The sequence below is a fragment of the Siniperca chuatsi genome, linkage group LG16 (genome assembly GCF_020085105.1).
Source record: "Siniperca chuatsi isolate FFG_IHB_CAS linkage group LG16, ASM2008510v1, whole genome shotgun sequence".
Lineage (NCBI taxonomy): Eukaryota > Metazoa > Chordata > Actinopteri > Centrarchiformes > Sinipercidae > Siniperca > Siniperca chuatsi.
The window spans coordinates 27,285,153-27,399,541 of record NC_058057.1 but is presented as its reverse complement, the minus strand read 5'-3'; the positions used below and the strand labels follow the sequence as shown (position 1 = coordinate 27,399,541).

General features: G+C 42.5%; 3 protein-coding genes across 29 annotated transcripts in view; all 3 read right to left on the bottom strand.

The window, feature by feature from the left end:
- Positions 1 to 23,109, bottom strand: part of adgrg6 (adhesion G protein-coupled receptor G6) — a 116,208-nt gene extending 93,099 nt beyond the window's left edge. For 12 of the 22 annotated variants that reach the window (XM_044168094.1, XM_044168097.1, XM_044168100.1 and 9 more), the window contains exons 1-2: positions 22,930 to 23,108; positions 13,275 to 13,366 (exon numbers count right to left, since the gene is read on the bottom strand). In XM_044168094.1, the coding sequence (XP_044024029.1) occupies positions 13,275 to 13,366; positions 22,930 to 22,931 (94 nt within the window). In that variant the 5' untranslated portion in view covers positions 22,932 to 23,108. Of the gene's footprint in view, positions 1 to 13,274; positions 13,367 to 22,929 lie in introns of all 22 variants that reach the window. The other 10 variants (XM_044168107.1, XM_044168109.1, XM_044168114.1 and 7 more) reach the window with 3 other exon arrangements.
- Positions 23,110 to 29,650: 6,541 nt separating this feature from the next.
- Positions 29,651 to 98,519, bottom strand: vta1 (vesicle (multivesicular body) trafficking 1). Of its 3 annotated transcripts, none has more exons than XM_044168092.1 (8): positions 98,288 to 98,518; positions 80,019 to 80,113; positions 74,239 to 74,366; positions 67,367 to 67,442; positions 61,452 to 61,566; positions 49,058 to 49,300; positions 45,814 to 45,888; positions 29,651 to 32,743 (listed from the first exon to the last, which is right to left on the bottom strand). In XM_044168092.1, the coding sequence occupies exons 1-8, from the start codon at positions 98,376 to 98,378 to the stop codon at positions 32,598 to 32,600; spliced, it is 969 nt and encodes a 322-aa protein (XP_044024027.1). In that variant the 5' UTR covers positions 98,379 to 98,518; the 3' UTR covers positions 29,651 to 32,597. The 3 variants fall into 3 exon arrangements, with proteins under 3 accessions (XP_044024027.1, XP_044024025.1, XP_044024028.1); XM_044168090.1 differs by having other exon boundaries at positions 45,814 to 45,891; positions 98,288 to 98,516; XM_044168093.1 differs by lacking the exon at positions 45,814 to 45,888 and having other exon boundaries at positions 98,288 to 98,519.
- A 3,725-nt stretch (positions 98,520 to 102,244) lies between these two features.
- gje1a (gap junction protein epsilon 1a) lies at positions 102,245 to 111,651 on the bottom strand. 4 transcript variants are annotated; one of them, XM_044168088.1, is made up of 5 exons: positions 111,482 to 111,651; positions 111,310 to 111,371; positions 109,762 to 109,944; positions 107,339 to 107,536; positions 102,245 to 105,971 (listed from the first exon to the last, which is right to left on the bottom strand). In XM_044168088.1, exons 2-5 carry the CDS (start codon positions 111,337 to 111,339, stop codon positions 105,774 to 105,776), a joined length of 609 nt encoding a protein of 202 aa, XP_044024023.1. In that variant the 5' UTR covers positions 111,340 to 111,371; positions 111,482 to 111,651; the 3' UTR covers positions 102,245 to 105,773. The 4 variants fall into 4 exon arrangements, with proteins under 4 accessions (XP_044024023.1, XP_044024022.1, XP_044024024.1 ...); XM_044168087.1 differs by lacking the exon at positions 111,310 to 111,371 and having other exon boundaries at positions 111,482 to 111,632; XM_044168089.1 differs by lacking the exon at positions 111,310 to 111,371 and having other exon boundaries at positions 111,486 to 111,629.
- Positions 111,652 to 114,389: the final 2,738 nt, after the last annotated feature.

Here is a 114,389-nt window from a genome sequence, read left to right as displayed (position 1 = left end):
ATCTAGAGCCGGTGTTTGGTTTGTCCGTTCTGGGCTCCTGTAGAAACATGGCGGTGCAACATGGCGGCCTCCGTGGAAGGGGACCCGCTCCCTCTGGAGATATAAAGGGCTTATTCTAAAGTGACGAAAACACAATTCTTATTTTCAGGCGATTAAACACTGATGAAAACTGCCGACAGCTGCTCCTGAATGTTTCACGCTGGAGCTTTTAATATCAAGATCAAAAGCCTTTCAGAAACTGATTTGTAGTGCGAGTAACTCGACGTCTGCAGTATCTGTCCAAAACGACACCAGCAGTGAGGAATGTGTGTGTTTGTGTGTGTGCGTGCTTCAATAAAACTATGACCAAATAACTACAGAGCACAGACGACTCAACAAACACTGGTGCAGTTTATTTAGACTCCACCGTTTTTCAGTGTGTGTGTGTGTGTGTGTGTGTGTGTTTTCTTAGCATGTGTGTGCATGGCTGTTTTGTATAAAAGTGAGAGGTGAGATCAGGTTGGGCGCAGGCTGCAGGGATGGCCTGCTGTTTTATAAGCTTCGGTGTGTGTGTGTGTGTGTGTGTGTGTGTGTGTGTGTGTGTGTGTGTGTGTCTCACACTTTCATTCGCTCGAGCTAATTCACCCTCCTTTCCTGACACCAAAGAAATCCTGTGACACCACCACTTTCATACAAGCAACATGTATTACACGCTTTAATTATCCCCATTTATTTAATGGGTGACACAAGCGGGAGTGTGTGTGTGTGTGTGTGTGTGTGTGTGTGTCTTTCAGTAGAAGGCTGCTTTGTCCCATGTCTCTTCATATTTTATAAATGACACACAATTTCACTGGGGGGAAGAAAAATGTACATAATCAAATGAGTATTTCAGGTATTCATTTGGAGGCACGTCTGCCGCTGACACTGTGGACTCCAGTCCACATGAGGGTTTGACACGTTCACGGACCCTGTTCTTAAGCCTTCGGTCCTCAAAACAAGGTTGACTCAGCAAAAATGAACAAATACGTTTATTCATGGCGGGCTGACTGAGCTCTTTTTAATAACCGCCCTGCTCAACATGACTGCATTTCTCGCTGGCAGCTGTTTAACCACTGTACTGCTGGCCGCTGTGCAGCTCGCTCAACAACAGGGCTGCAACTTATGATTATATTCATTATCAGGAAATTATTTTTTAAATCTGCTGGTTAATTGCTAAACTGTCCAAAGTAATTCCCACAGCCGATGTCTTCAAATTGCTTAATTCCTCTGTCCAAGAGTCAGAAATCCAAACTTAATCAATTTCCACTTATGTAAGTTTTAACCAGCACATATTTACTAAAGTCATTATCAAAATTGTCATCGATTTGGCTTTTGTCAGTTGAGTTCACTCAGCTGTAGTTGTTCTGCCACATCCCCACACATGGACTGAGACTCTGGAGCCCCAACAGGATGACATTTACTGTGAACTGAACCTTGACACACATCCTGTCGCGGCCCACCAATGACTCAAACACTCATCTCTTTCACTTCTGCTTGGCCGATTCTCTGTCTGCTGTTCGAACCCACAGCTTCCTCTCACATGCTATCCCTCACATAAAGAAAGCATAAACAGCTCGGTATCAATTCTTAGTTCAATTTCACACTAAATTAATGCAAGTTCACTTTGCTAAAATGGTTCTGGAACATATCTGTGGGGTTTCACTGAGGCCTGCGGAAACTATACAGTAATTTCATCCAGTTTTTAATAAGTGCACCAATTCAAAAGGGGTTAAAGGTTAGGACGTATTTACCCAGTCCAACACAGTTTCAGTGTCTACAAATAACAGTTAGCTAATGTTTATAGTGAAGTAATGGTGAAGAGCTGTGTATCTGCTTAGCTGCACTGACTAACGCTGGGAGACCAAATACAGCTACTCTCTGGTTGGACGGTTCGTCTATCATCCACTTTGTACAGTCCGATTCAGCAGGACAGCTGGTAAAATGAGAGAAGTGAGTAATTCGATTTTGGGTTAGGGCTGAAGAAATGAAGAAGTTTGTTTTCTGCAGCAGTTCCCACATAGAGCACGGAAACCAGTCCTCATAATAACCTCGACATGTGGGTACACTTCTCTGTCAGAGGCAGCGCCCAACGACAACCCAAACTCCTGTTCATCTACGCCATCTGACAGACGGGAAACAAAAGGCCCTTCTTTCCCAGCTGACGTGGGAGACGGGAGGTTGGCTATGCTTCTGGCAGCGATCATTGAAAAATAAGTAGAGGAGTGAAGGATGCAGAAAAGTGTAGATATTATTCCCACAAGGCAGATTTACAGGAACAAAGCTTGGACTTGGAATTAGCATGGTGGCCTTACAGCAAGGTCCTGGTTTTATATCCGAGCGGCTTGGTGGGTTTCCAGCCTTGGACCATTTAGTTGTTCTTATTTTTCTGTTTCTGTTGTCAGACAACTGAACGAGTATGAAATTTGATCGGCGGCTCATAAATACTACGTTGACCAGCAGTCATTACCAAGCTGCTGAGCTGCAGATAAAATAAACACATGTTAATGACGGCAGCTGTGCTGAGAGATTAAAATGAGCGATCGCAGAGAAGGTGTAGAGGCAACACATGGTTATCATATTAAATACAGCCAAAAAGCATCTGTTACCACATGGAGAAGAGCTGCTGTATTTATGCGATAAAACACGAAACATGTGGGCAGAACAACTCAGAACCATATTGTAAACGTGGCTGCTGAAACATTTCCAGTGGACACTGGCTCCGCGGGCCATGACAGATCGCAGCCGGAACGTGGCGTGCCGTGTACATTTGGCGTTAGGGTTGTGCAACAACAGCTCTTGGTTAAGGTTAGGGAATGATTATGGTTGCGATTAATAAAAAAAAAAATTGCATGTTAATAGCAGGTCTGTGACGGTACACAAACTCCGGTTTCCTGCAGGAAAGTCAGACATGCGACGTTTTCTGAAAGCTCCGATATATCCAACTTGGTGGTTAATAACACTGAAGTGCCTGAAAAGCAAACATGGACGCCTCACATCAGCCAAAGCCCATCCTTTAATGCTATTAAACCCAGATGTGATGAACATAGTGCAGTGTTTTACCAAATAACCTCTGCAGTCTGCCATCTCCCCACATGAAGCGAAGGTGTACGCACCCCTCGTCAAAAGCGAGGGGAGTTCTGTAGGTCGCAGCCCTCCTGCGGCCCTGAACAGGGGAAGCGGCTATAGAGAAGAGCGGCATGGACGCTGCTATGCTCATCCTCGCTCTGCTTCACAGTCATTCACCGTGAGCTACCAAGTACGATCATTCTGCCACAAGCAGTCCCGTTAAACCGCCGCAAAAAAAGGTTAAAGCAGAGCTGCACACTCGTTCTTCTCCTGCACAGAATGACCCAAAGACAAGATAACGGGTTCAAAATAATGAGAGCACATCATATTTCCCGTGAAACCATCCGCATCGCTCTCTGGCTACCCATAAAAATTCGGACCTTTTAACTTGCAGTGTCGTGTAACAAAGTGCAACTGTTTCTGTTCCTGTACAGACAGCCATTTGAGGATGTATCATTTTTAATGCGTGTAAAAAAGGCAGAAAATGAGGCTGCTTTTAAATAGTTCTTGGCTTCCCATTTTACTGTTATGAAACTTCTAAAATGGTCATGATGTGGACAGCCTGGTATGTCCCCGATGTCCAAACTTCACATCAGCTTTTGAGTCCTCTTATCGGGAGAACCTTACAATTAGTCCAACAGTCGGATTATTTTTTATTTATATATTCCTATAAGAACCAGGAAACAAGAGCTGAGTAGAAAAGGTAGAAAGGATTTTTTAAAAACTTACACTTCATCCTTTTTACTTCATATCTGATACCAATGGAATATCAGTGTGCTGCTGGCATTTCACTGCGCCTCGAGGAGCTCAGTGATACTTTAATTGATAACTGATATTCTTCAACAACACAGAGATACTAAAAATACCCTCTCGGTCTTTTTCGGACTGTAATCCTGTGGATTAATCGGCTTCCTTCAACATGCCCTTCTCCCTTTTCACCTTTCTGTCCTTTCTAGCGTTTCTCTCACATTCTTTCACTTGCATTCCTCTCTCCTCCCTCATTCACTCCTCTTTCTCCTTCTGCCCTTTGTTGTTATCTCTCCTCTGCTTTCTTCCTCGATTCCTTCCTTCCCGCCCTCCTCCCAACAGTTTTATCCACACAGTGTGAACACTAGTTTCTACAGCAGCCTCCTGCACTTGATGAACGTCTTTGTGGTCTGCAGCACAAAGAAACCAGATTCATGCTTAGTGAAAATTAAACCTATTTTAAGATTGTCTTTACAAACAGTTACACACAAGGCCACATATGGTTTCAATATTAAAAAAAAATTACTTTTCAGGAACTAAAAAGTTGCAACCTCATCCTCGGATCAGACTACACAGTATCGTCTTTCTGCATGTCCTTTTGCTCTAGATCTGGTGTTCCTGGTTTGGGCCAATGGAAACTTAGTGCTCCAGCACACACTGATATATCAGACAACAGCGTTCTTCCTCCTTTGTGTCACCAGTTTGTGTTTGTCTCTTTCCTGCTTCAACATGACAATGCCCCGCGCACAACGCAGCTCCATAAACATATGGTTTGACATCAGCGCCACCCAACACCAAACGTGTAATGATGTACCTGAACACAACATCGTGGCATTTAAATGAACACTAATCAGCTCAGTTGGAGCACCAGAGGGAGGAACTGAACTCTCTTTCACGCTCTCCAGGTGAACGCTGACTCACTCTCGCAGGTGTTTACACTCCTCTCTCTTCATCCTCTCGTCTTTCACTAGGAGATAATTGAAAGTGGCATCCGAGGGGGGAGGAGGTGAGGAGGTGAAAGGCAGAGATGACCGGAGAGGAGAGGAATGATCAAGGAGAAGAACCAGGAGAGAGGACAGAGTCATGCCTTGTCTGTGTTTATTGCAGCATCCGAGGCCCAACGCCGTGTGTGCTATCGTCACCTCTCTCGCACCTGCGTGGATGTGCACCGTCCAGTGTTTGTAACCAGTTACTGATTGTGCACAGCACTTTGCTCCAACATCTGAGAGAGAGAGTCATGCCACGGCACAATGAAAAAGTCTGCTTTGCAGTTGTATGTTGACTGGAATTACTGTAGTTATGCCGGTGGTTTCTGAGGCAGAGAAAAACTATCCTCGGCTGAGCTTTTAAGTAGCTGTTTTGGTAACAAAATGTCTGTAAATGCAAGAAATTAATATAATTCAGAACCCTCAGCTGATAATGTTCCTGTACTTCATACTGTACTTTATTTCAACAACACTGGTGGATGAAATTCCAGCATGAATTCATTTAAATGTTGTGAGGTGCTGCTGCCTATATTCACTGACAATTTGGGAAGTACGCTTATTTTCTTCCTTGAGTTATATAAGAAGATTGATGTCACTCATTGTCTTTATGCTATATATGAAGCTAAAAAGCCAGCAGCCGGTTAGCTTAGCATAAAGACTGGGAACAGGGGGAAACAGCTAGCCTGGCTCTAGTCCTACCTCCTCTAAAGCTCATTAATTAACACATTCTATCTTGTTTAGTGTAAAAACAAGTTGTGGCGTTATGGTCACGGTTTTGTGCCGACCTATTTCTTAGCTGGGCGCAGTAAATTAAAATAACGACACATTCTGGCAGCTTTCAGTTCAGTCACTCCACCAAGTGCCTTTTAAAGCAGGACGTGATTAGTTCATGATCTGGAGTTTGCACACTGTCTGCGGAGGCCTGCACCGCGCTGTGGTGACACGAGGACAGAAAGACATATCTTCATAACCATTAAAAAAAAAAGATGAATTGGAAGAACAGAAGGAAAGTAAAACAGGAGACAAGAGCAAACAGATAACTTTAGAGTTACAAGTTAAAGCAATGAGGAGGAGAGAAAAAGAAAAGAGTGGAAAAAAAGCAAGTAGAGAAAAAGGGAAATAGATTAAGACGATTAAGACAAAAGCTAAGACACAAAGAGAAGAGAAGAAGGAGAAAAGAGAAGAAGAACATTGAGGGAAAGAGCGCAGGAGAAGAGGAATGAGGGGAGGACAGCAGTCTGGCTGATAAAATCTGGATCGTCCTCACCACCAGCACACGCCCACGTAATGTTATGAAATATGTATGAACAGACCGTCCCCTGCCTCTCTCTCCCTGTTCCTACAGTAGGTCTCTCGCCCTCTCTGTCTGTCAAGAGGAATGACTTCGGGGGGGAGGAGGACTGATGGGATAGTTTTGGTGATTGCAATATGAATTAAATGTCACTTCAGAATGAAAATGTGGCGCAGCAGATGTGATTTTAATCATTATCTGTTGACAAGAGTCTCTCACAATACGTCTCTGTGTCCTTCTAAATCAGCTTCAATCTCTCCAACACTCAAACTCAGTCTCTCTCCGCGCACGAAAACCTGAAAAACCCACCTCAGTCTCTCTGTATTTTCCTCTATATGCCCACTAATCCCCCTCTTTCCATCTCTCTAAACCACCTTCAGTCTCTCAACTCCTGAGCATATATATATATATATATATATATATATATATGAATGAATTTGCTTTAGTGGCATGAAAGTACCAAGTACCGAGAGAGCAAAGCTGCCGAATATCAAGATAAATGACCATAAAATGATCATCTTAAGCTCAGTTAATCAGTTTTCCTCACTTGTATCAGTGTTGTGTGTCTCGTTTGTTCCCGCTGTCTCAAAAATCTCCCTCACTCATGTTTTCTGACTAATTTTTTATGTGCAACTATAAAGAAAATACTGCTTTGCATCTTTAATATTCTGTGTTTTGTGCATTCAAGTTTGACATTTAAACACAATTTCTATCCATCCCAGCAGGATGTGTGCAGCGGCATACTCGGATACGCGCGTTTTAAAGCGTATGGAAAATGATTCAGCCCTGTAGTGAGATTCTACAGTCATTATAATGAAGATTAATTCATTTTGTTTTTTTATCTGATCAACAAGATATGAATTATAGCTGCTGACAGCTCATAGTGTTTATTACAATAGCAGTGAAAATAAATTCCAACTAAATCAGCGAACAACAACAAGCACCCGTAAATTTGAGTGGAACTTGATGAGAATATCAGTAAAATCCTTCATATAATCAGAGCTGGACAACAGTCACTGGGTGAACCAAGTTCTTATAGAAACCATAAACAACTCATTCAGTTTTCGGGTGTGGCGTTATTGGACCCTATTGTTCCACAATGTGACATGTAGCAGGAAGGGTGGAGCTACTCGCGGCTTGACAAAATAAAAAAAATGATGATGTTCTGATGGGAGAAAAATACAGATGTAAATCCTCAGAAATCTATTACTTGCTGTTTGTGACAGTGTGTGTGTGTGTTAAAGCTGCAGTTGTGTCTGTTTCTTTTTTTCCCAACAACAACACACACACACACACACACACACACACACACACACACACACACACACACACACACACACACACACACACGTGCGCGCGCGCGCGGCTAACCAGAGCCTGGCTAACGGAGGGAACGCGCCCCTCCTTCTTGGAGCGAGTGGTGATGGACCGATGTATCCGTGCCCTGCCCCCTGACGCAAAAAGGTACGTGGCCCAGACCGCCCCTGGTTCAGTTGAACTGCTTGTTGGACCACTTGAAAACCACCAAACCACTCAGGAGATGTTGCAGTCGACTCGTGAGGGCGTTGACCAGCAGCGGGTGATGGGACCAGAGACGCCTACTACCTACACCTCCTGAGCGAGGGACTGGCCCAAAGCCCCGTCGATCTCTAATTACACCAGACGGCTGCCGGTGTTTTAGCTGTGGGCAAGAGGGGCATATTGCCTGGAGCTGTCTGGAGAGAGACGTCCCCATGCCAACCGCACCATCCAGCGAGGTAGGCAACCCGTGCCGACTAGTCACATCCTGCTGGGAGCATGAAGAAGTTGAGGCACCCCAGCTCCCCGAAAGAGTAGGAAATCGGGACACAGAGGCTTTAATTGACTCAGGCAGGAGAGCCAGCTCTGGAGAAGATACGCGTCCTGCGTATATGGTGATGCAAAGTATAATCCCACAACCCGGGTGAGAATACAGACCCCCGGGGGTTCCACCATGCTACTGTCGAAAAGTTACCTGTGCCTGTTCTGATAGGAAGAGACTGCTGCCTCGTCTCCGGCATGTGCGGTCCCGTCCACAGAGCCACCCACTGAGTCGGAGCCATCAGAAAATGAAGAGGACTTGCCGCCACCGGAGAAAGAGATGACGGACTGCACAGGAGACGGGAACCGGAACCCTAACGTGAAAGAGCTGACTCCAGTCCCCCAGTAATACCGTCGAGCCCTGGCCCATTTGCTACAGCCCAGAGGGAGGACCCAAACCTGGCCCAGGCCCTACGAGTCATACAAGACATGGAGGGAAACTTACAGACAATGCTAGGTAAGGCAACCAGTCCTCACTCTGCAATCACTTTGCTCGAGTTAAACAGATACTGTGCACCACCCGCAGACCGACGGCCTCCGAGAGAGATTCAACAAGACGTCGAAAAGCATAATGCACAAGGTCACGTGAAGGACTGGGACGAGCGCCTACCCCATGTACTCTCCGCCATTCGGGAAGTGCCACAGAGCTCTGCTGGATACTCCCGGTTTGAACTCCTCGATGGTCGCCGCCCTGAGGGGGGATACTTGATTTGGCCAAAGAAGCCTGGGAGCGGCAACCATCACCCCACCTCTCAGTGACTGAACACATGGCCCAGTGCAGCACCGTATGGCCCACGTGTGGCCAGTAATGAAAAGACACCTGGAAGAAGCCCCCTTCTCTCGCGCTGAAACATTTACAGTTTCCTGGTCTTGTAGTGTTCAAACCTACAGTTTATCTACTGGTCAGCAACGTACACACACATGGCTCGCGTTCTTGTCACCAAAACCGCTAACCTCTGTGTGTGTGTGTGTGCTGTGGTTTCGTACTGCTGGGAACTTTACGAGTGTGTGTGAACCGCTCGAGTTGGTCTGAGGCTGCTGGTAGGGTATGGAAAATACATTAAACACACTTTCTCTGTCCAGCACATTTCCCCTCCCTCTCTCGTTCCTCCCACTCCCTCTCTGTCAGTTCACTCGGGCTTTACTGGCACGGGAAACAGATGTCAGCATCGCCAAAGCATGTGTAAAATAGAAACATACATAAACAGAAGAACTGTGATACTAAAATATATACAGATAAGTAAGACAGGATCATAATAATAAATTGTAGACTTGCAGTTAAAATACAAAAAAGTGAAAACTAAACACTGCAACATTTTTTATGTGTGTGTAGGTCATCTTCTCTCTCCCTCGCTTTCTGTTTTAATTTTTCAATTTAATGAGTTATTGGCATGAAAGTGGAAAACATCAGCAGCCAAGAATCAAGAGTCCCTCTCCACCTTCTGTCTCTTTCCTCCCTCGCTATGTTTTCTCTACCTCCCTCTGTTATAGCACTCATTTTAAGGGAAAACATAACACACCATCTGGCCAAAAGTATGTGGACGCCCCTGTCCAACAGTTTGTGTATCTCCCTTTCCTGTTTCAACGTGACAATCAGTTGGCAAGACAGCTGGTTCTAGTCAAACCTTTTAATGACATACTAAATATTGAATTAGTGTGTGTGTGTGTGTGTGTGTGTGTGTGTGTGTGTGTGTGGTCATGCTGCATTTAGTACATTTTCAGTTCATCAGGCCACAGATGGATCTTAATTGGCTTTTCAGGGGTTTTTCAGCCAAAACCAAATTTCTGCACTTTTAACTTTCCAGACCGACCTACTGACACACTGATGATGTCACTGTGTGTCAGCACCGCCCTGCTACACGCTCACACACACACACACACACTCGCACACACGCTCACACACACATGCTCACACACACACACACGTTAAGGTTTAAAGTTTTCTATATGAATGAATGAAAAAGCCCAAATTGAATCAACTGAAAGAACAAGTGATCTAAATGAATGAATGAATGAATGATCGATTGATCGACTGATCGTACGACCGACCAATTGATCCAATAAACCAAATGATCGATAAAATAAACTATCGAATTAACAAACAAGCAAAATTGACTAAATGAACGATCAACTGAGCGAAGAATTGATTATTTGAACAAATGAGAGAACAACAAATCTATTGAATGTACAATCGGTCCATCAAACAAAAGAACAAACCATCAATCAAACGGACAAAAGAATAAACGAACGATCGACTGATCAAACAAACCAACGATTTGATTCATAAATGAGGAATGAATCAGATGAAAAACGAACAAATGAAGCAAGCAGTGATTGATCTAATGATCAACAGATCGATCGAACAAATTAATGATCAAACAAATGGACATACAAAGCAATAAATGATCAAATGGATCAATGGAACAAACATAAGAACGGTCAAACAAACAAACAAATGAAGGGAGAGATTAAATAAATAAAACTAACAAATGACTGAACGAACATTTTATCGATCAGCTGTTGGAACGACAGAACGCACGAGTCACTGTAGTGACGCGTGACGCTAAAACAGAAGATTTTCTGAATCTTTTACTGGAGTCAAACATGCTGCATACACTAGAAGAAGCTTTCTGAAAAACACAACACACTAAAGTTCTGAATCAGACGTTCGGTAGCGGTATTTTCAGATGTCTGTAATGTTCATAAATGTAACGCTGCGGCAACAGAAGTGAAATCAGAAGGGGGTGTCTGAAAATATTTGGAAGGAACAAATTAAAGCATCGTTTCAGCACGGCTCCAAAATAAAAGCACTTCACAACGATGAATGAATAAACCAGATGGAAATGATATCCGACTGCAGATTTCATGAAAGAGTCGTGACTTTTTCTGCAACATGACAAGTGGTTTTGTTAATGGAAGCACATGACATGAAGAAAGCGAGGCATGCTCGGGCACAGAGATGGAAAATATGAGTTTAAAAAAAAAAGACAAAAAAGTGGGATGAAGTGAAGAGGAGACAAGTGCATGGAAGATGGAAACATGGGAAGAAAAGACCCGAACGAAAGATGGAAATCAAATAAATCACTGCTGTCAGATGAAAACGCTGCATCTCTGAGAAGACTGGGTTTCCAATGCATTTCGAAAAGCACACAAAGAGCTTTTTAACAGGTTTCAAGGGTCATTTCTCATGAGGAAACTGTAACACAAAACTCCCTTAACTTTCTCTTCAAGTAAGAAATACAACGTTTTTTCCAAACAGCAGGAAAACACAACATGGAAAACATGAATGACATGAAAAACAAAAGATGAATGAAGGCAAAAACATGGATGTCAACAAGAGAATAAAACAGCAAGAGCATATAACAAAAGTGCTGCACTATGTTCACATCATTGCACATTTTCCACTGCGCTCGTCTTATACTGCGATAGTAAATTAAAGAGCCCGCTTTTCTTTAAGGTGCTGGGTAATTCTCAAGTTTATCATCACAAACATCAGAAAATAACATTTCATATTTTAATATACAAAGCACAGTTCCCCTGTAAAGTATTAAACTTTCTGCATATCATATGTGTAATAATATAATTATAATAATTATGATGGGCTCAGAATGTGCCTGTAAGGCCTCTTGGCCACTTCAGATAAAGGAAAACACTCAGATTCAGTTAGAGTGTTAAATGACTCAATATCTCCAGATAATAAGACCGGAGAAACGGACTTTAAATCATAACATTTAATTATTCAGAATTAATTCACAGCTCTACTTCTCATCTAACTGAGGGCGACGGAGGATTTTAGTATTTCATTAAGTCAAAAGAAGTATTTTGTTTTTCTGTTTTTGTTGCTCTCACAGCTGTTTATTTTCCAGGAAATATTAACTCCAGTCGTGATTGATTTCTGTGGTTGTCGTGTCATTTGCTTGCCGTCTGACTGTGTGATGGTGATTAATGGTAGCTTGGCGGGTGTGTGTGTGTGTGTGTGTGTGTGTGTTTGTCTCTCCAAAGCACATCGCATGCTGTTTCCCACTCTGTGCAACACGAAAACCACTCGCCTCAAACGCACCACCCACACGTGTGAACACTACACTTGTGAGGACCCTCAGTGATGTGAAACCCCCCCGTAGCCCCGACCCCGTCATTACGTGTACCACTCTTGTCCGTGCAGGAGTTGCACTGTAGTGGGCGCTGTGGACAAATCTACTGCCAGAACACGGGAGGGCCAAAGAACGCAGGAAACGCCGAATGCGATGTCGTGACGTTTCTCTGTTAAAAGGTTTACAGCGGCGGCAGGTCGCTTGTTTTCTGCTGCCTGCTTCCTTGTTCTTCACATCTTTATAAAGATGGAGGCTGTCTGGCTGCGGGTGTGTTTGTGAAAGAGTTGTCTTAATCTAAAAACTCTGACACGCCTGCAGACTGTACAGGACTCAGCTGCTCGGCTGTAAACCAGGACCCAGAGGTGCGACCACATCACACCTGGTTCAGCCTCTTTACATCGGCTCCCTGTTGGTTTCAGGACTGATTTTAAGATCTTGTTGATTACTTTTAAGGCTCTTCATGGCTCCAGACTATATTTTAGACCTTGTAATCCCTTATGAACCTTCACGTAGTCTGAGATCTTCGGGCAGGGGTCTCCTGTCTGTTCCTGAGTCCAGGATGGAAACTAAGGGGGACAGGGCTTTGGCCATCAGGGCCCCGAGGCTCTGGAACAACCTGCCCGAGGACATCAGGCTGTCTGAGTCAGAGTCTTCGTTTAAGTCTCGTCTCAAAACACATTTTTATCAGAAAGCAGATCCTGATTTTACCTGAACTGGCTGCTTATTTTATTGCTTTTGTGTGTTTTATGTATTTTATATTTGGTCATTCACTGTGGTGTTTTGTTTCTCTTGTTGTGAAGCACTTTGTACTTTGTTTTGATAAGTGCTCTATAAATAAAGTTTTATTATTAGGTCTCCAGTGCTGGCTGACATCACTGTATCTCTCAATAATACGTGTGTATAATTAGCTGTAATTTTAGCAACACAAAAAGCGTTCATACCCTCAGTGTCACGTTTAAGTCAGAGTCAGATTAACTTGTTAGGTTTTGTTTGAGGCCCCTCGAGTGTGTAAAAGCTGAAGAAGCAGATGTCGATGTGATATAGATTTCTGGTCTTCACCTCTGCCCGGACGCATTGACCCTTCCTTGTCAGTTTGACAGCTGTGAGAGCAACTTGTTGTCCATTTCATTCCTCCTGTCAGACTAGATGGTCAGTTAAAGACAAGACCCGTCTTCCCTGACATTTCCTGTCCTGAGCAAAAGGAAGCAGCGCGTGGCGGCCGAGCCGGGTTCCTACCGTGCCTGTGCAGAGTCATCCACAGCAGGACGGCTGGGACGACATGACGCAGGCTCCGCCTTCCTCCTCCTCCGCCGCACGTACTGGACTCCCTGCAGGACCAGAGGGGGGGGGGGCATCAGTCAGTACAGCACAGAACAATATGAGCTCGTTGCTCGTGGAGCGTCTTGCTGTGGTTTTCACACCAGCCATCAGCATGCTTTTCATATTCAAGTGTGGGATTCAGCTTGTTTAAGCTCCCACCTGACACTAGGATGCATCACGTGGACAGACACTGAGTTCTCAGACTGTTTAATGTTTGATTGCAATTTTACGTCGTTTTCTGATATAATCAACACAAACAAACACACAAACCCGACCCCTAAAGCGCTCCCATGTGTCCAAAGTGGAGACAGACACAAAAAACATCCTACAGATTACAAAAAGCATAAAAAACATTTCAGTAAATAGTTTTAAAGAGACAGAAACCAAGTGTACGGCCACGCCAGCGGCTCTGTGAGGCTGAACTTCGGCACAGCGGTGCTTCGAGCTAAATGCTAACATCAGCATGCTAACATGCTCACAAGGACTCGGGGCATTTTTGCTATTATCTCATAAACTACTGCAGTAACTTGGAGGTAATATGTAAGTTAACAATATAACTATAATAAACGAGTGACCAGGGATCACACCAAGTAAACAACACTGTGTGTGTGTGTGTGTGTGTGTTTACACCTTCAGCTCAGAGAATAACACCCCCAGAGAGCCAATCAAATTGCTCCACCAGGTGATGATAATGTTGTTACAAGGTAACAGACACATGACGAGCCGCCGTGAGTATGGAGCATGAAGAGCACGTCTCGACCTGCTCTACAGCAAGGACATCAGATACTTCTGCTATAAATAAGATGGAATTAACTGAATACAACTGACCTTAAAACTAATTAATATCATATCTCAGTACATGTTAACGATTTGCTGCTTGTGTCTGTTCATATCATTATACATTTAATATATAAACAAAGCTAAATAAAGTCACCCTCTGGGAAAGTGTGATGGACGTTTTTCACTATTTTGTGGCATTTTACACACTAAACAATCGATCAGTCAACCGTAAAACTCACTTCAGTATAAGTCCACACCTATAAATGCTTCAATGTTTCTCCGCAGGACAGACGAGGTCAGACATTTTGATATTTTAATCAGTCAGCAGCAGTTCGGATTCTTCCCATCACACACACACACACACACACACACACACACACACACACAGAGGACTGACACCTGAGCACGACACTGGCTGGAAGCCGTCTGACACCCGGGTTCAGCTCTCGTGTTGGCGGAGGCGAGGTGGAGATTAAAAGAAAAGGTGGAGGAAGCGTGTCATCGACAGTTCAGCACCAGAGCTCAGAGGTCCAACGCAAGGAAGACGCTGAGGTGAAGGAGCAGCTCGTCTCATCTTCATACTGAAGAAGTGTCTGTACAGTTACACTGATTTACATTTGACTTGTTAATTCTATTTGTTATATACCAATTTTATATTTGAGTTATATTTCAAGTATTTGAAAGTCACAGTGATGAGTTTTCGAGCTTCTCTGCCCTTAAAAAACCAAATGTGGACTCTTTGAGCTGTTTTGTCCTAAAGAAAATGGCAGAATTAGCTTGAAATATCAGCTTCCCAGAAACAGCCGTTTCTGCCTCGGCCTGTGAAAACCAGTCTCGGTCTGACTTCACCAACATCAGCAGAAAAATCCCCGAACGTGTTTATTGTATTTGGCAGATGAAGGCAGTCCGACTCACATTTGTTTGGTGAAGAATAACAAGCCTCGCTTTATCCCAACACATTGTTGCTCTTTCAGCGCGTTTGCCGCAGCTGCTGCTGTTTGTGTCCCGGGACCCAAAAGACCTGAAAACCGCCTCACTTGCACAGAAGACCCAAAGGCGGCTTTTAAAGGCTGACGCCCAACAGGTCGCCCCCCCCCCCCGTCTGTCCATCATAAAATAACATGCATCCATTGTCACAGGTTGTGCTTTGGGTCGAGTTCCTGGTGCAAACGTTTGGCTCTGCTCAGGAGTGTCAGCATCAGGTGACCCCCCCCCCCCGGTAACTGCATCCACATCAGGCGATTCGCAGAGAGTCCTGCGCTCTTCATGTGGAGGGGCAGAAAATAATGTCAGGTAAGCAATACATCATTTGTATCTGCCTGTCAGAATAACTCGAGTGTTTTCGGATCTGCCGCCCGTCAGCAGGACGACGACATTTGTCAAAATTAACTGTTTAGTGATCTGCTGCCACTTCGCTTCCAGCAGCACGGCTTGCTGGCGAGTAACCGCTTCATTAAGGTTGTTAATGGCTGTTGTTTTGGCCCGCTGACCAGCTTGTGCCGGACCCTGCAGAGACCTGGATTTAGCACCACCTCTTCCATTATTATGTCCCATGACCAACTTGGGACAGATGACGACCTGTGTGGAAACACACGAGGAGCCTCGTCCCAAAGCCTCACAGCTCTTTAAAGGTTCGCGTTATGAGAAGCCCCCCAGGTTACCGGTTGTCAAGATCCAGCAGTGGAGGAGGGCTACTGGTGGAAACCAGACCTCATTAGCACCGGTCTGGTCTGAGTATGAGGTTACTCTCATATTTGGCTTCAGTCCTACAAAACGTGCCTGCACTCATCAACAAAATAAGTTAATGTAGACACGCTGAACATGTTCGTAGTGAGGCAGTGTAATAAAATAAAATCTTCAAACACGAGGCGCATCAGGAAAACTCTTTTCCTATTGGCTTACTGCACCTTGAGCTGAAGCTGAAGCCGAGCGCAGGCCGCAGCTCTCAGCTCGCAGCTCTTAGCTCTTAGCTCTTAGCTCTTAGCTCTCAGCTCTCAGCTCGCAGCTCTCAGCTCGCAGCTCTCAGCTCTCAGCTCTCAGCTCAGCAGGCAGCTCGCAGCTCGCAGCTCGCAGCTCGCAGCTCAGCTCAGCAGCGCAGCTCAGCAGCTCGCAGCTCAGCTCGCAGCTCTCAGCTCGCAGCTCTCAGCTCTCAGCTCTCAGCTCTCAGCTCTCAGGCCGCAGCTCGCAGCTCTCAGCTCTCAGCTCGCAGCTCTCAGCTCTCAGCTCTCAGCTCTCAGCTCTCAGCTCTCAGCTCGCAGCTCGCAGCTCAGCTCTCAGCTCGCAGCTCTCAGGCCGCAGCTCTCAGCTCTCAGCTCTCAGCTCTCAGCCTCAGCTCGCAGCTCTCAGGCCGCAGCTCGCAGCTCGCAGCTCGCAGCTCTCAGCTCTCAGCTCGCAGCTCTCAGCTCTCAGCTCTCAGCTCTCAGCTCTCAGCTCTCAGCTCTCAGCTCGCAGCTCTCAGCTCTCAGCTCGCAGCTCTCAGGCCGCAGCTCTCAGCTCTCAGCTCGCAGCTCGCAGCTCTCAGCTCGCAGCTCTCAGCTCTCAGCTCTCAGCTCGCAGCTCTCAGGCCGCAGCTCTCAGCTCTCAGCTCTCAGCTCTCAGGCCGCAGCTCGCAGCTCTCAGGCCGCAGCTCTCAGCTCTCAGCTCGCAGCTCGCAGCTCTCAGCTCTCAGGCCGCAGCTCTCAGCTCTCAGCTCTCAGGCCGCAGCTCTCAGCTCTCAGCAGCTCGCAGCTCTCAGCTCTCAGCTCGCAGCTCTCAGCTCGCAGCTCTCAGCTCTCAGCTCTCAGCTCTCAGCTCTCAGCTCTCAGCTCGCAGCTCTCAGCTCTCAGGCCGCAGCTCTCAGCTCTCAGGCCGCAGCTCGCAGCTCGCGCAGCTCTCAGGCCGCAGCTCGCAGCTCGCAGCTCTCAGCTCTCAGCTCGCAGCTCGCAGCTCGCAGCTCTCAGCTCGCAGCTCGCAGCTCTCAGCCCGCAGCTCTCAGCTCGCAGCTCTCAGCTCGCAGCTCTCAGCTCTCAGCTCTCAGCTCTCAGGCCGCAGCTCTCAGCTCGCAGCTCTCAGCTCTCAGCTCTCAGCTCTCAGCTCGCAGCTCTCAGCTCTCAGCTCGCAGCTCTCAGGCCGCAGCTCTCAGCTCGCAGCTCTCAGCTCTCAGCTCTCAGCTCTCAGCTCGCAGCTCTCAGCTCTCAGCTCGCAGCTCTCAGGCCGCAGCTCTCAGCTTTCAGCTCGCAGCTCGCAGCTCTCAGCTCTCAGCTCGCAGCTCGCAGCTCAGCTGGATCTCCAGCTGCTGTCTGTTCTCACTGATCCCTGACTGATGTCTGATTGACTGAGGTGCTGATTGGCTCCTTGGCTGGAGACGTCTGCAGGTGATTGGCTCCTCGCGGATGACATCAGCCAATATAAGAAGCCGAGCCGAGCCGAGCCGCTGCTGCGGCCCCTGAGGGCCACAGCTTCAGCTCCTCCCTGGCTTTTATTTAGCCCTTTGTAACAGTAAGGAAGATTCGGGTTTGTAGTGATTTACTCCTGAAATGTAGGACTGTAGGACTCCTTCCTCGTGTTTTAACCGGTTGAATTTTTTGCTCCAATGTTTTACATTTCACTCTCTATTTTGTATTGTTCAAATAAATAAATTCACTAAATAAACTCCCAACACAGTGCAGAGGACCGTGTAGTGTGTCAGATGGTGAAAACACAAACTTCTCAGAGCTCCTGAGTTCGTGACCATCATCTGTTCTTTCTATGTTGTAATTTGGGCCAGTCTGAGTCTATCATACGGTGTAATAATTCTCACTACAATGTGAACACATACAGATCAAGGCATGTGTTGGGGCTACGTCCAGCCAACAAGAACAGACATGACACAAAGCGAGTAGTGGAGTAGTACAGAGTCTGTTGTCTTGTTACTGCTGCTTCTTTTTTAGAAAATGATGAATTAGCCATGTTGCTGGCAGTTCCATGTGCTCGTGTTCCCTCCTGGTTATCTTTGGTTAGCATCCCCCCCCCCCCCCGATGCTAATGTTAGCTCCGTACTTGCTGGAACTGTTAATAAACAAGTAGCGAAAGTCACTTAACAGCCGCAGTCTGGTCTCCGCGGTCCGGTTCAGGCCCTTCGAGGAGGTCGTTTCATGTCCGTGAGCCACACAGAGCCGACAGGTGTGAACGTTATCAGAGTGTTAGAGGATCGGACTCTCTGAGAGACGACATTATCTCTGAAATCCATCTGCCAGGCAGAACATTTTTAGCACATTTCTCAATGACGAAGCATCCCGGTGTTTATTTACTAAACACGGACTCCATCCAGTGAAACCCAACGCCGGCTGAGGACAGACCCACGACAATAAGCCACTTCTGATCACATGTCCCACAGCGTGTTTACTCTTTACACACACGCAGTCTACGTCCCGCTGGACATGGCCAGAGAAGACGTCCACACACGGTTCAACAAGCTGCAGAGCACTGTTCACGCACTTCAACGCAGAAGAAGCAGGCATAAATCCCGACGTAAAGTTACTGTTTCCCTCTCTGCTAACGCTGCTAACACTGCTAACACTGCTAACACTGCTAACACAGCTAACACAGCTAACACTGCTAACACAGCTAACACTGCTAACACTGCTAACACTCCATACTGGCATTTTAGCATTTGGCCATTAAACAACGAGTGCAGCAGAAGTGATTAACTACATTACAAAGCATTAGCAGTTGGAAGGCCAGGGGTCAGAGGTCACATTATCCACACAACATGAACATAAAGGTGTTTCTAAGCAGCAGAGTCACATCAGTGCACAATCCTCTGCTTCAACACACATTTCCACCCAAACCACCAACTTTCAGACCCACAGTGAACCAAATTGAAAATTTGGATTTGGTATTTTCGTTGGCTGAGCTGGCTTTAACATATTTAACAGTCGCTGCTGTCAACAGACCGTAAAGGCCGAGAAGTGACAGCTGTGTGATGTCAAAGCCGTAAAAACAGCAATCCCAGCCAGCAGAGCGTGAACATAAACTCAGCTCCTCCTTTAGAGCCGCAGAGTTACAGCACCAAGCAGCACGACGCTGGAAAGGACACAAACACGGGCAGAAATGAATGAATGCAGGTTTACTTAATATTTATTAACCACTGCAGTCTATTAATCTATTTGTTTGACAAAAAGCTCGTAGATTTCAGCTCTAAAAATCAATAATTTAGTCAACATTTGCTGTTTACAGCTTCACTAATGTGAACAATATCTTGCTGATTGGTGGTTTTAATCCGTACGCAGACAGAAATGTCCTTGTTGACCAACGGCCGGGTGCAGTGACTCGCTGGAGACTTCAGGAAGTCCCTGCACCCAGCTGCTGTTAGCTGTTGGACAGAAGCAGGCTAGGTGTTTCCCCCCTGCTTCCAGTCTTTATGCTAAGCTAGGCTAACTACATCCTGACTCCAGCTCTACACTTAACTCACAGACATAAGATCGATATCCATCTGAACTTCTCACGGTCAAAAAGAAAATACACGTAATTCACAAACTGTTCACCTTTTCAAAACAAAATCATTTCTAAATGAATCAACAATAAAAGGCTGTTGATCACACACAGGCTGGGATTTGGTGCTCAGTGTCAGGGAAGGAAAATGGCATCCACCGGCCTCTTCAGCACTTCAATCACTCCATCCACAAGCTAGTTTTGTACAGAAGACTTCGTGATGTGGGTTGACCTGACGGAGTAAAGGTTTCCGGTGTTTGTTTGGGTGATCTTGAACCTTAGACAGACAGAAAGTCATCGGCCTGTCTCCAGAGAGTTTGAATAACTTTAAGCGGCAGCTGTACATTTGCTCCTCTCTGCCTGATGAATTATTAAACACATGCTAGACTGAATTAAAGTAGCACACGGTGTAGAACGGAAAGAGACTTACTGAACTTTTAATTAAATTGTTCTTTTACTGTCTCTTCATCTGAAGTGAACTCAACCCTTTTAACAGAGTGTGCATCATAAATATTCAAACCAGAGAGAACAGAACTCAGTTTAATTCCATCGTACAGCTTCGTCGTGTCCGGCTCTGCAAATTCATGCAGCTCCTGACATTAAAGAAAACTCGCCTCTTTGTCAAGTCATGCTTCTTGTGTCCCTGCGTCCCTCCTCCCGCCTCCATGTCCAGTATGGAAATGGGAGTGAATGACAAGTGGAGCGAGGTCAGCGAGCGAGGCCGCGGACACGGCCGCATAAAGAGAGCGATTCATGCGTCTGCAGGGCTGGACGGCAGCCTCGAGTCAGACATTTTGTGGCCCAGAGGTCCTGGATCCCACGATGACACCGAGGGTTTCACAGCACAGAACCTCCGACACTCACCTCTAAATGAAGACGGAGCTTTACGGCAGTGCAGGGCTGCAACTCACACTTCGTTTCCCACCGGCTCGGGCCGCTTTCCTTCCACAATCGTTTGATTTCTGACTTGTTTTTGCACTCCTCCGTTTGATTCTTAGAAAGATATCTCAAAAGTTAACAACACAATGGGATGAATTTTGGGGGCGTGAGACATTTTCATGATTTTAAGTTTTCATCCACATTTATTATGCTGCGTTGGTGAAATCTCCACATCTGGTTTGTGTAATTAGTCTGCTAAACAGCCTCGATTTCTATTCTCATCAAACCTGCGGGTTGGAGGGCGAAGAAAAGGGGCTCTTAGCCCCGCTCTAGCGGAGCCCCTGTCTCTGAAGTGTCCCAGTTTTAAGAATCGTTCGGCATTGGTGGAAGTTGGAGTCCCACACAGGGCCCTCGGGTTTCAGAACTGCAGCCAACTTCCTGTCATACAGATGGCTGTAAATCTGTGCTCTCCGGTGAATTCCACTGCCAGTGTATTTACATAAACCTGCTCCCCTCCACCGCCTCAAAACATTTGTACAGACTAAAGCACGTTAAGCAGCAGTGTGTCAGGGCGCCGTCTCCGACCTCATTCTGCGCTGGTGCAATGAATACAGACGTCTGGTTTGGAGGCGAGATGTACGGTGACAAGGGCAAATACACAAAACGACAACGGCTAAAAAGTGTTTCCAGAGGACACTAAAACGTGCTGGACGCGGCGTGGACACGCTTGTTGTTGCCACGGTTTGCTTGATGCCGCCTCAGTCTGCGACTCGTGAAGTTATTGAAGTCGCTGCGTGTCTCATCCACGTTTGTGCTGCGGGTTTCTGACTTCTGCCGCCGCAGGCGCCTCGCACGACCACGCAGGGCGAAAAGTGGAACTTGACCTCTGTGTAGCCTAAACGTGCGGGAGGGGGCCTGCACCCGTCCACCACCCGTCCACCACCCGTCCACCACCCGACCAATCAACACACAACGGTGACGCCGGTGAACATAAACAAAGCATTTAGTAAAGCCTTTAGTGGTGAATAAATGTCCTTTTTATGACTCAGGACTGCATCAGCAGCCAGATGCTGAAGGTGGGACTCCCTCCTCCGTTTCAGCTCCACTTTGTGCTTCAGCCAAAAACGTGCAGTTTTGTGTTCGCGGTGCTTCCCCCAGCCGGCCTGCTTCGCTGACTGCAGGGGATCACGCTAGACCTGCAGGTGGAGAGGTCAAATCTCCCCCCTCAGCTGAAGTGAAGCACATTCCTCTCTGCACCACCCGCCTCTCAGACCTTCACCTCTTCATTTCACTCACTTTCCTTTTTAGCTGCAGGTTATTTTTCAAAAAGCTTCGATATATTTCATTTTAAGCCGACACCTGTAAACCATCTTCAGGTCTCAGGGGCGTCAGTGTCCGCCCGTACACCTGGGGAACAGGTAACCCCCCCTCCCCACCCACGCTTCCTGTCAACAGGATGTTACCTGACGTCACCTCGCGTCTCCTTTTAAACACATCTTGTTCACATCTTCAGGCCTCTGGGAGCGTTTTCTGGGCGTTCTGCCTCCACAGGTTGTGTAACAGCTGGCAGTGGCAGAGTCCACCTTAAACAACACTTTCTTTGATAAAGTCAGACCTTGATAAAGTCGAATCCAGAGAATCACATCACTGCAGAGGAACTGTGGAAACTTCTAACTCTTAACCACCATTTTAATATTCGAACAAGGCTCTCAACGCGATAACATCCCTGCATGCACTTTTATCTCCCGGAAACTGATTATGTGCTGATTTTTATCTTCTTCGCAGCGTATCACCAACCTCTGCACACTCTGTGGGCCCAAAGTCGAAGCATTCTGACATTTGAGGAAATTAAAAACATCCTAAACAACATTCTTTTAGCCCAAAAAGAAAACATTTTCTAATTTGAGATTTCTGTACCTAGGGTCTGGTCCTCAAACTGGACCTGTATTTCTCAGAACAGTTGTTAGGGGGTTAGGGTGAACATTTATATCAATGACTAAATAACAGGAACACCTGTAACACTTATTTTACCCTACTGATCTTTACTCCAGGTGCTGAGAGTCCTGCACCTGGACACAGTGATTCTCAGCATCATAACACCGCTCTACTTTCTGATGAAGCTCCGGTGGATGAAGCTCCGGTGGAGTCTTCGTCCTGAAGTCTCTGCTCAGCTCGGGAGACTTCAGGCGGCCCGCAGCATCACGGAGAGCGGCGCGGAGTCAAACCTCAGCTTCACCCCAGTCTCAAAGTCTCAACCTTCCCTGTTTCACGCTACTGTCGTCCTCCCTGAGAGGACCCGTCCGAGCCCCAGAAGCCGAGAGTCCAGCTCCGCTTCGGATCGAGTCGTCAGGGTTGAAAGGCTGAACTCGGAGTGCCTGTGCGCACTCCAGTCACATCAGGGAGAATAAAAGGCACGCAGAGACAGCACCATCACCATCAAACCTAACATCAGAGGACTCACATGTGTTCAGTGGAGCGGCAGCTGGCCCCCCTGCAGGATCATTCTCCCTCCGCGGACTCGGAGGGAACTTTTCTCGGCTTGAAGTTTTTCTTGCGCTGAAACTTTGGAGACTCCAAACCAACGAAATCCAAAATGCGCCTCGTTCACGCGCAAAGGTCTCCACAGTCTGGAGAGAGGGAGGGAGGAGAGAGAGAGAGAGAGGGAGGGAGGGGAGAGAGAGAGAGAGAGAGAGAGAGAGAGAGAGAGAGAGAGAGAGAGAGAGAGAGAGAGGGAGAGAGAGAGAGAGAGGAGGAGGGGAGAGAGAGAGAGAGAGAGAGAGGAGGAGGGGAGAGAGAGAGAGGGAGAGAGAGAGAGAGGAGAGGGAGAGAGAGAGAGAGAGAGAGAGAGGGAGGGGGAGAGAGAGAGAGAGGAGGGGGAGAGAGAGAGAGAGAGAGAGAGAGAGAGAGAGAGAGAGAGAGAGAGAGAGAGGGAGGGAGAGAGAGAGAGAGAGAGAGAGAGAGAGAGAGAGAGAGAGAGAGAGAGAGCGCGTTGTCCTGCCCGGGTGGGTTCGCTTTCCTGACCCGGAGTCCCCGGCGGCCGCAGCGGTGTGGAGACGCTTCCACTGAAGCGGCGTCAAGCTGGAATAAATTAAACTACGCACTTCCGGTCAGCTTGTCAAAATAAGTACAGCCGGACAGATATTGGGCCAAATTTTCAAAATAAAATCAGTCAGACAGACACACGCATGTTCAACTTCAGATCAGCTGCAGACTTCACAACATGAATTCAGACAAGGAACCCGAACACGTCTGCTTTTCTGTTTCCTGTGAGAGAAAACAGTTCCCACCTGAAGCCGGGTCAGGGTTAGAGGAAACAGATGTCGCTGTTGAGTTTCCAAATGTAGTTTTTGGCGCTTTGGCGCACGAGCCGAGCGCCAATCAGCCCCGTTATATATATACACAAATACAATGCAGACATCTCTACAGCTGATGTCTGCAAAACACTCCGGATGGGCAAACAGCTGCAGGTGAGAGGGAGCACGTGTGTTTGATTTAGGGGTGGACTGTCCCTTTAAAGTCAAAACTGGGTGGGATATTGCGATTCCTTCTGTTAAAACTATGATTCCCAGTGGTGTGATTTATAATCCAGATAATACGTTACGCTTACAAAATGTCTGAAATGACAGAACATAAATAAAACTCTGTGAACATCAGTCTCAGAGTAGCCTGTGCTATGCAAGTCGATAACAGTCCAATAGGTTGAATGCACACAGATCACTTCCATATTCGCATATAGTTGCCATGGCAACAACTTCATTTTACCATTTTACAAAAAACGTGTCTCATCTAAACTGGTTTAGTTAAGTTAAAAAGTTAAAAAGTTAACATACCCCAGGATTTTATTATTAGTGTGTGTGTGTGTGTGTGTGAGCTGAGTTATGGCGTCCATACCGGCTGGCTTATTTAAAAAGTCCTCTTCCTGAAATCTTTGGGCCGCCACTGAAACGTGGACCTGCAGTCCTGAAGGCGGAGATGTGAATGCAGGTGGTGCAGACACAGGGGGGGGGGGGCTTTAAAAATAAGAGAATACATAAAACGAAGCATCTAACATCTAAAATAACAAAAATGACACAAAAACACTTGATAACGGCGTGTGTATTTGTATTTGTAAAGCCTGGACGGGATTAAAGTGCCAAGTTTAGTTATTAGACTCAGAATCATCCTGCACACGTCTCGTCTCGGTGCAGAAAGTATAGACTCTCAGGTCTGTCACTGGGTGTGTCGGCTGCTCTGTGCCGTCAGCTGCAGCCCGAGGACCTGTGCAGGCGGGAGGCAGAGGGAACTCATCTGTTCAGCATCACTGCAGGAACAGCAGTGACGTTAAGCTCCGGGTGTCTCCCGGAGAGTCATTTGATCATTCACGATAAACATATTGTGATAAACGTGGAGGACAATGGAGAGACTGAAGCGAGCGGGAACATCGAGCCGCTCCGCTGCGTCTCATTTGCCTTTAAACGTCACGCGGGCAGATTGTCCCGCCTGATACAACCGTCGGAGTGGAGGGAGGAGGCTGCAGAGATTTGCATCACGATGAATCCTCTCCATCGTCACCTCAGTCGGCCTGAGTGAGAGGGAGGAACCTTTTCCTTTCACTGAACGGGGCAGAAACCTGAGTCAGACACTTCAGGTGAAAGCTGCTCCGAGCGCAGCAGGTAGTGACCTGATGCGTTTCTGATGAGCTCAGCAGGAAGCAATGTGCTCTTAGAGCAGAGGCAGGTGTGGAGGCCAATGGGTGTGAAGTGCGTCCGGTCACATCCTGTGAGTGTAACTGCTGGAGCAATCCCTTCCTGTTGGACGCATTTTGCTCCTGGCGGTTCCAAAGTACAGGATTTGGGTTTGAGTCTGAGGCGCCCGAGCAGCCAAACAGACACAACTTTTCCCTTTGATTACGGTTGTTTCACACACAGAGATGAGTCTTACCGGAGCAGAGGGGGAGGCAGGTGCTTCACCGTGCAATCAGAAAGGAAACAACATAATGTTTGACGCTCAGCGGCGGTCTGAAACTGGGAGATGATCCACAAACTGCACCAGATCCGCAAACCCGGCTCTTCTACCCTCCCGGTCTTGTGAGCCACAGATCTTTTAACTGTGGGGAAGCTTTGCGAGAAAGGCTTTCATGTCGGACGGATGATCCGTGTCCTCCAGGTGCTCCACTGTATCCACCGCGTTCAGGCGGCCTTTGGGAAAGCCAGAAACTCTTCAGAGCGTCAGAACGTCCTCTCTAACAGACGGCCAGCTTTATCGGTGCAGGCTGTTGCCGTCCTGCAGTAATCTCCACAGTGGCTTTTCAGCATTTCCTCTGGTAGACTCCCCCGGTTGGCCCCTGTCTTCATCGGTCTCGGCTCCTCAGTGCCAGGCTCGGAGGCTCTCAGAAAGAACTGCTCTACTGAGCGCTGGGAACGAAGACAAGCTTACTTATGTAAGATGTTTGGTTCTATCGAGGCCTGAGGTTGGACGCTTTACTGTCCGCACGCAGCAGAGGAGCCGAGGGAGCAGCGGCTACGGCAGTCTCACGTACCGCACTCGTTCTCAGGACTTGGGACTTGAGCTGGCGTCCAGATCTGTGTTGTTGAGGGTTCTCAGCCAGTCCACTTTCCAGATATTCATCAGGCACATCAGTGCGTGAGGCTTCATATCCAGCAGTAACCATGCATTTATCACCGAACAGTCGTAACACAAACTGCACGAAATGTCAATATTTCAACGTGAATTTAATCTTTAAAAAGTAACTACAGTGTATTTAAACCAAGACGGCTGGACGGTGGGGTGCAGCTTTACCACGATGACGATGAAAAGGTCTGAATTTTCTCTGCAGCGAGCGCCATGTTGTCCTGTTTCAGACTGAGCCGAACAGAAGGAGTCAGGTTCTGCCGCGGGCTGAAGACCTGACCCCACTCTAAAAAAACAGCATTTTAAGAGAGGGGACATGGAGAGAGAAAATATTCAGTAAAAGAACAGGATTGCACAATATTAATAAAAAGAAAACGTTCTGTCCCTGGCAGATACGCTCACAAAATAAAATCCGTTTTATGACAGAGGACTGAACAAGAAGTACAGAGGCTGCAGTCAGAGCACAGAAGATGAAAAAGGTGAAAAGCGTGGCTGATAGATTGAACCGACTCGTTCGATTCTTCTAAAAATAGAAGCAAACAGGGACAAAACAGAACCAGGAGAGACACAAATACACCCAGTGGGACAGAAAAATACTTTTAATTTGAAAAGCAGATAATGGGAAAGACAGACGCTCAAGGAATGTGGAGGACAGACAGACAGACAGACAGCTGTCCTAGTCTTTCTTCCTCCAGCTTCAGATGACTCCTTCATACGTTAAATCATAAAGAAACGCTCAATGAAATAAAGATTTTGCACTCAGAAGAGGAGTTTGAAGAAGTCGCTGGATGAGTTTGGTTTTAAAGGAAGTTACTCGCTAGCTGAACAGGACAACAGTTTTCATCATGGAGTATCTTTAAGGTAAGTCGCTCACCTGAATATACATTTTATATCACAAAAAACACCAAAAAGTATCCAGAAATGTTTCTTTAAGACGGCATTAACAGAACCTGTGCAATCAGGGCGCACGGCAGATTTACTTCTCCTTTTACAGCACAAGGGTGGTGTTTCTGAGCTTTCTCCACCGAGCTAAACCTGTTCACCGGCTCCACCTGCTCCCCCTCCGCTCCCCCTCAGCTCCTCCTCTGCTCCCCCTCAGCGCCTCCTCCTTCTGAACGATGGGCTCCTTGGTTTTGCTGACGTCGAGCAGTAGGTTGTTCTCTGTATAAGAAGCAAAATCCCGGAACAGTGAAAAAGTTGAAAAAGTGTCTTTGGTCAAAGGAAAGCTTGCCTTCAATAATATTCCTTCTTTTAATCCCTGAAAGCCAAAAGCAAACATGTTTCGGATTTAAAATAGTCCTGACTGAACGGGCGGCAGGGGATCACGGGAGGTTTTCCCATCAGGGTCCACGAAAACTAAAAATACTCAACATGCATTAATAGAGTTTGGATGAAAGTTCCCACCAAACTGCAGAACGCTCTTTCATTCTCCCTCTCAACGTTTCAGCTCTCACGAACTTCAGTTTGTCCTCAGACACAGTAAAGCCAAAGTGAGGACGGACATGAGTCCTAGAATAAGATCATTATTGTCCACATGTCCATCCAGTCATGTCGAAACGTCTGCAGGAGTCAGGTGGTGGTGGTGCAGACTAATTACTGAACTTAGTAAAATGAAGAGCTGTTTTAGACTGTGTTGCCGTTCCTCACAAAGTGCAGATGACCTGCCAGAGGACTGTGGACCTGTCCCTGTCTCAGACCACACTTCAGACAAACTAGTTCATTTCCAGCAAACCTGTAATTATACTTGGTGTGAACGAGTTCCCGCTGAAGAGCAAAAGACATCCAACCTACAGCGAATAGCTCTTAGTATTCCTGGACATGCTTTAACATAACTGAACCGACGGCCATTTCTGTGATAAATCCCAACCCGGAGTAAACAAGATCGGAAGGGAACAAATCAGTCCAAACGATGGTAAAAGCAGCTGAAATCACTCAGACAGATTCAGCTGTAGATCTTCCAGGTGATGAAGCACAAATACAACACAACAAGGTTACAGACAAAGCACACTGTAAGACACTTGAAACTAAAGTTCCCCTGCTGTCTTAAGATGGTAAGCTAGCTCAGACACGTCGTCGTCTTCTCAATTCAGAAACCTACGCAAGTTAGTCGTAGAAAAGGTTTCAGTCGTAGTCGTCTGGACGCTGTTTTCAGAATCAAGACGTTTCGGCTCCCATCCGGAAGTCATTCTCAATTGTGAAAATGGTCTGAGAACTCAGAAATTTAAGCTACTCTGTGTTACATAAGCCCCGCCCTCAGGAAGGAGTCTACCTGAGTATCTGTTAATAGCTAGTTTCACCTGAAACTGACCTAATTGTTTCCATGATGGCCCAGTAATCAGTAATCAGGAGGCTGCACCTCCCTCATCACTGTTAAGTACCTGATTAGCATGTGATTGGCGTGACCATGGTGTTAATACACTGAGTAGTCAGAGTAGCTTAAATTTCTAGTTCCCGTTCCATTTTTTCACAATGTGTCCAGATAACTACGACTGAAACCTTTTCTACGACAGAACACTCCTGGACGAATGAGGGACTACACCGTCCTACACAAGTTAGCTAGTATTGTTTCCACTCTGATCACAGGAAAACATCACAGTTTTAATTCTAATCCACTGCAGCGTGGGAGGTATGCCGGCACGGTCCCATTTTTTAAGTACCGACAACTGACGAGGTGTAAAACGGGTCTGAAAATAGCAGCTTAAAATTCACAAACGTGTTTCTAATTCCAAAGATCGAGTCCAGAGGGTTGTTTTTAGTTTAAGGTGGTAAAGACGAACTTAGTTTAGTTCGTATCATTATGAGCTAAACTGGAACCACACGTTGCTCCTTACTTTTCTACTGACCTCCATCAGACGTAACTCCAACTACAGCGTCCGCTCCTCTCTGATGATTGTATTTGTCAAATGACATTCAAATTCACGGCTGCGTTCGTGGATGTGGGTTCTGCTTCTGAAGCACGTCTGCGACAACCGAGACCGAGTCCTCTGCAAACTTTTAGAGCCACATTTTCCGACCCGGCGGATTTATGCAGACGAACTAGAAACTGGACAAAAACTGAATTGAAATTTTGCCAAAATGAACACTATAATAAACACTATATATAATATGGTGGCAAATGAGAAAGCAGTTTCAGCTTCTTAGTTTCTGTTCTAAAACATCTTGTATTTTATGAAGTGTATTTCCAGGTCCATCGCCCGTCGTGTAAATCTGCTCAAACCCGTTACTGTAATAAAGAAGACGTTTGTGACGTCTCCTGCTCCATGCTTGTCTGTTGTAAGATGAGGCCCAGCAGTTCTGTAAGCGCTTTCAGTTTTGGTGTTGGTTTTCATGAATGTTTTGTTCAGTGGTGAATCTGTGACCAAACGTTATTTGACCTAAAATCTGCTGATTCTGAAGGCTGCGAGGCAAAAGCGTGCAACAGTTACTGATTCACCGGCAGTGTCTGAGAGGAGGCCTTCCTGAGGGGCCACCGCTCCACCTGTGTGGGATACAAACAACAAAATGAGCGTTGAACTATTTTCATAAAATAATAAAACCACACAGATGAAAAGTAGGAGAGAAGAGAGTGCACCTTCTTTGTTTCACCAGGTTTATTCCACTAACAAATATTTTAAATCAGTGTTTTGCACAGAGTCAAATTCAAAGAACATGAAATGTCTTAATCTAGAAAACCAGAGCAGTTAGTGAGAACAGCTGCATCACCGATACTTCAAATGACTTGGTTAATTTTCTTATCATATTTAGTAATGACTGCTATGTAGCTGTGCTGGCGAGTCATACATGTATCTATATATCAGCTTTAATGATCCTGCTGAGCTAATGTTAGCTAACGCTATACTTTCAGAATGGCAGGACGAGCCGCTGCTCCTGAAGTGAAGTCCTGTCGCATAACAGAGACTCTGCTAGCATTAGCTGTTGTCAGTACCTGACTGCTAGCTACAAGCTACCGTGGAAGTATAATATTCTTATTAATGCAGCCTACAAGGGCTGAGAAATCACGTGCACAGCCGGCGAAGGCTAGATCGCTTATCGACCAACAGACTCGTCACTCTGCTGGCCTTCAAACAGCAAACCAGCCCACCGATCCTTGCTAACGTTTCAGATATCAGAACAATACAGAGTGGTGTTTGCAGAGTGTACAGACATTACTTTGCAATGCACATTTACTAGATAGCAGCCAACAGTACATTTTGTAGCTTCTAATATCTAAAACTGATTTTATGGGGGACAACCGGCCAAAGTTTCTAAAGAGAGAGAGAGAGAAAACAAACATGCCACTTAATATTTCAGATATTAAAGATATCACGTAGAGTGAGTGCAGCCCAAACACCAAAAACACAGAGTAGTCAATATACCAGCATTTCAAATATTTTATTCATATTGACTTGAATCACTCTGATTCTGACTGATGGCGAGATCTTGTTGCTCTGTGCAACTTTGTGAAAACCTTTAAAGTCCCACTAAAACAAGTTGGGAGAAAGTTAAACGTTAAATAACAAGCAGAAAAGAAATCTCAGCCCAACCTCAGAAATAATCACCATATACAGAGGAAGAGACATGTCCACACGTGAAAAGCAAAATATTTCAGGGCGAAAACCTCCAGGTCTCCAGGAAACAAAAAGTCAGAGGACTGCTCTGTGAATTAGCGCCCCCTGCTGACCCTCCCACACCCCAACAGCAGCTTTATTTACTCTGATTTACTGGGTTGGAAAGTTTCTTTCCTCCACGTTCATTTCTTTATTGTCTGAGCTTTGGAACAAAGACTGACACAACGGGACAGTTTCCGCAAACGTGTAGTTACATTAATTGTGATGAGCGATGACGAAAAGAGTGTAATCCAAATGCAGATGATCAAATACATTCTGAAAAAGCTTTTCTGTGATCAGTTTTTCCTTTAAGATTATTTTGGATGAAGATGTCGCTGCAGTCTCAGCTAACGCAGCTGGAATCTGAAGAAACCGGCTGAAAGTCTTCTGGACGCCCCGGTCACCGGTCAGGTTCTGTATATTCACCGCATGCAAACGATTTAAATACTCCACGAGTCCGCCTGTTCGGTTAGTCAGTGAGTGTTTAATCTTTAGCAAACGTTAGTCAGTGCGTCGGTTGGCTTTTAGTGATCTAGTTAGCTAGTATTCGTGCTTTTACAGGAATCGTTCGACATTCTCAGAAACTATTCTTGCAGAGAGTCTGATGACGTCAAGCTCATATTTGAAGCTAGAGCCACGGGGACAATTCTGAGCCAAATGGATGTCGAAGTTTTGGGGCCCATTCTATCATTTCAGAAAGATATATGTGATGATTCATACCGTTAGACAATGTATGCAAACGTGTGATGTAAGATCTTAAAGGTATTAATCCCTTCAGTATCTGAGTGGGACTGCGATGTGTCTAATGAAACAGTCCCAACTGGTTATTTGATCCAGTTTCACAACTTAATTATTTTTCAGTAATGTCAATAATATCGTAATAATTACTTACATACAGTGTGATAGAAGATATCACCCAGACTGTTCCCTCCTGACATTTATTTATTGATTTACACGTGGTCCTTATAACGGGAATTCTCTTCTTTCCTAACGACCTCGAGTTCTTTTCTGAATGAGGTTTTTAATGTTTTTCCTCATACTGGCGAACACACCGAATACAACATAACACGCTGCATATAACAGAAACATGAGGGACACTGATGACAGAAATCCAGGTACAAATCAATAGCGTTTGTTGATTTCCCTCAATAAATTGATACTAATAAATAAATCAACACTAATCCAAAAAGACGGGCTGGACTCGGGGAAGGATGTCCAGGATTTTAGTTTGAGTTGTTTGACTATAAAAGTTCTTTCTTGATCTTGGAAACAGAAGTTTGACAAAGAAAGCTTAACTAAAGGTCCACTTACTGGCTTTTCAGAGCTTTACTACTGTTGTTTTGTTTTGATCCTGTCTTATTTATTTTATGCAATTTGTAAATCTCTCTGAACTGCCACTGTGCATGAAATGTGTTCCATCAATAACTGGCTTGGACTTGGACTCTGAGCACAGGTGCTCCATTAAAAGCCAGTAAGTGGACCTTGAGCTGTGTTTCTGTCAAACTACCGATGTGTGAGCTGCAACTCAGAGTCATAACTGTCTGTGACAATGCTGATGAATCTGTAATAAGCCAATAGCGGTCAATAATGAAGCTTTGATCTGCTCTAATAATTAAACATGAGTCATCGCGTCGACGTGTTCAGCAGTCAGTCAGTCAGTCAGTGCGGCACAGTCGGCCATTGTTGCAGACTGATTTCCATCATGTCCTCTGACGGCGAGCTGAACGGCTCTCTTCACAGGACGGCCTCAGAGTGTGTGTGTGTGTGTGTGTGTGTGTGTGTGTGTGTGTGTGTGCGCGCAGTAACAGGCGTTGAGCTGCGTCCTCAGCTCGCTGTGGGCCAGATCAGTGACAGATAGAGCGGCGCTGCTGGGGAGAAAAGAGGGGGATGGAAGGCAGGAGGGATGGAGGGATCAGATCGGAGGACAAAGGCTTCATTCTTTGCCTGTGGTGAGGAGCTTCAGGGCTTTCTGGAGGTTCTGGATGGCCGTGCCGACGTCCTCGTACTGCAGGGCGCTGCCGGCGTACTTGCAGTACTTCTGGGCCTTGGTGAAGTCCTCCTGGGAGAGATTAACGCCGCCTGCAGGGAGGGACGGACAGATGGCGGGGTGACAGGAGGAGAAAGGAGACAGGAAGGAAGAAAGAGAGGCAGATTGGAAGATAACAAGAGGAGATGGTGAAAGAAAGGAAGACAGAGTGAAAAGAGGGGAAATGGAGCCGGTGAGATCACAGTCAGATATCAGTTAACGTACAACAAGACAATTAGAGGCACACGGAGGAGAAATCCCTCCTGATTACGGAGTTATTGAGGCTGTGAACAGCAGCACAAAGAAGTGATGAGAGTGTTATCAAACACCAGAAAAACCTCCGTGAATATTTGGCCAAGTTTCTTACTAAAACAACAACCAACGAACACCCAAACTGCCTTATCGGGATTCCAACACGGATCTCTGCAGACACAAGGGTCAAGTGTTACAACTAACAACTATGTCCATTCTAGATTCATCTGTCCATTATTTGTTTGATTAATCAAATGTTTAGTCTATAAAATGTCTGATAAATGTTCATTAAACGTTCAAGAGCTCAAGGTGATGTCTACAAATGTCTTGTTTTGTCCAAAACCCAAAAAGATTCAGTTTACAGTGAAATGAAACAGAGAAAAAGCAGCAAATCATCACTTTGGCTGATGTGTTTTTCATCTGAAAATGAATAATTCATCGATTATCAAACTTCTGTCGATGGACTAATCTTTTCAGAGTTTCGAGGTTTTCAGGGAAATGTACATTTTGTGTTTTGTTGATTAGGTTACTTCATTTCTCAAGTTGGGTGACTGAACGTAAACCTGAACAGCACAGAAATGCAATATGAAAATATAAAAACTATTCAGATACAAGATCTGAAAATCAAATAAGACATTTTATTCCAGAAAGACATGGTGAGATATCACACACACACACACACAGATGTGGGTCAGTAACTTTCATCCACTGATGTATCAATCTTAATTGAAGTGTAACAAATGAAATCCCTTAAAACAGCTCCGCGTGTTGGAGTTTCACGGGGTTTTAATGGGGTTGTGTTCAACGACTGTCACAGTCCTCCCGTCCTCTTTGTCCAATGCAAGTAACGAGACGGGACGCACAGAGACGGCGGGTGATGACGCTTGTGGTCACGTGGCGGTTGTTTTCCACGTGAGCGCACACACCGGCCCGGCTACTGTACCTGGCTACTTCGTCTGTTGTTGATTCTGCACTGAAAGACGTCCTTACTGTTCTCACGCATCAATCCACAAAATGAGATGATCGCGTCCGTACCTAACTGACTGCAGTATCACTAAGAGGAGCAGCATCAATAAAGTCCTCACGCTACTCGTCCTTACTTTGGGAAGGGATCAAAGAGACCACATGAAAAGACAAAGTATAGTCTGGATTCACAAGGACCCAGGTTCTCTCCTTGTACATACATACTGAGCATGGAAAGTCTCCGCCACCAGCCCATAATCAGCTGTGGGACTGAGGGGGGCGTGGGGAATTTACGATGGAGCACTAACTAACTACCTGCTGCAGAGCTGAACCGTTAAAAGGAAAGGCTGGTCTGTAATCTGATGGTGGGAGCTGTCAGTGAGCAGACCTTTGATCGGCTCGCATTACTGTAGTGTTTAATAAAGAGAGACTAGTGTTGTCCCCCTGAGACAGGCCGCTCCCTGTGAGCTCACCAGGTCCACCACATGTCTCTGCCCCCTTCTCTCTGTAAACCTATAGTCTGCAAACATGTTTCTCTAAATCAACTTACAAAAACACCAATGATGTAATAATGACAGACAAGCCGAGCTCGTTCTCCCCGCCCTCTCCTTAGTATTTCTCCTGCAACATTTAAGGACGAGTCTGCCTTCATGTGCATTAAGTGCTTAGCAATAAGACACTATTAGTTATGTTCACACTGTACTTGTGACTTAGAGCTGATGTCTTCAAATCGGCAAGAACAGTGAAAAGCTGCACTGAGTCACATTGGTTGTAGTCGTGGTATTACCGACTGGACATGTGACCCGAGTGCTAAAATCAGAATCAGTGCTTAAATCTGACTTCATTCACCGACTGCACTATAAATGAATCCCACTACTCAGCTGTCAAGCTTTCGCATTACTGTCTCTGCATTATGAGACACACTTCACGCACTGCTTTCGCTGCTGCAAGTGCAGAAGCTGCTAACATCTGCAGACACCAGAAGCTTTACCATCCATCTGACCCCGTCCCCTCAGCTGCAGCTAGTATTCATCTATTATAACTTATAACTCATTTTGTCACGCTTCTGTTTCTCAATACACTTTATGGTTGCAATTTGTTTTTTTTTACACTTTAGTTTGGTTTTAATGCTTCATATTGTATAGTAGTAAATGCTCATAATGTATACAGTACTCTAGTTTTAGGTTACTTATCTATACTATGCATATGTTCTGGTCAGACTGTCCTCACCAGAAAAACGTCCATATAGGTTGTTTGTGAAAGCAGCTTATTACGACCCATGTTTACGCTTCTGGTAGGATGCGACCTCTAGTGGTCGTGGTAATTATGACGGGAGCGAACCAGGAAGCAGAAACAAACAAAAGGACTCTCAGCTAGGAGACCGGGGTTCGTGTCCCGTGTGAAACCAAAAGTCAGCGTCGACTTATTTAAAGTTTTAAGTTACATAACGTTACGTACGTGACTTATGTCGCATGATTTACGTAACGTATGCTTGCAGCCCGTCCTCAACTGCCACCGGTAGGGGGCGCTGATTTAGGAAACGCTCCTGTGGGTCGTATTAGAGGGTAAGAACAAACGACCTACGTGGTCATATGGGTTGGAGGACTTGTTGGTTGTTGTACTTCCTTTTGCTGCTGCACTCAGTTTACCTGCGTGGGATCAATAAAGCTTATCTTATCTGACAAACTCTTAGAATTTTGGCACCATAACACCAAGCGTTAGCATGGAGGAATGAATTCATTTACCTCAGAATACAAACTGGAACTGGACTGAACATTACTGCTTTTGGAACAAAGCGGAACAGACATGAGGAGGAAAAGCAACAACTGTGCACCAGAAACGATGAAGCTGGCGCAGCCATCTGGAGGGGAAATATGGCCTTGAAGTGACAGCGCTGGAGCACTCGCAGGTGATTGAGAGAGTTTGTGCAGGAGACAGACAGACAGTTGTACCTAAGAGGGTTTTCATGATCTGAGAGCAGACCATTATAATTCTCTTTATGTCAAAAATCATTTTGAAACAATGTGATCCTGGCGTTACTTATTACAAGAGTGTGAGAAGTATTTCTTTTCTTTTACGGACATATCAGATAAAACCTGACTTACACTGCCAAAGAACATACACTACAACGTTAAATTAAAACAAGACGAGCCAGACATTGAAACTAATTTAATATGTTCTGTTTTGTTTTGCTTCCCAGTGTTTTACATCATTTGGTTTTGTAATCAATTATTGATTAGATCCATGTAGAAAGGGGTTTCTTTCTCTGTAATGTCCAAAGCAACGGGGATTCTGTAAAGACATTAAACTTGAACTGTATTTTTTTACTCTGTGTTTCTGCAGCTTATTGCATTCACAGCCCTCCACACATCAGAGCCTGGAGGAACCACGACGTCTTATAGTGGGTGTAACACTATAGACGACATACAGGACTCCAGTGTACGCTATAGGAATGCAGGACTCATCGCTGTAAAGCCGCTCAAACATCCATCCTGTAGAAAATGTGGTTCCATCCCTCCGTGATCCCTCTTCTCTCTAGTTTCCTCTCTAAGAACTGACTGGAAGTCTACTGGACAAAGTCATCTCTCTTCCAACTTTGAAGTAATTCCATTTGAACGGCGGGTGCTGTATTGGCATGGCTGTCATTGTGCAATTTTTGCTAAACCAGTAAATATAATATAATATAATATAATATAATATAATAGAAGTGCTGAAAGCTGCTCTGCCTGGAGTCCCTCTGGCAGGATTAATAAAGTTGTTTCTATTTGAAAGGAACTGAAAAAGAGGTGAAGCGTATGCTGTGGATTTTTTTTTAAATGATTAAAAACAAGTGCAATTCATTATCAATGTCATCTGAATAATACAGTTTATGTAGTCTCTACTCCCTTGCTGAGCATATTTTTGTTTCTTTGATTTCACAACTTTGAAACAAATGTGTCCTTCTTTCTCTCTGTCTACACACTCATTTATCTCTTTTCCTGATATATCTTTTATTCCTTTTCTCCCCTCCGTCTTAAGTCCTTTCTTTCCTCTTCTATCCCCCTTACTTCTCTCTAAGCCCTCTAACGTCTCTTTCCCTCCCTTTCCGCCCTCCCCTCCCCAGAGGACTCTCTTTAACTGGAACCATGCCTCCACACTGTGCTCTCCGTATCAGACGCATTCATTCACACAGCTGCATGAAATGACTGACAGCACAAAATCAAAACATATTACTGAAGAATAATATTCAACAACTCGTCTGAAAAGCCAGAGCGTTTTTACAGTAGATCCTCTTACTTTAGAAGGACGGAGTCTGAGTAAAGTTTGGAGTCTGAGGATTACATTTACTGCTTCTGCATGTAGCTAGTCTCTCTAACTTAAACAGCTACTAACACAACGAACCTCATTTTAAAGGGTGTTTCTAGAAACCGTGTCTCAGATGCTCTGGATAAGCCACAGACCAAGAACAGAACAGTTTTCATTGGAACTACTTTCTACCAGAGAAATCGCACCAATAAAACTGTTGGATGTTCGGCACCACCAGATGGCCGAGTAAAACCAAAACCATCTGCATGGCTCGATGAAACCGGCTGTAAATGAGAAAATCTTTTTTGTATTTGAGATTGAAAATGATTGTTTGTTTTTTTTTAAAATAATGATTCAAACACATTTTCATATCTGACATTTGGAATGAAATACAATTCGTTGTACACTGGATCGACAGTTTTTTAAGTAAACCCTCCACCTTAACACCTCCCGTCACCTTTATCTCCCAACAAGTCGAACATGACGTGACTGTGGCGTGTGGAATAATTCTCCATGCCAACTATGCAGCAAAATGCTATATGTAAATGTGAGTATATAGGAATTACTCACATTTTTAATGAGTGCAAAAAAAAAAGTCTCAAAAATTCAGAAAACAATTCAAAATATCGTAAAAAGGTTTTTACGCTTGGCTGAGGTGGAAAAATTGATAAATTGATAAAAACAGAATGTGACAAAGTGCAGTGGAAGCAGACTGAGTGACTAAATGCTGACGTCATGAAGCCTGAAGAGCTGAAAGCATCAGATGTGTGTGGAGCGATGAGGAGGCTGGAGCCTTCCTCACATGAACACATGAAGCCAACAGAAGCGTCATGTTTCCCACATGGTTTCCCATCGTCTGAGCGTTTAATGACGTCGTCTCGCTGCGTCCTCTTCTTCTTCTGCGACGCTTTAACGGCAGCGGCTGGAGGATCAGCTCCGCCAGCTGTTCACCTCCAATGAGCTCATAGTCGCATAACAGCAGTGGATGGAAACGCATTTTGCAGACTTTCTTAAAGTTTCGCTACATTTGGAAGGACACCTGGCTACAGACAGAAGCAGCCACCAATGTTGCTTGTTCCCTGTCTGGAAAGGGCTGATGGGCCAGAACTTTACACTGGTATCAGACTGGTACTCTGTATTAGTGGGCACCCTGGGTTTGGGTACTGTACTCCGTCCTGGAGGAGAAAGACTCAGATCGGTGCAGATCTCAGAATACACCAATAATTGGACTTTGTCTCAAATGGCCAACAGTAACAGATTCAATGGGCTGGATGAGTACCTAATAAAACAGGCAAGTTAGTTAAGAACCAAAATCTTCTGATATGGGCTCAGTAGGACAAAATATGTTTTAGATGAGTACGGTTGGCTTCTACAGTGAGACAACAGCCTACTGAAGTCTTCAGTGCAGAAAATAACAACATCAGAAAGCTGGTGTAATTTTAACCGCGGTTAGCTACCACCAAACTATCGCTTGGATCTCCTTTGTGATTATGCGTTTGTTCACTGGTTTAACTGTGAAGTCACTGGTGTATTTCGGGGTGTACTAACCACAGCAGGCAGCGCTTCAAAACTGGGTTTCCTTCCACGCAGCAGAAGGGATAAATCTAAAGATCCACCCAGCCAATGCTTCTCTCATCGGGTTAATGTCTAGCACATGAAATAATAATGGCACCAAATTATTCTTCTACTTTAATGTTAACATGGTGGGACGCCTCTGACCTCTGGAGGTCCCTGGACCCCACCTTGAGAAGCAGCGCCGACTGAAGGAACAGAGCAACAGATAATGTCTGTCTTGGCTTAGTAACGCTCATAAAACATGGTCTGTTCTTAAAAATGTCCTGGAGAAGAACAGGAAAAAAATGATTGAATAATGTTGCACCATAAGCCCCTAATCCCTTGGCTGATTTCTCTTCTCCTCCAAAAAGCTGGGAAAAGACTCGCGAATATGCTGACTGCATACTCCCAAGGATGGGAAGAGGTTGAGAGGAGGAGGAGGAGGGAAAATAGCGGAAAAATGAAGAAAGTCAGCAAAGAGCTGGGAGACAGCCAGAAACCACAGCGCTCGACAAGGAGAGAGATTTGGAGAGTGACGGCATCAAAAAGGTGCTCATGATAAAAAATGATCTGAACAGTCACTTTCTAAAGACCATATCATCGTTAAAGATAGGAAGAATAAAAGAACCTCGTCAGCTTTTGTAAAGAGAAATCAATCAGCTCTCAGCAGGTTCCCTCAGCAGCAAACAGCACAATAAACAGAACGGAGGTATTACAGTAACTACAGCGGCAACTAACCATTATTTCTATTATCAATTATTACTAGCAGTTATTTCTATGATTGATAAAAGGCTGAAAATATTGGAAACTGCTGATTCCCCAGTCTTCAAATTGCTCGTTATGTCTGAGCAGCCATCCAAAACCAAAGATATTCAAATCTTTTTTTAATCTACCAGACCAGGAAACAGACGTTTCATCTTTTGCTGCTCTTACGAGCTGCTTCTTGTCTCTTTGACAAATGCCGGTTCAGTCTGTTTGCATAACTTCAAACCGGTTTAAGCTTGTTCACCGGACTGGACCGGCAAAACCGAAGACCGAGCCAACCTAGACTACATAGAAGGAAAAAAATGCATTTAAACAGCACAACACTACAACTTTTACAGAATTCAGAGTCTGTTTCACTTGAACATCTGTTGCTACTGACACAGTTCTACAGCAAAATAACCGACATGGTTACGGCCACCATTTTGTCAGATCTATGAGAGAAAATACTGCCAGGCATCTTCTATCTGCTCTCTGCTCTTGTTGTGTCATTTCAATAGTTATAGCTGTTGTTTATATTTTATTTGTGACTGTTTTCTGTGATTAGCTTACTGCTATAACCAAGCTAGCCATCGTAGCTGTCTGAGGCTAATTTTTCTTGCTAATACAACAATCTCCTGTTCATTATCTGTTGAGCTATTATGTATTTTACTTGTGTGGCTTTTTCATTTTAATTGGAACAGCGATTTGACAAAAGTGTAACTGGCTGAGTCACACAGTTTATCGGCCACGCCTGAATTCACCCTGTGAAGAGAAAAGGTGCAGAGTGCTTCTCCTCTTTCAGTGACTTTGCAGTTAAGTCTGAATCAAATCCTGAAAAGAGGTTGAATTATTCATTTTACCTATTTTTTCAGCTACGGGTTCTGCTGAGCATGCATACTAATCTTTACAGAAAAATAAAGCCCTACAGAAAGCTGCTTCCACATGTATCTCAAATCCTACTGTATCGGCAATATTCAGCTAAAAACCTTCAATATGATTTTACCATCATTTAACCGTGACAGCTGACTCAGCAACACGCTCAGACTTTACTGAAAACTTTAAATTGGTAAATGAACTGCGTTTCTCCGTCTCGCTCAATGACACTTGGTTACACAGGAGACGAGGATCGACCCTGTGATTAATGGCTGACCTGCACTACCACCTGAGCTACTGCTGACCCCAGACGTGGTTTTCAACAGTTAAATATTTCAAAAGTGTTTACATGCAGTTAAGTAACATGGTTCTTGTCAGTTTTCTGCAGTAACCTTTCTTTAATATCATTTAAATGAGAAACCTGATTTCTCTAATAGGATTTAAATGCTTCAGCGATCAAGAAAAACCAAACGCTTTTCAAACGGTGTTTGAAGGGCCCCGTCTGGACTCGAACTGGGGACAATTCCAGTCCATGCACCCCTGAAGACTCCTTAGTTTTTATTCTTTATTTTTGGTCTTTCTGGTAATGAATGCTTTTTCTACACTAGAAGAAGCAGAAGCAGATAATAGATGTCTAAAGGGCAACACACACCAGCAGCGTCACAACACGTATCAACTTGTCAGGACACACCGCTGTCTTATGTCCTAGCATCGACACACGTCAACTCTCCCGAGAGGAAACTATTTCATCACATTTGCTCCATGAATCGGCACACGCCGGCTACTGTATCATGTCCACTTCTGTCCTATGCCACGTTCGGTGTGGCACAGGCGGCAAATGGCGGAACGCTCCGCACCTCAGCGGTGGTAATGATGGAGTTGCAAGTGCTCGTCTTTCTACTTTTCCCACCCAGACTTAAGTCGCTGATCTAGGGGTTGAACTGGCAACCCTCCAGTCCCCAGTCCGCTTATCTAACCTTTAGGATTTCTGCTGGAGAAACCTCTCTTGGCCACACACTGCAGCTGATTCACCAGGTTTCTAGCAGGGTTCGGCTGTAGCAGCATAGCAGCAGGATGAGAGAAACATTACTCATATTGGTGCATTCTTGTATCCACAACAATTAAATCTTACAGAGAAACTAAATGTAAAATCATTAAGTATTAGTAACTTGTTTTCTCCAAATAACATGGCAGTTGTTGAAGGAGGGAACTACTTAGCATAGAGTGAATTATGGGGAAAGGATGGAGCTTCATGATCAGACTAGAAGCTCTCCACCACTCCTACCACTTATTTCTCTCTTTCTCAGTGTCTCTCGCTGTCTCCCTCTCGTTCTCACTCTCTCTGCGGCTAACCACCAGGAGCTAATGGTAGTCTAGACAGCGACAAAGTGGCGGTGGTGTGGTTGAAATGATTTTAGGTTAGATGGCAGACAGATGACTGATGCGGGGACCAATCAGACGACGAGCGTCACCACCATCTCCTGCAGCGTCACTTTTTCAGTGGTTGTTTTACATCTTCGGGTGTTCAGAAGAGGAGAGAGAGGAGTGCTATTTTTATGAGGACTCCCGTTGAAGTCCTGTTGAAGCCATGTTATCATCCTTCCATCTTTTCCAGCCTTTTTCTCAGGCTCAGTGTGGAGGATCAGCTGCCTTCATCTCTTCTATAGAGAATAGAAATGGGCAAAGTGGCTTGCTGGCTAACATCACACTGCTTTTAACATAATACAAAGGAATGTGATAAATGTGATTTTACTGTGGTAAAAATCCCTATTCTCCACCCGTACACTTTGTGGTGTCTTACTGTCCCTTACGTAGGGTTGGGTTCCGACAGCCGGTTCCGTTTTGGATCTGGATCTGATTTGCTAAGCTCTCAGGTTAACAAATCTCTTAATGAGTCTCTCGTTGCTCTTTTTTATTAGCAATGTGCAAAACACTCAGGTAAACGGGCTTCTGAATTCAGGTTTCTACCTTCAGGCCATTAGGCTCTAACTGCACTGATGTCACTTAGCACTCATCGGACGTTGAGTCCTTTTATGCTGCTGCTACTTTACAGTATTTCGTACCTTCGTGCTGCTCATTCACCATGTGCCATTTTGTACAATATACTATAAGTAATTTAAGTCATTTTCCAATACTACCCACTCACGGTCTTATTTCATGTTTGCATTTTTCTGTTTTAGACCTTGTGCTTTTTTACGTGTTTTAAGTAAAAAAAAGAGTTTGTTTTGTTACATTTTTATCTTATCGAGATCGTTTGTGAGAGATAAAAGGCACCACTCTGTAACATCACTCTACTTTTGAGTAGACTGTTTCTGTATTTCAACAAGACAAAACGCAGTGAAGAGTCTTCTCTGGGGAAATGTTCGAGCTGCCTCAAGCCAGTTTCTGTAGGCTGAATTTGCCAGTTAAACTTTCACTGAAATCATATCAATAATAGAAGATGATCAACTTAAAAAATCTGAATCAGAACTCCCAGTATTTGGATCAGGTAGCTTCAAAAGGATTTGGATTTGATACTGGTTTCAGAGTCGATGAAATGCTATCGAACCCTGACCCACCGCTACTTCCCTTACTCTCCTATCTGCCCTCTCTCATTTTGGTCTGCCTCCTTCTCGGTCCTCTTTACACACTTTATCCTTGTTCCAGCTTTGAAAACGTCCGAGAGTTAAGCTACAAGGTGACCTCAAAACACTACCATACCTTCAAAGTGGACTTCAGAGGCCACTCAGGACGGACTGGACGTGTCTCTCTACCAGCTACTCTAAATACTGATGTCGTGAAATGCAAAATACATAAACTGCATGAAAAAGTGGGGAAATGTTAAAGTCTACTCCATACAAACAGGCAGAACTGTTGTACTTTCAACTCAAGTCAATTAAGTTTTAGTTTCTGACTCAGATTCTTGTTGTGATGACATCAACAAGAGGAAACAGCGTGTCGAGTTTGTGCCACTTTCTCATAATCCTGTTAGTGATGAAGAAATGATCAAATGCAGGTCTGCGTTTCAGATGTCATGCTAGAACACGTTAACGAGCCAGTTAAAAGCCTGCAGCTAAACCTGCCACTTTAAGCATTTCAGCCCAAATGCACACATCCTACATCTTCCCGGGACAGTTAATGCCTCCCTTTGAATCTGGCTTAAGTCTTAACGATACAGCAGATTTTAAACTACCCCCGACCCAGTACCAAATATATACGTCCAACATGTTTTCAAGACAGTAAATGTCTCATTAGGAGTCTGCCTGATGTAATTCAACTTCCTGTGGTTATTAAGAGTGGCTCTGTCACTGTAAACAGAACATGAGGCTGAATATATAGTTTCAGTTTGAAGAAACAGGAAATGGGGAAGAAGTGAAAATGCTTCCTTCGTCTCCATCCATTTTTTGGAGTTGTCTCTTTTAATAATGTTTTCTTTCTTCACAGAAAACCAATTCTCGCTTTTTTTTATTCCCACTGAAAACGATTTTGGTAGAGTGACTGTAAAACAAACTAATGGGCTCCCTTGGCATACTGAACACTGAAATAAAATATAACAATGTTGTTGTTATTCCAACAGTCTGAAATGATTTATTTATGTTTGTAGAGCTTGACCCAAGTCTTCTTTCTGAAATTGGATTAAATTAAATTTGTGGTGGAGGACTATGACTGAAAGGTCTTATTGGCGTCAACCTGATATTAGCAGATTGCATGAGTTTATATTGTATCGTCTGGGCAGACAGGCGTGTTGTACACTGTTCGACACTGTTTCCACACTTCCATTCTTGTTATACAATTAGCTATTACCAGTGAATGCAGTTACACTGTGAGTGAGAGTCAGAGCGGAGAATACGTTGTGCATTATTTTGAGGTGGTTTCGGCTCTTTCCGTCCACATTTGGAAGTAATCCTGACCAAGATACTAAATCCCAAATTGCTCTGAATGAGCTGGCAAGTGCTTGTGTTGTGACAGGGTTACATGGAAATACAACATGTTGATGATCATTTTACACACACAAAAAACACAGTTTGCCCTAACTCTGCTAAAATGGTTTGCCTTGACTTGAATTTGAGTTTCAGTTACATCAATGGAATGATGTCGATTTAACTTCTTTAAACGTTTTAAAAGTTACCATTTTTCAGTGCACACCGTCATGAGCCTGAAAGACATTCACTCATGCCGACATTAATAAAAGATCCTCGATCATGTACTTAATGAGTGTTCTGTCACAATCAAGGCCTTTTCAGACTGTGTGCTGTATGTAAAGGGTTTTACTGGATATTCATTTATTCATCCACGCAGCTGGCACAAATGAACATTGGAAATACACGGAGAGACTGTTGGTCAGAGGGGGAAAGTGTTTTTATAGTCTGATCTGATCTGAGAAGATCGATCTCCTCAACGCATTAAAATCGGCTCTTTCACAGTGTTTCCCAGTTTATTAAACTGATTTAATAAAGACAAGACGTACATATAGTCTCTCTCCCTCTCTCTCTCCATGTTTAGAGCAGCCTATATGTTACTCTGACGGCATTCAGACTCGTGGAAATGTTACAGGTCGGACATAGTAACATTTCCGTCGTGACTTCATCGTGAAACGGACCCGGGTGCTCATCCAGACATGAGACCGACATGTTTAACTGCAGTCACTGCATGTCTGAAAGGGGCTTTACATACATTTGTGGATTATTTTTCCAGACTATATGTTCATCTTGCAGTTTTCAGCACTACTTGCTTTTGCACATATGCGCAGATGTATATTCATGACATAAGATGAAGGCTAATAAACAAGAAATCCTTGCATTCAGTCGTACAGATCGATGTTCCCAGTGAACACAGATGAGAGAGAGACAGACAGAAAGAGACATAATCTGCAGAAAGTGTATTTAATCTTTAAACAAATAAGACTATGTCTGATAGTGTGACACTGTAAAACAGGGCGATAAAGCTAAAGTAAAAAAAGAAATGGTGACTAAAAGAAAAAGGAAAAGAGGTGTAATTAAGGTCAACAGGGAAAATAAAGACTTTAAAGCTGGATTTAAAAGCAGTTAGAGTTTGGGATCAGTCTCAGGAATTCATTCCAACTATGCACAGCTTCACATTTCTTTTGTTTTTACTATAGTAACAGATCGGTCCCACATGGACCACAGAGGGCTTCAGAGTTGTATGAAATATATTTTGGCCCTAAACTACTGAGACATTTCTGATAAGCAGCAGTATTTTTCAATCAGACATATACCAGACTGGAAACCACTGCAGATCAGAGAACTGGTGGAGTATATTAACCTTTGCAGCTGAGCTGTAGCTGTCTGTCGGTGTGGGGGAATTCAAAGGAAAGACAGTTGGAAAGAGAGGAAGGTAAAAGATGTATTTATGTAAGCATTGTGAGCAAGGTGTGTCTGTAGTGCCCATGTGAATGATCTGTACGCAGTATATATTTAAGCATGTATAAGTGTGTGTGTGTGTGCGTTCTTACCCTGCTGCTGGGCGTTGAGCAGTGTGGGGTCAACAGAGGGCACTGACCGGGGAACAGGCACTGGTTTAACTGCTTCTGCTGGTCAACAAAGACACTTGAAATTATGATAAATACTACAAGAAATACAAAATAATAAATTCTAACAACTACGTGCTTCTTAGTCTTCATATGCCTATTAATAGTCAAACATATTAGGATTAACTGCAACAAGCATGAAACAAAGGACTCAAACTCAGTATTTATTGATTTTTAACACCCCAATGTCCATGTTCATGTTGACACACACGTGCGCGCACACACACAAAAACAAACAGTAAAATAAAATAAAAATTGCCTCCCTAATTTTGGTTCAGTATCACTTACTGTAGATTTTTTGAGTTCCCTTTCAGACGGGACCAGGATCATGATTGTGGCCAAAATGGTTCAAGAACCATAACTGTTCATTTTGGGTCATTTTCAAACTTGTAGACTAAAACGGGCGCTTGTTAAGGGGTTAAACTGATTTCTTTAAGTTTTCCAGCTCCAATAAGACACTTATTATTGTATTTTACCATAAATGAGGTTCTCTCGCAGTGAGAACACCTCACAATATGTTTCCAGTAAATTAAAGTGAAAAGAAAAACGGAAAGAGAACTCCAGAATCCCTCAAAATAAGTAAAACAAAAAGGTTAAAACTCCGTGTTTGAGCTGTTTGAGCTTCACCCAGATTTTGTATTAGATCAGATTTTCACACATTATTTATTATTCAAAATAAAAACCAATAAACTCCCTGATTTTTTCCAAATAAAAGCTCATAATAATTAAGGAGTGACTGTACACGCAGGAACTGCACAAAGTCTGAACTGAAATCAACCACATGTGCGAACACACATCCCGTCTCGCTTTCCCACACGCTGAAGCCGACAGATAGCATTGTGATCGAAAACAGCCTACAGACTATCAGCAACACTCACAGGGAGTGAACACACACCTCGTCTGTCAGCGACGCTATTTGGCGACTGGGAGAGCACCAAGGTCAACCGCCGTCGCTCACTTTATTTAATCACTTCTTACTAACAGCGATTAAATGCCAGCCAGACAACACCCAACAATATGTCTTTGTGTGTGTGTGTGGGAAAGAGTCTTTATATTTTCTGTTGCCAGCTCTTCGTGCAGAAGCTTGTCTATAATCAACTAAATGACTTGATGTTTGTGCATGTATGTGTGTGTAAAGCACATTCACACTAACCACCACACTTTGTCTTGTGCTCCGTCCATCGACATGGGAAAAAACAAAACTTCCTCTCACCCATGCACACAAATTCGTGAGGAGGCAACAGTGCCTAAAGAAACTGAGTTACATAACCCTTTGTCTTTACACTCTGATTTGCCACAGGGGTACAATTAAGTCTTACTGTGTGCACAGATTGTGTGTATAACTCAATGTCTTTTTGTCAACATCTCAATAATTACAATCATTGCTGAACCTTGTAGGAGTGAAATCTGACCACAGATAAGATCCTCACTTTGAAGCATTTCCCTCATCTTTATATCCTCGTGAGGAAATCTGCCCAAACACAAATACACACACACTCACAGCACTTGTTGAAGAGTGTGTGAGGGAGTCTCTCAGGGAGGTGTGTTATTGAATGCAGTGCCAGAAAATTGTAAGGTTGTCACGTACTCAGTGCTATCGGGGGAAATTAGCGAGAAGGAGGGATTCCAAGACAGATAGAAGAAGGGCTGGTAAGTAACAATCCTGTACTCAGCTTACGAAATTAATAATCAGAGAATAATGGGACGCTGGAAACACAATTCCAGTAATGATCATACCATTGTTACCTTTATATTATATCACTAGGTTTGATACAACAATACTGTGTCCAATAGTTATCACAGACCCAACCTTCTTTACAGGGAGTTTCAGATAAAGTCCAGTAAATGCATCACAACTGGACTTGGACCTGCATGGCTCCCTTTACTGAAGACTTGCTGTCCAGTCTAATTAGGCCAACCATGAACTACAGTCTCTCCACTCAGCAGGTTTATTTCATTTGAATAAGAGGAGCTGCTGTTGTCAACCAACAGGTCACTTCCTGTCAAGCCTCTGTTCCACTAGCTTCTGTAACTCAATGCAAATCGCTCATTCAGCATTTCTTTCAAACGAAACCTGTTCCTGAGCTCTAAAGATCCCATGGAATTTTCCTAGCGCAGCTACTTGTGTCGTTGTGACTTGGTTTCATCCATTTCCATAATATCCACCAACACTCTCTTCACAAGCAGTTTTTGTAGCTTTCTAGCCTTTAACATCTTCCGTCTAAAAGCTTCTACAGCGTCCAGTCTGTTATTACAGACATGTCTGAGCAAACCGTGACCCTTCGCCCATGGACTCGCCTCTTTTGTCGAGCTGTGTTTAACCCGTGATGATCTGGGGCTTATGGGAAATGGGGTTTTATTTAAGGCAGGTACCAAGCTAAAAATAGAAATATTGAATAAACAAGGATATTAGATTGTTTTTTTCATTATTACTGTCCATATCTTAACATATTGTCTGAACTACACAACACACTGTTGAGGAAGGCTCTGCCCCAAGGCTGGATTTTTAGTTATTAGTGAGATTACAAATGTCAACAGGATTTTGAATGGAGTTTTATTATTTCTGAAACAGAACCTGGAAGTTTCGGTTTAACTGTGGCTCTATTCAGGCTGCAGTCAAAAGATGATTTGAATCAAGCTTTAAATTAACTATATTTACTTGGAAACAACATGGAGAATTTGTAATTTCTTGAAAAATAAGATTTTAAAACAAATTGTGATAACTGAATAAAACGGTGCCTTTTACTCATTGGGATGTTACTAAAATGTGGTTCAAGACTTATTTCAGCTTTGATTTTTTTCTAAAAAAGTTTTTGACATTATAGCGATTGTTTGATTATAGCGACTAAGAGTCAACAGCCAAGCTAGCAGCTAACATTCATATGCTAATATGTTTAGCAGGTACAATGTTTACTATGTTCACCATCTTAGTTTAGCATGACAGCATGCTAACATTTGCTAATTAGTATTAAACACAAAGTATTGGATGAATCAAAATGTTGACCTGATGATGGCGCTAGATGAAAAGTCAGGGGATCGCCAAAGTGATTACAACTCATCCTCTGGGGAACATGAATGTCTGGACCGACAATGATTGCCCATCCATGTCCTGCCGTTAGTGTGGCTAAAAGCTCTGTGTAGATACAAACAGAATCTCTCTGCTTCATACCTGTGGGTGGAGGCAGCTCAGCTGGAGTGTTGGCTGGTGCATGGGCCCCTGGTGGGATGTGGATGTTGTTAAAGTTGGTGGTGGGAGCTGATGGCCCCAATCCTGGACTGGGAGTAAAGCCGATCCCTGGGGCAGGACCCGGTCTCAAATTCTGGTCCTTGAAAGACTCGGAAGGAGGCCCTGCCCTGAAGGAACCCCCGTGGGAGAAACCTTGGCCTGACCAACCTTCAGCTCCATACTCATCTGACAGAGAGACAGTAGAAGAGAGAAAAAAAAGGACAGCGTTGAGATTATTGCACCCTATGTAACTGTGACTTGCTGACTATGGAAGCCAAAAAACCAAATTTAAGGCATAAAACAGCTCATTAAATGCTCTATACTCTACTCTATACTCAGAATGATTATTTATTTGGTAGAAAGTAGTTCCAACAAAAACTGTTTGTGGTTCGAGAACATCTTTTCTAGAATTGTATATTGCTGTAGCGTGGTTCCAGACCTCTTGAATCGCCAACATCTCTGATCTTTTCAATGCTTCAAATAGGTTCTGTGTTCATTGATGGCTGGTTTTCCCAGTTGCAGAAACTACCGAGCCAATCAGAGCTTCGTAGGTGGTATTAGGAATGCGGACGTCATCATCCTGTGCCCGAAAAATGGCAGCAGAAATGGCGACGAGCAGCACTGATCGACTATGCCAACATGTTCTGGTATTGCTCACATATTCAGTCTTTTTGGGAGAAAGTGAAACATCTGATGTCAAGGACACTCGATTTTAGTATTGATATTTAATTTCTTTCTCTGTATTTTGGAGATATGCCTAAAGGTTTGCGTAAAAGGGATATCTAGCCAGTGAAAATCTTTATGGCTGTTACTAAATGCTGTCTCCAGAGAAGCCCCCATGCTATAGACCTTTTTGAAAGATGATTTACACACTGGGTGAAAAATACTGGATGAAATAGGACTATTACTCTCAGAAAACCGACTCTGTCTTTTTTATTTCCCTTTTGTTTTCAGTACTAAAGGGCGATAGCACCTAAATCCCTGTTAACAGTACCTATGTATTTGTCTGTGATCTGCATCCCATGTTCTGTCACTATAAAATGCTACAAAAAAGTAGGAAAGAAAAAAAGGTCGTAACAATCGTAGTTGAGATATTTGCAGCTGTACAGGTTGTTGTGGGTCAACACACCATTAAGAAAATATATATCCATATTTCTTGGATTGTTGCGAGCAAGTAACCACAACACCAACACTCACCACTTCTGAGATGACTGAAAAAATACAAATTGGCAAAAGTGAGAAAAAGGAAGGAGACAGGAGCAAATTAAATATCTAGTGATATTACGTCCAAGATGTTGGACTTACTAAAATTAACCAGGTTCTTCTGGTAAAGCTTGTACATACTAGAAGTGACGTAATGTATGTAAGAAAATAAAAAAAAGACATCACAGTCTATGCAACTCACATCTCTCTGATTAACCACACAATTACGGCATATGCCCTAAAGCATTCATTGCCAGTTCATGATGTATTCATCTAATTGCTTACCCTTAGCTTATACAGAGGTGTCAATGCTTAAAAAGATATGAGGTGCTGTAGAAATGAAAATCTGCTGCTACAGAAGAGTTCAACAGATTGGTGAAAACTCATTGGTGAAGGCTCCTTCAGGTGACGGGCATTCAAAAATGAGTTTAGGTGAAATGATTAGAATTCATGAGAATGAGATTAAACTGGACTGCCAGAAAGTGTGTAAATCACATTCACAGACATTCAATCAGAAATTGGTTTTAGATGAAAAACGGGGCATGAAGCAGGGACTTTCTCAGAATTTTCACTGTGTGCAGTAGGACTGCTGATGACTGGATCAGCAGTGCGTGATTTTATATGCTTTTATTATTATGCTACTGCATTTGTTACCAACATTTCTGAATTCTGGACATACGAACATGTTTGTTAATTGTTGATTACATTGCCCGAAACAAACACCATTTACTATCATTCAGTATGAAAAAGGTATTGAAACCCAGCAAGACCTTGCATGTTGTTAGGCATAGCTATTTCTACAATGTGCAACATTTACTTTGTTAAAGTTATTGGAAACTATTTGAATTTGCTCTCTGATCTCTGATCTATTCCACTTTTGATGTTTTCAGGCTTGGTTACAAAATTCAATGTTATGTTATGAGGCAAGAGGTAAAACTGTGAACAGTTTGTAAGTAAGTGTGATATTGATGTGTAATTACTAATTACGAATTACTTTGTAACATTGGTTTTGAAAAGCGCTATAAAAATAAACTTTTTATTATTAATTATTGTGATTATTATTATAAGAATGAACAAGCAAATGAAAAAAAACAACATCTTTCCCAGCTGTAGTTTGACAACATAAATATCACATTTGGGGAAAAAGGTGATGCAAATAAATGATGTACAGGCAAATACATCAAACAATTTGAAAACACATACGCAGTATAAAGACAGGCGTTGCAAATAGACAAATACAGAAACACTACAAGTCGCACTGAAAACCTGAAGGAAAACACAAAAGAAGTTTCTGGTGGACACTTTGAACAGATGACCACGCTACTATTAGTTAGTATTAGTAGCCAGTATCTCCAATAATACAGACCGAATCGCAGTGTCTGTTTAAAATAACTTCAGAGTAGAAAACCCCTGCGTCACATAACATTTTTGCATACAATTCAATTGTAGCAACATGTTGAATGTTTTCAGTGTGAGTGCATCTCATTCATCTAAAAACACATGTTTTCTGCTTTCATTTCTCATTAATAACACTTTCACTAACGTTAGCTTGGAGACCTAATTTACCTGTTGGGCCACAGACTAAAGAAAATTAAAGCTCTTATCCAAAACTAGTCCGACCGGCGGCGAGACAACGCTGTTGGGTAGATTTTATTCATAAAAGACGCTAGCAAAGGAGCACAGTACATAAAATAAGCACAGCACAAACGTCCAATAGGTAGGCTGGGAATAACAGCAGAAATAAACATATCTGCAATTCAAATCAACTACCAGTTGTTTACCAGGAAGTGACTGTTGTTGTTAGCGCGACGTCACGGTGATTCAGTCTATTGGAAACACAGGATCATAAGGTTAAAAGTTATAGCAACTACTATTGGTTGATTTTCAAACATCACTGATGAGTGGTCGAAATGTTCATTAGTTTTTAGCGTTAAATTTCCGTTGTGTTCTGTAAGAGCTGCAGCCTTTCTCTATTTGTTTGTTGTTTCTTTACGCTACATGTGCATTGTCAAATTGGTGAATAAGTTTCTTAATTTGGTTGTGTTTTATATATTTGCAGTTTTATATATTTGAAGTGGTGAAGATATTTTCTTTCTTTGCTTGTGTTTTGTCTATTTGCAGGTTTTCTTAAGTTGCAGTGCTTTGAGCTCTCTCGGCCACCACAGTTCAGTAAGGTAGGCTGAGCTTTATTAAAGCATAAACCTGTACACCTATATATTCACTTTGAGTTAACACAGTTATGTTTAAGTTAAGAGTAAGAGTAATCAGGTATGAGGGAGGTGCAGCCAGAAAACAATGGGCCTGATTACTGGGCCATCATGGAAACAATTAGGTTTCAGGTGAAACTAGGCAGGGTAAACAGCAGACACTCAGGTAGACTCCTTCCTGAGGGCGGGGCTTAAGCAACACAGAGTAGCTTAAATTTCTGAGTTCTCAGACCATTTTCACAATTGAAACGTCTTGATTCTGAAAACAGTGTCCAGATGACTACGACTGAAACCTTTTCTACGATGGAACACTCCTGGACGAATGAGGGACTACACCGTCTTAAGAGTAAGAGTTAAATAGTGTAACAAATAGAAGATTTCAGAGTTAAACATGCACCAACAGAGAGAAGAAAGAAAGAAAAGGTAGTGCTTCAAAACAATTATCCTACAAATCAAAGCAATGGCTCAAAACAAAAAGGACAGAGATGCCTATGAGAAGACTTGAAAAATTCTTATAAAAGAAAGACAAAAAGAATGAAAGAAATGGCCTGTGGAGTTTTCATCTTCCAAACATGAACCTCAAGCTGAAAACCTTGCCTCTCTCAGCAACCACACCTAACACAAAGAAAACATTTCTTGCCAGCCAAAGATATTTTGACAGATTAAAAACGTTGGGCTGGATTTGCAGACACAGGCTGTATTTGACACCATGTTAAGCCCCGACCTCTGTCATTACTGCATTACAGGCAGGAAGGCAGACGGGCATTAAGAGGAGATCTGACACTTAACAAATGCTAGCTGGAATATTTTGTCTTTCATTAAATTGTTAAACTTTGTTTATCCAGAGAAAGTTAAGTGAGCACTCAAACTATTTTTCAGCTTCACAGTCACTTCTGTGTAGTCACATCAAGATACAGACTATAACTACATTCCTTTACTGCTGAAATGCTTTAAGTAAGGCAAAATGAGTGCATTAGCAAACTAGAAATTGGACTTTGAGTTTTGTTAAATCAAAGAGAGATAAATGTAATTAGTTTAAAGTGTCTTCATGAATCTCTGTGGGTGAGATAATCTGTATAAACTGCTGGTTTGTTTCCAACCTGTCTGACTGAACGACTTCTCGTGTTTCTGACTTCTGTTTAATGACATCACTGTGTTCACAGATCCCAGCTATACGCTTGGTGAGTACAATGTTATTATTACTGATAAAAAATGGACAGAGATTCACAAATAAAAATCAAGTTGTAATAAACCATCATTTTCCTTTAACTTTTCATTTCGGTTTAGTTTTTATGAGTAGCTTTGGTAGCTTTAGATTGTTTTTCTTCTATTGCAAAAGCTAACCTTACTTTTAGTTTCAGTTATTTTTTTAACTACTTAATTGGTGATAATACCGTGCTTTGAGTGGCAAAGGATCCTGAAAGGCAAATGTTCCCACACTACTATTAAGTTCCAAAGGTACACGTGTGCCATGAATGAAATACAGCCTGAGAGTTTAGCTAATCTCCATCAGCTCTCTGCCAACACGAGCTGGGACCAATAACAGCCGTGGAAATTGGTTGGGCAATGTTACATTTTTGACAGGGACAAGGGCACACATATACACTTGTACAAACAACACACACAAACGTATACACACAAACACATAAACAAGGATAAATGCATTCACAAAGGCATGGATGCAGACATGTACAGGCACGCACATAAGAGATAATTAACACCAGATGTAAAGACGACTGGTTAACAGATGATTTCGTCTCGTGTGTCAGTTTGTGTGCCTGTCTCAGTACATGCATCATTTAGATTGTGGAGACAACACAACACAAAAAAGGAAAAAAAGAAGTCTCTTGTCCGTTTTTGCCTTCTTCTGCCACACTTTACTCCATGACAGTTCACAGTGTGAACACACACACAGAATAATGACTGCCTGCCATCTGAGACTCTCCATCACCTCATTTGCAGTGGGTTATATGTAGATTTGTACCAGAGCGTCTCTCTGGGTCACATCACTCTAAACCACTCTTCAGGCAGACAAGTATATTAAGATTAGCAAGGGAAACTTATGAATGCTGGTTGTAGATTCTGGTATGTCGGTGTACTAACCCTCTGACGTTAAAAACCATCATTTGGAGTAGGGATGTCAACGGGTAACGGTTCATCGGTAGACCACTGAATATTTTTGACCGTTTACACACGTCGGTCTATAAGTTAATTTGCATAGACACTCCGCAAATGGCTTCGCTAGTAAAAAATGAAGTGCGCTAATCAAAGCTCCGTGTGGGACCATTTCCTCCAGAAAGGCAACAAAGTCAAATGTAAATTGTATGATGCTACTCTTCAGTTTAGTAGTCGCACTAGCACTATGCTGTACCACAAGAACAAGCTGCCATGTCCGAGGATGTCTCGCCGTTCCGAGGCCATCACCCAGTTGTTGTGCCGAATGATTGATGACCGATATGCTGCCAGTGTGGCTGCTGATCAGTGTGGCAGAGGTTGAGGGATTCAAAGAGCTAGTTCGGTGCCTCAAGCTCGAGTACATTATGCCATCGAAAGCAACTGTGACTAAGCGCATTGAAAAACACTTTGAGGAGAAGAAGGATGAGCGCTAAGTCAATTTAGCCAGGGCAGACAAGCTAGCTCTGACCACCGACTGCTGGACAGCTCTCACAAACGAAAGCTACAACACAACTACATGTCACTTTGTCAACGGTCCAGTGTGCTTCTCACTCAGAGCCTCTGTCAGACAACCTCGCCGAGAAGCTGACTAGTGTGGTGGAGACATGGAGCAGTGCGTTGGCCAGCGTCCTCTAACCCTATTAACCAGTTAGTTAGCGGTTAATGGTTGTCGGACTATCGAAAGCAAAATTAACCGAAACTGACATCCCTAATTTGGAGGTTTTTATTCTATTCTAAAAATCTCGTTTGGCTGGTGAATTTTGGAAATAAGTAGACACTGTGGCCAGTTTGGACTAAAAAAAGTCTGCTTCCTGCCATCCTGAAGAAGACATCCTTGTTTACAGCAGCAGGGAGGATGATTCACAGGACAACTCTTCTGCTGCTGGAGACTGAGCAGCTCCACTGGGACAATTAGTGGCTGAGTGTCTTGCCAAAGGGCACTTTTGACAATAGTTTCTGAGCTCTGCATAGTTCTGTTCTTTCAGTCAGTCAGACAGTCTACCCCTGTCAGGAGCTATCCAGCTGCTCTTAAAGTTATGTTGGCTGGCAAATGTCACCAGTGTAGCAAGGACATTTTGGTCATTTCTCCACAGGCCTGGTTTAGCCCGCATTAACTGTGCCGTGCTAAGTGGTGAACACATGCATTTCTACTGTGAGGGATAACTGTGCTGACCCGAGCTGTTGTGGTCCTGCATGGAACCAGCACCAACCCCGATGTTTGTCCTTTCCTAAGGGTTCAAGACACCATGACCAGACCATGATCCCCCAGTGTACACAGTTCACTGGTGAACCAGCAGGAGACTTTAGGATCAGCTATAGGAAATGCAAGTTTTCACGGCTCAGCTCTGATGCGAGACCTTCAGCTTTCACACCAAATGCTCAAGTGCGACATCGCGCTCTGCCATATTGAAATTTGACCCCAAAATACGCTGACCTCCATGATGTACGTTCAATCGAACCCTTTACATGCTGTAAATACATCATCTAGTTGTTCAGTCAGTCAGCCAGTCCATCATAACATTAATTATTAGCTGGTCAATCATAATTTATCAACGAGCTTTACAGTGTCTAAATTAAAATCTTTTTTATGAAAGTTACTGTAGCCAATAGGCTTGTTTGCATTCAAAGCCAACTGTATCACTGTCAGTCTCTCTCTATATATTCTCATATCCTCCATGTGTCTCACTGGATCTGACTGCAATGGTGGCAAGATTTCACAACCCTTTCAATACGCTTGCCTCTGACAACTGGGTCACAGAACACATCCTTTATATTTTTACAACTCAGCATTGGAAGTTGTTTTCTCTCTCTCTGGCCCCCCAACCTCCACCCTCCACCCTCCACCCCTTCCCTCCCTCCATCCATTCCTTTCCTATTGCTAAACACATCCCCCTCCCAGCCAATGGAAAGTCAGGCTACAGCTGCTGTGAGACAATGGTCTTTCTGTAAGTACCACTGGTATATTTCTGTGTTGGTGAGTTTGTGTGGTAGTGTGAGACAGTTTGTGTGTGTGTGTGTGTGTGTGTGTGTGTGTGTGTCAACCACAGTCATACAACTCTCCAGAGGTTAATTAACCTACTTAAACTGGTTCATATCACTGCAGTGTCCAGTGCCTGCTGTTACACAGAAGCAACCAGAATATGGAGGCCTGTCCAACAGAATAGCGTAGTGCTGACTAAATAAAATGAAAACATGGACTTCTGACCTGTGGAGAGCCAGAAGACTACCAGAGACCTTCTGCATTTTCAAATACTAGAAGCAGAGAGTGGCAGGGTGGCCTAATTATTAAATAAAAACCTATTTTTACCTTGTTCCTTGTTCTGACAGCATGTGGGTGTCCGGGTTGTGTGGTACAGTTCACTGTAACCATAAAGTCTGCATGTCAAATAAAATGTAACACACCAGGGACTCCCTTCATACTGTCTCCCTGTCCATTTGCGAAGGTAGTAACAGCTGATATATGCCTCAGAAATAAAGACAGCAATCTGTCAGTGACTGACGAAAAGAAAGAATAGTTGATTATGATGCATGCTGTCTGGCTCTGTCTCACTGTTGTTGTATGGGTTAAATAGAAACAACCTTTAAGTCACCTGGATAAAATAAGAATGTATTATTTGTTTGATGGGTTTAGTATAAACAGCATTTCAATTAACCATTTTGGTAAAATGAAGAAAGCACCTATATATGATTAGTGAAGTGAATCAACAATGTGACTGGCTTAGTTAGTCTCCTTTATTAAATAAGGTTTAGGGCTGCAACTAACAGTTACTTTCATTATCAATTAATATGCCTATTATTTTGGGCATGTAGAGTGTATGCACTACTTTGCAGCAACTGTGCATGTGTTTCGTGTACTGTTTGTACAGTGTGTACTGTGTTCCCCCGTCTCTCTGTCCTATTCTCATTAAGCGGTTGCACACACCAATTTCTTTTTTTGACTTCTTCTTGTTGTTCAGCCAAACGGTGGAACGCGTCTGCATACGCAGACCACTGACTGTCGTATATATAAAAGCGTGTGCGAGTCCACAGATGTCTTTGTCCACGTCCATATTGGGCTATGAACAAAGCTTTACATAGTCATTTCATCAATTGTTCATACAAAAATATTGATAAGTGCAGCCTTAACTTAACTTGTTTAGGGACCACAACAACATACAATTAAATAATCAAGAACATTTTTTTAAAAAAGCCTTCAAATAAAAAGAGGTAAATATAACAGTGGTGACTTGAGTAGTTTCTTTCATGAGCTGGAAAATCTTACAACACTGGTTTACTTAGAAATTCAGTCAGACAGAATCAATGGAGGGATATTCAAAAAGCTACGTTGCTAAGATGGCGTGTCCCCGTGGTGTTGCGGTCTTAGACACATACTGTGTAATTGCAATGTCTCTGGTTCGATTGCGGCTGTTGCATGTCACACCCGTTGATCTTGTCATGTTTCTTGTGTATCTACTGTCAAATAAAGACAAAAGCTAAGATATGTTAATTCTAAACTTTGAACAGGTGTCAGTTGAGATCTTAGCCACTTTAGTGTCAAACCTCTGGACCCCACAGTGGCCTAGAAAGTCTGTTGGTTGGCCAAAATGATGCTGTGTCAACAGGATTAACAACAACAACAGTCAGTCTAAAATCATCATGTCAGTAAGCAATGCTTTCTGATAGGGGGACAGATGTCACATGCACACACAAAAAGCAAACATCTGGGCTGTTGATGTGTCTGCAAGAAAAGACAGAAAGACAAACACACAAGTGTTGAAATGCTGATAAAATCCTGATGCAGACAAAAATAAATAAATAAAGAAAAACACCAGGGAGCAGGACACACACACACACACACACACACACACTGGGTGGGTGATATGAGCTGAGTGCTAGCGGTGTTATGCATCAGTGGGAATAAGCTATCATGATGTCATCACTGACATGGAGACCCTAATGCACACTGGGAGAGAAGGAGAGAGCAGAGTATGTAAGCAAACAGAGGGAGTGAAAGAGTGTGAGAGACATTAGAGGAAAAGAATAACAGAGATCGTGATGAGGGAAAGAAACTGTGCGCACATGTCTGCAGGTACAGTGTGTGCTGAGGGTTCCTCGAGGTGATGTCATGGGTGAGCAGGCGGTGTTTGGGTCAAACACACCCACATGTATGTGGAGTGAGTGGGCGTGACCGAGCAGATGGCCTTTATTTTAGTGAGGAATTCGTCAACATCAGTTCACTGACATGAAAAATACGTTTAGAGTTTCCCCTAGAGGGAAGGCGAATGTGTGTTAGCCCATAGGTGTTCGTGTCATAATGCATTCCTGTTTGGTCTTGTGTCTTCTCAAGAGGCATGATGCAATTTCTAGCCCTCAAAGTGCAATCTGAAAATGAGTCCAGATGCTAGAGTCCCATGCGGCCCAGTATAAATTCTACTCGTAGTTGAAGAAGTCACTAGAGTCCTGGAATTATCAGAATAATCACACAATTCGCCGGAGTGCTACACTCGAGGAGGTTTGCCGTCTTCCAAAGCCATGATTTTGAGCTGCAGTCTACATTTCACTTGTTTTGAAGGTTCAAACTCATCTGATTCTCTTTATCTCCATCCCCTCCCTTAGGGAGTGGAACTCATGTAATGAAGGAAATCAATAAGAGATAACATCTTCTCCTGGTAATTCATCATAATTTTAATCAAGTATTACTTACATGCAGTATATTATCAAAATTTATGGCAACATTTAATTAAACTTGAAGCCAAACAAACAGTGGGAAGAGAAATCTTTCTTCAGTAAGTTTTACCTTTGTCCTAGAGCTGGGTATTTTTTAAATGTTTTGATACCAATGTCAATAAGATACTAGAGTTTTGGTATAGATACCAAAACGATACTTTTTCAATACTTTAATTTAAAGGATATAAACATGGTTTTCTACAAAAACCTTGCTAAACTTGCATTATTGGTAAATGTTGTTTTAACACACACAGTTGGTACAAGAACTTTACTAAACTAAAACAAAGTCTAAAATGACCAAAGTTCGAAAGCTTTATCAGAGTTCTTGCACACATAAAGTCTCAATAACAGGTTCATGAGACCAAAAACTTCATATTGAGAAGCAACCAGATGTGTATGATGCATGGAAAAGAATAATGCAATTTAAAAAAAATACACAAGGCTCTTTATATCGGTATATTGAGCTTGAGAGCGAGACAGACTTCTTCATATTTTGGATCTGACTGACAAGTTTGCCTGTCAGTCAGATCGCCTGGCATCACCTGTTTTTCTTTTCCTCCTTGTCACAAATCTGTCCATTTTATACTTTGCATGTTGTTTTGCTGCCTGACTACTGTACATTTTGCTAATCTGACTTGTTAGCCTTGCTAGCATCACAGCACTCTTTTTTGTTTTTTCTTCTTTTCGCCCCCTGGTCATGCACCACCCCTGCAATGGCTCTAAGCTACTCTGAGAGCCACTTATGTGTGATTAATTTTTCCTGATAAAGGTCTACTGACCGAAAGATTCTAACTAAATACAGCGAGTATAAGTGACTGACATTGTGCAGCATTTCTGATTTAGATCAAGAAACATTTGATCAAACAATAAGTAATACTACTATATCCAAGCAATCAATGCCGAGTTTTGATAAATAGCTGTGCTCACCCAATCCATGATGAGGGAGAAAATTAGAAAAAGGAACATGTAGGATTGGAAAAATAATTTACATAAATTGTGTAAAGCCCTTTACAGTGGGTTCTTAATAACAACAGAATAAAAGTAAAAAGATGGAAAAGGCCAGATGAGACACAAAGAAATTCAAAACACATCTGAGGCCATTTTGTGTGGACTTTAAGTTTAACCCAAGGCAGACATCAAACTGAATAACCACCTGCCAAAAGACAAATGCTGGTAAGCTCTGAGGATGGCCGGTAAACTGGACCACTCAAACAGCCACTCGAGCAGAAAATCATCATTTGGAGGTCCTAATCTATTGCTATCTATCTGCTAAAAAGGCTGAACTATACGAAGAAAAGGCCCCCGTGGCAGCCACACAAAAAGGTTAGTTTCCTGCCCTGTTTTTTCCCACCACATGCTTCTCAGAACGCAATGAACTTTACAGACTGCAATGGCTATTTTGTTGTCTAATTCATTTAGTCAATCTCCTCTGGATCTAGTGGTGTTTTCCTGTGCTTTCTTTCTCCTAAAGGTTATGTTTCCTGGTGTAAGCCTGGCTTGAGAGGCCAGAGCTTTTCAATGTGATAAAAGGTCAGGGACTCCAAGTTGATCCACACTGGATATGAGGGAAACAGAGAATAATAAAAATAAATATCAGGTCAATCTCACGTGCATTAACACACATGGAGGCTCCTCACAGCCATAGTACATTCAGACACACACACAAATACCAATGTTTTATTCAGACTGTAATAATTGAATTTTCTCTCGCACACAAACTTTCTTCGATGTAAGAACACATTACATGACTAATCAACTTTAAGCACACTAATCTCCCAAAGTCTAGCGCAGGTCTTTCCTGCAATAGTCCCAGACCTGATAAGGCACACAATACAAAGCCAAGCTTCATACAGGGTTAGACTAACACACTCTTACACGCATACCTAGACGTAGACAAAACCATGTCAACAAAGGAAGTTGGCCTCAGAGTTCTTTGAAGAGGAAGCTCGGGAGAGAAAGCGGAGAATTGTTTCATAACAGGGAGCACAGCGATATGTGTCTTTATGTAAGTGTGTGTCTTCCAGTGCCATATCAGTGTGTCTCACCTGCTTCCCCGTCCTCGTCCATGCCAATGGGCCCGGACTGAGGCGTCTCTCCATTCTTCAGACAGTTGTGGATGTAGGTGGCCTTCCAGCGGGCGTACTTCCTGTGCTGGATGTTCTGGTAGAGGTCGAATAAGAGGGTAGAGAGACATAAAAGGGGTTATTAATTGTTTTGTAAGGTAGTCTGCAGGGAGTAGGGGTAATGAAATGTAGGTGAGAGTTGGTGAGTGGTAAGGGATGGGGTAAATAGTAGGAATTTGATAATTGGTAGTGATTGGGAAGTGGGTATGTGTGGGCAGGAAGCAGAAGTTAAGATGGGCATAGTTAGCCATGGTTAGGCAGGGTAAACATAACGGGTAAGTACAGAGGGTAAGGGGTTGGTGGTGTGATAGTGATTTTGGGGTTTCTGGGTGATACGCAGTAGACATTAATTGGAAGCAAGTAAGAGATAAGAATAAGTAAAAGTGAATTACTTGATGGGAACAATCCAGTTATTAGTTGGTGGGGACAATAATAATCTTTAGAAGCAGGGTTGGTTTTTAGGCCTTAGGGGTATTAGAAGTGGGATAATTGTTTTAGGTAAAAAGAAGAAGTTATTAGTGGTAGGAGAAAATAACATTAGGGCAAATAGTAGAGACATAATTTGAAATTGAACTGAAAGTGAGTTGGCCAGGGTTTAAATGAAAAGTATTATTTGTTGGGAACTTAAATATTCATTGTGTGAGGTAGAGGTGAAAATTGTTATGGACATTAAGATTAGACCAATTGTTAGGGGCAACGGTATAAGAAGTGGGGCAATTATTGGGTTAATGGAATGTTTGGGGACTTTAAGGGTGGAGAAATCCTTTTGGGCTTGGATTGAAATGGGTTAGTTTAAGTTTTAGAAACAGGGATTGACAAAGGTAGGTATTAGGGGGTAAAAGGAAGGTAACAATTATTGGGGACATTAACAGTTAAGAAATAATTTTGGGCCAGGACTGAAAAGGGCACATATTAGGTTGTTGGAGGCATTAATAATGGGGTAAGTTTTAGATGCAAGGTTTGAAATAGGTAGCGTTTGGTACATTAAGAGAGGAGAAAGCATTTGGGGTGGGGAAAGAGGGAAGGAATTTGTTTTTGAGGATATAAAAAGAGGGATGATTGTTAGGGTCAGTGGTTGAAAAAGGTTAGTATTACTGGTTGAGGACATTAAAACAATTTGAGAAATCATTTTGGGCAGGGGTTAAGAAGGTAGACATTAGATGTTTGGACATTAAAGGTGGGGTAATTATTTGGGGCAGTTGTTGAAAAGGTCAGTGCAATTTGTTGAGGACATTAAGAATGGCGAAAACTTTAGGCATAAATCAAAGGGGTATTTTAGTTGTTCGGGCATTAAAACAAGTAGCAGATGTTAGTGCAGGGATGTTGGGACATTAAAGGTTGGGCAACTGTTAGGGACAATAGGTAGGGAGTTAGTGAAGAGGCCAGAGGAAAGAGGTAACAGGGGCAAAGGTTAGAAGTCAACAGTAAGTAGAGGTAGTAGGGGGTTAATTGGGATAAGGGTGGTAAGGGTACATGAGAATGGGTTGAAGAGGCAGGATGTTTGAAACGTGAAACGTGTTGGAGAGCCAAAGAGAAGAGAGGGCAGCAGATTTACACTGGCAAAGCTGATAAGAATGAATGGAGAAATTCCTGCTTCTACCAAACAATGGAATACTGGAGTGCTGACGTCTTTTCTGTGGTAAAGTTGTGTTTGTTTAGGCAAAGTCTTACCATAAAAAAGAGTGGCTACAGGTGGTCATTTCTAATCAATGAAATAACACTGTTGTGATATTATACCACACAAAGGAAGGAAAGGATTTTTAATGTCATCATTACAAAATTTCAGGAGAAAGGTGACTCACTGAGAAGCTATTTAATCTTCCAAGACTGGGAGGTATCGGTTTCCCAAACTGAACAGTAGAGGATGGACTTCAAATTTGGGGGAAAAATGGAAAAAAAATATCTCCTGAACATCATTTGAATAGAACAGAATAGAATATAATAGAATTTTATTTTCCACAAAAGTGAAAAATCTGGCCGTGGCCCATCTGGCAGTTTATTAAAACATCAAAACATACACACACACATACCACACAAAAAACAATACTGACAGTATGAATACTCCAAGTAATAAAAAAACACCAAAAAAAAAGCCACCTTAAGAAAAATTAAGTATCTGTGCATTAAGCAAGCAAATTCCCTTTAGGTTCAAGTGCATCCCTGCTATAGCCTGAGTAATACTGGATTTTTGAAGCTTAATCAATATTTGAGAGTTAAAAAAATCTGATGATAAATCAGCCATTATTATAAACACATAAAATAAACAAATGTTCCCATTCTGTTCCTAACCGGATTCGAAGCGGGGAAGCCACAGTCACATGGCACATGGCACATGCCACCAAGACACCCTAAAATACATTTTGGATAAGGATCCCTGGAATAGCTTGTTTTTATAAACAATTGTAATGACAATATGTACTGACTGGGACATTTTACTGTGTAGAAATAAACTTAGTCAGTGCTCCTGGTGGACAAAGTATGTCATGGAGACACTGTTTCTAAACTACCTTTAAACATATTTAGCATTTCTGTACTGCACTCTCTTGTTACTTATAACCTGGCATATATACTGATCTGCAATGAGCTTATTTATCATTCTAGATCTAGTTTATATCATAAAACATGAAAAATGTGGCTATTGTTTGTGGTTTATACTGTGAACTACAAAAACATGTCATAATTGGATTGGATTGGGTTGGACTGGATTGGAAAGAGTTCCATAATCTGTTCAATCTAACCTGTAGAATTTTAAATCTTCTATTTGGTGGCAAAAGCTGGTATTCCCCAAATAAAACATGAGTCTGTAATACTACCAGCTAGACACAACGTCCTTTTAGTATATACTGTTTGAAAATTTGATTTGAGCGTTTGACCCACAATCTTTGAGCATATTCGTAGGAATCTAGACAGTCTAGCTTTAAGCTAGGTAAGTTAGGTAAAGGTGATGTCGGTAAACTGTATGTCACCTGTATGTCACCTTTCTTCAGGTTGTATATACAGCCTCCTGTAAAGAGCCACGAGTCAAGTCAAACATAAATACCTATTCTCTGTAGCATGAACAGACGATAAACGTCTGAATGTGGAACGTATAGCCTGACACTGTCCCTGTCAGGGCTCACTGACTCCTGGTGGAGAGCGATAATCACAGTTGTAGGCACTAAGACAGATGGTCAACACTGCCTTTGTCTGCAGCGATTCAGCGCTGTGACAGCCTAGGTGATAGAACAACGCAGATATGGCTTTCCGCTGAAACCCGGTGTTGATAACATGTTACTGCGGTCCTCTGCAAGGCTTTAACCCAGGCAGGGTTAAGAGTTCCTTTCAGCATTCAAAGAGGAACTTGAACTACCAAAAAATGTTATACTATACTATATATTTTCTCATGTTGCCAATATACTGATGCACAACTAAGTACTTTGGCCACGTCAGCATGCTTTTCGGGGTTCAATTCAATTTTATTTATATAGCGCCAATTCACAAGCTATCTCATTGCACTATTCCTACAGAGCAGGTCTAGACTGTACTCTTTAAACTCACAATGAATGGCATCCTGTCACATGTTTGAGTCCATATGTGTAAACAGAGAGTAAAAGTGGTCCTGCCTTTGTCATCAAGACTTCAGTGGTTTTGAAAAACCTTTCTAGAGAACCTAGATCCCTCTTCTTTGAAATTCATGCTTAAAACTCATCGTTACAGTCTTGCCTTTATCCAAGATTTTTGTTTCTCTTGCTTTTTGTTATTGCTTACATGTTTTGTTTTTGTCAATTGTTTGATGTTTGTTGTACAGCAGTTTAGAGTCACTTCTATAACTGTAACATTTACTAAAATAAAATCTAAATATATTGGACTGCTGTCAGGACTGGAGAAGAGACCATCTGACTGCGAGGGTAGTACTGATAATAGCAGGCTTAAGGCTTAAGAGGTCAGGGGCAGCTACACAGGGTAAGGTAGGCGGGAATTCAGTTTCTTGCTCACTTGCTCTTGACACTTCAGTACGGTGAATTCTGCCCAACATGGAGGGCTTGAACCTGGTTTCTACTCCTCTCTACTCACTACACCACAGTGCAGTCCAGAAGGAAAGCTGTCACCGAGAAAAAAGGTTCCTGATGGTGCCAACTCACCTGATCACTGGCTCCACTCAGCTCGTCCGGGAAGCTGCTGAAAACCTTTTTACTGCCTGAAACTCAATCCCTCCTGACTGTCTGTCTGCAGAGCACTAACCACCGGCCACTCTGAGGACTCATTGTCTGATGGTGGACTCAGTGTGTGTGTCCATCAGGCCTCACTGTACAACAGCTAACTGCATGGACGTAAGTGTCCTGTTGATGTTTTAATGGCTTCCGGGTGACTTGGACACAATGTCGAGAAAGACCTGCTGTGTGTCACACATTCATAGGATGAATAGGCGTGTATCCTTGTGTGTGTGTGTGTGTGTGTGTGTGTGTGTGTGTGTGTGGGTGTGTGTGTCACAACCTTGGAAAAGACACATTACCTCCTGTAGACCACACGTTTAATGATAAAACTTTACACGAGTGTCCCTACTCGTGTTTCTCGATGCTTGTACATCACTACATTTGATGCGGCACGCATACATTACACAACAGATCACTCTTTAAAGGGGAACTCCACCGATTTTAAACATCAAAGTGTGTTTCCAGGTGTTGGGGAGTACTACTGCATATGTGAAATAAGCAGTATAAAGCCTTCAGTGTCTCAGAGGGAGCTGTGTGGAGTCTGCTAAATGTCCTCAAGTGATGTCACTCGAGTCGGCGTCGGTCGGGGCTGAAGACTACAAGTTTGAAGATGAAACTAAAGTGTTGGTGTGGAGTCAGAAAGCAGTGAGCTCAGCAGACCTCTGCAGCTGCTCCTCTCTGCTGCAGGCTGCATTAGCCGCTACTAGCATAACACACCTGAATCTCTGACAGAACTGTTAGGACCGCAGGAAGAGTAGCTACTGTTGTTGCTACAGTAGCTAACGAGGATCTAAATAAATAATAACGTGTTGCTGATTGAGTTGCATTGTGGGTTATGTAGGTGCCAAGTTTTGACAAGGAAGAAGAATGTGTGGAATAGAAATTATGATATCTCTGATTCTGCTGCATCGATTTTTATACTAAACTGTCCACAGTGAGTGCAACAATGTAATACTGTAGGAGTGCAATGCTAAGTTGGTGGAGTACTCTTTTAACTGTTCTGGGCCTGTATGAGCTACACTGGAACTGCAGGGCCTTTTAATCATCTTATTCCACATTGTCTGACAGAATCATATATATTCTGTATCAGCTTCTTCTACAGTAACTTTTTAGTGAATCTCAGTGATGTTTACATTGAGTGAGATATTTCCATAAATGTTTGTACTCATTTTCCCCAAAATTATTTGAAATCTTTTGAATCTCCACTACAGTTTCAAATAAAGTTCTGTGGGTTTGAACAAAGTTTGGTTGCACAGCATGACTGACTCCACCACAGGTTGGTGGGAGGATAAATAACGTAAAATATTCATATAAAAGTACATTTTTCTGCAACACTGATTAAAAATATGTCCAAGCTACAAACAACAAACAGTAACTATGATGTCAGTGGACTTTATTTATGTACCTTAACTATGCATCTTACAGTAGCCCTTTTTTATCAGAGTAGTTTAAATTGATAAATTCGGTATTCGCCAATGACCACCTGAGCGCAAAAACCTGGTCAATATAAGGTCAAAAGATATTTCCCAATTTTACAAGTTGATGAGAAGTACCTAAATGTTCCACGAGCCACAGCCGCACACAGAGTTTGAAAACAGCTTGCAAAGATCAAACTTGTGATTCCCGACTGGGCCTTTATCTTACCTCCTCTGACAACTCCCCGAACACAGACAAGACATCCAGCAGCAGACTGGCTGAGTAGAAAGACTTGATCATGTTCCTGGAGGAAGGAGGACAGATGGCAAGAAAGATGGGAGATGAAAAGGAAGGATTGAGGTTAAGAGGTAGAAAGGAATGTAGGAAGGAGGGTTTAGAAATTAGGATGGATATAAGAAGTGATGGGGGGGAGGAAAAACAAACACAAAATTATTAGTTCAAAGTTTCACTGATGTATGATGCAATAATATGTCAGAACTGTGCAAGTTAAAAACAAGTTGTGTAGTTTTAAAGTTAAACATGCGGGAGAAAAGTTCTTGTCTTTCCCTCTCCCCACTTCCAATAAAATGGTTTCAGAAAACAAAGACTTTTGGCATGAGGAACAACCATATTCCATAAAAGAAAACCTTCAGGTATCATCTGAGGCCTGAGCAGGAAAGTTCCCTCTTGAGCTTGGAAATCTTCACTCAGGGTCCACTCACTAGCTTTTTCCAGGGCACCTCTTACTCTTCCTCAGCGGAAGGATTGTGCTCATTTGTCACAGAGATGGTTCAGTTGTCATCACAATGACAAAACGTGATGACAGCTGAGTCATTTCCATGATGAAGACCACGAGAGGTGGTTGAGAGCACTGTAAAAGCCAGTAAGTGGACCTTTAGTTAAGATTTTTTTTGCAATACATCCAAAGTATGCATTTTTCCTTGGCTCACCATCTCTAAAACATACCGAATAACTCAAATCTTGAATAATCCTATACCCAATAAGATCTAATACAAAATAAAAGTCATTTGCGATGAAGCACAAAGCTCAGCTCTGCGTGTACAATGGGCGATTCAACCGAAAGGGAATTTTATTTCCAGTTTCTCACAAATCAGACACATTCTGTACTCCTCGGGTAGACTGCAGAAACATCCTGTTTCAACAGCTGATGGTAATGGCCCTGATCTGAGCCGCACATACTGAGTGTGTGTGTGTATTGGCAGGAATCAATGGGGAAAGTTGAGTGATCCCAGCACACACACACACACACTTTTGGCTCACCAGCGACAGCGGCTGGTGGCTTTGAATATTAAGTTGTATTTATCATCAGCTGGAACAGACAACAGCCTGGTTTTCATACAGCGGCTTGTGAAGGACAAAACTTACAGAGACTCTGATGACCATGACAGTAGTATTTAAAAACACCTGGTCAGAAGTGCCTTTATTCCTATACTCAGGGTGGGTGGTATGGAAAAATCTTCCCTAACGGTTTATGTAAATGTACATCATGATAGGGAAATATATCAGGATTTAATTTAGAATCTGTTTATAGATAAAATATCCAGATGGGATGAGCACTAAACCATCCTGGACCAGAGTCAGCCCCCCATGTTGGCTCATGTGAAATGCAAGAACATTGCTAAAAATAGAAAAGGACATTTTAAATAACTAAATATTAAGTTCCTTTTAACAGAGTTTAAAATTGCTTGCACGTCGTGACAGAGGCAAACCCTTGTGTCATGCACGGTAAGCAACGGTTTGATGGACACGTTTCACTGAGATCTTCCCGTTGGTTTGGTACTCTGCAAGCACGTAATAGTGTAAAGCTGGACTGAGTGCTCTCATTGGCATGACATCAAAGTACCAGACTAGAACAGATGAGTACTGCTGACTGAACCCCGTGACGTCAGGCTGCAGCATGACGGGCAAACACAACTATCTCATTAGACATGGTTAATTCAAATGAACATCGCTGTCAACATATGCTACTGTATGTCTACGATTGTAGACTAAAATGTTACTTCATAACTCTTGGTCATTAAAAACATATCCAATAGCAAAGAAATGTCTTTTTTTAGAGTTTGGTAACCTCACCGCTTTAGGTGAGGTAAGTGAGGGAAGTATACAACAATGTGATCTGGGATCACTATTGGTTCTTTAGGAAACTCTTTGCAAAGTGGATTTAATGACCAAACAAGAATGAATGACTTACATTTTACTGACCTTTAACACTTAAAACCATTTAACTGTAACGCACCCTTAAAGACCTGGGAAACAGGGCTGATGGGCAGATACTAACCTTATTAAGAGGATCAGGTATCGGCCATGATGTGATCCACATTAAATACACTTCTTTGTCATTGTCAGAAAATGTTGTGTTTCCGCCCTTACTTACATTCAATCAGAGCCTCTGACTCATTTATAGTGCCAGAGCAATCCTGACCTCACATGACCTTACATTCAAATACGTCCATGCAGTGTGGTATATGGATGATACACCTGGGATAAAGACTGATGCATCTCTACTGGAAAAGAAAACATCGAAGATCTATCTAGGTATTACCATAACAATGTTCGACATTATATTAATTATTATTAAATCAAATATTATCCAATAAACCAATATTATATTGATTTATTTCCCTGTTCTATCCTATAACAAGCCATCATAACAACAGCTGCATGCATAAGTGAATAAGTGTGTTTAAATATTGGAGTTCTGGGTGTAAGGCTCGGGTCTCCTGGGTTTAAAGTAGACAAACTTAGAGGCCACAGCCCAGATTTCCCAGCACTTGGTTAGGGGCGATTTCCCATCATGACACATAGAAACACACACACACACACACACACACAGTCAAGGTAAGGAATATGAATGGGTTCCTTGTAGCACAGTGTGTGAGCTACTGAGCAGTGGCCTCAGCATGTTGGAGGAAGTTTCTTATTCCACCAAATAAACTTTCACCTCTGTGCCTCAACATCTGCGTGGGTGCGTCATGAATGTGGACACGTGTGCCAACGCATGTTTTTATGTATGTATAAGTATTTATGCCTGTGTATATGTACCCACATGTATATTTGTGTGCATACCTGTTTTTATTTGTAAGTGACTGCGTGTTTACTGTGTTTGTACCTGTGTTCTGGTTTGTGTGTGTGTCCAGCGGTGACATAACACACCGCTGAGGCCTGGGTCCTGTTAGCGCAGACCGCTGCTTCTCGTAAAACCGCAGGCTGTTTGTGTTCCCCCTTCGGCAGAACAGAAATATTACCCAACCCTCCTTAATATACCTGCTGGAAACAGAGAGCTTCTGAGCGGTTATTTACTCCGCAAACAGGGCCAGAGAAGTCGTCGCCTGCATCCATTCATCCTCCTCAACCTGCCGCAAGCTGCTCACACTCACTGACAGCGAGGGAAACTAGCTTTCCTGCTGTGGTGCACGGTTCATCCCCAGAGAAAGTTTAATGTGTCATTTCAAGAGTTCATGCATCTGCTGAACTATCAGAATCTTAAAACGTTACTCCGGTGGTTGTTTAACTCAACTGCTCGTGAATCTCTTGAACTACTCAAACCGCAGGTAGACGACCCAAATTTCTGACCTGCTAGAAATCCTCCCGATCATCCCAGAGCCAGATCATTGATCGTTCAGGTGATTAATCAGGCATGATGGAAATGCTACAAAGTGCCTCACACTGCACGTCAAACAACAACCGATCTCACAGAAATTCGGCCCGATTCGTTTCTAAATTGCTCCATTTCAGAGATTTTTAAATCCAGTTTTTTTCCATTCTATGCAGCTTTTCTGGAACTGAATATGTGAAACCAGCTGTAAAATCATTCTTATATTTTCCTGTCGTCAAAAGCCAAAAAAAACCAAAACATTTGTGGCTTTACAGTCTGAACAACATACAACACCGTCAGTATCTCTCTTTTTTTTTTTTTTTTTTACACTTCCCCCTCCTCCTGGTTCCTCTTAGCACTTTGTTCCAAAAATATTACCAATTTCTGTGGAAAGGGAAGTGCAGAACACTCCTGCTTTCAGTTAATTCCTGTCAAAAACACTCTTGTCACACATTTTGATATCAAATACTCACACACACACACACACACACACACACACACAGAATGCTGGCTGAGGTGGTTTCCTGACCTAAGCACCGGCTTCGCAGATGAAGCCAAAATTTCTAATTCCATGGAGGAAAAGTGACCTGCTGCCCCTGTAACTGTCTGGGACTGGTAAAGATTATAAAGCCCTCTGAGACAAATATGTGATTTTGGACTATGAAAATAAAACTAGACTCAAGAGATTTGAGAATCCCATTTTAGTTCCCTCGACTGTCTGGGAAAATCTGGGTGAAGAAAGTGGTGCAGACGGGTGTGAGCATCGAAAACAGTCCATTAAAGTTAGAGGAGCTCTGTGGAGTCTTCTGGTAAACAAACAAAAGTTACCTTTACATCACAACCTTTGTGTGCATCAGTACATGCACCAAGCCTGTTTTCTGACCTGCTGCACTGTTCTTGTAAGGACAGTCTCGTGTAAACATGTACACGTACAAACACACACATAAATACTTGCGTTCTCGGATGCACTGACATGCCACAAAAGTACACGAGAGGTACAACGGTTTGCTGAACTCACATTTTGCTACATATCCTTGCTTGGGGTTCAAGGTTAGGTGTGTTTTGTTTTGCTTTCTTTCTTTCCCTTTTATTTGGACAGTACTGGACATTAAACTTCAAGCGCAATTGTTTTGTTAGCATTAATCATCTGACGCAGGTGCGGCTTTGACAACGTGCCGATGGCTAAGACCAACCAAAGACAAAATACTGTGTTTCCCAGTGCCTTCTAAAACACGTGCCCATTACCAAAACGATTCATGAGTGTTTTCTGATCTGGTTAGAAGCAGGTCATTTTAAACAAACAACAACAGTATATATTCATTTGTCTTAGAATATGGACAGACGATCCAAGAATAATGTTCGACCTTTTCAGAAACACTAACGAAAGAAACCCTCAATGATAAAATCGACTGATACTCTGACACAGAGACTAACTAAGGACAAGGAAGGACCTCTGTTTTAAAAATCTGTTTTAACAAACACCAGCTGGGTGTGCAGTGCTGCTGCGCCGATCGGCTCTGACGTGATCCGAATCCACATGTACACAAATCAACGTATTCTCATACGAACCGTACGATATCTAACGAAAAGTTATGCACCATTTTTCGAGCATAATCCAACAAATGTCCAGCAACAGGCGTAGCGGACCTTCGTCTTCATGGTAACAATAAACGCGTGGTTAACGTTGTGAAACAGTCGTAGTTTGGTCAGGTTTAGGCACCAAAACTACTTGGTTCGGTTTAGGAAAAGATCACGGTTTGGGTTAAAATAAGTAGCTACGTTAGTAACTCACAGTAAGTCATGTAACGTAAATCACGTGACTTAACTTTCGTATGTAACGAAAAAAAATTTAAATTAAAATAAGTCAACGTTGACTTTTGGTTTCACACAGGACCAGGAAGTGCTCCGGGCTTTGAAGCCAATTTGACATAGTGGCCAAACAGTGGAATTACAACTTCCGAGTGCGTTCCTTTGACTTACATTGTGAAAGAAGCGACTGTAAAACAGTGGATACATTTTTTTTAGCAGCCCCCGTGAAATGACTATCAGAATTTGATCCATTCGGTCCAATAACATTTGGAAAGTCTAGAAGAGCAGCGCGATTAAATCATTTTATCAAACATCGCGGGACGTTTAAGCAGCAAAACTAAAAAACGTAGTTATAAACTTGACAGGACAGAGGAAACTCTCCAGAGGAAACAGAATTAAACTTTTAGCTTCTGAAATAAATGTTTTAGACAGCTCTGATTCATCAGGCCGACGGCTGCTTTACTCCCAACAGTTTCACTGTATGAACCTGGACTGTGTGTGTGTGTGACCTTTTGGATGTGTAGAAGAACACAGGACATTAATTAACATTAGATCCTGACTGATCCTGTCGCCGTGTCCGAAGAGTTCAATTATCAGTGAAGTTACACTGCTGCGCCTCGTGCGTAAATGCTCACAGCGTCTCTTAACGGGGAGCTTCACCCTATTTCACCCACCTGCAACCCATCTGATATTAAGGCCTTGGATGCTCCAAATTGAAATGTTTAAAAAGCACAATGTCTCCAAGAGACACGTCCCGTGCCGTGACAGGTGAGAGAGGCCGGCAGAGCAGCCCTCCCTCCCGCAGCAGCAAGCCGAAGCAGTGAGGAGTCAGAAATGATAATAAAATTTAACACCGCTCATAATATAGCCAAAGAAGAGCTGCCTTTTACGAAATTTATGTCCATTAAAAAAAACATTTATCTGCACTTTAATTCCATTTCAATGTGTTAAGAAATGACCCATGTGTATGGGAACTGACAAAAAAGGGTAACGCTTAAAATAAATGATGTGCTGGTGCACCTAAATGGAAAAGTTTGGCGCACCAGTGCCACCGATGTAAAGAGTTACTAAGAGCCGTGGGATACACCGACAGTCATGAACACATGCCGTCCCATTCACACAAAGCGAGAGGCTTTGTTTGACTCACTGCCTGTTGCTAAGAGACAGACAGGCTGAAAGGATTTGAAACAGAAAGTCTGTCTAATGACAAGCTGTGTGTGTGTGTGTGTGTGTGTGTGTGTGTGTGTGTGTGTCTGGCTGAAAGCTATCATAATAAAATACAGCCAGATGTGACTGTCAGTGGCAGTGTAATCACTTGGTTGACGAGGTTAGCTGGCTGGGAGGAGACACGCCAAGTTAACAAACAAGAGGAGAGGAAGCAAGGAGGGGAGAGGAAGGAAATAGGAGAGAGGGGAGGAGAGTAGGAAACAGGAGTGGAGGAAGGAAGGTAGGAAGGAAAGAAGATGAGGAGAGGAAGGAAGGAAAAACAAGGGGAGAGGAAACGAGAGGAGATGAGAGGTATTGAAAGTATGTTTTTTTAACTTGATTTTGGAAGCTGCACTGATACTGAGGAGTGCTCCACAGCGCTCGAGGACCGAAGACACAGAGATGAAGCCAAACATATGACGCTGTCCGCACAGAGCTGAACATATCGAACCTCAGATGTGTTCCTTACTTGTGGAATCGCCCTGATCGGTCCTCGTTGTCAGCGTAGAGGAACATCTTTAAGGCGTAGTTTTCAATGTGGGCGTTACCAACCACCTCCTGAGTGATGGAGTCATTGTCACTCAGCTCCTTCTTCATCTGGAAAACAAAAACAAACGCACACACAATTACTCAAAAAAAAGTGAGGCTGTAACTGGCTCAGACTTTTATTGTGAAAGGCCTGATATGCAGACTACTCCTTGGAGGGGGAAATATTCTACTTGAACTGAATTCACTCGTTTTTAAAATGAAAACTAATTACTGACAAAACAGCAGTGTGCTTTGAGAGTGAACACACGGGAACATCTGTGTCACAATCTGCCCACACACACACATACACACTTTACTCCAACAATAAGCAGCAGAGTGACAAAACAGGAGCAGAAAAGTAGAGTTATTCTGTCTTTATAAAGGGTATATAAACAGTTCAGTGCTCCGGACGATGCAAAAAGAGCAAATGAGCGTTGGAAACCTGTGGCTGTCAGCGGTCAGCGTTGGTGCATGAAATATCTAGTGAAGATTTTTCTTCACTAAAGGTGAAATAAATACAGACACCTGGATGTGCTGAAAACAGACTCATTTTAACTCAAGCGAACACGCTCTCACTTCAGCGGGCGCCATCTAGCGCCTCCATCTCACTCACTTTGTTTGCCTTCGCTTTGCATTTTCTCCACCTGTAATTCCCCCTTCCCATAAAACCCCATGCTCTCTCCCTGCCTGTTTCTGTCTCTCTCTCTCTCTCCATTACAGCGTCCAACGGGGCTTCAGGTTTCTTGTAAAACCACTAAAGCAAACACGCTGGTTCCCTCCAGCAAGTGGACCCTGACCATCCTGAATAGATACACTGTTCACTGACTTAATCAATCTGTGTGTGTGTGTGTGTGTGTGTGTGTGTGTGTGTGTGTGTGTGTGTGTAGCGGAGGAATGTAAAACCACTGGGCTGAGTGCAGAATGAAGGAGGGACAACTGGTCAGGGAATATAAAGAATCTGGGATCAAAGGAAACTCACTCATTCTCACTCCGAAGTCTCCATTTGACTGTTAACCAAACTTTAAGGGAACTACAAGAATTTTAGCAACTTTTAAAATGCTAAATGTGTTTCCATCAGAATCGTTAGAAAATCTAAAGTCTTCCAACATATGATGAAATTGTTCTATACACATTGTAGTGACACTTGATTTGAGCCATATTCAAACAGAAAATAGCGAAACTGTATCACAACAGCCAAACAATTACTGTCAAAAGTAAATAAGCAGCACTGAGGCATGAGTAGAACTGAATTATGAAGATGGTCCAAATCTAATGTCATTTAAATGCATCATCCATGTCTCGTCATCTCGTGTCGTCTTTTCTGTCTCTTTGTCATGCACCCTGCAGCATACCCAATGTGTGTCTCCCTGTCTTACCATCTTCTTCATTTTCTTTAAAAGGCCCCCCCAAAAAAAGTTTCTTTCATTCAGAGGAGTCCAACATGAACACAGTTTCTGTCAGAAGTTAAACTAAACTACTGTACGGAACTAAACTGTACCTCTGATTGTTGCTTATTTCATTATGAATATTAAATGTTAAAGAGAGATAATTAGCATTTGTTACCAGGTTTTCAGGGGCTTTAATAAAAACAGGGCTGAGACAAGCTCAATGCTACAAAGTCATGTCACAGGTTTTGATCTAAACAACCCAAATAAAAATGGAGAAAACAGAAGTCAAACAGAGCGCAGCAGGTGTTTTTGAATAATTAACAGCATGAATCACAGCAGCAAGATCTTCTGCAAAGTGTCTGACGGCTAGACGTCATTAGTGCCTGCTGATATCAACAGCTGGCTGGCAAATAAAGGCGAGTGTGCATTAGATTAACAGCAAAGAAGAGCGCATATTTACAAACATTCAAGTTCAAGTGTCAAAATTGCAGTTCTCACACACATTCCAAGGACAAACTGAATTTTCATCAAATATCTAAATCGCACAAATCCATTAAAAAGGCAATTAAAAGAACATGTATTTTTAGGCCATAATGTCTGCTGAAACCTCTAAATTTAGCATCATCTGGCTGGTGGCGGGTGGCGATATCCCACCCTCCACCTTGTTTAAACTGACTTTTAAACATGTGATTTTCCACTGTCCCAGTGAGAACGAAGCCTCGGAGAGTTGAGGCGGCGTTGACGGTGGAAAATAGAATTAATGAGTCCAACATGTATTGTATGTATGAGCCAGGTCATCAGGGAAAGGGAAAGAGAGAGAGAAAACGCTGCTGTGGTTTGTGTCTCGAGTGACTCGCTCTGTAGAAATGAGTCACAACTACCAGCAACAGTTCATTAAGAAGTGGACCATACATAAAAAACCTCAGGGTATCCCCATGTTTCAGAAAGCTGCACTTAGAAAAAACCTTTCAGAAGATTAAATGTTTTACAGCAAAACATGTTGCTCGCTTCCTTTCTTGGAGTGCTGCTGGACTTGTGTGTGTGTGTGTGTATATAATATATGTATTTATATATGCACAAACAGAAAGACACTCAAGCCAATTCCAACACGAGCAGTAGCTAACAAGAACACACACATCAAAGCACCAGATGTGAGTCCTGTTGTGAGAGGCATCCTGAGTGTGCGACAGTAATGAAGATCCCTGGAGCCTCTGTAAAACCTGGCTCAAGGGGGCAGCTGTGTGTGTGTGTGTGTGTGTTTTAATCCTTGTCCTTAATTGGCTCTGAGTGATCCCCTCCTCATCATAACAACTCTATAAAATCTCATTAGCTTGGCCCCTGTTGAAAGTCCAGACAGCAGCCTGCTTTACGGAAACGCGTGCGACATGAAAGCTCGGGCCTCAGCGCAGTGCTGCGACTCCAAGCTTTAACCTAACATGCACTTGTAAGGTCGCAGGAAGACGTACGCAAACTGAGCCATTTTATTGGATGCAACGTCATCTGCACTGGAGAACGTGTAAAATGCCTGACGTGTGACAAAACATGCTTACTGATATTTGTTGTTTGTGCCCGATAATTACGATCATTTAGAATATGCAGCGTGGTTAATTAGAAATGCACACCCTTACAAAAAAAATCTATATTTCCCCGTGTGAAATATGAAATGTTGAAAACTGGTGCCGGTATCATGTGATTTGTTTCCCATGTGATACTGAGGGCGAAATTGATGTTTTCATATTTCGTATGTGGAATAGCAGAAAATGACATATGATGTGAATTAATCACATGCGAAATGTCCAAAATCCAAATGAACCTGTGTGTAATAGGGCTTATTTTTATCGATTAATCTAACGATTATTTTTTCGATTAGTCGATTGATCTAACGACTAATTTATCAATTATTCTAAAAGATAATTTTTTATTACTTGATTAATGTAACAATTAATTTACCCAAAATAAATAAAGAACTTAAATTAATATTTAATTATTTAATGTCACCATTTTAATTCAACTTAATTCTCCACCTTATTTTAGTGTTTACTCACAAACTGTTTGAAGAGACTGTCCACTGGCTAATCGATCGCTGTGCTGTGCTCTTTATCTAAAGACTGCACTCCCTTTCACTCACTCTTTCACTTTCACATGGAGCGGCAGCTCTGGTAAGAGGAGTTTATCTTTAACTCTTTATTTCCTATTCTATGTCAATGTTAGTTTAACTGAGAATTTAATTTTCCTTATTACCTTAAGATTGACATGTGGCGCTCGCTTCAGTTACACTGTCTTACTGTTCTTTCTGTTTCAACAGCCCGTGTGTGTTTTTCTTTGAGTTTATGGAGAAAAACTTTTGTCGAGAGGACTGAAGTTTCCTGGCTTTATTCTGTGCGTTCTGATCAGATGCCCATGATGACAGTCTACATATCATTCTGAACCTCCTACGTAACACCGCGCTTTGACCGGGCGCAGCCATACTTCATTGCGACGCGCCAACACGCGTTATGCAAATCGACATATTTCCGTAATCGATTATGACGATTACGTCGATGAATCGCCCGAGTATGTAAAATGTATCACACGTGAACTTGTTTTCCTCACGTGATAAAACGTGACAACTCCAGCTCCACTTACTCGCTTATTTCCAAGCCTTCGTCTGTATCACACGAAAGCTACGGGACACGCTATGTAACCGCTGTTCCCACGGTGACGCGTTTACATACACTAGTCAACTGTAACTGACCACACGATCAAATGTGAGACTGACTTTATGAATAGTTCCATCATGTTGAGAAAATTACGCGGCAGTCAGCCAAACACCTAGCTAAGTAGCATCAGGCGATACCATGGATGTAGTAGGTCGTAATTAGCTTGGCATTAAGCAATAACTTACAGGCGAATGAACACAAGCAGTTTGTGTTTTGAATGATTTCATTTACTTACTTTTGCCGAGCAAATCAAGCCACATTGGAAACATCCGTTCTGAGGAAAGGTTGCAGTGCAGGCAGAGGTCAGCTCATCTAATAGGCTAGGCTATGAAGACGGAGCTAAGCTAGCTTTCATTCCCTGCAGGCGTTGTGGATGCAGCACAAGCGTGCCGAGTTTAACAGGCTGCTTCGTAAGGACTCTTTGCAAATGCATCACAAATAAAGAAACCGTCGGAAGAGAATCACGACTGAAAGGATCATTTGCTGCCTTTTCGTCTCTACTAGCTAACATTAGCTAGCTACAGACTGCCGCTCAAAGGCTACCGGCAACTTTGAAGGTGGAATTTTGTTTTGCATGTTACTCAATGCATGAGCTGACGTCGCGAATCAATCAACACACCTTAACTGTGAACCCCTGCGATGAAACGCCACATTGTTTTTCTGCGTCTCCTCGGGACGAATACAAGTACCACTTACACATGTACTGGATTACTATGTAAAGATGGATTCTTATAGAGTACTACACAGAATGTGCTGCTTTTGTTTTCTCCTGGCATTTTTAGATGCGAAGCCTCTCTGAGCTGCAGGTGAAACTCACTCACAGGATCACGATTAGCAAGATGAGCTCCAATACGTTGTTTGCCATCACCTGATTCTGATGACGCTCGAAATTTTGAATGAGGCAGGAAGTGAAAGGCAGAATGGACGAGATGGAGGAAAGCCCATACTGTGCTAGTTGTTGTTTACTCATTGTGTCGCCCAATTCAGTCTTAAATTACAGCTAAAAACCTATTTTGAGGTCACAATGACCTTTGAGTCAAAAGTGTCACCTATTCATTGTCCAACTAACTGCGAAATATGGTCGTCGATTCTTGAGTTATGGACAAAAACGTGTTTTGTGAGGTGACATTTGACCACCAAATTCTACTCAGTTAATCCTCGTGTCCAAGTGGACGTTTGAAGAAATCAAAGGCGTTCCTGAGATATCACATACACCATAATGGGACGGAAGGACAACGCGAAAACATTATGCCATAAAACAAGCTGTCTAATCTTCCCGAAGGCTTTTTGTCAGTTTTCTTCAGTCATACCTGTCGGTTATAATAACTCACACAGCTGCTACTTAGTCTGACTCACACAGAGTTTTAGATCAGTGATCACAGTATGTGTGCTGGAGTGAGAGACACACAAAGTGAAAGTAATAGTGAGAAATTGAAAGAGATTTTAACCGGAGACTTGTAAAATTGTCCGTTTTGGCTGGTAACAGTTACATTTACAGAAAAATAACAATATCATGATAACCTGTATACCACTATTGTGAAATTACATGTACTGTGATGGAGGATTTTGTCCTTATCGCCCACCCCTACTCTGCACCACGGGATCCCACCCAGGGAGAAACAGTACTAACTTACCAACTCCAGCTGGTCCATGAGTTTGACCAGGAACTTTCGGCACTCTGGTGTTTTACTGTCCAGCTTCATGCCTGTCTGCATAGCATAGAGCCGACCTGCAGGAGAGGACAGGAGGGGGGGGGAGGAAAGATGAAAGGTGAACAGAATTAAACATCTTTTTACTGCTCAGTAAAGTCCATCCCTCTTCAGCCGCGTTCAAAGATCTGGCCAAGTCATATGGAAGACTCGTTACACAAAGTCCTGAGGAAGTTTTCACAAAAACTGCGAAGCAGCCCCGTGACATGACAAGCTGCAGGGTGTTTTCTGCTCTGCCACAGATCAAACACAAAACCACACTGGAGCAGGAGGAAAAGGTCGAAAAGATTTCCACCTGAGCCACCACAGGCCTGATCGTACGGAGAAGATTCTCTGTCAAAACTCCAACTCCCACAATCCCTCATCTGTCAATTAGTTCTGCAGTCAGATTCTTCGCTTCACATGAAGTAATGCCTTAAAAACTTTGCAGCTAGATGACCTGAGCAGCAGCAGAAGATCTGTGGGAACATCTGTCCGTTTGTCTCGTTGACTGACTAACTGATTGATTGACTGGTTCAATCAGTTGATTGATTGCAATTTGGCAGATAAACAAACAAACAATTTACCAACGTCTTAGTTATTGCAGACAAAAGCCAATGACAGGACAAAGCAGAGATACACGCACCTGTTTTATCTCACATCATGTTGTTACACACAAATTACTGACATTTTCATACTTTTCAAATAGATGCAATCTTTCCAAAGCTTTAAAATATTTTTTAACTAAGAAATTCTAATGGACCTCTTTGCAAATACTTCAAATTCCTCCAATTTGTCATTATTTCCAACATGCAGTCCATTGTCCATGTTACCGGTTCTAAAAGGCTAGATAAAAGGGGGGGGTTGTGATGTCCTTCTATTTTTGTGAGGACAAATTTGAGTTTAAACAACCTTGAGAGTGAGGACCTTCCTGGAGGCTGAGGACATTTCCGCCGGTCTGTTTGAGGGTTAAGACTTGGTTTTAGGGGTTGATGTGAGAATAAGGTTTAAGCTAAGCTTAGGGTTAGGTTAGGCTGGGGAATGCATTATATCACTGAGGGTCCTCACAAGAGTAGAAGTACAAACATGTGAAAACCTTCCTGTGTAGTCTATGATTATGCAGTGCAACTATGTAAGAAAGGTCTATTACACAAAATGATATTAGTTTTTCTATCAGTATTGCACACACACACACACACACACACACACACACACACACACACACACAAACGTGAACACACAAATGAGCCACACACACACACACACAGCTTCCCTCTCTAATGGCATAATTTATCAATGGGTCCTTGTGGTGGAATAAAAACATCCAGTAGTACTAAATCAGCATGTCAGCCAGGTACACACACACATACACACACACACACACACACACACATACACACACAGGTGAGTTTGAGTAGGCACAGGAGAATCACAAGGTAAATATACCCAGCTGCCTGTACTTAGAGCAAACAAACACTACAGGTCTCATCCCCCTAATCCACAAGAGTGTGTGTGTGTGTGTGTGTGTGTGTGTGTGTGTGTGTGTGTGTGTGTGTGTGTGTGTGTGTGTACACTGTATATGTACAGTTATGTGAACAGGCAGAACGTGCTTTGTGCACCAAAGCCAAGTCAGCACTGCACTATCAATCCGAGGCGAGGGAAACTGCCTCAGATTTTTCTTTTGCTTGCAGTCAGAGAGGATGCTGGGAGGATTATCGGCTGACATGGAGACAGATGAGATTACCTCAACAGTTTACTTGTTACAGCTGGCCACATGCAGCGCTGTACGTGGCCATCCAAAGCACACTGTACAACACTAACGGACACGGGTCAAACCAGATCTCTGCCTTGCCGGAATAGAAAAGAAATTATTACACTTTTATGACATATAAAATTAAGCTTTAGGAAGAAATAACAGACGTTTGGGTTTACAGCTTGAAAAGCCCTGTACTAGCGTGTACATGACAGTTTATTTGTGGATCTTACGAGGAGATCTCTTGCTTACCCATTTTCCGTTCCTAATAAAAGACAAAACGTCAAAAATAAAAACAACTCTTAGAATTTAACAGTATCTACAAATACTTTGCAAATGAAGAAAATGTCAATTTCTGTTGACTCTTCAGCGGTGGAAAGTGTAACTGAAACAGCTGCTGTTGTACTGATGCAGTAAGCTTCAACCATCTGGTGCAGAAAGAAGAGGAAAAACCAAAACATTAACAATTACCCAGATATTTTCAGCTGCTTTTACACCCAACTTTGTCATGTGGTGGAGTCTGTTACCAGGCGACAATCCACAGCTTGCTGTGCTCTACACCGTGTACGTTAAGCCCTCAGTTTCCACCTCATGTCGAGTGTTTGAGTCACAGCACAGTGTCGCTGTACTGCACAGCGTCAACAGAACAATGTCTCATTTCACAGGGCAGAATGGTGGGGAGTCAGCGCCAAGCCCTGTACCAGTCATTATTTCCACAAAAACACCCGCTCGACACACATGCATGCATGTGCTCATGTGGAAGCCACAGAGACAGTTAACCAGAGCACAGATAGACAAACAGCCAGCAAGTCCTAAGCTCCCGAAGCAGCCAGTGAGCAAGTCGGCCGGTTAGCCAGTCATCAAGTGACAGAGAATCCTTTGTGCTGTTACACCCATACAGCTCAGCGTTCGCTTTGGCTGTTCACAGACAATGAACTGCAACACAGAAGGCTTTGACAGCAGAGGATGTAAGGCCACAGAAACTTACAGATGTGTTCCCCCCAAACCTGGAGCCCTCTGGTGGTCAGTAAAGGTACTGTGCGTCTGTTTTCACTGTAAACAAACACGGTCATTTCTCACTACAATGTATTTTGTAAATCCATCACGTGCATCCCATACTTCATAAAACTAAATTTGCAAATTCTTGTTTTAAATGTTTTGAAACCTGCATTGTATTCCTCTTTACGTATTACTGTCCTCTTCAGTCAGCAGAAATGTGTGTCATGTGACTCCTGGTGTTCCTGGAGTGCCTCCACTAATGTCAGAAAAAATACAACTTTATAATTAAATATAATATTAGGCGTATTAAGCTGTGGGGAAAACAAGCAGTGGTGCTACATCTCACAGCAAAGGCAGCGTATTTAATGAGCGAGGCTGCCGTTTAAACCGTCATCTTGTATCTGCATTGATAGCGAGATGTGTCTCAGCAGGTGGCCGACTGATCGATCACATCGCGCGGCCACTTCACAGCGCTTAATCAGAGCAGCACGTCGTAATGTTGGGGAAAAAGAGCACCATTCAGTCACAATCAGGCGCAGACGTGTGAAATATAAAACAAAACTCAGCTCTGCTGCAGGTCAGACACCAGGCTGAAGTTGGTTTGATGATGCATCTAGTGGAAATTAGTCTAAAGCTTGCATGGACCAGTCCGGACTTCGATCTTGTATCATCAATGGCTGTGATCAGACATAAGGGGTGGGGGCGGTTAACCTCGCTTACCACCCTCACAAACCAGTTTCCAGGAAGAAGAAACCCTACGGTGTGCATGTGCTTATAGTGAGCATTCTGGCTTGAGTGAACCTGAATGAAGACGGTGTCAATTTTATTTTATTCGTTAAAAACAAAACAGTGTTTCAGTTTGATTGGTAGGTCATAACACTAGTTAACTCAACTAGTATTAAAAAGGTGAATCTAAGCCTGAAAACTAGTTTGACACGGACCTGGCTACTCTGGAGTGATACGTTTCCATGGTAACCTTTTTGGAAATTCCTGAAAATTAGCCTATTTTGCTTAAATAGGCCTGTTGTAACAGGTAACAAATACCCACCCCATAAAACACTACTCTACAGCGCCTCCAGTGGCTACCTATAATATACTGTACCGATGCAATAAGCTCTATAAGTCATTTTTTAATAGCACACGTCTCTTTTGATAGACACAGTTTCTCATCTTGGGATAAATGCAGGCTGATCATGCAACAGGTCATTTGACTTGAGAAATGTCTGGAGCACCCTAATGGTCATGGAGAAATTTTTTTTTTTTGAGGACTACTTTTGGGTTCCCTCGAAAATATTTTGCGTTCTTCCGTTCCTTCTGAGCCGGAGGTGTATTTGTTATGGAAGGTAGTGTGGAGATTCTCATGTTATTTATGGACAGCTCACCTTATACTGAAGAAGTTTCACATAGATTCTGGGAAAGGTAGGGTATAAGGAACATCAATTATTGTTCACACTTATAATAAATGGAACTTATGTACTTATATAGCACCTTTCTAGTCTTTTCCGACTACTCAAAGCGCTTCAACTACATATCACATTCACACACTGATGCTCATCAGTTGAAAGATCCGAATCGACCCGCGTTACCGCTAAGCCACAGTCGCCCCTTACAGCAGCACTGAAGGTTACTTTAATTTGTTTTGTGAGAGGACCCTGTGCAAAAAGCGCTAAAAGCTTTCCAACCTGCGTTGGTCTGCATTGCTGATGTGTCTCTGCAGGCGGTTCAGTGCTGTCTGCTCTTTGTGTGACAGAACCACAGGCAGTGTTTGCAGCATTTCAGTCGCCTTCTTGTCTGTCGCTCAAACAAATACAGCGCATTAGCTTTATGAGGTGGATTCAACTGCACATCTGTACTTCCTCAGTGACCCCCTCTGGGCTACAGTACGGTACAGAATGAAACCGACAGCATCCTGCAGGTTACATTACAGCTTTCTTCTGGAGAGAAGAAATGTGAAGATTGTTTTGTAATAATGCTTGTGGTAAGATGGTAATATTTCTACTGGTCCTCTGATATTTATGTCCATTACTACGAAGAAAACAGCACACAAGTGTTTGTAACCGGTGAAAATGGCCATAATAACCTTTCAGGCTGTTATTTACCGAGATTAAAGGGTCTTTGGTGGTACTTTCCACTCTGCTGCACCTCTTTTCTGCCTGTCATGCACATAATTAGAGTATAAAAAATGTTTTTACTGGCAGTGTTTTGCTACTTCCTTTTCCATTTGATATCATCACTCTAAAACAATAAGCTTCAGATGAAGGACTACTGCTGTTGCTGCCAATGCACACAGAGAAAGAAAGTAAAGTGTGATTTGATGTTGCTAAGGAAGGATATACAAGCTCAAAGTGTTACAAGAAGCACTTTGGGGGGGGGTCACATCCCATAAACTTACCCTCCTGTTACAAATGACCATGACGATGAAAAAAATAAAACATCCAAACATCATTCACAGAAAAACATGTCTCAGTCCATGCCTTTGATTTCTCTGTTATTAGTCTACTTTTCTTTGGGTTACACAATACATATCTGAGCATGTCAAGCCCAGCCAATACCAGTTACTGCACAAATGGGAGCCACAACAGGAAAACATGCGATGTACATGGTTTCTGCAGACGCTTTCACAACCATCAGAGTGAGTGCAGAGATGTCTGAAGGCTGCCAAACTTCTCACCAATCACTGTTTACCATAACTAATCATTTCTAAGGCAGTCATGATTTATTAGCGTTGCTGAAGTGCTACATGTAGTAACTTTAAACTGTTTTAAAAAAAGGTTTCATGTGCCCAGACAAAGAAGTTGAACCCTAAACCCCGACAGCGTTATTGCTCCGGAAAGATTAAACACGTCTTTAATGGAGGAGTTGTCCTGCCGTTTAGATTCTATCTCAAAGTGGCAGCTGTCATCCAGCGCGGTGCTGTAAGAAAAATATGTTTAGCAGGGAGGAATTAACACTGGCATAAAGTGTGCTGGCAGAGCGCCACAGCCTCCACGCAGTCTTGACGTTGGTCGTGAAGAATCTGTGCCAGTCTGAATCTGGGCCAATGTGGTCTCTCTGTCACATAAATGACAAGGACGTTATTATGGAGGGAAGCTGCGTCGCTGTGTGCGTCTCCGCATATTCCCCTCTCACAGACAGACTGACAGAGTGAAAGGAAGAGAGAGGACTACAGTTAAATCACTGTCAGAGACTCAGTAAAAGCTATAACAAGTGGTTTATTACACCCCAAAATGTCACTGTTAGCATCTGCATAAACCGTGTTGAGTCTGAATATCATCAATAAAACACTGGGAAAAAACTGCAGCTGGTCAAAACCTGGTTCTGATATGATGACTATGAAACCAGATACATCCAACTCAACACGAGTATAGTATTTATTTATTTATTTATGTGTTGATTATTTGACAGGGTCAGTGCGCACAGCTTCTTAGCTGTAACAGAGTTCGTTATAAGCTAAATTACATCTGTAATCTCTGGGCAGGAAACAGAGAACATCATCTCTGTTAAGAATTAAGTAAAACATGAGAAACTCTAAAGTACCTGTCGTGCTATTTGCTGTCAAACTACTTTAGTGACGCTGGAATTCGACCAAAAGAAGCAAACTTTGGAGACGGAGGGCTTCATTCTAAGTTCTCCGCAGAACGGTGACTAGGCTCGTCACTTTTTATAAAGTAAGTTCAAAATAAAGCGTTACAGGCCGAACCTTATACTCCGGCGAGGAGAATTAATAAAGCACACTGTCACTCAGATGGATTATATAAACTGTTGTCCAATCAGTTGCTGTTCTCTTCCTTAACGCAAAATTGAACAAATAGTATACACCTACTGTGTGTGTGTGTGTGTGTGTGTGTGTGTTGTGTGTGTGAGCATCAGTATTTTCCTTAAGAGTTTAAATATTTACGTTATGACATAAAATAGCCTTTTGCTTGAATATTGTAGCTCTTGTTTTATTATCTTTCACATTTCACCTTGTGTTTCCATTTCAAGTTGTGCATATCCGATAAAAAGGTAAAGTCACACAGTATTATGAAGGTATATGTTTTTTTTTTAATCACAAACAGGAGAAAGTGTATTGTAAGAATATGGGGAGCATATTTTGGTACTTGTTATAATATCTATATATAAAATTTCAGGGGTAGCGTATTTCGATGGACCGATATCCCCTATCAAATAATGCTCCCACTACAGAATCATTTTATATTACACCACTACTGAGTAACTCGAATATCTCTATTTAAGATTTCAGGGACACTGTGGGTCATGCACATGCGCAGAACCGCTAAGCACCTCAACAGCTAGCACATATAGAAAGTGGCTGGTAAACAAATTTAGTGGCTGGTACATTTTTGAATCCAGCAGCCACAGTGGCAGGTGGACAAAAAAAGTTCATTTCCAACACTGCCTGCAAACCTCGTCAATTACATAATTGCAGCCGGCGCGTTCCTCTTGAGTTCAGCTGACCGCTGCAGGGGACCATGCTGAGCCCTTTACAGAAACATCACCACAACAACAAATCTGAAGTCCCTCCACGAGGCAGCAGAGCGCCCCGAATGAACAGGACCACATCAGTTCCACAACTGATTTCAAATGAACGGATTACATGTTAATTCTCAATATCCGAATATGATTTTATGGAGTTTGTCTTCCTGGTTTCCTTCAGATTTATTGACCACTGCTTTAAGAATCACCTGAATATATCTTTCCAAACTCCCGTTCCCCCTTACGGTTTTTCAGTACTGCTCATTATCAGAATACTATGTTCTGATTTCCAAAGATTATGAAGTGCTTTGGCATTATGCACAGTTATACCCAAATACATTTTCAAATTAAAATAAACAGGACTCTGTCTATCCCCCAGAGACAGAGGTAGGGTCAGCTCCAGAGCTCATTTATAATGTCAATGATCCAATCTACAGTATGCGAAGCAGCGGTTGAAACGCAGCCAAACACCATCAGCCAGGGAGCTGCTGGTGAATTACACCGCTTCATTACAGCTAAACAAATCATGGCTTTGACTCAATCCGCTATTGATCGGCCTGTTCTGGGGTGGAGGTGAGGTAAAATACTGGCCTGCGTTAGCAAGCTAATTTAGATAGACCTGCTGATGAAGGGCTGATGCGAGCGAAAGATAAAATTCATCAACGGTCGAACAAGAAGGACGGAAGCACAGCGGCCCGATGTGAACCAGCCTTGTAGACTGAATGCACGGTTTCTAATGCTCAGAGATTAGTGAAGACTAATCTAACAAACCTGTTTTCAATGTTTGCTCACTTAATTAATAGCAAATTAAGAAGCACCTATTTCCAGTGGCGGATGAATCCACATGTGGTGCTGTAGTGAGTGTTTGGGGCAGCAGGACGGTGTGTGTGGGTCAATATATAGTTTAATTTTATAAAACAGCTGCTCGCTGGAGTTTTTATCAAACCAACAGGAGGAAACATTTGTTGGGGACTATTTTCAGCGGCGGATGAATCCACATGTGGTGCTGTAGTGAGTGTTTGGGGCAGCAGGACGGTGTGTGTGGGACTGAGTCAGAATAAAACTACAGTGTGTGTGTTCATGGTGATGAAGGAACAACAGAGCGGCTCGCTGATGTGTTTTAATAGTTTCTGGACGACGATGGAGGAAGAAGATCCATCAGGCTGTGATACACACACACACACACACACACACACCTGTTAGCAGATACGTTCACTGCTGGTTTGAGTCTGCGCATGGGATTTATTGACAATGAGAAAAATATAAAATATTTGGAGCGACCCTGTTATAAAGTCTTAAAATGCAAAAAAAAAAGAACTTTAAAAATATAGCACTAATACTTTATTATCTCACACACACACACACACACACACACACACACACACACACACAGGTTTTCTTGGTCCGATTTTTTATTTGATTCACATTTTACAGTCTATTTCAACTTGTTTTTCTATGGAGCAGCATCATTCTTGGCAAGATTGTTTGCGTCTCCCAAACAAAAGCCTGGTTTATGGTCGACGCAGTGTCCCCCGGGCCACAAATGACGGGGGCAAGGTGTCGCAGCGCGCTTTCATTTCAACATGGACGCCTTCTTTGAGAGACCACGGGGACAGCCAAATGACTCAATTCATGGAGAGAGATCGCCACCACACCGATAAAAGATAGGTCATTTTGTAGGACAGTGTGGAAAAGTATGAGGGATCGCCGTGCTGGATAATGGCATTCTTCCGGTAACTCGTTGACATCTTGCTTATTTCACATGATATTTTGTTGGTACGCCCCCTGGCGTGTCGGAGAATATTGCCACAGACAGCGCGCTGAGCAGAAACAGCTCGTGGGAGTATAAACCGAGCTTAATTCAGCCGTGCCCATCATGTTCTGCTCCAAGGCAACAGGCAGAAACGTACCTATCAAAACTTCAACATGATGGACACACACACACACACACACACACACAACCTTACTCAGTTAGGCAAGTTAAGCTTCCTGCCCTCGTGATAACAGATGGCCTCTCTCTGTCACACACACACACACACACCACACACAGAGCCACAGCTAGGCTCAGAGGCCCAGACACATGGTGCTGCTGACCTCCAGTGGTCTGGCTGGATCACTGGTCCACTTCAGCACACAGCAAACACTGCGGCTGCATGTCAAACAGTACACATCCATCCTGCACCCTGCAAAAGGTTCCTACTGCACACTGACAGGACCACCTCCTCTTAAAAATCACCCTTTAAATAAATCTTCACAAGAAAAAAAAAAAAAATACTGTCCGATGCACTTTTGCAGGTAAAAAGACTTGGAAATAATCCAAATCAATTCCTGTACAACTCTCTTCACCTTCCTAGCAGCCATGTCAATCACTTCTATCGCAGGGCATCGGAGATCAATGAGAAAAGCTTGTTCACGCTTTGAGATAGAGTTAATCTGCATATCTGCTGCAAACTGAGCCAGCGTTCACAATAAAAGCAGGCAAGCCTCTGCTCTTTCCTATTAAAACAGCCCTAACAACGCCCCCTGATTCTTCTTTAATCCACTAAGTAGCCTATCCGAGGACGAAGACCTTACAGTAGCAGCCGCACGATCCGACTGGCCGCTGATTCACAACAGCACCTGGCACCTGGGTCCAAATATTTACAATAACAAACGTTAACTGTTTTTTTTTTGAACGATCAAGACTTTTCAGCAATTGGGGAAAAAAAAAAAAACATTTTAACAAACCGGCCAAAAGTTAACAGGTCAAATGTTGTAAATCATACCCAAATTGTGTCCCAGCTAGTTACAAATAAGGATGCACTGATTCCACCGATTCTCTCCCGATACGGTAACAAAACTCAGAGTACTGGCTGATACCACATACTGATCTACCAGCATTTTAGACAGCATTGTTTATAATCTGCAGTCAATTAAATCAACTTTAATTGACTACAGCTGATGAAATCTATACACGAGAAGTCTGCTAACAGCATTGATCTGTCCTTGTCCTGATTTATGGGCGATAACTGGGCACAGTGGGGTGACAGTGATGGGACATTTTATATTTTAAAGGTGTCATTGACAGATGGTGTCCTCTGGATCAAATCCTACATTCATACACCAACATTCGTTTGGCTTGTGCAACTTTAAATATTGTTCTATAAGTGTTGGGCTTGTTACAATTTTGTGAAAGTATTTAATATAAAGTGGATCAGGCACATCTGGCTACTTCCCCGTCCATACAGTAAACTCAGTATATTGGATCAACGTATCACTTGTTAATAGGGGAGGGAATCTTTGGGAATCTCATGATTTGATTTGTTTCTGATTTGTGGTGTCACTTTGACTCTGAATCAATTCTCGATTCAGTAAGTAGAAACAGGGGCAGTATTTTCAGGTGTTAGTCCAGTGCGCTGTGTGCAAAACCATTCACTCGTGTCTTTAGTCCACTGAAACGTAATACGAAACATAACTGGCAGTACAGATAACTGGTCTTGATGAAGGTCTTGATGAGAAGTATGTGTGCTTGCTTTCGTTTTGAAAAATTTTACTGCAATATTTTGGAAACATGTTACTGTTTCTGCCGGTATGAGAAGAATGAAATGAAAGTGTAATTTACTGACCTCTACGGAGTCCTGGAGGTGCCATGGAGGAAAAAAACAAAAACAAAACAAATTCCTGCTCTCGATTTCATCATTTGTGTGCACGGATTACTTATTGTTTTTGGCGTGAGACAGCCACTCCAGCCTCTGCACACACGACAGCGTCTGAACGTAAGGCTTTGTCTCCAAACCGGCTCGTTTGGTGTCGAGCTTTTTCCACCAACTCTGGGTGTCAGCTCTGCAAAGCTAAGCTAAAACGTCAAAAATGCATCCAAACACATAACTCCAGTGTGTGCACACAGTGTGACCTTACGGTTCTGTTACGTCAATAATAACGTACGTTTAATAACGTAAAAAACACCTATTTTTGGGATCTGAGAAATAATACAGAATTGTAGAAGATACGAATCACAATTTGTATGTGAATTGATTTTTCCCCCCCCACCCCTACTTTTTTAAAAACACAAAAAACTTTAGAATACAGTGACTGGACCCAGGCCCTGCTAACTACAGGACAGGTACTTTACCCTCCCATGTTCAGGATTTTTGTTGTCAGAGTCTACCACATCAGGGGCAGAAATGACCACCAACCTGTTCCATTTGATCTATTGGACCAATGAAATTGGAAAGTGTCCAACCATTAATCCTCTCCAAACGTTAAAATTAAATGGTTAAAGCGTCTGATGAATTTCACAACTACGATGCCAAGAATATGTTCTTCTTTATAGCAACCACTTCAGAATAAACCAAAAACCTCAAAGTAAGCAAACCGTCTCTCACTGAGTGTTTGCTTTTAACCTTGAGGAAATGATCTGAGGAGACACGCTCACTGTCATGACATTAAAAAAAGCAACTTATAAAGTAAATATGGAAATCTCTTCATTTTATATGCTGCTTTCAGTGCTTCGAGCCTAAAGTGTCTTATGTTTTATCAATAAAAGAAAAATCACAGAAAAGAAACAGCCCTGCTTGCTCGGGTTTGTCCCAAGCAGGTTATGCTTACTCACACGCTTGTCATGATGGCCTATTTCACCACCGACAGATTTGTAAAAATGTGTTTAAGCATGCTGTTAACGCACGCAGTCAAAGAGGCCAATTTTCAATCATCCACCGCAGAGACAAACATTATCCATCGGAGAAGCAAAGAGCCACATTCACCTCAGAAAAACAGAAGAAATTATCTTCTGAAGCATAACGTTATCACACACACACACACACACACACACACCGACAGCTTGGCTTGATTCAACACTTAAAATGATTTCCATTTCCATGCATATTCCCACCACACATGCACACACACACACACACACACACACACAGATCACCAGTCTCATCTCGGTCTACTTCCCAGCTGGCCTCTGCCTCTCCTTCACTGTGTCACCCTCACCCTCAGTCATCTGTAACTAATCAGGGATCAGTAATGAGCCATGCCGAGTCTCTGATGGGCAGGGCTGAATGAAGCTTTCCAGGGACATCAGACACTCAAAGACTCGAGCCTTCTGAAAATCACAGCCCTCTAGGTAAATGTTTTTAATTAAAGCTGAACAAATCGCAGTGAAAAGTGACTGACATGGTGTGACAGAGTGGGCTGGTAGATAAGAGAAACCCAAACAGACTAGAATGCTAACAAGAGTCTAAAGCCTGTAGGTCTGACTACAAGACCGGACTCCGTGTGCCCCGTCACTGGGAAGCAGACGAGTGCCGACGTGTGCTGTCAACGAGGCCATCAAAACCATCTTATCTTTTAACAACAGGGACTGACTATATCGTTTTAATTAGCGACGTCCTGGTCAGGTTTTTCTGGCCCCGGTTCCAATCCCAGCCCTTTAATATTGGGTACCTGCTGATACCGAGTCCGATCTGATACACAGCAGCAGAAGATAGGCAATGCAATGTTGATTTGGCGTACTGAAGTAACACCTTATGCTTCACAAGCTACTTAATCCAAACACCAAAGGTTCTGGTTCAAAACTCTTAAATTGATTAGATGAAATGATTGATATGATATGAATTAAAGTTTATCTGGGAGGTTCTGATCCTGAAATGGACGTGAAGAACAGCGGTGTTGCAGAGTGGGGGTTCTTGCCTCAGAAACGATCTCTGGCTGAGTTCAGACACACGAGCCGACAGCAGACATGTTTAATGTTGGCCTACCGTCAAGCGGAATTAACGTTAATTAGCGACAGCTGATGTGAACTGCTGCCGGCGCCGTTTGTCATTTTAACCTGTGAAAGCGACGGTCAACGCCAGCTGAAAATGAGAAGCAGCTACCTGAATGCTTTGTACACCGAGCTTAGGGTTGGTTAGAGCCGGAGCTTAGCGAATCCACGTATTTTGCCAACTTGGACTTCAGCATTCGGAGTCACCAGTGCATCCAAATCATTTTTCACATTCACGCACTCAAATTTTCACTCGCATATATGAGCAAAATGCTCAGAACGTCGGCTGTTGTAAAGGACTGCAACACTAGCAGGCCGAGGTGACAAAAAACTGTGATTAGAAAGGATCTGCATTTGATCGGCTGCATTTTAGCCGATACTGATCCTTTAAAATACGCCCGGATCTGCCCCGATACCAATCCTGAAGATCAGCTCAGGACATCTACACTAGACTGATTCATTCTACTGGCATCAGAATGAAGAGTCACATCCTTTGTGTCCTGGTTTGCCTTGTACAGGTAATTTATTCCTCCCCTCCATGTCTATTTGTGCCGCTTTTGTTGTGTTTTCATCATTTCTGGTATTACACCAAACCTAAACCTGCAAACTACTCTGAGCTTTTATTGATTTAACAACAGCGTTGGTAGATGGCAGTCACTCTCACTGCAGCTGAGGGATAATATCCCTGAAATTTCTGCAACAATGATGACACACAAAGCCCCTAGGACTTCAAAGCTCCCATCCTGTTGAGGTATTCTTGAACAGGACCCCGAATCCTAAATATCTGAACAACTTAAAGAGCAAGTATTGTGATTGCCATTTGTAACTGCAGTATTTCTCAAGTCAGTGAGTCTTACTGTTGTGCAGTGTGATTATTATTTGTACATTTATCATGATGAAATACTAGTAGTAACAGTATTTGCTGGGTGTAAGGGTGTGGATGTAACTATTACGCAGACTGTTGAAAACTTGTACTTTTTTTGGTTTAAAGACAAAAAAAATCTCAAAACACAAGTGATTCTAACTAAATAAAGAAAAAATCCTTTCTAATGTTAATTGGATCAATTCTTTTACGTAACATATATCTCCTTCTCCATCTTCAGTTTCGTTTTGGAACTGAAAATTTGACAAGCACTTACTGAATTAGGATGCAGCATGTTTAACTATGAAACCAAATTACATATCCAAATATGTGCAATTAATAATGCAACCCTATCCTGTCCAACAAAAAACAACTTGCTGGTAAAATGGTGAGAATAGTTCACTTTGGGACACACCAGCTGGTTTCTAGTCTTGCTAATAACACCAAAAGTGGTGTTCCCATGGAAACCGTGCTGACCTGGGTCCAACGAAATATGACAGCTAGAGTGCTTGGCACTTAACCGCTAACTGCTGCCGTTAGCTAGTTAGCTCAGTTAGCCATGCAGCTAGCGGTGCTATTGCTAGCTGACTCTGCCTGGACTTGGAGCTCAGGGCACAGGAGCTTTGGACCGCCGGGAGGAGGAGGCTTTCAGGCCTGAAGCATTCCCTGGTGGGGAATGGTGGCCGGGAACAGCGCCAGAATGGGCACCAGAACCGCCGGGCAAGCGGGCAACAGAACCAGGCTCAGCAGCCTCCTGGTGAACACAGCCAGACCAGGACCGAATACAGCCTCCAAGACTGAGGGGGGCCAGTTTGACGACAGGAATACAGTGCCGAGGTAGTATCAGATAGTATCAGATAAATAATTGACATATTTGTGCAATATTTCCTGTGTTAATACTCCTGGGCAATATACTTAAATTCCCTATTTATTGATATTTATTCATACCTCTGTTACTGCTGTGCAATATCCTCCGTCTCATTCTAATCTTAATAAGCTACACTTAACTTGACAGTTCATGCACTATTACTTTATACCATATTATTATCATCAACCGGTAAACCACTTTGTACTTCACACTTATTTTATTTTATACTTATACCCACTTGGTACTTAATTCACTGACGTGACAGCGAGCTGCTGTAACGAAAGAGTTTCCCCTCGGGGATCAATGAAGTACTTCTGATTCTGATAAAACACAAACTTCGGTTCGGTTACTATAATAAAACTTTTAAACATTCTTTTATATCACATTTTCATCATTAAGCTGATATATAACTGCATAGTATCTTAATTACTCAAAATATAAAGGTGACTAAAATTGTTTCTCAGTCCTGGAACGCAAACCATTTTCTGTTGCCGCAAAAATATATATTTAAATAATTAAATTAATATCATAAAAGTGCGACGACTGGTCGACTAATGGCTTGAAGTAACAACTACTAGTCGACTAGGAAAATCTTTGGCAGCCCTAAAAGTCACTTGGTTAGATACCACATAATGGACTTATTATAACTTGTAATCAAAATGTCAAACACTGATAAAGTAAAGAATTCTTACTTTTCCAGTGAGAAAAGCTTTCCCTCGGCTGTCAGAAGAAACGGGCACCTATTTCTGTCAGCACAGCAGACACACACGGTTTTGATCTGACAGATTTTGTTTTTTCTGGCTTTCCATACCTCTTCATGTGCATCTCGCCTCAAGCAGCTCCCCCATGTCACAGCTCAACTAGGTCAGATGCAGACCCCTGCTGCACTGAAGCCTGTGCACTCTTTATTATCAATCAAAAGTCATCTCAGATAGTTTGCCTTTCTTCATGGGAAACTAGGGTGCACTTTAGGCTACTTGATACACCGAAAATGTTACGGTGATCATATGTATAGCTGCATATATCATGTTCAAAAAAAAAAATTTAATCTGTACATGTTCCACTCAAGCATTATGGGTGAAGGTAAAAATGTTATTTCAAAAAGAGTAGCTTGTTTACTAACTAGTCAATCAGTCAAACTTTATTTCATTTATAGCACCTTCCAACAACCAACGCTGAACCAGAGTGCTGCACAACATTAAAAACAAGATAAAAAATAATAATGATAATAACAAATAATAATAAAAGTACAAATAGGTCAGCAGAGCACATTACAACATTAAGATAAAGAGAAGTGTCACAGGGCCACTAGTGCTATAGGTAATACGGCTGTTAATGATATATGCTATTTCTGGTAAATTCTTATATTAATATATATATATATATATATATATATATATATATATATATATATATATATATATATATATATATATATATATATATATATATATATATATATATATATATATATATATATATATATATATATATATATATATATATATATATATATATATATATATATATATATATACACATATATATATATATATATATACACACACACACACATAATTATATAATATTTCCTTTGGAAATATAGTATGGCTTCCTTCCTTGCTACTTTCACTTAAGTGTTTCTTATTCTACCTTCTTCTATTCCTATTTTATTTTACTTAAGCTATTCTATTGTATTCTTTATTTTTTTTAGTCTTATTAATATGATTTCATTGTGCGTAGCCTGGAGGGGCTAAAACTACATATAACTGTTCAATCCTGTAATTTATAGTCACAATAAAGCTGAACAAACCAGTTTCAATATTTCAGACAGAGACTCGGCGGCAGCAATGAGAATTCTAATGTTTGGATAAAATCTGTGATTTATCTTCACATGCCAGAGGGTTTCTCCTCAGGAAATTGTTTAGCGGAGGAGATAAGCCGCCCACATGATGACACATCCCGTCTCATGATCAGTTTAGTTAGTAGGTGACAGACTAAATAGTCACACTTATTAAATATATGGCATTTGTTGTGTGAAATAGCACCTCTGCTCTCTCTCTCTCTCTCTCTGATGGATACTGTTATATTTCATTAAAGTGTATTATTTTTTTATGATGTTAGCAGAGGTGGTCTTTATGCAAGCTAAGGCGGTCCACCTCCATAAATAGAGGGGCTATACAACACAAACGTTGCCCATTTTAAACTTCTTTAATTGGGCAAAGTTCTTGTATAACTCCTTATCTATCTGTGGCTCTCATCCCGAAGTTCCTACTGAAGATGTAAATCCTGGCTGACAAAAAAAAAAAGAAAAGAGGAGGTTTACAAATATATAGTTTAATTTTTAAAAAGGCTCAGCAATTTCCCAAAACAGCTGGGCACTGTAGTTCTTAACGAACGTTACTCACGTTAACAGAAACAATAGTGTATTTGTTGGGGACTACTTTCAGCGGCGGATGAATCCACATGTGGTGCTGTAGTGAGTGTTTGGGGCAGCAGGACGGTGTGTGTGTGAGAGTCAGAATAAACTACAGTGTGTGTGTTCGTGGTGATGAAGGAACATGTCATTAATTGAGCTCTATGGCACAGAGGTATAAGCTATAACATTTGAGAACTTAGGCTTTTTTTTTGTTAAATGAAAGAAAGGGTTTTGCAGAAAAACGTGTTTTATTTTTCTCATAGTAAGGAGCGTTTTGGTATCAGCAGTGAAACTCAAGTATCACGACAACACTAGTTTTATCAAATTAAAAGCAATATATCCAGCCTTCTTACACAGGACAGGGTGAAGTTAAAGAAAACAGAACTTCACCTCTAGCAGCAACAGGATACCAGATTTAAGCAACTACAATCACTATGAAAACACTGTGTGTTAAACAAACTTAGTCACTGTGTGATGGTGTTGATTCTCGGACGCCTCATGAAGTGATTTTGCAGGCCAGTGGGGTGGAGCTCGTTCTTTAGAGCTGAGCCGGCCATGCCTGACTATGGAGACTCATGACTGTCTGTTACTGTAGCTAACACACAATGCCAGGGAGAAACAAGCTGGACGAGGAACTGACATCAGCCACCAGACTGGTGCTGGTACATTCTTACCAGCACCAGTCCGGTTACTGACTCTGGACCTCCATGGCAGATAGCCAAGTATGAGTAACTGGAGAACTTCTACACATTTGGCTGACAAGGTGTTGAAAAGAGCAAATGAAAGGGGAAATTCCCACAGAATGAACGTTACAGATGTCACGGCGTTAAGCAAACGTCAGCCGGGTAACGAAGTGTGAACTGTCAGAGCTAACATTGCCAGACTTTGGCTAGCTAACGTTAGCGCGCAGACTGCAGTTCGATGGCTCGTTAATGATTTGAAACAGTCGTCTGTAACCTGATTATGTATAAAAGTTCCATTTTAAATAAAAGTTAGAAGCTAAGCCAACACACTCGCAGGTGTTAGCTCAGGTAAACGAAGCTGGGATGCTAACATTAGCTACGGCTAACATTAGCCAGCACACAAACTTACAGTAGTAAGACACGACCGGGTCCCGTTTCTCATGTTCCTGTGCGGTCCGCAGGTGGTGCTGGATGGCTTTGAGCTGAGCCGGTAAAGCCATGTCTGTTTAAAAACCCTCCAGGAGACAAAAATACATCAATGACAGTGAGAGCTCCCTGTTGTTGTTGTTAGCAAGTGTTTTCCTCTTCACTTCCGCGTGTATATCCAATAGGAGCGTCCGCCTACGTGGGACAGCTGACGTCACCAGCTGCTGCCACTCCTGACAGTTGGGCTTCTTTTATCCAGTGGACTGAGATTTAACAGAAAAAGAAACTATCGTCCATCTGTCCGTCCATCTTTCATGTATATTCACACAAAACTATGGATGATGTTGAGCAATTCATCAGGAGAAAGATTAGCAAATAATCAATCTACAAGATAAGGACATAATTCTGAACTTTGAAGGCAACAAGATGGCTAAAGATTACATTTTCAACAGTAAAATAGCTTTTATTAACGGGGAAATTATCCAACACTAAGATGATAAACAAATCAACCTTGTACCTTGATATGACACCAAACAAAAAGGCAGAGAAAACTTACATTTTTTGTTAAATACAGTATACACACATAGTGTATTATTTTAATTTATTTATGTTTTATTTATTTATTAAATATTTATTTCTGTGGCTATGTAATCGTTGTGTGTGTATAATGTGTATGCCTAAATATTGTTCTGTTAATGATCTTCCTTTTTTGTATTGAATAATACTAATATTGCGTGCACATTTTTTGTATTTTTCGATAGTATGATAATGAAACAGTGGATGTCTTGCTTCTGTCACCCTTGTTCAATGTTTGACATGTGCTCCAATAAAAAAAAATCCTGACAGTTTTGAAATTTACTTTCTGTGATGTTCAGTTGTACATAATAAAAGGTAAAGCACCAAAGTCTAGTTCGTTTAGTTCCAAAACTGGCAGCGCCTGCAATTAATGCATTGTTTTATTTATTCGTAAAAAGATAAATAAAAATTGACAGAGAACTGGAAATGAATACATTGGTAGAGATTCTTAGAAATAGAGCTTTCTTATAATAATGATGTAAAAGAAATGAAAGTTACTTTGCAGAAAAAATACTTGCAGTGCCAATCACAACAAATTAATTCCTAATCACATCACATGAAGACAGTAATTGAATTTGAATCAGGTAAAACACACTTGGAGTCAGACAGGAGTGGACTTTGGCTCACTCAGGATTAGACCCATTTAAAAGTTCCACTCAGGATATTCAGGTTTGAGGTCGAGTTCAAACCATGAGCCCTCCAGTTGAGTCTGCAGTCGGGCACACAAGCCAAAACATATTCACAATAAACAAAATCAAGACGTACTGTACAAGGCAAATCACAAAATTGCATTTCCCAGAAAGTGGGTGGGCTTGGAGCAGAGAGGTGATCTGTCACGGTTAAGAGAGTTTATGAGCCGTCGTAAGACTGAGAACTTCGATCTGTTTGGTTTAGCTTGTGGTTGAGTGAACCCGTGACCTGAGAGGCACAACAACAGTTTGATGTTCTCTGGGCTTTTCGTAAAGCCTCTCTGCTGGGTGCCAGTGTTTTCTTTGCTCCAAACCATAATGGAAAACTATGTTGCGTGTTTACTGCCCAGTTTCTAGTTAACCGTGGCTTGGAAACAAAAGTCACATGAAGTTTGGAGAGCAGTTGTGATTCGGGGTTTGGATCCACGGGCTGATGGATAGACCACCCACTTCCTTGGTGATTCATTTTTGAACTTTTTGGCTCCCACTGGACTTTATCCCTTCCTTCGATGATGGGATCAATGGAGCTGAGCTGATGTTGGCCTCGCCCTACCAGAGCTGCTGGATATATACAGACAAGGGTGTAGTTTTGGTTTCAAAATAACAATAAAGTCAGGAGTTGTTCAAAAACATAACAAAACAAAAAAACCTTAATCGCCCTTGTCTTCGGTTAATGTTAGATTCCAGCGGGAGATTTTTGTTTCACCCAAAATAACAAGCAGAGGAGGTGCAAGTCCTTTTGTCTGTGTCTGCAGCTCCTCCTCTCACACTGAATATGTTCCCAACCTCCTGTATGTAGCCTGACAGGCAGGCCCAGGGCAAAATAAGTCCACAAAGCATTTGCTGCAGCTCATACAGCGTACTGCTGTGAGCGCACAATAGTAGAAGGCAGCCGAGATGATTATCAGCATTTTTATCAACTCGGAGATTTTCTTATCTGGATTATGACAGCTGGACAGTCAGAGGACATTTATTTTATTATTCTGAAAGTCCCCAGTGGGAATTACCTTGTATTCAGACTTCCCTGCACCCGAAGACTTGGGGACATGTCACATGACACAAGTCCTTGAGCGCCGATGGCTGTCCAAATCCACAATTTGCCAAGAGGCCTTTCTGTGGACTTCCTCCGATTGAAGTGCAGATTTACAATATGGATTGACTATGTACAATAAAGGAATAATAGTAACATATAATAATAAAAGATTCCCCCATTTATGGTGTACACAATGTACAGGCTATAGTCCAAATGTTCTTTTTTCATTCTGAAAGTTTATTGTGTATAGACCAAATACTTTGGAGTTGTTTGTTATAATCTGCAGTATTAGAAAAGCAAAGGTTGGTTTCCATCCAGGTATGATGTGAGGATCTTCAGCTGAGGGTTTCATGTGACTATAACATTTGCAGTGTTAATGCTCATGTGAAGGGAAAGGCTTACTGTGCCATCATGATGACGGTGAACATGTCGTGGTATCTATGACCAAAGTGCTGGGGGCTCAGTCCACAAGTCCAGAGGGGGGACATTTGGGTTGATCCAGAGAGAGAGAAACCATGTTGCAAATGTCTGGAAGTATGCCTCCTTCCTTTCACCTACACTAACTTTGTGTCCTTTCTTTGCCCTCCATCAAGCTTGTTTTGTATAAAGCACTATATAAATTAATGTCATTTGATTTATGAGACCTGCCAGTTAAAATGGGGTTGGGCTTTGTTTACCACTGAGCAGCAGTAGACATGGAGTATGTATTCAATGACTTTCTCCTGCAAAGAATCAATCTGTCTCTCTATCAGTTTATCTAATCTTCTACTGTATGAATAGGGGACCATTTGTACCACTTAGTAATTAGTTTCTTAACTGAAAACTCAAGTAGGGCCACATCTAATCTGGCTGCTAATTGTTTTGATACATTTTTTGTTAGAACAATTGTCTAAAGGGGTAAAAACACAATTTCCCAGAGCCAAATGTGACTAAACTAAGTAACAATAATTAATCTATAAATAAGAGTAAATTCAGAAAACACCACAAAACAAAATTGCCTGAAAGAATGGAAAATGTAACCTTGTTATTCTTAGAGCATTACAACTAATGAGGCAAAAATGGAAGATTTGTCCAGAGGGTGGCGCCAGATGAAGCTCATGTTGTTACCTAAATCAACAGGGTTCATCCTCTGTATGGTGGCCATTTTAAGCCTCAGCTGCACTTTGATGCCTTAATGCTATAATTACCATCATAATACACTTATGTTACCATTAATAGTTTAGATTTTAATGTTTAGCATATTGAAATGCTTAACATTTGCTAACATATTAACTGTGCATGCTAATATTAGCATTCAGCTCTGGTACAACTGAGGCTGACAAGTGGAAATGTTGACCTGCTGGTGACGCTACAACAAAAAGTCAGGGAATCGCCACCGTCACTAGGAATCATCCTCAAGGGATCAATAACTTAAAATTTCCCTTTGTACCAAAGTGTTAATTGGGTTCCACCATACGCCATTTGTTGCTAGAATAGCTAAAATAGTTGATGCATAACAAAAGAAAACATAATTGGTAAAATGATTTTATGTTATTTTAACAAGGCGATTAATGATTTTGATTTCTACACTTCTAAAACCCTTTTTATAGTAAATATTTTCACATACCAAATGAAGTCAATAACTCAATCAAAGTGAAACAAAGACAGTTGTAGGACATTTTAATCAATCATCTCAAGACAAAACAAATAGGAGTATAACTGGTCACCTAAACAGTAGCACTCTGAAAGACCGAGTTTTGTTTCAATATGTATGCGTTGGTCATAAAGTGTGCCTCTTTTTCTTTGACATAGCTGCGAGGTGAAGGACAAAATGAGAGACAGACAAAAGTTGATGAAAAATGAAATGAGACTTAGCTCCATTTTTACAACTAACATGTAACAACATTAGTAAAAATCAAAAATATAAAAATTAAAGATGAATTTTCAATGTGGTGTACTGTATGATGCATCATAGTTGATGAATTTCCACAAATGACCCTGATATTAGTGGTCAAAAGAAGCATTAAGACATATTAAAGATACACTCCCTGATTTTGTAAATAGTTCTCAATAGTACCCCAAAAACCCCAATGTAATTCCCAGCGCAATGTTGATATTTTACAACTCAGCACAGTTTACACTTAAGTTCATCAAAAGTTTGGGATTTGGTGGCGCTATTTAAAAAAGCAGGGGGTGTATCTTTAATTTCTGCATAAGACCAAAAATAAAAACTCCAATCTCTACAGTTATTCACCAGAATCTTATCAATGACTCAATCTCGTCAAAATACACCATCTGCTTTCCAAATTACTAAGTATAAGTCAATCATTCTGAGACAGTTAATCACAGCTTTATGTACAAATCTGAACAAGTTCTTTACCAAGACTAGCCCGTAGGTGCCTGTGGAATAACTTTCATTACAAGCCGAAAAATAAAACCTGAAACTTTGCCAACCTGAGTGAAATATTACCTTATGATGGTTTAATTATGTATTTTAAATGGTTAGCTCTTGGGCTAATAGCCCAGATTAGAGATGCTACTAACATAAGCAAACAGCCTGGTCACATCACAGCTAGTTCATCCATGCATGCCCATGAAATAGGTGGTGGTGTACTGACTACATGCGGGGCTAGTTGGCAAACTGCTGTCGCTGGAAAGCTAGCCACTAACCTGCTAGCCAGCTGGAAACAGGCTAGCACTAGTCAGTCATAATAGCTCTCCATCCTAGTTAGCTTTACTAACTGTAAGTTAGTATGCTAGCTAGCTTGGTTGCTAAACGGACAATTAGAGGATGTTGCAACACAGCTCCTAAGCTATGATGGCTTCCTTTGCTTTGAACTCTCCGTTCCCTCAAGGCTAAGCCTGACAAGATGGTTTGCTCTTAGTCAAATTCACGCTCACCAAAGTTGAACGCAACGTAAAAGATTTTTACGGATAATCGTGGTGCTGAGTTATATGCTGTTTTAAATGCTGGTGTGACCAGGCTGTGCCTGATGTCGTTTTTCCCATCTTAAGAGTTTGTCTAACATCTGGTGAGGTCCAAATGGCCCCAGATTTTATCAAACCGATTCACATGCCACAATCTCCTACTTGAGCTGAACAGTACAGAAGTGGAATTCTACTTTTTCTTTTATGTAAACAGGCCCTAAGTCTTGGTGACAGAACTTTTAGAGGCAAAATTTAAAACCATCCTCCACTAACAGATACCAGAACGCAGACGAACCCAAACCACAGGAGTCACATACCTGTTTCAAATCCTCTTAAACCCTATCAGACTAACCAGGCCTTTGGTACTGTAGGTTGGGATCAATTGGAGACGTCCCTCAGTGCTGAGCTTATCTAAGGGTTTAAAACGATTTGAAATGAGGGTTTGATCCACTTTTGTCTGGTAATGCAATTTTGTACCTGAGATGATAAACAGATTGCTGAAAACTTCATAACAAAAGTTGGATGGATGTCTGATAAAAAAAAACAACATTACAAAACATGAGAGGTAATCATTTTCAAAATACATCGACAGTGACACCAAAGGCAAAATTACAGAAAGTATTATGTGTAATACTACAAGCTAGGAAAGGGTGGTATAAAGAGAGTGGGGGGTGGAGGAGAGATTCAGACATGGACAAAAGCTCAACCACCGTTTCAAATATATCTGGACTGAATAAGCACTTAGGTTCACTTTTCAGCCACAAAAATAATAGTTATTACATTATATGTGAGACCAATAGGGCCTTGAAACTCTAAAAACTTCAATTTCTGTGCTGATTTTTTCCATGTCTGTTGTCTGATATTTTTTAACACTAGCTGAGGCCTCATCAGTCTCACCTTGGATGTTGGGACGTCTAATTTGTTTGCACGATTGTTTTAAAAATCTAAGCACAAAAATTGTGCAAACTTGTGTACATCATTGTTCAAAGATGCCTTTACATCTCATCGAAGTAAACTGAGCCATTTCTTTTAGCCTGTATGACGCATGAGATTTGTTGGCCTGTTTGAGACATCCTTTCTCCATTCTAAGTTATATAAGGCCCACCAAGCTGAAACAGATATTTGATAAGGTAGACAACCCCATCAAAAGTCCACAACAAAGTTGTGGCACTCATATTGATGGAAGTAAAGGTCAGAACGGGCTGGAAGCAATAGCAGACATATATTGGAAGCGTTAACTGTCACACATGGAAGTGTCAGAAGCAATGGCACCTGCAATTCACTCGCCCATGGGTAAGTTTACTGGATCACAGTTTTGAAAGAATGACATTTTGTGAGAATCCATTGCCAGCTCTATAGTCTGCCTGTCATATTTAATCAGCACCTGGAAGACAAGCTAGACTATAGTGTTTATCTGCACTTTTATACAGAATTATGTGACTAGCTAAATTATTTGCATTGTTGGCTGTTATTACATTACATGAAGACCTTATGCCTTTTAATCAAAGCTTTCTGAAACTTTAGAAATCTCCTGAACTAGAGCTGTGTAGGTCCACTGTTGGCACTCCATAAGTGAACAAAGTCCAGAGAAGATGCATCAAGTTGGTTTGCAAGTTGGTTTGCTTAAGGGCCTGTCGTGCAGGCAGAACAATGTGTGCAGCTAATGCTTCCAGGGTGTTTCTTTCGTAAGAGTATCAGATCGGAGGTACACCTGGGTACAACTCTAAGAACACGGTTTTAGAGACCCTCAAACTGTTATGGGGCACCAGGTTTGTGACAAACTGGGCTTTCCTTGTGCTCTAATTCGACCATGATCGCAGGTTTTAGTAGCACCATGAAGTTGACGCCTGTATTTCAGTCATCTTGTGGAAAAAAAGAAAACCAGAAATCTTTCTATCTCATCCCCCAACAGTCCAGAGTCAGGGGTGCATATTCTCTGGCCATCATGTCCATACAAGACCCTTGGACACAGCCAGTACAGACCCACTGATATCTGAAATACGACTAGGGATGATCACACTATAGTTAAGGGCAAAAAACACCTAGAGAATATTTCAGACTTGCCAGCTATGACATCGTTGCACATTCTCAAATTTCTTGGTGCAATTCACTCACGATGGACCACAGGTGAGGTTTTGCTCTTATGTTAGCTTCCTGTTTGATAAAAGTCCATCAGTAGCTAACCAAGAGCCCGATAAAATCTGGCAGAAATAGTGTCATATATTTTCACCCTTCGTCATTTTATGTGTGCTTGTGTGTATGTGTCATTGGTTGTTGAGATAACCAAGCCGTCGGCAGAGTATCTCAAATATCTCAGCTATACAAAGAAGTATGGTGATCACAGTGAAGGTGTACATGGCACTGAGGAAGATGGTTTTCTCAAAGTGTTCGGGCACCATGCACTTAGTCACATTAAAGGCCTTTTCCAAAGCACTGGCATCACACATGTACAGTGGGTGGACCTGGGGAATAAAAGAGAAACATGAGATGGTAATACTTTCATGATTGTCTGAACTTCCAAGCATTGATTGTACAATTCTTATATGTCTCTCTGATTTATATAAATGGCACTGTGCAATGTTTCTGGGTAATATTCTCAGCTTTATTATTGATATAAAACACTGTAGTTGGGTCCTACCTAGTACTTTCTAGCTGTACCTTGCATGAACAACTAACAAGGTGTACCTAGCATGTACTGGGCAGGACCACCAACTCCAGAGTAGCTGAATTTAAAATTAAAATGTTCCACAGGAATCTTGATCCATGCTGACAGTGCAGTAAGTGTGACAATGTATAGACAGATATTTCATCAACGCAGTCAGGTTGCAAACTTCTCCTGGCACCTCATGCTCAAAGGCGCTCTTTTGTGTTGTAATATGGGGTATTGTGCCGGGTATGGGAGGAGAATGATGTCACTAGTATGTTCCAGGAACCACCTGGAAATGCTAAGAGCTTTTGTGGTCTCGGACACCATCCTGCTGGCAGAACAACCATGTGAAAGATCAGACCGTGGCCATTTTCCACCACCACTAGCTGGTATCATTGAGAGAAAACAGGGTGGATACATGGATTCATGGTGGACACTACCAACAGCACTATTCAATCCACCTCTTTGGTTGACCACATGGCTTACAAGCTTCTTCTTCTTGTTCATTGCTGACAGGAGCAAAGCCCAGTGGTCCTCTACTGCTGACCTACTTGTTTAGATGTTTATTCCAGCATTTTGAAATGTTGCATTGGTACTACAATATGTCTTCCTTCAATTCTGTCTGTTGTTCTGATGTCTCTTCTCAGGGTGTCCCAAAACTTTACAAATGGATTTGCGCACTTTGTGGAGAGGCCAGTGGGCAAGGAAGAACTCCCTAACTTTTGGTGTCGAACCAGGCTATCTTGACAATTGCACTGACTGAGATTTCTCCAAAGGGTGGCTTGCCTTACAAGGTTCAATATTTTGAGGATCTCAATGATATGAATCCACTATTAAACTGCTGATCAGTTGCATGAAAAGAAGCTAGTTGATTCAGGCACCTAGTAAGGGTGTCCTCTAGTCCCATTTCTGTAGAGGTGTTCCAGGTATAATGAAGTGGGAAAGGCATCCTTAGCAACCCGGGACATACTGGAAGGATTAAATCTCCTGACCGGAAAGAACTCTGGTACGCCTCTGGAAGAACTTAAGGAATTTCCTGGTGAAAAGGTTGAAAGGGGTACTCTGCATGCCCTTTTTTCACTATGACCATGGTTGGTGATCACACCAACTTGAAAATAGATGGACGGATGCATAACTGTGACTTGAATTCATCAAGTTTTAAATCACCAGAAATGTACAAACCTGGAAGCCAAAGAGGTGGCTTTGGAGCCAGAAGGCAATGACTTCCAGAATGATGCGCAGAAGTACAGAAATTATGTAGAAGACGGTGTAGATGGGTCGTTCGAGGATCTCTTCCTGGTCAATGTTCTTACAGGCTGCGTAGAGGTGGAACACCGCCCCAGGAACTAGCACTGTTACCAGCTGTAATGCCCAAAAGACCTGGAGAAGGCAGAAAGAAGGGAAGGGAGGAGTGAGAAAAGCAGATGGAAGGAGACGATAGGATGAGTTGAATGGAGGAATCCTGAAATTTATGATGGAAGACAGCAAGAAAGAAGAAAACATTAAGTGGAGTGGGTGAGTGAATGTAAAAAGTTATGGGGTTGGAGGAATAAGAGTAAGGAAAAGAGGTTGAGCAGGGAGAGACGGGGCAAGAATAAATGAGGGAAAAGAATATTTGTACATTCATTTTTCATCACTTGACACACTGGTTTTAAATTGGCCATCCAGATGGTGCAGGTAAATAATCTATGGTATTTGTGTCTTTGGTAACTGAGGCTGGCAGGACCCAGCCGAGTTCAATGATTGCTGAAATGTTTCACCTCTCCCAAATTGCATTTTCTACCAATATGGAAAAACTGCCATGCTGATCCCAGCCTGACTGTTTCCTGATTGCAAATGGTTTTGTTTGACTGGACACATTACACATTTGTCCCTAAAGATGCCTCAGGTGGAATATTAAGAATTTATCTGATCAATTTACGATACTGTATCTTCTGCAGTAGAATTTAGCCAATTTTACAAAGCTGATTAGTCTCATTTCTTTATGTTAACTTCATCTTATCGAAGCATAATTTATCTTATGTTATATCAGTTGCACATGTGATGTTATGGGTCTGAAACAGATATACCAATACAAACTGAGTATAACTTAGTTGCACCTGCAGTTATGAACTGATTACGACATTTTGATAAACAGTATATTTATGGGTCTGAGTTTTTAATAGCTTAGCTATAGTGTCCGTTAGCTTTGTTTTTCTTTTATAGCATAGGTTGTTAGCTTTGCTAGACTGTGTTTTAGCTGAACCGTTTTAAGTTACATCAACTTTAGTGTAACCTAGTTAGTTTAGTTTAGTTAGTTAAGTAGTTGTATCTGCAGTTAAGGGTCTGAGCTATTGCAGTCCTAGATACAGGTAGTTTACCTTATTGTATCTTATTTCAGCACAAGTTTACTTTGTTGTATACATGATTCGATGTTAGAGAAATAAAACCAGTAGACTACAGTACCATGCAATTTATTTGTATGTTTTGTTTTGTTTAGTTAAGTTAATTTGGTTTAGTTGGATTTAGCTAGACACTGGGGTGGGTAAACTGTAGAGTTATGGGTCTGAGTTTTATAGTTCTAATTATATTTTAGATTATCTTATTTTACTAAAGCATACTTTAGCTTAGCTGATATCAAGGGTCCGAAATAGTTAGAACATTTTGTTTAGGTATACCTGATGTGATCTTGTGGCAGTATAGCTTGTTAATTTTAGTTTACTTAAAGTAGCAGTGGTAGGGTCTGAGCTATCAGACGTATCTGTAGCTATAGGTAGTTTAGCTAATAACTTTAGCTCATTATAACATAGTTTAAGTTTAATTTAGATTGCGTGATGAGGACTGAAATGGTTGTACCAGTAGGCTTCATTCCTACGTAATTAATTGTACCTTTTAGTTTAGGTTGATCTGCTTTAATTTAGCTATAGCCAAAAGGTAAACCGCGGCGTTTTGGGTCTGACTTTTGAAGCTGTAGTTACAGCTTATCGTATTTTACCTAAGCATAGTTTAGTTTAGCTGATATTATGTGTCTGAAATAGTTTTTTTTAGTGACACCTGCTGTGATCTTGTAGCAGTACAACCTGTTCAATATAACTTAGTTCTACCTGCAGTGTTAGCGTCTGTTGTAGCTGTAGCTATAGATAATAACCCTAACCCGACCGTTACTGGGTTGGCAATAAAATATCAATATTTGAGTTTAACATTAACACATGACATAAATAGTTTTGATAAGGATCTCTCATATCGTTTTCTTTTTTAATAATTGTGACCAAGTTGTGTACTGAGTGGGACTTTACCAGTTTAGAAATAAGCTCGTCAGTGCTCTCTGGTGGACTATGTAATGACATCACTGTTTCAAAATGACCTCAAACACACTTTTGCCAATTCTGTATTACAATTTCATTTTGTTACTGATCCGCCAGCATATCTGCTGATACAGATACATCTGCAATAAGTTCATGCAGTCAGATATTACTTCTAAAAGGTAGTTTAGCTCATCTTATTTTAGCATGTATTAGCTTCGCTTACCTTAGTTCTATTCGTAATATAATATTAGAGGACTGAAAACATTGAACCAGTACATCTCTGTGTAATGTAACTGTACCTTTAGTTTAGTTTAGTCCTACCTGAGGTGTTATGGGTCTGAACTGGTTGTAGCAGTACAGGTTGAGTTCTCTGCGATCAGGGTCGCAGCTGAAGTGCAGTGCCTCATTCCCGTAGACGGCGAAGCCAAGAACGCCCAGGAAGAACATCCGCACCGAGCCGAAGAACAAGGTGTGGAACTGGCCTATCACCGTAGGAGGCCTGAGCTGGAACACACACACACACACACACACACACACACAGGTAAGAGCAAGAACAGCACACACAGATGCAATTATACAATGCAACACACATGCACATTAATGTTGGCATGGATACATACAGACAGGGACACACACAAGCCAGAGCACAGACACTCACACAGACACCAACGGACACAGAGGCATTTACATTATATATCGTCTACAGATGTGAATGGACACACAGACGCGTGCACACCAACATGCACACACACACACACTCGCAGTCAGAGACAAAGAGAAAATAGCTCTTGTCAGCCAGATAAATGCAGCTGCACAGAGGCTCACTGAGGCCCTGAGCTCTGAAGGCTAAAACAAAACCCATTCAGAGGAAACATTTCCCGTCTCCTCTCTTTACCTGCTCTGCTCTGACACTAACTGAGTCCTGTTCACCAGAAAAGGGACTAAATGACACTCTCACAAAGCAAAGAGCCCCTTTGCTTACAGATATGCCACTCAGCTACATGGAGACGAAGGTAAAAGGAGATGGATGATTAAAAAGCTGAGAATGAAAACAGATCAATGTCTTTTTGTTTTAAACCTCGAGAGGGATAATTGTTCAGCGTCGCTGCTCCGTAACTGTCAAATCTTGAAAGGTAACAATAGAAGCACCGCAATCGGCCTTTGTGATTACTTACGCATCCTTCATAGAAGTTTTTGATGTAGTTTAAAGACATGGTTTGCCTGTCGATCTCCCCTGTTTAATTCTCGGGCTGCTCTGGGCCCTCATGGCCGGCTTGCTGCTGGCACCAGTTAGAGGCCACCTACAGTAGCGCTGCAAAATCTCCTACTGACCCCTCTCCCTCTTTCTCTCTCTGTGCCCTGAAAGCCCATGTCAATGCATATTTTTTTTTGCCTTTTATCCCTCCATCAATTGACTCACTCAGTAGAAAAAGGACAACAGAGACAGAGGGGCCAACAATGGCCTGGGGGGGCATGTGGTCCCTGCATTATAATCCCTATAGAACTATGTCAGCAAAAAAAAACAACCTCCTGTCACACACAATGCAGAGAGAGAGAGAGAGAGATGGCAAACATGCAACAACAATACAATGCATCCAGATGGGAAAGGAGCTCAAAGGAACTTAATGGCTTTTTTTTTTTTTTTTTGTTATTGTTATTTTAAAGATTTGGAGCTTTATTTTGAAAAGTACCTGTTCTTAGCTGAGTTAAAATTCTAATAAAACTGTCTACTTCAATAAATCATTTCTGGTCATTTACTTTTTGACACAAAGCTTACTTTTTGGTTTTGTGGAGTTTGTTTACGTGGACACATGACTAAATCACGATCAGAAAAATAAAAAGTCAAAAACAAGAGTGATGACAACACACCCTGCACTGCAAATACTTCTGGAAGAGCATTGACGGAGCTGCTGTTGTCCCAAACACAGTCCCTTGGCGAGCCACGAGCGACCAGCCACCAACACAGAAAGAACCCCCGATCAAAATTCAAATTCCAAAAGCCAAAACTGGACAAAGTGAAATAAAATGGAAGTCCACACACCAACCGTAATCCTGGCGGCGTGTTGTTCATTCCCCCCTCTTTTTTCCACTCAGGGATCCTAAACTCATGCCAGTTGCGGGACCTTGCGGGACACAGAGCAGAGTCAAGCCGCACGGAATTAACTTGGGTCACTTCCGGCCGCTGCTTTCAAAATAAAACCAGGCGCTCGACAAGAACAGCCTGAAAACGGAGAGGCTGAGAGACAGCAAGTAAGAAAGGTGAGGAAATCAGGCCAGTCCAGCTGTTAAATATCGATACAACGGAAAAGAAAAATAAAGAAGCCGTTAACATCACTCCACTATGTAAAAATACAGGTGAAAAGCAATATATGTACTACAGCAATTATGTAGGGTGTACAGAATCACACAGGCTGTTTATACTGAAATACATTTGAATGAGTCACAAATAGAAACAATGAAGATGCATGCAAATAAAACAGTATAGAGTGTCATCACAGACGGAGACACGTCTGCCAGACCGTGTCTCTTGAGGATGATGAGGGCTTAAGCCCCCATTCGCACTGTTCAAATGGCCTTGAGCACGACACAGGGGCTTTTATTTTGACGGTCCAGTCCCAGCGCTTCCGGAGTAACCCGTACTAACTGTGCGTCGCTTGACGCAGCTGTGGCAGCCAACTTGTGCTGTGCGCTCCGGGGCAGCGGGGCCAGCTCTGTGCGGTAACGCGCCTTGGCTCAGACCCGGACGGACGCGGGGGGCGGTGACGTCACAAACACAACATGCCTGACGGATCTGATCTGAGGTCGATTGATGACTGAGTGTCTTGGCGCCAGACATGTGCAATACTTTACAGAGAACCAATAAAGGCGAAGCATCCTGCGGGGGGCAACGGTAAACGGTGCAGAGTGCGCAGGCGCAGGGCGCTGTGGTTTGGCGCACAGGTGAACTACAGAGACACGTCTCCGGAGAACTCTGACCCAGTCTGCATCCAGATGAGCTGCATCATTACTAATCCATCACAGACTTCACATGGACACTTGCCTCTTTTGGCAACTAAGACGTAATGTTAGCTGTTATTATTATTATTATTATTATTTACTTTTGCCTTATTATATACAAATCATCCCACACATAGTGAACCCAGCGGCTACCCATCATTCACCTGTTATGTGCAATGTACAGGCTCTGACGAAGTAAACGGACAAATCAGAACAAACTTATTATTATTATAAGGTATATATTTCAAGACTCTGATTGTTTCTGTTTTACCTTCTTTTTAGAAACGTTTCTAAAGATTAGTGGAGCTCCAGTGGACGGTAACGTATTTCCTAACTGCAGAAAGTGCTAGATCGAGATATATATATATATATATATATATACACATCGTGTTAATTCCAACTGTCCTGTGAAGTAATACCTACTGCGATAAATAAAGTTCTGAGATATTATGAGATATACAGTATAATGATGCATGCACACTGATGAAGTGCCAACAAAAGCTTCCCAGAACATGTTTGGGGTCACAGGAACACAGCGGGTCAGATACAGAGAGTGATCTGTGTGATCACAGAGCATACCCCTGAAGCTTTTTGTTTAGATCAGATTCAACTTTATTCTCATTACAGGTGCACAAGCACAAGGCAACGAAATGCAGTTCAGGCCGAACCAGAAGTGCAGGATATAAATTATTATGAAAAATATTTTACAAGTGGTGCTGTGGACATTATATACAGATGGCGTTACTATAAACAGAAGTATACTGATGGATATGTACAATAAGAACAGCAGTGCAGTGAATATTAAGTAGTGCAGTTTATGGAAATAGTTGATGAGTTATTGCAGTGTTCACTACAGAGTACTGGAGTGCAGATGATGCAGTGTATGTATAAATAAATAGTCCGGTAGTGCAAGTGAACATGTGGTGCATGTAGCAAAAACAATATGGCAGCACTGAAGTTAAGGTGTATGAGGGGCAGTGGAGTCAGCGGGGGGCAGAGTTCAGCAGGAAGACAGCTCTGGGAAAACAGCTGTTTCTCAGTCTGCTGGTCCTGGTCCTGGTCCTGGTCCGGAGGCGTCTGAGTCTCTGGGCGGGGGGAGAGGAGTCCTTAAGAAAGCTGCGGGCTCGACGCAGACGGCGTTTCCTCTGGACGTCCTCGATGGCTGGACGTGGAGTCCCTGTGGTGCGCTGGGCAGGTTTCACCCCCCCCGCTCCGGTTCCCAACCAGACTGAGACTCAGCGGGTCAGGATGCAGAAGTTCACCGGGACAGCCGAGGACAGCCGGGTCTTCTTCAGTGTCCTCCTTCTTGGTGGTCCGTGTGTTCTGCTGCTGTACACCCCCTCCACCACCCACTGTCCTCAGAGAGCCCCATTCCTTTTAATCTTCCAGATGTATACTAAACTCTGGAACGTGCCGTCACTCCCACACTGACTGCCAGGTGCTTTAACACAGACACTGGCACTGGACTCAACCCACATTAGTAATATTTTCTGGTGGTAAAAAAAAAAACGCAGCAGAAGAACGGCCTTTTGGTTGAATCACGATAAGTTGACAAACACAAAAAAGGCTGATTTTGAATAACGCCCACTTGTAAATGATCATACATCAAATGTATGTGATCAAAAACTACAGACTGGGCTTTTTAAGGCTGAGAACTTCAGCCTCCTCGTGTGGTGATCTCTTTCTGAGGAAACACCGCCGTCTGGGACTGTGAACAACACAGACACACACACTCGGCCTGTCCATTTGTGCTGATTGAAGCTCCAGAATCACAAGCTCCAGATGGCCCCTGGACCTTAAAGCCTCCCAGGACGGGGACAAAAGATAGACAAACGTTAAGCAAGCTAAAAACCTCATGAATCATGTTATGAATCATGCTTTATTACGATTCCACTGTGAGCCTCAGCTTTGCTGGACCACCAGTCTATTTAACAGACTATTTCTGGACGTTT

Excerpts from the sequence above, each read along its gene's own strand:
- gje1a (XM_044168086.1), bottom strand. The coding sequence starts at position 110,654 with ATGTCTTTAAACTACATCAAAAACTTCTATGAAGGATGC. Across the intron at positions 107,537-109,761 it reads TCAGACCCATAACACCTCAG|GTCTTTTGGGCATTACAGCT; the intron begins GTAGGACTAAAC and ends TGCCTTCTCCAG. Across the intron at positions 105,972-107,338 it reads GCCACCTCTTTGGCTTCCAG|GTCCACCCACTGTACATGTG; the intron begins GTTTGTACATTT and ends TTTATTCCCCAG.
- vta1 (XM_044168090.1), bottom strand. The coding sequence starts at position 98,378 with ATGGCTTTACCGGCTCAGCTCAAAGCCATCCAGCACCACCTGCGGACC. Across the intron at positions 61,567-67,366 it reads TCGGGGAGTTGTCAGAGGAG|AACATCCAGCACAGGAAGTA; the intron begins GTAAGATAAAGG and ends GACCTCTACCAG. Across the intron at positions 49,301-61,451 it reads GGACGAGGACGGGGAAGCAG|ATGAGTATGGAGCTGAAGGT; the intron begins GTGAGACACACT and ends TCTCTCTGTCAG.